The sequence below is a fragment of the Candoia aspera genome, chromosome 2 (assembly GCF_035149785.1).
Source record: "Candoia aspera isolate rCanAsp1 chromosome 2, rCanAsp1.hap2, whole genome shotgun sequence".
Lineage (NCBI taxonomy): Eukaryota > Metazoa > Chordata > Lepidosauria > Squamata > Boidae > Candoia > Candoia aspera.
In genome coordinates, this window is record NC_086154.1 from 185,660,411 (window position 1) to 185,762,176 (window position 101,766).

The window sequence follows — 101,766 nt, forward strand, 5'->3', positions numbered from 1 at the left end:
TGGATTAGTAAAGGATGCTTTGCTTTCTCCATTATGACCTGAGAAATTATTATTCATGTATCTCTTTCTATTCACTGTCATATAATTTGCATTCTGTTTCCTCTAGCTCTGTTCTTAAAAGAGGGCATGAGTTATGAAGTAATAGGAAATTGATTGCAATTTCAATCCTCTTTTATTTCTCAACTGCAATTAGCATTTAAAAGCCTAACCCCAATTTGTATTTAAATATGCCACTTTTGTAGTCATGGTAATCTCTCTCATCAGCACTTTCAAGCTTTAGCATTTACTGCTTTTAGCTACTATGTAGATGTTCTCATTTGGTCCTCTTTTTTCCAACCTCTCATTCAAAGAGATGCTTATAATCTCAAAAGTATAATTTAGGTAACCAGTTCATCTAAATCTAAATATAGAAAAAGATTATGATAAATGCTGATTATGTGCTATCAACTCATTGTCGACTCTTAGAGACCGCATAGATAGATGTTTTCCACAAGGATCTATCCCTAACCTGATCTTTCAGGTCTTCTAATGGTGCACCCATTGCCACTATAACTGGGTCCAGCCACCTTGCTGCTGGTCATCCTCTTCTTCTCTTTCCTTCCACTTTTCCCAGCATTACAGCCTTCTCCAGAGAACTAGATCCTCACATAATGCAGGATAATTTGAAGCTGGTCATTTGTGCCTTGACTGAAAATTCTGGGTTGATTTGCTTGATGATCTATTGGTTTGTTTTCTTGGCTGTCCACAATATTTTCAAGAGCCTTTTCCAACACCAAAGTTCAAAAGCGTCAATCTTCCTATCCTGCTTCTTCAAAGTCCAGCTTCCATTGAGTGTCACAGGGAATACCATGGCTTGCACCATTCTGATCTTTGTGGGTATAGACACATCACAGCACCTGAATATCTTTCCCAAGGCCTTTATGACTGCTCTACCAAGTGCTAGTCTGCAGTGTATTTCTTGACACCAGAGAGAGCTTTTTGGGGAAAAGAGTCAGTGAATAATTGTGATTTTCAGCAAGACTTACCCAATTCAAGTGGCTTCTTCCATGTGGACTTCAACCTGTAGGATTCCCCAGCTAGGATGAGTTTTGCTGAGGACTCTGGGTGCACACATCTGGGTATGGTTGTGGCAAACTAAAAACATATGAAACAATTTTTTCTCCTATATATTTATATGAGGATTTAATGTTATTTGATTAGTTTAGAGGGAGCAATGTATGTCATGAAATCCTAAGTGTGTGTGTGTGGTATATGTTTGTGTGTGTGTGTGTGTGTATGAGGGATGGTTACAGAGTATAGTCTGAGATTATTGATTACTAAATTATTATTGATTATTGAGTCCCAGCATTGAAAACAGCTTTGGACTCAATTTAAGGGTTATTTATTGCTATTTATTCCAGTGCAGGACTTTGTGCTCTTTCACAGTTGCAAGAATGGCAGAAAAACACCTAGTGAAGCTTTTTCCATCATATTATATTGTATGTAATATTATCATACTACAATACTTAGGAAAAGCTAACATTTTTTAATGTCTGTCATTCAAGAAACTGACAAAGAAGAAACATGTAAGAACAAGCAGTCTTGATTTGTTCACCACCACTGCTTTTAAAACTGTATGGCAGGCAAGCCATCTATCAGCTCACCCTGTTCCCATCTCTTCACTGTGTTGTCAAGAGTAGAGTCCCTGCAAAATTTTAGCAAGCAGCATTGGAGTAAGTCTGATTATTTATTTACTGTACATGCACCCAAGTTTTGAAAGTAGTACCTGGAATAAAACAGTGACACAATTAAATCCTCATTCTAAAGCCTTCATTGGCATTTTTTGTGCTCTTTAAGCTTTGGAGAATTGTATTCTGCATCAGCAATTGTCCTTTGCAAACCATGGATTACGGTTTAGCTTTGGGCAGGAACCAGGCCATGTGTTGCTTGTTCAACAAATGATGATTAAAACAGGAGGCATAGGGAGGTGTGGGAATCCAGCTATTACTCCTTTTGTGTTCCCTTGTTTCTTCCATTGTTGCTTTTCCAATTCCCAGATGGCTCTCCACTGGAGAATGTTTAGAAACAAACCAGTGTGTGTTGGGGGGGGGCAGGAATTTTTGGAGGTGGACTGTAGCGCGCAACAATCCTGATAATCCTGGTTAGTTTACTCTGTGTGTGTTTAAATCCCAAAGAGTTTAGAGTATCCCTTCCTCACAACAACCCTGTGAGGGATTTTATTGAGATATCACGACCGGCGGTCTAAGTCGCGCAGGAAGCTTCGCGGCTAAGCGAGATAGGGAGATACCCTGAGCAGCCTACCCGCCTGGGCCTCGAGAGCTCCTCAGCGCCCGTCCATTTGGGTGTCAGGGCGCGCGCAAGGGAAGCTCGCCGGCGCGAGCCACTGCCTCCAGGGCCGCCCGGGGGCGTGGCGCGAGCGGGCGTGGCTCCCGGGAAGCCGGGCGGCGACGAGAACCGCCGGCAGAGGCTCTTGCTCGTCTTCGCTGGAGCGCGGGTCGAGTTCAGCTGGAGCTCGTCTTCTCACGTGGCCGGGTAAGAGGCGGTGGCGGCGGTCGGCCAGCAGCGACTTGTCAGTTCGCTTGACCTTCCCCGCGTTTGCCCGTTGCTTCGGGGAGCGGAGGGGAGGGAAGGGGTCGGGCGAGAGTCTGACAGGCATTTTTTTCGGCAAGGGAGGGTGGCTTTGGAGAGCTCGGATGTTAGCGTTTGTGGCAGCTTCTCCTCGGAGGTTGGAGAAAGTCTGAGGGCAGCCGAAAGAGGGGGAGCCCGCGCTTCCCTCCGGCTGATCCGGCTCCTGTCGAGGCTCCTGCTTTCTTGAATTTGGCACGTCTTTGGCGGGACCGGGTGATTGCTCTCGTCGCCTTATTTCGGGACGAAGGCGCAGCCCTTTCGTACGTGAACTTTCCAAAGGGTGGGATAAGGAACTTCGTCCCGCAAAGTTCTCGCCTCAACCCATGCCACAAAAATAGTCTCCACAATTACGGATCCTCTTAAAAGAGGCATACGTTTCGGGGTCATTGGGGCTTTAAACCCTTCGGGAGCTCCAGTACGGCAGTCTGTATCTACTCAGAAGTAAGCCCCATTGAGAGCGAAGGGAATTACTTCCTAGATAAATGAATGCCGCGTTCCAAGCTTAGTTACGTAATTAATTTTAATTACTTTTTCTTTTTTTAGTAGTAGATCTGCAGGGTGGCTATTGATTCTGGTTTTTAATTCCAAGAGTGTGAGAGATAAAATGGTTCTTCTTGATGGATTCCCATATCTGAATTAGAAAGCTTTCAGTGACATCGTTTTGGGGAATAGTTTCTCCGAAGCAACAATAGTACAAGGAAACCTGTTTGTGCACTGCACTGTAATCAGTGCATTAGCAAAAGTGCACAGAAGTAAGAGTTGAAAGAGGACAGACCAAAAAAAAAAAGTAATTAACTCCTTAACTCTAGATATGTTTGCAGGAAGGGTGTTTTCTGGGAAAGAGAACAATTGAATTAAACATAGATTTTATATTTACCAACAGATCTGTGGTGGATAGCTAGAGAAAGATAAAAGGAAACGTGGAAGATTTTTACTGTTTCTCTTTTGTTTTTGACAGCACAGCAAACTTCATATTGTAATTGGGTATGTTAATCTGAAGACTGATTCACAACTTAGATACTTCTAAAGTATCCAGGTGCCAGTTTAGTAAGACCTCAGTTAGACCCATCTAGCTAAAAACAGTAATAGCCTAGTATTATTAGGTGATTATTGGGATGAGGCAGAACATTGTTCTGTTTTGTTTTCCTAACAATATTTAAGTTTCATTCTCAAGTTTTTAATATAATAATGAACTTGTGCAGTTTTATTAATGCACATAAAATTAGCTTCAATAAATTTGACAAGTATGCCAAGAAAAGTAATAAGAAGTAGAAAGATAGGTATTATGAAATTGTTGCTCTTGGATCATGAAAAAAAAGGTTCTGTTTCTTTTATATGAATCAAATAAATAGAATCAAAGGATGCAAGGCACAAATTTACAATGAAAAATTAGCTTTTGAGATAATTCCAAGTTTCCCAGCATGCAGGATATTAAAAAATACTGGATAAATTTGTTTTACTGTGATTTTATTGCATGGTATAGCACATTAAAAAAATTTTAAAATGTGTACAGGACAATGTTTTTAGATACATCTGATGTCAAACATTTCTAAACTGATGTAAATATTTATCTTTTCAAACACAGCAAAGGCATGAGCTTCATAAATCCTTGGTTCAGAGAAAACACCATAGTACGATTCAACTGAACAGTAAAGGAAGTATGAAAGAAAAACCTATTGGACTCTAAATTCTTGGACCACAAACAGACTTACTTCAAAATGGTTCAGTACAAAAATATTGCTGTTCGTGTTCTTGAAGAATGGTGTCTGCAGGAACCACTGCTTGGCTTCAAGAAACACCAAAATATAAAGAAAAAACAGAGACTGATACGAGTAACAGGACTTTTTCTGGGTATTATGGCGATGAGCACGCTCTCACTTTCAGTCAGTGCCTTTTTCCAGTTGGAACCTTATAACAGGGAGACAATCAGCAGTCCAGACAGTGAAAAATCTAAGTCAGTGCATCAAAGAACTCTGCTGGACTATCAGGAACAGAATCAGAATAGTACTCTGGATTCACCTATTTCTTTGAAATTTAAAGATGGACTTGATAACCACACAGAGCACCGCTCTCAGGGGGAGTATCCATCAGATCTTTTTTCTCTTGAGCAAAGACGAAAGGGTGCTGTGATCCTTCATATCGTTGGGATGGTTTACATGTTCATAGCCTTAGCTATTGTCTGCGATGAGTTCTTTGTTCCTTCACTGACAGTCATCACAGAAAAACTGAAAATTTCTGATGATGTTGCTGGGGCAACGTTTATGGCCGCTGGTGGCTCAGCCCCAGAACTCTTTACTTCTTTAATAGGAATCTTTATTTCTCGCAGCAATGTTGGCATTGGGACAATAGTTGGGTCTGCAGTATTCAACATCCTGTTTGTGATTGGGATGTGTGCTTTGTTTTCTAAAGAGATTTTGCACCTTACTTGGTGGCCACTTTTTCGGGATGTATCCTTTTACATCGTAGACTTGATACTGCTAATCGTCTTCTTTTTGGATAATTTCATTAGATGGTGGGAAAGTTTAATACTACTGAGTGCATATGTGGTCTATGTGACTTTCATGAAATTCAATGTGCAGATAGAAGAATGGGTGAAAAGTATATTTAGCAAGAACAAAGTGGATAAAGTATCGCCAGAACCTGATGGAAAGGTTAGTTACTGCAAAGAAAAATAATGGTAGCTATTAATGAAATGTTGTTATATCCACATTTATATGCCAAAAACATAACATACGTTGCACTGATTTATTTAGGTTTGATTTTGTTTGCCAGCAGCAAACTATTTTACTTTAATGTTTTTACCATATAACCTGTCGTCTGAGTATTTTGTCTGCATGCGTGAAGCTATATGTCGTGAACAATCACAAGTTAAATTTTTTAATGCTGCTGTTATAAAAAAATAGTAAACTGAATGGCAAAAATAAAGCACCTGTAACTAAGAAATAACATATAAAGGCACAAGGAACATTCAGCTACCACTCATGTCAAAACAAACAATAATAGGACAGTTTCTGAAGGCAAGCAAAGTATCAAACAAGCCCATTAAGGCAGTAGAATGCCATAGAACAGTAGTCAGGATTCCTGAATGCAATCACTATTTGCTTTACCTTAGAAAGTGATGAGGCACAGTAGGATTTAAATTGTAGGAGAAAAGGCAGTATAATTAACTATCCTGCTTACAAGTCAAAAGGTAATGCATTGTGGATGTGCTATGCTGTTGGGCTTACGGATTATGCCAGTTCTGAATCACTACACAGGAAATGTATAAGCAGCCTTTACAGTTTGCAGTACTGTTTTTGATCTCTTCTGTGGCACAAACCATAGTACTACTCACAAAAGTTGTGTGGAGGAAAAAGTTTACTGCTTCATAAGTGTGGCCTAGTATTCCCCCTATATGTTAGAGATGCTTGTTAGGAGATTGCTGCAAATGTGAAGATTTTACAACAAAAAGTTTTTGGCAAAGTTACTGATCTAGGAATTCCACCTCTTGGTTACTTATGTGTGTGACTCACGCTTCAGTTTCTTAACATTGGCATCATTCAGTTATAAGTTAGATAATTTTGGAAATGCAATTGATTATTGTAATAGGATGATCTGCCCATTTCACTATTTTGCATCTGTATGAGCTTTTGTGTTCCACAGAAAGTGTGCATTCCTTTAGGCTTAAGATGACAACTCACATTCATTTCAAAGAGATTGGAAGTTATTTCTATTGCTACGGCTTAGTTCAGCTGCAAGTGTATTTGTGACAAAAGGCAGATCTCCCACTGGATCAATGAAGATGTAGTTTGACATTCCCTCATGTTTACGTAATTCAGGATAGATACTTTTTAATCATGGTTAAGAGCAGTTAAGTATCTACAACCCTAGTTTACTGTTTAACTATTGTGATTAAAGATAGCAAAGATAGAGAAAATACATGCCACTGGGAGGAGGGCTTGCTTGAATGAACATTTTTTTAACCAGTTCTTACCCTGCTACCCTGGTAAAGAAATTGAACTTGGAATTTTCTGCAGGATGGGAAATTCTAATATAGGGAAATGATTATGAACACAGAATGAAGAAGTGCGAGTTATTCTGGATGAGGAGGGTTTGCTGTACCAGAACATACAACCTGATCCCACTGAGTGAGAGTTTCAAAAAAAGTTTAGATCTTGCTAGATGAATACTATTGCACTGAAATTCTTCCGAGTAAACACATAGTTGCAAAGATGTTAAAATGATGTGGGGAAAGAGATTTTGATTGATAAGGATTTATATATCATAAAAATATTTTGGACTCAAGATTTTTGTGTGGTTACATTTCCTGTAGCAAGCACAAAAAATAAACCTTGGACTATGAGAAGTTTTTAACTTTATCGATATAATGGTTTTGAGCACTGGAATAATGCAAAATACAGTTTTCACTGTACGTTACGCTTAAACTGTGAGTCTAATTTATGATAACGTGGGGAATGAATGAATTCATTATTAGTCAAACTGGCTGTTGACCTGGAGATTTGGTGTGTGTGAGGAGGTCATTTACGTGAACGATTCCAATCCATTTTAGTACTGCTGAGTAGTTATAAGGGGTTTTTTTAGGCTTACAGTGATTGAGTTCACCATAACGTGTATCATGATACTTCATTTACTTCCTATAATGGTCTATAAAGTAATGGTTTATCCATATAATTTATTGTGATTGGTCAAGTAATATTTTGTCTTGGAAGAGCTTTGCACTGGAAGCCTTTAATTAATTTTTAAATTTATACAAGTGTTGTAGTGATTGCTCACTATACAGCAATAAACATTCTGAAGGAACAATATGTTACATCAGTTCAAACAGTATTTATAAAGAAACAGTGAATGCTAGTAAAATATACACAGAATACCAGTAAAAATACACAATGTTCATATCCACCATAGCATCAAGTTATAGAAGTGCAAAATTAGGACACAGATGCTTATTTATAAAAGGAAGTCTTTAGATTTCTCTTAAAATCAACCAATGAAGGGGATTCCAAATGGATGGGGCATCTATTCACAAGGTCCTGGTCCTACCTTTTCCTGGCCCTGGTCTTCTTTCTAGATGGCACTCATAATATACCAAAGTAAATTAATGGGGAAATTATTCTTTCATGTAGGCAGAACTGATGCCATAGAGGGCTTTATATATTAAACACTTCGAACTGGGCTCAGAAAGCAACGGGAAGCCAATGTAATTAAGCCAGGAAAGGTCTCATGTTCCCAGTGAGAAACACCAGACAGAAGTTACTGCATGCTGGACCTGTTGCATTTTCCCAGTTTTCTTCAGCCCTATGTAAACTGCATTACAGTAATCTATTCAGGCGGCAAGGAGTGCACAAATCACAAAATTCAGGTCAGCTCTGTCCCTGATGGGGTGAAGTTGGTAACTCATACAGCTAAAAGAAAGTATCCTTCACCCCTGTGCTCAAACAAGTATTCATGACAGTATGAGGTCAAGAAAAACCCTCAAGTTGCAAACTTCTTTCAGTGGAAATGCAACCCCTGCCAGTGCAAGAAAAGTAGTCCTTGTATTAGAATTATCACCAACAACCAAACCCACAGATTTATCTCGATTCAGGTTTAGTTTGTTATGCTTCATCCAGACTGCAGTCTGGTCCATGGAGGAGCTGACTACCTTGTGAAAATAGAAAAAAGTATCATCTGTCTAAAGATGGTATCCAGCTTTATATCCTCTGACAATCATACCCAGAGGCTTCATATAGATAGTGAAGAGCATGGGGGATAGAACAGAACCCTGCAGTACCCTGGAAACCGTAATCCCTTGATATGGTCTACTAGAATTTGCCATCAAGGTAGGAGCAGCACCATGATAGTCTCTTATCCCCAACTCTCAAGTGCTCCAGAAGGGTTTAGTGATCAGCAGTATGAAAAGCTGCTGAGAGATCCAGAAGTCCTGGCAGAGTGACACTTTCCCTGTTACAGTCTTCCAGCAGATCATCTGTCAGAACAACTCAAGTTGTCTTCTTCCCTTGTCCTTGCCTGAAACCAGACTGAGACAACTTTAGATAACCAGAAGTGTGTGGAATTGGTCAGCCACCTTGGTTAAGAAACTAGCTTACAGTTGTTAAAAAGGGAGGGACCAAAGTTGTTTGTTTCTGCTGAGAGTGCTCCACTGTTTAAGTCTACTCAGAAATAAGCTCTGTGAAGTTTAGTGGAATTATTTCCAGATAAGTCTATAAAGAATTGCAGCCTTAAGGTATTTTTGCTCTGGAAAAATGTTCTGGAAATTTGGCCTTAATTTGTAATACAGGTGGAATTTGTAAAGCTTGTAACATGATTTCTCTGTCTTCTCAAGCAAGCATTACATGACTAATCAGCCCATGGACACTGGCTTCTAAAGCAATTACTGAAGTAGTAGTCTTTGCTGGACAGATAATGTGCCTTGCAATAACATCTGTTATTGGCTGCAAATTTTATCCTGTATTCCAAGGACATTACACTAGTCAAGGACAACCAGTAAGGCAATATTGTGATGAAGAGCCAAGAGGAATTGATTTTGATTGCTGAGTATTTTTGTTCCTTTCTACAGAGTATTTAATTTTTAAAAAGAAGCAGCAATTTAAATGTCCATCATAAAAATAAAATACATTTATCTGGCAGTACTTCTAAGTATTTACAGTATGCAGAAATGACTAGCTAAAGTTCTTCATTTTCTCTACAGTTGGTCTACAGTTACCCAAAGTGCCCTTTAGTGTTGTAAAGGAGTTAGCCAAAGAAAATTGTTGTCCCTGGTATTTATCTTTTAAGACTGTGTGGTAACCTGAGAGAAGGTCAAGGGAGTTCTAAGATACCTAATTAAAGAACCAAAAGGCTAAAGGGTAATCCTAGTGACAAATCCACAGTCCCAACAAAATGTTCACAGTCCCAATTAAGTAAAAAAAAATTAAGCTGAAGATAGTCTGTACAAAACTATTGGTACAAGAGATACCCTTAGGAAAGGTCTGAAAACAATAGCTGAGGTAGAATTAGAACATTATGTGCTATGCTGGATAGGTTCACTTTAATTTTACTGTTTAGTGAAATCTAGGCCTGCATGAAATCTTAACACTTCAGTCCTATGTATTACTTAGAAGTAAACCTTTTAGAGCAGCTTTTCTCAACTTTTTGACCCTGGAGGAACCCTTGAAATATTTTTCAGGCCTCGGGGAACCGCTGCATATTCAGGCTCAAATATAGGCCAGAAGTTACAAAATTATTATATTCATTTCATGTGTAGGCCTGTATATATGCATTAACAGTGTTCTTAAACTAAAAATAAAGAATGAAACTTACCTCTTCAATGTGAAGTTGCCCGAATATAGAATAATTTTTTTAAATAAATCGTGATCTCCCAGGGAACCCCTAGTGACCTCTTGTGGAACCCTAGGGTTCCATGGAACCCTGGTTGAGAAACTCTGATTTAGAGTTTAATTTTAAAAATCCACATAAATTTGTAGAGGATAAAAGCTTAAATTAATCAAGTGTGTTTTCTTATTGTGCTCTAAATATTTTTGTAATAATCAGTTTTTAAATCAGAACAGCTAGGTTCTTACAATAAATTTTATTCTTCTCAATTACAGCTGTGGAAAAATTGCCTTCCTTTTGTTTACAAGGCTTTGGTAAATAGGGGAAATTAGCATATTGGATAAATTGACCAGAGTAGTAGTAAACTGGAAGTATAAATACATATAAATACAGATACAAATATAAAAATACAATATATAAAATTCAAGATGGCAATAAGATCTTATCCCTGGCACCATCATGGTGCCAGCCACCCCCATGAATGGCTATCCCCCCTCCCATCCCAAGCAAGGTGGCATAACCATGTCTTAACCCCCTTCCGGAAGGCCAGGAGACTGGGGGCCTGTCTTACCTCCAGAGGTAACACATTCTAAAGGGCAGGTGCCACAGCAGAGAAGGCCCTCCTCCTGGACCCTGCCAATCAGCAATCCCTCATGGACAGGGTCCGTAACATGCCCTCTCTGCCTGGCGGGGTGGGATGGGTCGATATAGTAGGGGTGAGGCCGTTCCTCAAGTAACCTGGACCCATGCCATGTAGGGCTTTATTGCTAATATGTTCTGGATACATGGCACAAGTTATATGCAAAACCACTTCTTTTTCAGTATAAGCAAACTGTAAAAGTACATAGAGAAAATCAAGTTTCACAGGGGATCTTGAATTTAAAAAATTTCATGAGGAAACAGATGGGGAAAAAGTCTATCAATGTCACTTCGTCTCTCTTTGTTCTTCATAAAATTTATATTTTTGCCAACAGTCATTGAAGAAATAGTACAATATTATGATCTCCTTTGGAATTAGTGTTAGTGTTTCTTACACTGCTCTTTCTCTAGGATAAAAGAACCTTTAATGTAAGTCTTTCCCAATAATATTTTAAACATTTCTCTTCATAGACACTTTGTTTTGAAATTGACTGTTCCCACAAAATCTGAGAAAATTGTGATAGCCTGGGCAAGTTCTGAGGGTTTGTTCACAAGAATAAACATTTTGATAAAATTTGCCCAAACGATCCAAAGAAAGAAGTGATGCTGATAGATTTTCTTATTATTTCACTTTTTTGGGGGGTTTGGCATCTCCTAACTATACTTCTTTTGCAGACATAGTCATCTTCTGACCAGGTTGGCCTTAAGAATCATTTAGTTTGCCTACATTGTTTTCAGAAAGATGCATCTGCAAGAATTCCAGAATAATATGGTATAAAATTATTTTGCTTGCCTGCAGTAATGTTTTTAGTTTTGGGAAATACACAAAAGCGATAGCTTTGGGAAAGTTTTTAAAGTCAAAGGAAATGTAAATATACTTACATGTCAATAGTTATAATATCCTCTGCTGGATGGACATGTATTTTTTGATTAATTCCAATTCAGAGTTCTAAGCACATCGACAACTACCTGCGAGAATTTCCTATAGGAAATGCAAATTTGACAGGGTATTATTTTCGATTGATGAAGGAAGCTTAGTTGAAGCATATAAATAAAGATGTTCATGCATCAAATATAGTTTGGAAGGGATACTTCTGAACACATAGGAGCACAAACAGAACATTTACTTAAAGCATCTTTCTTATGAGAGAGCCATGTCTTTAAAGCAGCTGCATTTTCTTTCGGACTTGCATGGAAGCCTGCATAAAGACATACATCTATTGTATGTTGGAAATAGTCAGACCTTTTGGTCAGAGTGACTTGCAAGCCTCTCCAGGAATACTCAGAAGGAACATAATTTGAGAAATTGTCTTAATATAAATGACCATGTAACAAAAATTCTTTCACAAAGAGAAAATAGACATTGTTAATATTATTTAACTTATGAAGCTTTTAGAAACAGTTTACTGTGTTAGGATATGTAATTCTGTTTTGGCTAGCAACTCTCATTCTCTCCAGAAACATTAAATTTGCTAGATACAATAAAACCTTTAAATTTAAATGTTGACTGTTTTTATAATATGTGGAGTTGACATCGACTTTTATATGAGCAGACTTTTACTTGCATAACAAGACTTGCCCTTGCTCCCCTCCTCCCCTTCATATAATCCTCTCAAGTAGATTTGGAATGGGGGAATCCATTTTGCTGGCAGATGCATTTCCATCAGCAGGTAGAGATTATTGGATAAAATTAGTAGTGTTTCAGTTTGGTATCTGACGAAATTAAGTGTTATTTGAATGACATAGTTGCTCATTGGGGGGAAAACCCAAAATGTACAGTTGGTGAATGACTTTATTAGGACCAACCAAATTAGATATAAGAGTATGCAAGCTCTCAACTGTTCTAGAATTCTTCAGTAGGCAAAATGTTACCAGCCCCCTCCCATAGGAATATAATATTGTACATATTTCCTGAAGAGTAAAGGGGGGCTTATTTCTCAAAGGATTGAACTGTAGGTTAAACTAATCAGTTGATACCACAGTCCTATGCATGCCTACTCCTAAGTATTGAGCTCAATGGAACTGACCTTTCAGGTAAATAATCATAACTCATTCTGGTGCTTTTATAAGCTTTGACATATGGTATAAATCGTGAGTGAGACTTGTCGATCTCTCTTGCAAGCTACCGTTAAAACCCCAATTAGAATAGCTGAAAATTATTACCAGTTCTGATTTTGTTTGATCCTAGAATGGTGCCAGGATCAGTGTTCCATCGATGCCAAAGCAGTTTAAAATTATCACTCAGCTTTAGATTGATACAGCTGCAACTGGAATTGTATTTTTGGGTCTTTTATAGGGATCTCAAATGGTGGCAAATTTAGAAATTTACCATTTTCCACAAATTATTTGTTAATATTTTTATTGATTTATTCTTAACCCATTTATACTATTCATTTAACTAAAATGTGCTGCTTTCAATTGTTAAATTATACATAGTGGTGACTTTGAGATATCCTCACAAGTTAAGTGTGGGAATAGACTTCAATGACATACTATGTGGCATTAATAGCTCTACAGAAGGTCAACCCTTTAGAAAAGAAAAGTGGAGGGGAGGGAGAAATTCTCAAATAGACTTTTTTTTTTTTTACTAAAGGAATACATTTGTATTACGAATATTGGGAATTTTCTCTGGCAAGATGCAATTAAGAAACAAAACAAGGAATATCCAAACAGTTTTTATGTAGTTTAAGATGTAAATATATTTCTGGAAAATGTTGAAACTACAGCAACAGATGTAATAAAACTGATCACAAATTATGCTCAGAAATTAATCTTGCTGTAATGCTTATTGCATTGAAACTATAGTAATAAAAATAAATTGTGTTGTGAATAATATCACATTCACTTGTTTAAAGCTGATAGCTTATATTTTGATATTCCTAATTCAGTTATGAACCTTTCTAAAGTCTGCACATTTGATTTAGCCTTTTTAACTCAGTTTTTTTTAATCAAGAGCAGGTAGAGTTTGTGGCAGAGTTGTACTGAAAACATCAGACTTCAGCAATTCTTGTAAAAATACTAATCTAAGTGAAGCTTGATATGGTTCAATGAAGCATTTCTTATATTAATCAAAAATACCTCTGGGATCACTTAGCATATAGTTATGCCTTATTGTTAGAAGATCCTGAGTATATAATCTGATATATAAAACATAGGGATTTCACTAAAAATAATATTGGTTAGGAAAAACTAGAGACAATTTGTTCCTGATATTTAATGGCTTGGCTGAGTCAAAGAATGATCAAGCAGATCAATTTCATAGTTCTTGGGGATATGTCCAAGGAATTAAGATCATGGAAATGGGAGTGTATGGACCATTAAAATGTGTCTTATTTCTTCATATTTTAAAGCCAATTATTTTCTCTCATAAGCAAAACCACTCACAGCCTTAGTTTTAAAATCACAACTATTTAAATTTATTTATGTAAATAGTTGTATTAAATTTAATTTTAAATTTGATACAACTGTTAGGAGATAACTTGAATGAATGAACTATTGATACTGTGCCAACTTAAAAGGTGATAAACTTTATGGAAAGGCTTGAACTTTGCTATTTTATATGCACTTTAGTTTCCATTATAATCTCTGTAGGTGAACTCAGAGAGATGTGTAGTCTCAGTGTTTGTCATGTCTAAATCTTCTTATAATTCTTGAAAATAATAGTTAAATAGCAGGAAAGTACTAAATTAATGCATACAATTCCAGAATATAACTGAATATAGGTTATTTATATTAAAATAAAATCATTGCTATCCAGAAAAAATGCAATAATTTGCTGCATTTCAAATTGTGGAGGAAAAAGGAACATGAAAACAAAGCAAATCTGGCTGGCTTTAATTAGACTGTTGCTGGAAGGCCATTTCTAAATAAGAAATTGCAAGTTTTTGAGTATTTAACATATATGTGAAATAAATTTTTACCTTCATTTAATCCAATCATACAAACAGAAAGGCAGCTTTATAGAATTCACTAAAACAATGGCTTAAAAGCTTTGGTTTCAAAGATTAATGAATGTAAGTGAATCAATAGAATATTGACTTTCAGCATCTTAATACTACTTAGTTTTTGTATTTGGATAACACGGCATTTCCCGGTAAGGCATTAGTTGCGGAAGAGCAGAAGCATAGAGCGGGGGTACCAGAAGCTCTTTTTCTGATCCATCATCTTTGTGCATTTTCTTCAGACCTAATTGCAACAGTAGCTGCTTAGGGATGTAAGAGATTTTATCCAGGCGTTCTTGCAGTCACTCTTTATTGTTACAATCATTACCACAGGATAAAACAAGGAACAATTTCAACAAAATAAAAAAGATAGATCTTAACATATATTAAAAAGGCAAACTTTGTACACTGACAAATGGATTTCACCATGGAAATGAGATTTGCCAAGTTGTAAGGCACCAATTATTGTGCATGAAATAAGAGTATTCTTAGGTATCAGGGATTATCTTCAACAATTTATTTTTAAGATATGGCATAAAAATTTTGAAATCTCCATCTCAGGTTCATAGGAAAAATAGTTTTTTATTTTAATGTTGATTTATTTATTTTGTCAAAGTCTTAATGTTCCATATAACTATTTTTTTAAGATACATTCAGCCAGTGGAAAGATGAGCTTTATTCTTGAAGTAGTTAACAGAGGAGAGTGGATGTTTTATTTCCATTGTGAAGAGGTGCTGTTGAAGGGGAAAGTGCAAATGGCAGACATCTCTATGATGGGTGCCTTTGAAGATACATTAGGTCTGGCCAGATATTTTGGGTAGGGAAAGGTTTGTTTGGTTAAATTAACTATTTTTTAAAAATCCAAATAGGACTTTTTTCTTTTCTTCATTGTTATCCAGTTTTCTCCAGCTCCCCCATCTTCAATATTTATGGATTTCTTTTTCTTCCTCCACCTCTTTCTCCATCATTTTTGTGTGTGTTTCTGTGAGAGTGGTTTGTATGTGTTAGAATGATTGGTATATGGTCATTTAATGCTATAACTGAAATAGCTAATTTAACAGCCAGATAATTTAGTCATTGAGTTAATATTTATTTCTTTTTTCTGGCCCCTGCCCTTGTTGGAGTGTGGCCTCTGGCAGGTGTGTGTGTGTGTGAGAGAGAGAAAGAGAGAGAGAGAGAATCACATTTATTTTGGAGAAGAGGAATCTCTAGAATTGGTTTCAGCTGGACTTGTTAACTGTGGGCTAACAAAGCAGGGAAATGGGGCATTACACAGCTTTTTTGTTCTTCCTTCCTTCCTTCCTTCCTTCCTTCCTTCCTTCCTTCCTTCCTTCCTTTCTTGTCTGCTCTTCTTTTGTGGGGGATCATCCTAAATTCAGAGTTGCCTTCCTTTTAGATAAATATTGTATAAAGACTATCAGATGATAAAAGAAACCAAACCAAAGAAACATGTTAGATATGATCAATGTTAGTTAAGCTTGATGAAATGAAATAGTATAAAACCAATACAATGTTTTGTCATCACTTTGGCTCAGAAGGACCTTGTAGGTTTTTTGTGGGTTTTATAATTCTCTACAAGAGGATGTCAGTTACCAATTTTTTGAGGCAGTAGGAAACCCAGAGTTGGTGGAACAAAGTGGTACAAAACTGATAGCAAATCTTGGCAAAGGTTTTCAACAAATATGTCAACACTTGTCTTGGAATCTCTACATAGATCCTAGTTCGTACTTCAATCTTGAATTTCTGTGGAAAGAAATTGAACATTCAGAGGCTTAAATAGCACTTCAGCTTATGGTCTTTGTGTTGTCTCTTGATAAACTTCTCACTTTTTTCTTTTTTTTCCTATAATCCCTATAATCTTATTAAATTCATTTTATATAACATGATAATAATAGTTGAAGCCTTTTTCTGCTTTTTTTTTGGCTTCATATATGCCAAAACATTCATAATTTTACCTTTCCTGCTTAATATGTTTGTCTTTCCTACTTTTAAATCTTGTTTTAGAATCAGACATATTAATTATAGGAAGAACCTGTCTTTTACCAGATTTGTCATCTGACTAAAGAGTGAAGAGCTTCTAATTGGGTTGATTACTAAAGAAATCTGTTGTTAGAGAGTGAATAATCTTGTTTATAGAAAAAATGTGAATTATTTAATTTTTGTCTGTTTCTTATATTTACAGCAGCTGAAGATTCAATTTTATCAATAAGTATAAATTTATTCGATAAAGGTATATTGATGTCTTAATCATCTGATATCTTAAATTGTCTCTATATCTGATCATAAAGTGAAAAGCAACAGACTTGGCAACAAACACAAGCAAAGTTTATGAAAATTGCCTTTTTATGCAACAGAAGTGAATGCAACTAGTTTTCTGAAGCTATGTAAAGAACTAGAGTTTAAATTTAAATATTTGAGCCTTGATTACACTGGATATGTCTCCAAGCACCACCAGAAAGTAGTATATTGCAAGCTAAAGCTAGATACCAGTTTGAATTTGCATTTATTTGAGAATTTAATAACTGCTTTAAACCCAGCTGTTTTCATTCTCCATTCTTCATTCATGTTGCTTTAAGTTGGTTTTCACACTTCTCTGGTATCTTTCTAGCAGCAAATACTGTATAGTTAGAGTTATTATTTATGAATTTAGTAGTTAAAATCTCAGTAATTTTGTAGGACTTTCAAATAAAAATAACTAAGAGAAGAATCTTTTAATGAATGAAAAAATTAATTCAGAGACTAGCAATTAACCTGTTACTATGACTCAAATAATAAAAATGCTAAACAGTGCAACTGATATTTGCAGCCTAATTGTTTTTCATGATTTATTGATGAACATTCCATATAGAAACAATACAGTCTTTAACCAAACAATATGTACAATGGAAACAGGGCAGGAAATAGGAATGTGCAAGCTTATGAACCAGTATCATTGCCAAGACAAATAGTGATACCTACAAATCTTTGAGGTAATTATAGATTAAATCCTAATTAAATTTGGAATCAGGCTGCTGAGCTACAGTTTTGTCATAGCGTAAGTAACTGCCATATTAGCAGGCACAGAATGGTGTGATTTGATAATAGGGAAGCCTGGAAAACAGTTCTGCCAGTTTTATTTTGATTAATGATTGCAGGAATGGACTTCAGCAAAGAGAAGATTGAAAAATGTAGATTATAATTCTAATTTTATTTTCTCAACATTAGGTACAAATTAAGCAACAACCACAGCAGAAAATTCCTGCGGTTGTTGTTGCTTAATATGTTTATATAAAAATCTATGGTCAGAAGCATTAGATACATTATTTAGAGCTCTCTGTAGATTAATCATAATAACTTTCCAGAGCATTCTACATTTTGCTTTTAATTTCTGGTCCCAATCCAAATTGAGCCTGTGGGAATGTAGGCATTACTATAAAATCACTATGCAAGTAAATTATTAATTAGAACCTATTTGCTTATCACTAAGCAAAAATTGAATTTGAAAAGTATATTCAGCTATGATATAAATACAGCTTTATTATTGTATTCATTTGAGAAATACAAAATGTTGAGTTAATTATATCTGACAAAATCAGTGGAACGTGGCAAATGATTCTAAAAAGACAAAGTACATAATGCTGAATTGACAAGTGTATAATTGCTGGTTGATTCCCCCCTCCCCAACCCCAGCCCTTGTAGGGTTACTCCACATATACTTTATATCACACAAATCTTATTCTAAACAAGATAATAATTATTGTATTATCATTTTAGTACCTTTCAGTAAATGGTACTTTTTATTTCAATTATAGTTGCAAGTTACAACATTTTTGAGATTTATGACTTGTTCAAAGCTACATAAATAATTTTTATGATCGAGTGAGAATTTAAATCTGGTTCATTTGGGTAAAACTCCAAGAACCCTCAGAAAATCTCTCCACTAAAGAGGCTAAGAAATAGAAATAGAATATGCCTGAAATCTCACCCCAGATCTCCTGATGACCACCTCTACAATAATGGTTTCATGTAGACCTTGAGAGAAAGGAAATGATTTGATTGTGGCAGCCAGATCAATAGAGATCTCCCTGGATTAATGGGATATACTCTCTTTGATTCTGAACAACAGAAGAAAAAGAAGGGACATCAACAAGGGCCACTGAAGCAAGGGATACTCCTCATTGTTCTTTTTTCTGCAGCTCATGAAGAGGGTAGTCGGAAAGTGGAAGGACCAGTGAATAGCCTTTTGTCATGATCTGACCATTTTCTGGTGAAGTATGAAGTATGGAATGGTAGCTATCTCTTCTTCCTGCAGAAATGTGTAACCTTTTAGGATGGCACCCTAAACATTTATGGAATCCAAAGTGTTATTGGATGCTCTGGGGGATCATCTGGTGATTCTACTGAGGCCACAGCATCAAATATGTTTTGTTTTGTTTCTTCAGTCTACATTCTTCTCCATTTCTGGAGGCTCTGGCAGTTTACAAGGTATAAACAATAGGGTTAAAAACAAAACAGTAGCAAATAGGCACCCGGTGTATGTAATTTGGGGGTAGTATAACTTCAGTTGTCACCAAATGCCCAAGTTTTTATGGCTGTTCTAAAATGTAACAGGGAGCAGGTAATCTAGATATTTGGGAATGGGCTGTTCCAAAGGAGGAGGCCATTAATGACGAGGCTCAATTATGGGGTCCCTATAAATTGTATTCCCGCAACAGCAGGACCCTCAGCAAGCCCTCTCTCCCAGATTTTACCAAGTAAGTAATTTCAACTCAGAGAACATGGGCTTGGAAATATACCATCATATGAGATATATCATAATGTGAGATGATAAGAGAAAATGATTGTTGACACAATATCTCTAGAGTGTTCTACCACTGTAGAATTTACAGGCAATGAAACAGATTGGGAGGCAGCTAAAGTACAAGTGGCAGAAATTTCAGGAAGAAATTGAATGAAAATTAGTTAGAGAACACATTCATTCATTCATTCATTCATTCATTCATTCATTCATTCATTCATTTATTTATTAAATTTATATCACCGCCCATCTCCCCCAATTGGAGACTCTGGGAGGTTTACAATAAATAGCATTAAAACATAGCCAGATAAAAATTACATTAAAATATACATAAAAGCAAACATGAAATCCAAGTGGAGATGGATCACTAAGGGGTACTATGGCGCCAGCCATCCCCAGGTGGAGCTATCTCTCTCCCCCTCCCAAGCAAGGCGGCAGAACCAGGTCTTAAGTTTCTTCCGGAAGTCCGAGAGTGAGGAAATCTGTCTCAACTCCGGGGGCAAGATGTTCCAAAGGGCGGGTGTCACTGCAGAGAAGGCTCGCCTCCTGGACCCCGCTAGATGAAATTCCTTTGCTGATGGGGTCCGTAGCATGCCCTCCCTGCGTGACTGGGTGGGACGGGTCGATGTTATGGGGACGAGACGGTCCCTCAGGTACCCTGGTCCCATGCCATGTAGGGCTTTAAAGGTGATAACCAACACCTTGAATTGGACCCAGAAGCAAACTGGTATCCAATGCAGCTCGCGTAACGGTGTCACATGGGCTGATTTTACAGCCCCAATAACTGTCCGTGCAGCCGCATTCTGGACCAGCTGAAGCTTCCGAATACTTTTCAAGGGTAGCCCCATGTAGAGCGCATTGCAGTAGTCTATATGGGAGATGACAAGGGCATAAGTGACTGTTTGGAGGGCATCTCGGTCCAGGAATGGGCGTAGCTGGCACACCACCCAAAGATGTGCAAAGGCCCTCCTGGCCGCGACTGCCACCTGCTCTTCGAGCAGGAGTCGCGAGTCCAGGAGGACCCCCAGGTTCCACACTGGTTCCGAATGGGGCAGTGCCACCCCATCCAGAACCAAAGATGACAACTTCCTGGAACCCGAGGAGCCATCAATCCACAGCCACTCTGTCTTACCAGGGTTCAGTTGAAGCCTGTTGTTCCCATCAAGGCCCCCACAGCCCCCAGGCACCTGGAAAGGATGGAGACTGCATCACTTACTTCACGCGGGATGGAGATATATAACTGGGTATCATCAGCATATTGATGATACCTCATCCCATGGTGACGGATTATCTCACCCAGCGGTTTCACGTAGATGTTAAATAGGAGAGAGAGTACCGAACCCTGTGGCACCCCACAAAGGAGGGGTCGAGGGCCGGATCTCTCCTCTCCTATCACCACAGATTGGGAACGGCCCTGGAGGAAGGAGGTGAACCAAAACTACCCCGCCCACCCCCAATCCCCTGAGCCGCCCCAGAAGGATACCATGGTCAACGGTATTGAAAGCCGCTGAGAGGTCCAAGAGAGCCAGGATGGATGCACTCCCTCCATTCCACTCCCGCCAGATATCATCCATAAGTGCGACCAATGCAGTCTCCATCCCATATCCTGGCCTGAAACCTGACTGAAAGGGGTCCAGATAATCTGTTCCCTCCAAAATTCTCTGGAGCTGCAACACAGCCACTTTCTCAACCACCTTTCCCAAAAAGGGAAGGTGGGAGACAGGGCGAAAATTGCCCAGTATAGTAGGGTCCAAGGATGGCTTCTTGAGGAGGGGGTATACCAGCGCCTCCTTAAAGGCAGCCGGAAACACCCCCTCCCTCAAGGATGTATTAACCATCGCCTGGACCCAACCACAAGTCACTTCCCGGGCTGATTTTATCAGCCAGGAAGGGCATGGGTCAAGCTGACATGTTGCATTCACAGTCCGGAGAATCCTATCCACTTCCTCAGGCCCAACAGGATCAAACCGTTCCCAGATAACAGGGTAAGTACACTCCCCTGGCATCTCCCCAGACTCCGCTTCACACTTAGAGTCCAACTTAGAATGAATCTGAGTGATTTTATCCTGCAGATGCTGTGAAAACTCTTCCGAACAGCCTTGTAGGTGGGTCCCTGGATCTACCTGACCCAGAAGAGATCGAGCGATCTTAAACAAGGCCGTCGGATGGCATTCTGCAGATGCAATAAGAGTGGAGAAATATTCACGTTTCACCGCTCTTACCGCCACAAGGTAGGCCTTAATAGCAGCTCTAGCTTGTGTTCAGTCAGATTCAGTCTTCGTCTTCCTCCAGCGACGCTCCAGATGTCTCTTAACCCTCTTCAAAACCCTCAACTCCTCCGTAAACCATGCCTATTACATAGCAATAAATCCTCTGTTGTGTCTGAGAGTAGCTGTCCCGTGGAAATGTATGATTCAGGGGCTTTTAACTATATTCCATAAATCAAATGTTGGTGTCTGTGGTTCATCTGTAAGGCACTTCATAGATAAAAATCACTGGCCTCAGTGCTGACCTGGATGCCATAATTGAGGCAAGTTCAAATGAGACATCCATTGCCCCATCTGGTCTGGATTTGTGGAATCATTTTCAGCTTGTGATAATACTTAAAGCTACACATTCAGCCACATGCACTTATGACCCAGTCTGTCATGACTGATTTGATCTAGCCAGGGGGATTAACTGGATGGATCCAGAGTGTGATAAATGCATCTTTGTGGGAGAAGTGGCTGTCAGATACCTTAAAAGTGTCAGCAGTGTGTTTTGTTTTTCAAAAAGTCCACACTGGATCTCTTTCATTTTCAAAATTACCATCCAGTTGCTAGTATTTTCTAATGTTCCCTTTTGGGGAACATCTTCAAGAGGGAGTGGCTATACAGATGTAGGCTGAACCAATAAACAACATGCTTTGTAGATCAGATTCATGGATGAACTCAGCCAGCCAGAGGAAATAAGACTGAATTTGCACAATACGTTTAAGCAAAGTAAATAAACATGTTAAGCCACAAAAAAACCTAACCAAAATTAAACAAAAAAGTTGTGCAAATGCAGCCACACCATCTTTAACTGACCTAGTTAAGCATGTTGTGTGAACCCAACCACACTAAATTAAGTAATATTACAATGCTGTAAAGCTGGTCAGATTTGTCTAAATGCTGATGCCATTGATGAAAAAAAGTAAAACCCTTGGTAAGAGAATATTTGCACTTCCTCTTGACACAGTCAATCAATTTCAAAATTCAAACTAAATGTTGACTAAACATTAGGAAATGCAAATAATTTTTTAAAAAAGCAATCTCTTGTTTAAAAAAAAAAGCAATTAGTTCAGTACCATGGAGAGCTGCTACCAAAATAACTACAGTGCCAGGGCAAAAAACTCTTGAGCTTAAAATATCCATAACATGTTTTATATACTGTATAAAAAATGTTGGATTCATGTTGGTCTTCTCATTTGTAATAAAATTATGCTGGGCATACTTTAGTCACTCTTACAAGAAGGAGCTTTACAGTTCATTAAAATTTCATGGGAAGAAATCCGTCATATTAAATACTCTTTTTATAAAAATAAAACTAAGGAGAGATCAGGTCAGCACAGAAACTGCTCACAGTTGGTCACCTCTGAATTTGCTAGGGAAAGTTGTGTTCCAGATGTACTGCAGCTTAAGATAGAGATGTGTGAGATTAGTTTGAGTTCATGCCAAGTGCCTACTTTCTTTTTCATTTTTAGTGGGAGAAACACAGCTGATTTAACTGGCTATGAAACCCCTTTAGCAAGCGTGATTTAAACAGCCTAATTAAGATTTTACATATACATTAAATTTACTTCTGGCTCCATGCAAAATTCCTCTTTTAAAAACTGGGTTATTTACACAGAGGGATGTGATGGAATATATTGCATATATAGAAAGAACTGGGAATTCTTCAGTTTCTCACATTATCCAGGAGTTCACTGGCTATCTTTCAGTTTCAGCCATATCTATATTTATATTAAATATCCAACAGCAACCTCACAACCTCAGGCGAGCATAAGGAAGGCTATTCTGTAGGATTATAGGGGCTGATTACAGACAGACAGACAGATAGAACATTGTGAAATATTTAGATTTGCTGTAGTTATTATTTCCACAGATTGGTAAAATTTTGCTGTCTAGTATTTTAGATAGAAATTTTTAGATGTGGAATTTTGATTTTTTTTTCTCCAATACTTCAGTCAGCTGAAAAAGAAATTAATGCCTGGCATGGCTTATTTGTATTTTAGAGATGCATTCTGTTTGTATAATATCCTGACCAAACCCACGCAGAATAAAGGAAAAAAATCAATAGGTCTCTAAATTTGACATAATCAAGCTAAACATAATTTATGTTGAAAGTGGATGAAACTGCATTCACACATGCATTACAGCAGGGTAGCAAATAAAATATTTAAAGCAGCTACATCTTTTTTCATTTGCATGCACAGTTTATTTTGCTGTGGAAAAAAAAGTAGCTGTTTATGTAGTCACATACAGAGATAGCTGGGAGCAGTTTATGAAATAGCTGTGTGAGCCTGAAAGAAGATGCAGGCTGCTTTGATTATTCAAAGAGAGGTGTTTTGTACAGTTTTGTACGCACTGCAAAGTATCTCTTTTGAAGGATTTGCTCATCTATAATAAATAGAAAGTATGCTTTATTTCACTTGTGCAGTAGTCTAATCTGTAGTGTACTAGTGCATGTACTTTTGAGTAAAAGACTCACAAATCAGCATGGTCCAATTCATTTGGAATGTTGTAATACCAAAGAAAAAGGTAAAGAGACTATTTTCATTCTCTGTTCGGAAGCACAGACTGATAGATGAAGTGTCAGAAATTAGTAGATGAGACACTACTGCATTCCCCAGTAGGAGTGAAACACTTTATCTACAATGAAGAACTTGCTGTTTAGGCTTAGTGTTGCTTTGTTCTGACTAACTGGCAAGCAAACGGGTTTTATAGTGCATTCCCATGGTAGTGGCAAGGTGAAGCAAAGTTGTCTGTCTGAATGAGTGTCACAAGGAGACATTAGTCATTGCTAAACATTGCATTCAGCAAGTCCATTTGTAACCTTTCCAGCATAATTCATTTTGGTTTTTGATTTCCTTTTAAGCCTTTAAATTTTTGTCTTGCATCTTCATTCTTAACTTACATTATTGTGTTAATTCTTTCTTACTTTCAGTGAGATTACTTCCAAGTGAGGATACTTAGAATCTGAATTTTGCACTCAATTATAAACACTTAAGTTGGGTATTCTTTCAGATTGGTGTTGTTGCTTCACCAATTGAATGAAGCAGATTGGTTGTTTGGGTACCCCAAAATAGTTTTCTTATTGTTAGCCAATGTTGAATTTGTTATCTGAAGATGAACTCCACTGTCATGTTCCCGTTCCGATGTTTATGGTTCCTCGTAACGTTTCACATGTCATATCTGCAGTTGCGTGCCTGCCTGGCCACGCTGGTAAATTGCCTTTGTGCTGACTTGTGATCTTCTGGAATGTATGTTTGGGTTATCTCTGCTGTTCAAGGTTACTTTCTCAGGCCGATTCTAACGGTTGCTAGCATCTGGGGTGGGTGGTTGCTATGCTAGCCTGAGGGGAGGGTTCGCAACGGGAGCAAGGCTTTTTAAGTTTGTGTTTGGCGCGCTTTTGCTCATTCTCAGCTTTCTTCGTACTTTGCATACTATTCATTCAATAAATTAGTTTTCTCTAGTAATTACTGATGAGACTCCTTTTATTGGAATAGGCAATCATTACATCCACTTACTTCAAACCCATGTCGAAACATATTTGGAACTATGTTAATTTTCTTTTTCATGTTTGAGAAAAGGCTATCCAGTGACTTATAATTATGAATCTGAAGTTTCTCTCTTTCTCATTGTATTTATTTTTCCATTTTTCCAGAATTTGCATTTCAAACATTTCCCACCTACCCAGTCCCAAATTGGTGCTTCCATTTTCTCAGTATATGCATGTTTAAGAATATTTGTCTGTGCAGTTGTTTGATGATTAACATTTCCACCCTTAATGTATATTAACTTAAATACTTGGCTATAGCTTGATTAAGTCCTGTTGTCCAATTAACAATGTAATACAGCAGAGTTCTGCAAATTTTTATACTTACGGGCACCTTTGGTATGTCAGGTATGATGTGTGTATTGTGACTGCTGTGAAGGAAAATTTATCATTCATAAAGTGGTTTCATAGTGATACAGCTACTCATAGAACCAGGTCATTGAATCCTATCCCCTGCTCAGATTGCTGACAGATGGTTGTCTAGTCTCCACTTGATCTTCCTGTGAGAGAGAGTCCATTACCACTCTGGGTAATTAGTTCCCATGTCAAAATGCTCTTACTATTAGGAAGGGATTTTTTTTTTTTTTTTTGGTAACATTCAATTGGATCTGTCTTTCTGTAACATTATTCCACATTCTGCACTCTGGAATGATAGTGAAAGGTCCTGACTTACTTCTTATGTATCATTCTTTCAGATAGTTTAAGGATGTTGTCCTTAACTTGATCTCTCCTCTCCTCTCCTCTCCTCTTCCTCTCTACTCTCTTCTCTGCCCTTTGACCCTTCTGCTCTTGATCTTCTCTTCTCTTGATCTACCCTTAATTCAATATTCTCTTCTCAAGAATAAATATTTCTAGTATCTTTGATCTTTCTTCATAGGACTTAAGAATAAAGAAGTCGGAATGGTGCAAGGAGACTTACAGACAGATATGTCAATTTATGTCATCTAGTCAGTTTGATCTGATTCATGGAAATTGATTGTTAATTTTAAGTACATCTTTTGTCAATTATTTTTTTCCCAGAAAGAAATGGGAAGCAAATAGTTCACACACCCACACTAATGAAATAGGGAAGGAGAAGGAGCAAAATATTTGGATTCCAACTAAATCCTTGGTTGGAAATAGGGACTGAGAAAAACTCAATTTTCTAGGAAAGTGATGTTTGGTAACCTCAGAAGCCATGTGGATCTAATATGCCAATATGGTGGTCTTTTTAAACCCTGGGCCACTTTTCTACACTATGCATTGAGAGAGAGAGCAAAAGAAGGGGTTCAAGGCTTGCTGGTCACCATGATGTTGGGAGGAGCTGCTTTGCATAACTAGTATGCATTTTGCAACTCTTTGTTTCTGGCTGATAGGATCACTTAAGCTTACTCGGATAAGCCCGCTGAGCATGGGAGCTTCCTTCCCACTAAGCATGCTTTGGCTGGAGGGCTCTGCATATGTCTGTGAGACCATCTTCCTCAAATGTGAATTCTTGGAGAGGGAAGTAAAACTGATGGAAGCAGCCACAGCCCTGGGTCTAGCCTGTTGAAAGGCTGATGAGTAGAGTGAGTGATTGCCTGCAGCCCTAACAGGATGATGTCTGAATAAGTCCCATAAAGTCCTATTAAAATCTTCTACCTTGACCTATCATGGAGATATCCCTTTTTGTACATTTTAAACAGATGCAGACCCAGAATTTGCAGCTAATATCTATCAAGGGAGTGGGGTATGAACAGAACAGAAGGGTCCCTTCCACAATCTAGATGTGACTATGAGATACAATTTTGAAAACATGAGTAATCTGACAAGGAAAAAAAAGCCTTTAAAAGTGCTTGTCTTTTACCTCCAACATTTGCTTTTTTAAAATATTAAGGATAAAACTAAAGGTGTTCATGCTTTAGGATGTGTGTGTGTGTGTGTGTGTGTGTGTGTGTTGGAAAGGTTTGACAGAAAACACTGAGCAAAGAAAGGGTGAGAATGAGAGGAGAACTGGGGTGGAGGGAGCGTATGCATTATTAAAGTTCATTTGGCATATAGCCCAAGGTGAGGTTCCACCTATACGTGTGGGAAGTGGATTGCTTAATTTATGGCATTCTTATAAAGAAAAGAAGGGGACTGAGATAAAAGTGTGCACATTCAAGTGGAACAGATGCCTGGATGCCCATGGGAAACTGGTATTTGATTAGGGGTGGGTCTGTGTGTGTGTACTTTAAAAGCTCCATTTTGAAGGAGTTGTATATTATGACAAATTATCATTGGAACCACTTGTTGTTTAGATTTAAGTAGCACCTGTTAAGGTCTTAATGCCTCGGTAGGATGAGAGTGGTTTGGAAAATATTGGAAGTTCAAAACATCTGCACATTTTTCTAGAAAATAGATAGCTAAGTTACCTGTTCATCAAAGTGTTATTATCAAGAGAATGAAGAAAACTTATCCTAGCAAACGGAGAGATAAATTGAATCCTAAAAGTGAAATGTTTAGTTGTCAAGACTTTTGCAACCTAATCCCTTTCCCTTTTAATAAATCTGGCTAGAGAAACCTATGTGAACATCTTATCTTTGGATGTTTCCAGATCCAATGCCTTCTGGTGCTCCAAGACTACTATTATTTAAGCCACCTTGCAAAACACTGCAGAAATGGTTTTGGGAAAGCTTTTGGAAGTGGCGGCTCACCCATCACTTGTTCACCTTTAGAATGCTCAGGATTGAACACTGGGACTTGAGTTTAGGGTTTTAGAATCTTGTGTGTGGAAACATGTATTTTTCCACAAAACTATTATTAAATTTACTTACTTTAGTCTCCCCTACCATTTAAAAACATATTGAAATCCAAAGTTCACCCATGTTTTTAACTTTGGGCTTTTTTTTCTCTTTGTTTTGTTTTGTTTGTTTGTTACTAATTCGTTGTATAGTCTCTTTGAGAATTTTTGTGATGTCAATTATTATATTCATGTAGTGGTTTTGGTATTTAGAGTATTTTTCATTGTTTTGCTTCACTAAACTATATAGGTAGAGTTGTCTATCTTAGCTATTTCTGTGAAGGCAATTGGATAAATCCTTGTGCCGTATCATTAATGAGTAAAAAGCTGTAATTCTAAGAATGGAAGTAGAATACATTTTGTGCAAATGTGCACTCAGCTCCTTAAGTGGGGTAGAAATAGTTTTCTACAAATAATACTGTCTGTATTAGGTGTTTTCTTTCCCCAAACATGCATGTATGCAGTTAAATTACTATGTATGTGTATATCCACAAACTGATATAACTGTATTTCTGTGTAGGGCTAGTGTTCTCTGGATTGTGGCAATGAGAAAACTTTATAAAATGTTTAACAAGATTGCATTTTTTACTTTGGGCAACTAAGAAGTTATTTTAAGGGTTAGATCTTTTTTAAGCATTTTTTTAAGCCTCAAAAAAGGGAGCAGCTAGGTGGTTTGGGCTATGCAGCCCTGTCTTAGAATAAGAAATGGGAGGTTTCATAGACAAGAGTATCAATCCTTAAAGCACACTTACAGCTCCAATAAACTCGGAATTCAATTAACTTGCAACTTCAGTTCAGCTGGTGAACAGACACATAATGTTTCTGACATACTGTGATTCTTAGCAATAGATTTGTTACAGGATAATATGTTAAGCTCCTGTTTTGTTAATATGAAACAAAATTTGGCTTGCTTTGTTGGGACATTAATGCTCTTAAATGTTTGTCCTATCCTTAGTCCTGATTATCATAGTTATTAATTAGATAATGGCTTTCAGATATTTAATTTGTGTTAAAAAGCAGAGGTATTTAATTTATCCAAAGTAGAGCTTTTTACAGTGAAATGCTATTTCACTAAAGTGCTATTTGGTGATGTATGTGAAAAATAGAATAATTAAGTATGTGCTATAATACCGGAAAGAAGCACAGAAAGAGCTTTTGTGCAAGTGTTGCTTTCAAGTGAGATGTGTTTGTAGACTATTTTTATGACTCATTATATGTGTTATTTAGTTGCTCCTTGAATAGGAATAAGAATAAAAATATACTAAATGGCTTCCTTTATTGGAATTAAACTCATTTTTTATTTGCTTAGGGCTTCCTGTCACACTAAAGATCAGAGTGGAGGACACTTAAAAGTCGAGTTGTCCTCATCTAAAACTTGGCAGGCCAGATAATGTATGGGGGCAAGGCTTTTGCAGAAGATAAGTCTTTCCCCCAGAGTTCCCCCTCCTGCCATCGTCTGCTGAAGTGCAATTGTTGTGATTGCTTCCAGAGTCTAAAGGATCCTCTTGTGCTTTCTCTTGTCCTAGCTTTTTTCCCCCTTTACAGAGAAATCTATTGTATCCAATAGAAGAGCTGAGGGTTGAACTGTGGAGTCCTTGGTGCTCTCTGAGCTTGGTTGCTTGCTTGCAGACATTTCATTACCCAAAGACACAATGAAAACTCCTTTATCTCACAACACATGGACACACTCAACCATAGTTTCAGTTGGGAAACTGTCAGCATCAATCAAGATCAATCCAGAAACGCTAGCGAATTCCTGGAAGCTTGGCATTCAGACAAATCAGCCATCAATAGACACATAGAGCTAAACCACATTTACATACCATTCAAAAGAGACAGTAAAAAAGCTAAGAAGGAAACAAAAAGACCAGAACACATCCTCTCCAGCAGCCAACACCCAAATAAGCAGGGATTAACACCAGGCAAACAATCAAGCAGAGAACAACACCCTAATCAAGGCACTACCAAGGAGAAAATCACTTCCCCACCAACACTGGGAGGGCAAGCTACTGTACATAAACAGGGAGCAAGCCCCACACTCACTAGCACTGATGGTGTTACCTAGTCAGGTAACAAAACATCGGCAAGCAAACAACCAAGCTCAGAGAGCACCAAGAGCGGCACAAACCTACTGTATGCTGTAATGATTAGTAGTCCCTGCCCTCCTAGAGCTCTGCCTCTTGAAAAATCCTGTGTTTGAATGCAGAACTATTTACATATGATTCTGAGTAATCAGCTCAGCTTCTGAAGAAATGCTCTTCTTTGGGAACACTGAAACGAAAGGCCCTTTGTCCTCTGAAATTAGGGTATTTCTCAAAAGAGAGGTTGCTTATCTCAGATCAATTGCCGATTAGAAATAAGTTACACTGTTTCAAGCAGAAAGCAATAAAGAAGATAGTGTCATGAGTAAGGATGGCGAGCAGGGGGCTCCCATCCAGACTGTTAAACGCATGCGTAGCACTGAGGAATTGGGCAACCATTCCAAGAGACACAGATCGGGACCGCCTTAACCTTTGGGGTTTATATGTCGGGGTTTTTCCCACACTTCTTCAGTTTGTTAGGATTCCTGTTATGTACAAGCAATAAACATTAGAGACCAGTTCCTTGTCTCAGCGTGGTTCCTGGCTGTTAGGACAGATAGTGTCTTTCACCTCCTTTAGAGGTTAGTTGTGAGAATAGATGAAAGTTTGGAAAGGGTCTCAGCACAATCTTGATATTGTTGTTTTTTTACCTCCCATTAGCCTTGAAGGACCAGTCTATACTGATCCTTATTGCTCCCTTGGGCTTTTAATGTAAAAATCTGATCCTAGTTTTTCAAACTTTCAATACATTTGTTGTAATTCATTCAAGCCGTTCTACTGTTTAAAGACTTACTCTTAGTTTCTTAATTTTTCTTGATCTTGTTGTGAAATAAGTGATCCACATATTTATTATTTATAATGACTGTTCTTCAGTACATGGGAAAAAATTAGTGTGTTTCATGAACTGCCACCACATACAGGGTTCCTGTCAATTTCATGAAAATAAGTCTTTATGAAATAGATTTTATATTACATTCTTTTTTTTTTTTGCAGAGTTTGGCATACAGCACTAATTGTTTGCATTGCAAATTTTCTGTTACTCTTGTGATCTCAGTAACAAATGAGTTACTCAGTAAGCTCATGCCCATGGACGCTTCTTCAAAACATTTTTACCACTACAACATAGGGGGAAAAATGCTATAGTGTAGGATATTTTAAATGAGAGAAAGGAGGAAAGAGGTAGAGACATTGGTTTTCAACCTACTCTGCAGTAAAATTTGTATCTATAGCTCATTTGCTATAGATACAATTAATTGTAGCATTAATTAGAGAAATGGGATTTCCTTTTCATGAAGTAGATTAAAAATCCGGACAGGTATTAAACAAAAACATCATTGTACTAAGTAGCTTCATCTCATGTAATGAATGTTGTGAGCAATGCTAGTTAAAGGCTATGATGTACTTCATCATTGATATAATAGATATATAGAGAGAGATATCGAGGGATGAGGTATCATCAATATGCTGATGATACTCAGTTATACATCTCCATCCCGGGTGAAGTAAGTGATGCTATAACCGTCCTCTCCAGGTGCCTGGAGGCTGTGCGGGTCTGGATGGGGAACAACAGGCTTCAGCTTAACCCTGGTAAGATGAAGTGGCTGTGGGTGGGGGGCTCCTCGGTATCTGGGAATTTAACATCTTTGGTTCTGGATGGGGTTGCACTGCCCCACTGCACTTTGCACAACTTCATGTTGTGCACCAGTTACACCCTTTCCTGGACTGGGAGGCCCCTCACACAGTCATTCATGCCCTGGTCATCTCCCATATAGACTACTGTAATGCACTCTACATGGGGCTACCCTTGAAGAGTATTCGGAAGCTACAGCTGGTCCAAAATGTGGCCGCGAGAGCAATTTTTGGTGCCTATTGCTTCGCGAGCTGCATTGGGTGCCAGGTTGCTTCCGGGTGCAATTCAAGGTGTTGGTTATGATCTTTAAAGCCCTACATGGCATGGGACCAGGTTACCTGAGGGACCACCTCATCCCCGTTACATCCACCTGCCCCACCCGACCATGCAGGGAGGGCATGTTATGGACCCCATATCTAAGAGAGTTCCATCTGGCAGGGTCCAAGAAGTACGCCTTCTTTGCAGTGGCTTCCACCCTTTGGAACATCCTTCCCCCAGAGATAAGGCAGATTCCATCTCTTGTGGCCTTCTGAAAACAACTAAAAACCTGATTCTGCCACCTCGCTTGGGGCAGGAGGGGGAGTAATCACTCCTGGAGATGGTTAGTGCCCTAAATGGCCTTTTAGACATATGTGAACGATTCCCAACTAGCATTGTCATATGGATTTTATACTGTATTTATTTTTAATATTATATTTGTATTTATATTTATTTATGGTATTTTAATGTTTTATCCTGGTTGTAAATTGCCCAGAGTCCCCTTTGGGGGGAGATGGGTGGTGGCAAAATTTGATTAATAAATAAATAAATAAAGAGGCTACACACACACACAATAACTATATAATTATAATCATACCTCTAGGAATTAAAATCCATTCTGGGATTCTATTTTTATTCTATTTATACTTCAACAAAAAATGAATATATTTGCATAAGGTCTTTAATTTTTTTCTGACGGCGGCGATCTTGTCGGCCTCGGAGTCATAGGAGTGTCCGTGCCTCCCCATGAACTCCCTAGCGTTGGTCACAAAAAACGAGAGTTTTGTGGGGGTCCCATCGAAGAAGATGGGAAAGTCCTTTGGGGCCCGGGCGTTTTGTGCGGCCCCGCCTCTCGCTTCTCGGGGTGTGGTGTCGGCCGCCTGTGCCGTCTGCTGGCCCTCCGCTGGCCCGTGTGGGTTCGATGCTTCGCTCGGGGTGTGGGCTTGTGCGGGGACGTCGTTGGGTGGCGCGGGGGGCATAAGCGCCTGGAGCATGGTCCGGAGTTCCGTCAGCTGAGCCCGCATGGCCGCGAGTTCAGCTCGTGCCTCCTCGTCCACAGCCCGCGCCGCCGCTGGGGCCGGTTCCGTTGGCGCGTCCTCGGGGGTGGGTTGCCGGCGGGGTTCATCGTCCCTCTGCCGCGGGTCCGCTTCCTCCGCCGTCTGATGGGTGTCTCCGTCGTCCTCCTCCGTGTCGAGCGCCGTGGGGCTGTCGCTCCACGCCCGTTGCTGGGGTGCGATGTGGGGCGCGGGGTCCTCCGCTGGTTTCGGAAGTCGTGCTGCTCCCTCCCGCGGTCGGGTTGCCTCCGTCGCCATCTCCCCTTGGGGTTGGAGCTGAGGCTCGGGTCGGGTTGGGTGGGCGTCCATGGCTCCGGGAGTCCGCGGTGCCTCTGGCCTTGGTCGGTCCTCCTCTGTCTCTTGCCGCGCGGCTCGCCCTCCTTGCCCGCGCCGTTCCGGCCTCATCTTGCTGGTCTTCTCGCCGTCTACTCCTCCCGCGGCTCGTTGTCGTCCGGTGGGGCTCGGCGAGGCTGAGTTTATGACTCTCAGCTTTATGTCATGCGCTGCCTCCCCCTGAATAACAATCAGACACTGGTTTGCGAATCAGGCTCTGGTTTATTGCAGGGCAGGTACAGCGTTGGTAGAAAAAAGCTGAGAGTGACAGGAGCGCGCCGGTGCGGGGTTTAAATACCCCGCGCCGGTCAGCGCCCCCTCGCTCACGGTCACGTCACCCCCCTTTGTCCCATGCGTTGCCCTGCCGGTGGGTGAGGGTTTCCGGGATCGCCCATCGGCAGGTTTCCATTCTTCTGCTGATTGCTTTCAGCTGGGCGATCCCCGTTGTATTGCCGCTGATGGTTTGGGTGGCTCCGTGATTCCTTTGGCTATTGTTTGTTGGCCGTTAGTCGTTGTAGGTTGATGGCTACTTAACTTGTACCCCTTCACCTATTTCCTTGTCATTGTCATGAGTGCCATTGCGCTGATGACTTTAGCTCAACGGCACTCATGACATCTTGCCAGTTTAAGACACACAGTTCAATCTTATTTTCTGTGGATCAAGGTTCTATTGATTGATTGATTGATTGATTGATTGATTGATTGAAAGGGAACAAAACACAAAGATACATTGTCAAAAAAATACATAAGTGCTTAAAATAGGTGAAAAGATACAGCAAAAAAGTAAAATACAAGGTATAATATGTCATTACAACAGTAAACAATTACAATTGTATAAATAATTATGTAATGCAAACATGCAAGTATATGAATGTGTGTGTGTATTTCTAATACTCTTATATAACTATCATGCTTTTTTTAACCTACTGTATTTCTAAGAATTAAAGCACACAATGATATGGGCAATTCTTTTCAGTGGTGAAAATACACTGAAAGTCCCAGATTTCATTATACTTGTCCATACAGTGTATGTCTATAGGCAATCCACATAGGTGGCAAGTGTAGTCAGTTTATCTGGTCCTCAATCTTGGCCTCCTTGGTTGATTTGCCTTCAAAATACTATCTGTATCCCCTTATCTTATGTATAAGATTCTGGCGCAAATTAGGTTTCCTGGGATCCACAGTTTAAGGAGCCAGGGATAAATGGTATAACCATTAAGCCACCATTCAGTTAAAAAAATACAAGTTAGCCAAGTAGCAGCTAAAAAGTCCTTGGTTTTGAGCCAATAAAAGTTGGTGGGAAATTTGCTCGTTTGGCCTCAGAACTGAAGATTCTGATGCACAATGGAAGTTTATTTTCTGTGGAAATGAAAATGTTGAAAATATTGAAAATGTTATTGTTAATTGCTTATTTCTAATAGTTTCTTTTTTCCTCAACGTATTTTGACTTCTGATTTTCTACTTTCCTGTCACATCTATGTTCAGTTCCCACTTCTATCTTTAGGTCTGTAGTATTCTATTATATATTTGCACTTAATGCAAATTGCTTTTATAATTTTATGTTTTAAAAAAGGAAAATGGGGGAGAGACAGAAGGCAGAAGAGAAGAACGTAGAAAAGGCAAAAGGAGGAAAAAAGATATAATAGGAAAAAATAGGGGAGAACAGAAATATAGAAAGATGGTTGGTGTGTATGTATTGTACTGTTTTCTAAGAACCAGATCTGGACTGCAAAGCTCCAAATGACCACTTAGATGGGAGGAAAAAGTTGGAATAAACTTCATTTTTTTTTTTGAAATGTATTTGTTTTCTTCAAACATTTGTTTGATTTTGCAGAGGTGGGGTGGAAATATGCGTTGTACAAGGACAAATGGATCAGATGGTTTCCATGCAAAAACAGGGCAAGAAATCATACTAAACCTGGTGTGGAGAATCAATTTCACTGAAGAATTAATGCATTAATTCCATTATATTGCCTCAAAAAGATTTATAATTAGACAACTATTGGCATCTTTTGGGTCCAGAAAGGATTCCAGTAAGAGAAACTGGACAAAACAACTGTCTTCATCTAAGTCCACTGCCTACTCTGCTGAAACAATAATTATTTCCTTGAGACACCCAGTCAGTCTATCTCAGCAAATTGTATTTAACCCGAGTGTCTAAGGGACGAGTACAAAGATAGTTGACCAAAACCTCCCTAGCATCTTGTTTGCATCCTAAAACTGCAGTAATTGAAAGTAACTAATGCAACTAAATAAAACTACTCAATATTGCTACAGAATGTGCTATAATAATGGTAGAAGGATGATTTTATCTTCAGAAACTTGTTCCAACAAATGTCTGTGGATTCTAATGAGTGGTGTGTGTATGTGTGTGTGTGCATGTGCAGAAGGAAGGAAATAGGAAGCAAAGGACATATGTGATGACATCATTTTGCAAATGCCACTGCTTATGTACTTGCATTAGGCATCATGAATGAATACACAATTGCAGCATTTGTGTGATGATTTCATCATGGATATAAAACATTATTTTGACTTTAATGTTATTTGTTACAGACACTGTTGACTGTAATGTAGCCTTTCTTAGGTCAAATTAGATCTGGAAAAGTTAGCTCCTCTTTCTTTAATTATATAAATTAATAAAACAGCCTGATAAATAGAACCTGAATGGCTTTGCACAACTAAAGCAACTTAGTAGTTGGAGCAGTGTTTTTTCTTTTAGGAAGTAGGGAAGCAAACTTCCTATAACTGCAGCTATTTTATTAGTGAATAAGTTCAGTTTGTTGGAGAGACAGTCTAGGAAATTACTTGCAGGAAGAAACAGAAGAAACCCCAGACATTCACTACTTTCCCTTGCAAATATTTTCCCAGATTGTTTTTTGTCTACCAATTTATACAGTTATATTCATGTAACCTCAGTAAATATGTCATTTTGAACATCTGTCTGTCTATCTGTCTATCTATCTGAAAAAATAATATGTATTTCCTCACTCAGGATTCATGTGTATAAGGAACATTAGTGCTAGGGAACATTACCGGTGATAAAGAAATTCTTCTGTGTATCTTATAGGCATAAATGTAGTTCTGGAGGACTTAGGGTTAGGGCTAGTAATATGCCAAGAATGTCATTACTTTCAAGGCTGCTTCACATACTGTGCGTTTAGGTGTATATCTGGCTTTTCAAATGTAAGGGATATATAAGCTTATAAATGCTTATAAGTACATTTATCAGAAAAAGAGGATTGACTACTAGGATTGAATAACCTTGAGACTGGGGAGGGAGAGAACTTTAGACACTGCTCTTCATGAGTCTGTCCCTGATATATTAGGATCAGGTCTGAATTTCGAACGATCTTAGGTGAGCCATTTTAGCCATATTCCTCTCCTCTGGAGCTCTCCATGTTGCCCCTTCCCCCAAATAAAGTTTGGCAGGTGTTTGGTGTCACATGGAATGCTCATGGCGTCTTTGGTGTCTTCCACATGGTGGAAGTTGCACTCTCTCCAAAAACAGTATAACCAATCACAGAGCATATTGTTCTACAAGCTCAGCTAGGGGCCCTCATTAAGGTTATTCTCCAAGTGGTTCTTAGTAGCTTAAGATATGTTTATGCATATTTATAATAGTGACTGTGGCCTAATAGAAGCATTACCATTGCACTTAACAATAAACTCAGGAAAAAAATAGAAACATTACGGTAAAAGCCTGATCTTCTGGGGCCCAATTTGGTTCTCATGTTGTTCTTCTGAGAGTATGAGAATAACCAAATTATTTTTACTGTGGTCTTGGAGTGCTCCATCTTTCATTAGCTGCATTCACATTTCAGTTTTATTTTTAGTATGTATGTACAATGCTGGCATTGGACAAAGCTGAATACAATCCACAGATTGAAGCATTGTATCATGCTGCAAAGCATTAAGACTGTCTAAATATTACTTCATTGGATTCCTTTGTCTTGAAATGTGAAGATATGTGTCAGTGTACCTGAGCTGAAAAGCGCTCAGAAATCTTTTATTTTTTTTTTCTTCTTTTAGACTAAACCACGTCTCCAAAGGGGTGGAAGTTCTGCATCTCTTCACAATAGTCTAATGAGGAATAGCATTTTCCAACTTATGATTCACACACTTGATCCATTGGCTGAAGGTATCACTTTAATTTGTTATTATTGATTTTTATGTTGCTCACTCACTCTAAAGTTAATGCTTGTTAAAACTATCTTTATCAGCATATGTTTCTCTACTATTCTCTGTGGGCACAGCTCTTAAATATGTGCTTTCTGATTACATATATTTTACATGTACATGTTGAATGCCTGTAAAATCCTACTATGACTAAATATTTCTAAATGCCTGCTTTAAGATTGAAGCCTTACTGAGATTATTTCTCTGCCTTCAGATAAGATTAAATTAAATTAATTAAATTGATAAATGACATGGTCACAGTTTTGTGTATGTGTTTGCATGTATGTGCATGTTCTATTATGGTTTTTATTTTCAGCATTTAAATATGTCTTCTGAAAGTATGCTTATATTTGCAAGGCCTGAATATTCCAGTTTTAAAACTCTCTCAAATGGAGATTCCTTAATTTTATTCCCCATAATTCATATTGATATTCAGTGTAAAAAAGTGCTAATTTTTCATTCTTCTACATGTATTGGTTTGCAAGTATTATTAAAAATGGTTGGAGAATATTTTATATTTATACCATTGCTCTAAAATGGGATATAATGCACATTGGTTTTGACCATATTAGTCTCTCTTGAATATGAATATTAGTCTCTCGAATATGAATTTTGGCTCTTAAAATTTTTTAAATGGAATCAGGAATGATTGAACCATATTTACCATCTTTAAACCCCCCCACAAAGTTTGTAATTGCTACTGGTATATTCTTATTTTACTTCTTAAAGTATACGAGTGCATCTGATCTACTGTATCTATGGTAAACCACACTTATACCAGACATAACCCCTGGATATGTTTTATGCACCAAGGGAGCTTGGTAGTGCTGGGTTATCAGTTTGAGGAAGCAGGTGATAAAGTTCCCATGGAATATAAATGCATCTCCTGAGAGGAGTTTCTTTCCAAATGATGGTTAAGCCAATCTTCCAGTTTCACCTCTTCCTATGTAGAAGCTACATTAAATAGAATATTACCCATGTCCCAAGCAGCAGTTTGTTACATACTATATAGTCTTTCATAGTATCACAGATGCTAATTGATTTATTATTCTTTCTGAAAAAACTCTTATAGGATGAACAGATACAGTTAATTTACCTAATAACGTAATATACACATGGCAAGAATATACACGAAGGACACAAAAAGTGTTCTGCATCAATTTGTAATTAATAGCTTGTATCAATTTAAAAATTAGTATTCCACTGCTATTTCATTCACTGTTTATTCTGTCATTAACAGAGGATTTGAAAAATTGATAGCATGATTAGATTTTCCCATTAGTCATTTATCGACTGGGCAATATTATACTGTTCTAAATCAATGACAACATATTTGTTGCAGGGAAAATTTATATTTTTTAAAATACTTATATAGGAATTTAGAATGTTCAAAACGTTTCACTTTGTTTTGTAAAAAAAGGTACAGCAGCATTTCACTTCCAGAATACAGATGCTGGGTGGGAGTCCAATAAACAATGGCCATATTCAAATATTTATGACATATTTTGATTTACTGTAACAAACAGCATACTAAGTAGTAGGAAAGAATGGCTTACAGTGACATTCAAATACCTGACCCCTAGTTTGTTGCTATCTTGGCTATTGCTGACTTTCATTTCTGTTTGGAAACAATGACCTAAGAGCCAGAATTCAAACATAACAGCTATTGCAATCCCATTTATTTCTGTGGGACCACTATTTATGCTGACTGTTCTGATTTAAGCAATTATGCTCCATTCTTAAAGCACATTTTTTAAAGAATGTTATTACTTTAAGTCCTATTTAGGTTTATTGAGGAAGCTTTTTACTGAAAATATTGAGCTAGCAAAAGTTATTCTTGTAGAAAAGATTATGTAGGATGAAAATTCTCAATGACAGCAGATGCAGGTGGCAATGGTAGATGTTACACTGATAGATTTTATTTATCAGATTTATAAGGCCACCTATCTATCCAATGAAACTCTGAGCAGCAGTCAAAAAATAGAAGATATCAACAATTACAAAGTATAAAAAACCCAATTTGAAGCATCTTCATTAAAAAATCTCAAAAGACACCCCACCCCAGAGTCCCAGTAACTCACAGCTGGCCGCAAAGCCTGGGGGAAGAACCAGGTCTTCACAGCCTTCCAAAAAGCTGATAGGGTTGGGTCCACTGGTACTGAGGTGTCCTCTTGAAATACATTTTGATTTTGTTTGTGAAAAATACTGATCACCAATTTTCTTCCTCCTCCATCAGTAATTATTTATAAATAATAAATATAAATAATATAAATAAATAGAATTGTAGTTCATTCTTACTTATGAGATATGTCATATGACAGTTTAAAACATTGTATAAAATACTTCCTTGATCTCACTTTGGAAAGAGGTAGGTCTATTTCAGGAAAAAAAAGAATAATTGTAGCAAAATATTTCTTAATGTATTTGTAAGGTAATGAATAATAGTAGCAGGTCTGTGTGATTTTAGAAAGGGCACAGCTGGCATATGGAATACTCACAGACTGCAAAACTAATCATATTTTTGCTTTGCATGCCCTGATTATTTTCAGAAGAGACAAGGGGCCCTCATTCTCATACATATATAATGTTGTGCATCAATATGTAGTGATAGTAATATAATTATTGAATCTGTCATTGGACCATTCAAAGTATAGTTTTCATATATATACAAGCACACACACACACACACACACACACACATACATACATACACACATGCCTGCGTAAGGAACTATGTTTAAAAAATTATAAAACTGACACAGACTTCTTAACACATTTCAAAAAGAGAAATCATGTTAATGCTTGGTTTCCATAATTCCTCTAAATGGAATACACCTACTTGACTATTATGGAAAACATAATAATTGAAAAGGAAGAAATTAAATGCTTGTGATGTCTAGAGTTACCAGATAACTGAACAGGCAAAGGAGGACATGGACAATTGGAAAGGAGGACAAGTGAGGAGGAGGACACACTGTTTAATATTTGTATTTACATTCATTGGAGAGGAAGGGATTACAAGTGAGTAAACAGGCACACAATGGGAATACTTATCGAGAGGAATTGCTAATGCTGGCTGTTTGCCTTGCATGGTCAGTGCTGCTAGCCTTCAGCCAATTAGGAGGTAAAAGCCTTTAATGTGCAACTGATTAAGGTCTTGCCAATTTCAGGCAGCAGCCCAAGCCAGGGTACTAATCAACTAAGGTCACAGAATGGAGATTGTTAACTTCAGGTTAGCACTTATTAGGGAAGCGCTGCAGAGAAAAGCTGCTCAGGAAGATATAGATATTCAAAAAGCTGGACAATATTTGATTTTAAGGTTATGTCTGCTGGACAGAGGAGTTGAGGACAAAAAGGAGGACTCATCCTCGTTTTGCCTGACGTCTGGTACCCCTAGTCATGTCAGCAGTTGAATTCTAATCCTTTGAAGAATTAGAGAAGAAAGAGGGTATAAATCAGTGCTCTTTTATCCCCATGAGGGATTGTTCTGTGGCTACTGCATTCCTAGTGGTTTAGATTAAATTATTGTTTTTACACAATATTAGTGCACATGTTCATTTGCACAGCAATGTAATGTCATATTTTTATTACAAGATCCTATGAATATTAATAAATTATATTTTGACCAACGTTTTATTCTGTGTGCATAGATAAATAGAATCCTTGCTTGCATCCCTATATGTAAAGATGAAGTAATTGTATGAAAATAACATCTTGTTGGTTTATATTTCATATTAATTTATATGAACCATTTTTATTTTTCTGATTAGTCTTTCTCTCCTCTCTCATTTCCTCTACCTTTGAAAATTGTAGTTGTTAATTAATTTTCAATTTATGAAGAACTAGTACTGAATTCACATGAATGTGAAATGCCATGAATGTGAAATGATACTTAGTAAATCTCCCTACTTATAAGGAAAGGTGTATTCAGCATCATGAGACTTTAAAAAAACTCTGTGAAGTAGCTTTTTAACAGTTCATAAACTGCAGTGGAGCATATCAGAAAGAAGTGTACACTTTAAGTTGCAGCCCCAAAGGGTCTCTTAATTACCATGTACATGATAAAATAATTTGAATAAAACTTTATGTTGGAAATCATATAGCAATATTCTACTAAGCAAAAGGATGAATGTGTTGTATATGTGCATTACAAATATTTATCAAGATACATAATATATTATAAAACCTGCTTGCTTCATTCTGTTTACATAGAATATAACTACAATGGGATGAATCAAGGACATTGCTTGATGGAGTTCTAATGGTGTTTGATAAAGAGTGGTATGACAATTTTTACCAATTTCTTCCTTCCCACAGTAGCCATGAAAGATGGTGTAATGGGGGAGTTGATGTTGGGTACCACAAGGGGAAGAAGGAATTGGCAGCAACAGCTTCCTATCCACATTATCTAATGAACGGCCTCTGTGGGAATTCTGGCATTTTCTATTCACAGGGCAGCTAGCAAATCTGGATCCAATCCAGTAGCTGTTCTTGCATAATCTGAAAGGTGGACATACATCTGTGGTATCAGAATTTTAAATGAAATATACAGATTATTTCAAGACAGTATTATCTTTTTAGTCTTAAATTAATAGTATGGATTGTATATCATTCAGCTCATTAGCAGTACTGATGAGTTATGTTTATATTGCTTTAATGCTTATTCTCTGTTCTTTTATGTTTGTTAATCTGAATTCTACTTTGGAATTCTATTTGTGTCCCTTCTATTAATGGAATAAAATGTTTGCAAAATAATGCTAGTTATCTGATATTCTTTCTTTAAATATTAGATGTGACTCTATAGTTTGGAGCATATAATCTTATGTCCTTTTTTGGTCTTTTTAGAATCATCTTGGATTTCAGTTATTGTATTTTATCCCACTTTTGATTTATTATGCTTATTTTAGTCTTTCCAGGTAGTGTTTATCTTCCAGTAAATGCTTAATTTATTGTATTTCTTTTAATAATTGCAATACTCTTTTTCATAGACATTTATTTTTAGCCATCTTAGGTTTTCCTCATCTACCACCTTTTTTTTACATCACGGATAAGCAACATTTAGACCAAACTGTCTTTCTAAAATTAAGGTTGCATCTTTATCTCAGGTTGCTGCCACTTCAGCTCAGCAAGATGTGAGAAGAGATATTTGTAAGAGAGAGCCATACGTCACAAAATACCCAGTTTCATCTCTGTTCTGAATACTGTGCTGACATCATTAACAAATGTGTTACTACACTATAGTATGTGACTCCCAGACTTGGACAACATAATATTTTTGAGTCATTCATAGATTCTAATAAAAACTTAACCAGCAACTCAAATCTTTTCATTAATTTGTACTCATGCATTTTTTTCAACGTGGCACCCATTTTGGCTAGCATCTACTTAACACTAAGATTAGTTGTTAGGATGTTAGGACAGGGTTTTACTTTGTGGGTTAACTGTTTCAGTCATTTTAGTGAGAAAAGGGAAAGTGTCATTTGAAGTGATAATGAAGTAAAGGTGAGCTTGCCCAAATGTAGGACATCTTCATGATAGTTTAGGATTACAGGGAGGAGCAGCATTCCAGTGGAGCCAATCTACCCTTTAGCAAATTCATCTATAGTCCCTTGTCACCAGGCAAAGCAGCATCACAAATGGAACCATTCTCATTGCTCAGCCAGTTTTCTTTGTCTGTCTGTCTGTCTGTCTGTCTTTCTGTCTGTCTTATCAAATTTGTATGGCTGCCCATCTCGCAAAAAAGTGACTCTGGGCAGAGTACAACACTTAATTAAAAAACCAATAAATATCTAAAAACATTATTAAAAACTATAAAAAGCACACAAACAAGAGAGGATGATGTTAGCCTCAGTAAGGGAGCCATCACAAGATCTCCTCGGTCCCCTGGGACCCCCAGGTCTGATGGCAGAGTCAGGACTTGACGGACTTGTGGAATGTGAAGAGGGATGGGGCTACTTCCAGGGGGAGAAGATTCCATAAGGCGGGTGCCACAGCAGAGAAGGTCGACCTCCTGGGACCTGCCAAGAGTAATTCCCTGGCAGACAGGACCCACAGCCTGCCTCTTCTGCCAGATCTGATGAGACGGGCAGATACAATCGGCGGGAGGCAGTCCCTCAGATAACCCAGCCCCATGCCATGAAGGGCTTTAAAGATTAAAACCTGCACCTTGCATTGGACCCAGAAGCAAACTGGTAACCAATGCAGAGCAGAGGTGCAATGTGTGCTGTTCTAGCGGCACACACAACTGCCCACACTGCTGCATTTTGCACTAGCTGAAGTTTCCAGATGTTCTTCAAGGGCAGCCCCATGTAGATCATTACAGACGTCCAAATGGGAGGTAACTAGGGCATGAGTGACAGTGAGAGCAGAGCCTTCTGATCCAGGAAGGGGTGCAACTGGTGCATAGCACGAAGCTGTGCAAAGGCCCCCCTACCTACAACTGCCATCTGCTCTTTGAGCAGGAGTAAATCCTGGAGGATGCCCAGGTTGTGCACTGGGTCTGTCTGGGGCAGTGCCACCCATCCAGTACCAAAGATGGCACAGTGCTAGAATCAAAAGGGCCCCAAACCCAAAGCCACTCAGTCTTGCCAGAGTTCAGCTCAAGCCTGTTGTTCCCATCCAGACCTCACAGCCTCCAGGCACCAGGGTAAGACATTGACAGCATCACCTAATACACCAGGGTCAGAGATGTATAATTGGGTATCAGCGTGCCTGATGACACCTCACCTCATGGTGATGGATGAGCTCACCCAGCAGCCTCATGTAGATATTAAATGGGAGAGGGGAGAGTACCAAACCCTGCAGCACCCCACATAGTAGATGCTGAGGGTGGGATCTCTCCTCCCCAACCACCTAGAATCAGCCCCAGAGAAAGGAAGTGAACAAGCACAGCACGATGCCACCCACCCCCAATCCTCTGAACTGATTGAGAAGGATACCACAGTCGATGGTATCAAAAGCCACAGAGAGGTCAAGTAGGACAAGGATGGATGCACAACCCCCATCCCGCCCTCACCAGGGATTATCCAAAAGCGCAATCAATGCTGTTTCCATCCCATACCCGGGTCTGAATCCCGACTAAAAGGGATCCGGATAATCTTCCAAGGTTCTCTGAAGCTGCTGCACAACCACCTTCTCTATCGCCTTCTCCCAAAAGGGGAGGTTAGATATTGGACAAAAATTGTCCAGTATAGTGGGGTCCAGCAATGGCTTCTTGGGGAGGGGCTGAACCAAAGCTTCCTTAAGAGGTGAAGAAACAATCCCCTCAATTGTTGGATTATCCAAAGCAAATCAGAGCACATTGTCTGACATCTCCCCCTTCCCATCTAAAGTCTCTAGTGCAGAGGATGAAAGAGGCACAGGAGGACATGGAATAAAATACAGTATGTAGAAAGGGAACAGAGGAGAGGGCTTCCTACAGGGATCCTCAACGTAGAACAAATTAAGCTAGGAAGAAGGTCCTTCATAGCCACAGTGAGGCAGGAGACAATCAAAAAGTGAAGCAAGAGGGCAGAAGGATTTTCAGAAGGTACAGATTAAGAAGGACAGCTGTCTGATGAGACATCTCACAGGTACAGATGATCCAGAAAGTGTTCAACTCAGATGTATAGGAATCAAGGAATTGACAAGAGCTTTAAACTTACATACCAAGGGGCAACTGCTGATATCACTGAAATCGCAGATAAAGTTCTAAATGCTTTACAGCCAAAATGTGCCTACCAAGATAGCAGTGCAAGCACTGGGAACTACCATCTCAGAGCTGGATTTCATCAATATATAGTGAGCACCTCTGTCAAAATCCTGTGATGATCCCATGGCCACTTCAGCAAGGACAATTGTGCAGATAGGCATAGAATTCTATTGATTCACTGTGTCCCTAACTCACAGAGTCAGTTCAGCAGGTTATTATGGGTGATGGTAGCAAAAACTACTGTCAGGTCCAGGAGGATATTCAGGAATGTATTCCCATTGTTTCTCCCCTGTCACAAAGATCATCTATTAGGCTTCAAAGACCATTTCGTTACTCAATTTGAATCAGAAGCTAGTTGGGAAAGGATGAAGATATCCTTCCTTCAAATGCTGCTAGAGCTGCTTAGCCATGAGAAATACATTCAGAAATGAGTATGTTTGCAACTGAGAGATAGTTATAACCACTGAATATAGATCAACTGGAATAGCTCATGGATCAACTAGAGTAACTCTGATGAATTATCAGAATTAAATTCAATCAAATGTACCGTACTGATATGTAATCTTGTCAGGCAATGGGCTTTACAAGCCTCAGAAATCAGGCTAATTCTTTAAAATGTAATTTTGACTATGAAATTCTGCCTATGGTTACTGTAGTCTTTTCAAATTAAACAGAGAAAACAGCAATAAAGAAATAGAATTATAGAGAGTGAGAATGAATAAGTAAATGAATCAGCTGTTGATACCAAATCATTATTTCAGAAAATCACAAGTGATTATGAGAGAAATTTCTCCATGGAATTCTTTAATAATGGAGATCAGATACAGTCTTTCATTGAAGTTGTTTATTATGGTACTGAAGGCAGCAGAGGCCAGCCTAAAGAGGGACAGGGCTGCAACCTTATTATATAGACTTAGGAAAATTACAATATACACTGATCAATTCAGTGGAACAATTTATTGGATATTCTGTCTTAATTGGATTGAACATGCATGATGATTAAGTAAGGATGATGTGGGTGGCTGTATATAGACAATAGCTCATTGAGTTAGACAAAGGCTGTGTTCTCTGAATTAAGTTACTATTGATGTGTTATTTTTTCTAGGTCCTATCTTCCAGAGGCCTTGCTTCCCAGCACTGTTTATTTTTATGTATTTAACTTATTTATATGATTTATGTAGGCACCCATCTCACACAAGTGACTCTGTATAGCTTACAAGGATTAAAAACACAGAAATCCACAACATCTAATCCCCAACACCCAAGGATAAACAATAATACCACTCACAGGGGGAAAAAAGCACATGTACTTTTTTGAGCATTGCTCATCTACCCACCTGACCCAAATGCCTGGGAAAACAGCCAGGTCTTCAGTGCCTTAAAAAGGCCAACAGGATTAGGGCCATCCAAAACTCTGGGGGAATGCTGTTCCATAGGGCAAGCACTAGCACTGAGAAGACACAAATCTGGGGTCCATCAAGATGGCATTGTTTAATAGAAGGGACCCGGAGCATGCCTTCTGTACTAGATCTGGTGGGACAAACAAAACAGTGGAAGTCTGTTCCTGTCTCTTAGTGCCCTAATCAACATTTCTTTTGGTCTAAATGTTTATAACTGAGCTGACAGTTTATTTTTCCTTGGGAAAGTAAATTAGGGGAAGAGGTAATTTACTTGACTCTCCTGATGCCATTGTTCTTCTAGATCTTACAAGTATTAACAAAACAGGAAGAAGGTGAGGCTGAGGGAGGTTAGATAATACAACCCTACATTTGATTATGAATAGAATCCTTTTCTTTATGGACATCTGAATTATGAGGTGGAAACGTATTTTATTATTTTTCAGCAATTTAACCAGTCTTTATGAGAATTCTGTTGTGTTATAAATGTAGTATATGATTTAAAGATATTATATTAATTAAATGTACTTTATGTATATCCTTTCCTATCCTATTTACCTTATTCTGTTTATTCCATTTTTCTTATAATTTAATGTCTTAATTGATCTTCAATCATTCTGTCATAAATCATTGTGGTTTAAAAACCATTAAAGCTATTGTTCCCACTTATCAAAAAATCATATAGTTTGGAGAAAGAAAAAATGTTTTTTCTGATATTACAAAAAAGTAAAGAATTGCTAACATTTTATATTTCTTAATGATATTCTAATGAATACAAGTTTCATAAGTGCACATTTGTAGATCTTGAAGACTTTGTTTAGAGTTAATTATAGAAAAATACTAAATTGTAGTATGTTAAAAAAAATCCTAGAATATAACTTTATACATTAATTCAGTAACATGAGTGCCATTTCTCTGTGGCTTCTCATGCCGCTCTGAAAAGATAGAGTTTTGGCCCAGAAACCAAATAAGTGGTACACTATTGCATGTATATACATTTAAATCCAGATTTTACTGAAGAGATGGGGCCATCTTACAGAGACAAAATCTAACACTTTTTCATTACACATAACTATATTAATGTGAAAATAAAATTGCACACTATAGGACGGAAGAAAAAAGGTTACTCTGCTTGCATTTTCAGTTGTGTTTAAAGCAGTTTACACAACATGCTTATTATAAAATAATATTTAATTATTTAAAAAATTCTCATGAAAAACAATTATTTGCAATTTCAACAACCAGAGATTTAACTACTCTGTAGAAAAGTTACTGCTATGAAGTTGATTAAGAATGTATGAAAGCATGTCAATTACCTTGAATGTCTGCCAGTTCCTTATCTCTGTTGTCTTTTACTGTAATGTTGTAGAGCTTGGATCATATGGAAAGCTAAAATATTATGACACAATGACTGAAGAAGGTAAGAAATATTTTAGATTTTTTGTGTCAGCCTTTTTATTCTTGTTTTTATCAACAAAAGACTATCATGATTACTTTTTTTCTTTCAGTTCCTCTCTGCATGAGTTCAGTGGCATAATGTGATGTGTTACCATTTTAACATTTTTAACCCTTAATATTTTTTACTAACTTGCATTTTTAATTTTATTTTCATACAGCATATACAGTCAACATATTACTAAGAGCAGTAATTTAATATTGATAAACATTCAATAGATAAGTACATATTTTTAAACCTGCATTCTTCAAATAAATATACTTACATTTATTAATACGAAGATTTCAGAAAATTGCTCATCATGCTTATTGTTTCTTATATTAAAAAGTTAAAAATTGATCTTTTCAGTTCCAAATATATATATATTTGTAAATATTATATGCCATCTACTTATTAGATAATGTATATTAAATTTCACGTGTTTAGGAAAGCACATGAACAGTGCATGAACAGGTTGAGCTCCTGCATTTTCTGGCTTTCTATAGTAGATACATAAGAATTGAACATCAGAAGAATTACTGTATAAAGTTAATCACAGAGATTTTAAAAAATGAAAAACACTGAATTAATATCAATAGTACTAGGCATTGTAATCATGTCACTAAAGTAGAAATACGTTCAAGATAAGTCTTGAATTCTGGAAACCCGTCTTGCTGTACAACTGTGTTGCTATATTTGGAGAAGTGAAGATCCACTTAACAGTGCACATGACAAAGTGATGAAAAGTACACAAGAAAGGCTTTCAGTCCTTTCTGTATAATGAACATCAAGCTCAGTTTGAACATCAAGAAGAATATTTTTCCTTTATTTTATCTTTACATTTTAAAAAAATGCATAAATACTAAATGCTGAATTGCCATTGGTTGCTCAGAAAGTAAATCTTCATAGAATGAAAGGAAAACATTTGAATGGGGTATGTTATTTCCTAAACACATCTATATTTTAGGAGAATAGCTTTGTGTGTGAGAGAGAGAAGCTGAGGAACATCAGACTTATATTTGATTTAGTACTTAATATTTCTGTTTTCCTAAGCCCAGTCTTGTTCTACTGTAATTGCAGAGGCAATAGAAGGGGAGAAGCAGCTTTTAAAACCCAGATGACTCCAGTTTTAATTCAGCTATATTTCTTTGTAGCAGATCCACTCAGCTTTGATGGTGTTTACGTAGCATCACTGCTTATCCAGGGGTCTCTGTGTGATGACTGCCCTACTCAGCTTACCATTAAATTCGATTCATACGTGGTTAAAGTAGAAATCTCTTCAATGGAGTGTAGTGTGCGAGACAGTGAAAAAGTTGTGAATGGAAGTTCCCATGCTTTCTCTAAGTTAAACAGCCCAATGAACTCAATCCCCTCCCCTCCTTCAGCATGCAGCCCCACTTCTCATGCCAGTTTGTTCAGTTCTGTGCAGATGTCTCCAATGGCTCGGCAGCTTGACCTTGGATGCCAAAGATAGCCTAAACAAGATGCTTTCACACTCCTGGCTTGTCCCCCTCCCACTTTTACCAACTCGCAAGTCTTGACACATGTTGACTTCATTCATGCACGTGAGTCCGATCAGATGTTCTGGGAACGTTTGATCTGGGAGCATGACACTGTGGCCTTTTCAGGTGAAGGAACAATCATGTGATTTTTGTACAAGTCCCAGGCATCAGAATGTAAAAATCAAATGAAGAGTTGTAGAGTGTAGATTTTCATGGCTACTATCTATTGTCAAATACAGTTTCAGATCTGCTCTAAGGAACCTAACAGCATGGCTAGCAGCATGGCAGCATATAGTCACTGTCTCACATGGGATTACCCAGAAATCATTTCACCAATAACATTTAAAATTATTTTTAAAGGAAGCTATTAAAGATAGTTCTTGCATTATTGCAAAACAGTATCATATTTCTCTGAGGTATAAGAGGTATTGAAGAGGGATGAATGTTGCTGCTGTCCTGTCTACCCCATCATTGAATTAAGAACAGAATTTCACTTGAACATGTTTTTGTTGTAATTTTAAGGAAGTACAAAGAAGATGGCAGATAAACAGAAGAATCAGAGCAGGAGAGAGAGATCGCTGCTTAACCTTTTCTCCACCTTCAAATTTCCTCTTGCTGTCCCTATCATTTTTGCCCCTGCTGTTCAAACAGCCCTGACCTTGTTAGGACTCTGATTTCTTTTCAAATCATGTAAACCTTTCATCTATTAACCAGACAAGTACGTGTTTAAGAAATGCTTGTTTATGAATGTGATGTAGACTTCAATTCTTTTTTTTTTAATGAACCCTTGGCACTTTAGCTGAAAAAGTATTCCTTCTCTCATATAATGAAATGTGCTTTGGTGCTGCATAGGTTTGAAACAGGAAATGGGAGTCACAGTGCTACAGAATATTTTCTTCTTTGGGAGACCAAGGACCACAACATCTCTGAAATGTTTGTCTTTAACTGTTGCTCTTCTATATCCCTGGGGGACAATAGGGAGCAAATGCTTCATCACACAGACTTGCGTATTTGCATCAGTCATATTTTCATGATGATGTCACCACATGTACAGTATGTTGCCATTTTGGGATCATTACAGCTTGCTGCAAATGTCTCAGCTATTTTTTTAGAGCTTATTCCTCCTTGGTAATATATAATAAACCGCCCAGAGTCCCTCCTCGTGAGGGGAGATGGGCAGTGATAGAAATTCGATAAATAAATAAAATAAATCTATCAAAACTATCACAATTATTTTATGTAAAGTATTTTAAAGAACAAATTCAGATAATATACCTGAACCAAGTCTATTAATAACTGATAAAATTGTAGGCTGCTCTTGTTTTTTCCTCCAGTTTTTTAGAAGAACACTTGTTGTATTTGACAAAACTAAGAATAAATATTTCTATCAACATTTCACTTTCCTAACAAAATCCATTGCTGTGGAGAACACTGGCCTGCTTGATACCTGTACTCAAATGTTAGCTGGGCTGATAGCTACTTGAGCAAACAGTGGCTGAATCAGAAGAAGGAAGCGAAGACGTTTGACTTCCTGATAAACTCTGCAAGGACACACTTCTTTGTGTCAGATAAGCTACATTTTATTTTGTGACTTCCTAAACTTCCTAGAACTTTAGTATGTCTAAAAGGTTTATATGGAATTATATATATATATTCAGGAAGAAGGAGTATGAGAAGCTGGAGAAGTACCAGGGACTGAAAGAGGAACTGGAGAGGATATGGAAAGTAAAAGCCAAAGTGGTCCCAGTGGTGGTAGGAGCACTCAGGGCTGTGACCCCCAAACTGGGAGAGTGACTCCAGCAGATCCCAGGAGCAACATCAGAGCCCTCTGTCCAGAAGAGAGCAGTGCTGGGAACAGCTAAGATACTGCGCAGAGCCCTCAAACTCCCAGGCCTCTGGTAGAGGACCTGAGGTTGAGGAAGACACATACCACCCATAGGGGTGAGAAGGGAATTTGTATGTGTGTGTGTAATATATGTCATATCATCTTTGGAAGCGTAAGTGTGGTGATAATCTGCCACCACAAGAGTCTGGAGCAACAAACTGTACATCAGCTCTAATGATGGCAGGAGCAACAGCTGCAATATTGCACCATCATACAACTAACCACATAATGAGATTGTTCAAATTGCAGAAGAGTAGATATACATTTTGCTTTCTACATTCTTCACTACTGGTTTTCTATTCAAATGCAAATGTATGTTATTTGTTTTAGGTTTGAATTTTCCATTTAAGTTAAATTAAAGGAATGACCAGACTTATCTATCTATAACTATTTCTGTCTTCAACATTTTTCTTTGAAATAACTATTTAAATAGCCTGACTTCCTTTTCTTGAAGGGTAATATTTGTGTACCTTGTGAAACATTGTGTGCCTTGTTGCATTACCTTTTCTTAAATGCTATTTTCAAATTGTATCAGGTGAACTAAATATATTCTGTGAAAAACAGTGTAATAATAACTTTGAAAGATAACTCTGAACCTTTAATTCTATCATAATAGCAATTCTTCTGAAAGGATATATGTGCCAGTTTCCTGCCAGGAAAAGAAAATTGTATTGTTGACTATTACATTTCTTAAATATTGTTATTTCATAATAAGAATTTCTAAGCTTTCAGGTTTCAGAGGTGGATGCTTATGGTCCCCTATTCAATGCTTTATTGCTTCTGATGTAACAAACTATTAATTTTTCTAGACTAATCTGAAGTTAAGGTGTTTTGATTTATCAGGAAGGAAATCAGTAAGTAATCTGTAACCCAGACATGTAAAAAAAGAGAATTAAAACAATATCTCTCTTTTGCCTTCCCTGCAAGTACTAAGATTGGTAACTATTCTTCAGTGTTTTTCCCCTACCATTAATTACCCATTTAATTTAAAATAATAGGAAAGCCGAGGACAAAGAATTGGTCAGTAGGAAGTTCACAGCCATCAGCAAAGCCCAGAATTGCATGAACTTTTCCTTTTGCACAATCATTTTTTCTCTCCTTCCATCTCCCAGTGTCCCTCACATATCTGCAGCAGAGAGGATTGCCAGGATGTGTGGGGGTTACAAGGGAAGAACAGCCCTCTTCTCGTACTGTTGACCCTCCATTTTGTTGGGAAGATACGATTGAACTCAGTCCTACAGCTGGAATTAACAAGAGTTTCCCTCTAATGTACCTCCAAAAAAAAAGTTGAAAAAGGAATGTCTGCCTTATGATGCATATAAGTTTTCCATTTTCATTTCTTGTAGTCAGACTTTGAAGCATCTACAGTTGTTTCAAAACTGAGCATTATTTATTACAAAGGCAAAAGTCCAGTGTCACAGAATGTATGTGTCTATTGTGGAAGAGAGAGAGCCAGTTTGGCGTAGTGGTTAAGGATCTGAATTAGAAACAGGGAGACTAACATCTAGTCCTCAGGCATGAAATGGGTGACTGGGCCAGTCAACATCAGCCCAACCCATCTCCCAAGGTTGTTTTCATGGGGAAAATAGGAGGCAGGAACATGATGTGTGCCACCTTGAGTTGTAAAAAATAAAGACAGGAAAGAACAACAACAGCAGCAGCAACAACAATAGTGGTTAAAGCAATGGGCTAGAAACCAGGAGGCTGTGAATTCTAGTCCCACCTTAGGCATGAAAGCCGGCTGGGTGGCCTTGGGCCAGTCACTCTCTCATCCCAAAGCACCTCACAGGGTTGTTGTTGTGGGGAAACTAGGAGGTGGAAGGAGTATTAGGTATGTTTGCTGCCTTGAGTTATTTATAAAAATAATAAAGGTGGGATAGAAAATAAATAAATAAATATCATTTAATATTGTGTGTGGATTGTGAACAAATGGTGTTTTTCTGCAGGCCACGGCTTCGTTTAGAAGCATCGTACCTCACTTGCGCAACTGTCATGTTGCTATGATTCCAAGTTATACAAAGGCTTGTTAAAATGTATATTTTATATGTAGATAGATTCAAATGCCATCTACTATACCTGTCTGTCTGTCTGTCAATACATCCATCCAGTTAGATGGCAGACATAGCTGACCTTGGCTGATGTTGAAAAGCTAAGTGGGGTTGGACAGGTTAGTATTTAATGGGAGACTACCAGGCTACACTGAGAAATCAAAAGGCAGTGGTTAATCACTTCCATAGTGTTGCCAAGAAAGCTATATAGAAGGATATGAGGAGACTTTATCTTCTTATGTGAATATAAGCATGTATGTATGTATGTATGTTAGGCCTCTGAAAGCAATCATATGACCAGATAGGCCTTCACCATATACAGTTTGGTGTATATGTATACCACGGTACATTATTTAATTTTCAGGATAGCAGGATGCATAGGTTGAAATCCATTCACTTCAGTGTGAAATTTATTTCTGAGTAAGGAAATAGGAAACACATAGGGTTGAGATGTGGAAATACATAGGATTTGCTGCTGCAAACCCACAAAATTACTCTTTTCCCTGGCAGTCATTTGATTAGTAAAAATTATTATGGTAATACAGGCATGTTTTTCTATAATTAATTGAAATGAAATAAACTTTCTCTTTCTCTGGGAAAAGTTTGGAGCAGGGAGCAGACTAAGTTAGCAGAAGTCAGAGTGACATGCTACCACTAGGTGAATAAAAAGCTGAGGCAGTAGCTGAGAAATAACTATGCTTTAACAAAGATGTATGTATTTTATAGGAAAGTTCAAAGAAAGGGCATCTATTCTTCATAAGATGGCCAAAAAGTCCCCAGAAATAGATGGTGAACAACGGAATGGAAGAGCCAAACATGCTGGTAAGTGTAAAAGATCGGCATTGTTTCTTTCAAAACAGGTATTTCTTTAACTGCCATAGACTAACCTGGCTGTCCTTCTACAATACTTTTCTGATATGTTAATTTATTGGAAACTTCATATGGCATCTTTACAATATATTGCAAAATTGTGTATGTAACTTTGTGATATATATATCTGAATGCAATTACATTAGGTCAATAATGAGACTATTTCTGGACCAAGCATTTTCTTGGTGAAAACAGATGTGAAGAATTTTATAATTTTTCAGAATCTTTTTCACTTTTAATTGACTTTAAATTTAGATGACCCCCTTCTATCACATAGAGGATGGCCAAGTTAATTGGCTCATTTGCAGTTCACCAACTTGTGATTCCAATTTAATTTGTACTGACTTAAAACAAGATCATTATCATAGCTGAATCTTGAGGGAAAAGGTTTGATCAATTTTTTGCAGTAATAACTAGAATACTGAATAGATAAGAGAAATTATGTCTTAAGTCTACCTTCCCAAATTGAATTACTTAATCCAATCTTTCACAGTCCAGTTCATGTAAATGACACCTAATATAGGACAGCTATTTTAACCCGTGGCAACATTCAGTTTGTCTGTCATATATAGGGTACTGAATTCTCTGCATTTTGTCTGGAACTTACTTTAAAAAATAAGATACTTGCATTCAATTGTTCAATGAAACTAAAGCATGAGCATAGTCCAAATTAGCCCAGGGTCAAAATGGAATTGGGCGACTTATAAATTGAATAAAATTAAATTAAAGACTGATTGGTTCTCAGGTTTACATTTCTTTCTCCTGTTTGTACTTCAGAAAAAATTGAAGTTGAAGTGACACCACCCAGTGATGGCCCTGTGCAAAATGGAAGTGCTGTTGGTGCAGACAAGGTCTCATTTTTCCTTCTTGCTTTTCCCTATTTCTGTTAAATGTGTTTGGTGATTAATCCTATGTTACCCTAAAATTATCACAGTCCAAAAAATGATAGATGTTTGTATCTGTGAACCATAGAGAGATACATCTTCTCTTTCTTTCATTTTTGGGATTTGAGGTCAGTCTTTGGCATTACAATTCCAAACAATACGAAGTTACCTTGCCATATGATGTAATTTTGGCCACAAACTTACAGGCATTTTTAAAGCTTTGGTTTTACGTATTATTCTCTTTCAACTGCATCATTCGCAAGCAGCGTGGGCAATGATCAGGGATAAAGGGCATTGCAATCCAACAATATTTAGAACTTGGAGATTGGAAATCAGTGCTTTAAATGCAAATTTAATGGAAATATATCCTTGTGAGCTAAATGGAGGCACTGTATCTTGAAAAAACATGGTCTTAAATGTTTTTTGGAAGTTGTAACTGACCATTACTGCAAACGGGATTATGAGGCTAAGTAGAATTTGAATTTATTATTATAGAACTCTCTGTGAGCTACTATCATTTTAATTTAATTGCTTAAATTATGGGGAAGATATTCTTATTACCAAAAGAAGGAAAAGATGCCCATGTGTCTGTATGGCTTGGAGATTAATTGTAGCTTCATAGAAGCTTATATAACAGTGCAGTTTATATGCAGCATATAGAATTCAGAAAATCGGTTGAACTATCACTTCGCTCATGGCAAGACGAGAGCCAGTAACGTTTCCTTCCAGGGTACATTTCTGGCATGTTGCCTAGGGAATTGCATACAGAGCAACTGGCACCATTAATAGAAGCTTGTTTGGTTGCACTGAGCACAATGTTTTCTCCTAAGGGTGTAGTCTGTCATTTGGTTCATTCTGCCACTTCATTCTACACATACTGTTAAACGTTATTGTAACACAAAGAAACAAAATGCTTTGTTATGTCATTAAGCAGGGGGCTACAGGATGCAGCCAATAAGAACAGAGTGCTGAGAAATTTAAAGACTGTAGGAAAGAGTGTGAATAAATATATCATTAATCTTTTCCTTTTCATTCCTAATGTTATCAGTTTAATGATCTTATTATTTGGGAAAAAAGTCTTAACTAATATCTTGTAGCTTGAAGGATTAATCATGTAGGTAGGAAAAGATAGAAAGAAGGATTGTCTATATAAAACTATATTTAAATAGATCGTATATATGGATTAGTTTATTTTTGTTACTTTTCCTAGATAACTGCCTTTTAGAATGGTATTAATGTCTAAATGCTATAAAATGATATAAATGAGATATTGGATACAAACAGTGTGGGCTAATTCTAATAACAATGTGATGTGGTAAATCCAAGCCAATTTAATATTTAAATTTAATTGGGCAATAAGAGATGGCAGAGGACAATAATCAGGATGATACCCACAACTAAATCACACAAAATCTCAAGATCGCAAAATCCTGTGAGATTTTACTGATCTCATCCTGAGATCTCATAAAATCTGGTTAGAATGCCAAAATCTCATGTAATAACTTAATGGTTCTGGATATTGGAGCCCAAAATTTAATTATCTCATGCAAAAACAGTGAAATCTCATGGAATTATGCTTGAGGTCACCAAAATTGTGCAACATTTCTTGATCCTGGGATTTGGAAAAGAAATAGATATAATAATGGATTTAATTTGGAGGCATGATGATGTTTGGGGAGACAATGTATGCTGGTGTCCATGAAAACTATATTGGTTGCTGTTGGAATATGCCTTCAAACAATTACAAAGATTTCTCAAAAAGAGTAAGTTCTGTCTAACACTTTTATTAGGGAACTCACAATAGTTGGCAGTGGCAGTTAAGACAATAGAATAACTTTTATGTAATTTCCTTAACTAATTTTTAAAGCATATTGAGAACAAAGTATGTTTTTATACAATTTTTACATCTTTAAGCATTAACCATTGTTTTTATGATATTTTATGATATAGAGTGGGTTTTTTTAGAAATACAATGTACAATTAGATTTTTTCCTCTTTCTAATAAAGCAGCAAAAATACATTGTGCTTGAGAGACTTTTCAAGGTGGGAGATTCGATTGACTGACAATATTGAGGACATCTCTTTTACTCATTTTTAGGGGCTATAGGTCTATGAAAAATAAAACATGCCATGGACGCTTTAAATTACTATCTGATTGGAGAACTCAATGATGTTGATATTCCTAAATGGAACAGATTATCTGAGAGACTACTTTCTTCTAATGTCCAGAAGGAGATGCAAACATGCATACATATGTACTTACCTACATATATACCTATAATGCTGTATCCTTTCTGGATAAGCAACATTATACAACCTTGATAAGGAATAAGCAAAATAAATTAAAAATAGGAAATAATAGAAAAGTAAAATATAACTAAATTTAGTTTCTACCAACACTATTAAATATAGCTTCCATACCTTTCTATTCTTGCAAACCATCTTTACTTGCATCACATCCATTCGTAATTAGTGCATTGCCTTTTGTTCTTTAAACTTCTCGCATCTTTCTCTTTGAGGATCATACCAACTACAAGAATCTCATCAACTCTCTTTTGAGGATCTCATCAACTCCATTCACTCAGAACTTTCTCAGTCGTCCTCTTTCTCTTAACCCATTCACTCTTCACATAATTGTTTTGGAACTTAATCTTCATTTATGCTGTCTGTATGACCAAGCCACCTCAGTATTCTTTTGGACTAATTATTTTGTACTCAATATACTTATTCATTAGCCATTCATCCTTAACCCTATCTCTTCATCATGCACACTTAAGTAATCTTTTCCTACTGTATTCAACTTACTTCTGGTTCTTCCTGAAAAGTTGAGCTTTCACTTCCATATAGCAAATTGGGCAGAAGCACACTGCAATAAAGAGCCATTTTTGCTACTTTCAGTGAACATTCATTCCTAACAACAGAACTCATAATAGCCACTGCCTTTTTTCCAGCAGCTGCACGTCTTAATATTTCCCATCTTTAGTAAACATTCTATCAAAATTAGCAAAATCATGTACTAAGGGCAAGTTATGTTTTTTCACAATTAATGTATGATCAGCATTTGTTCATTCCATTTACTTTGGTCTTTGATTTTCAAAAGCTGCCAAGCCCCTACAAATAGTTAACAGAACAAGTTTCCTGTTCTAAAGTTTGCTAGAAAAGTGAGCTATGTTCCCAACAGACTTTATGTCACGGTCCCAGAGCTACATTGGTACCTCTTCCTGGACTGCCCTTGTCATTACTGTCAATTTTCAGTACCATTGGCTCTGTGAGCTAGATAATATATCAGTTATGCCATGATCTGAGGATGGAATGTAATAAGCTAGGAGCAAGATGTTCTCCTTGAGACAATCCAGTACAAATGTTCTTACACTCTAGGCAAATAGGAAGTATTTTCATCGTGACCCTGTTGCTGGGTTACCACATCCTCAACATGACATAGCAAAAGTCTGCTGCCCATAATTGCACACAGCTACTAAAATTAGAAATAATCTAAGGATGTGAGATCCCAGACATCATCGCTGTTTGTACATTACTGTGATCGAGACTAGATGTTCAAGAGCACCACAATATCAGACTTCATGAGGCATGAGTATTAATATTTACTTTCTAGAAAGTCAATCTATATTCAGTAACAGAAGCTTCACAGACTCAGAATAGTTAGATAAGTTCTATTGTAAACAAGAAAAGTCATGCGCACACACACAAGATCTGCCTACAGCAGAACATAGGAATCTACAGATACGTCAGTCCCTGCCTTTTCCTTCTTATCTTCCTTTTCCTCCTCCAAAGATTCTTGGCCCCTTTTCCTCAGCCTTGAGTGGTAGAGGCACCTCGTTGATATTTACATAATGATCTCTCTGGCCTGAGAATCATTGATTCCCACATCACCAGCCTTGGCTCTCATATGCTGTAGTATTCTCCAGAGCTGATGCCTCTTGACAAGATTTAATTCTACTTGGCTTGGCTTCTAGATGCATTTCCTTTCCCTAGAAAAAACTTTCCATTGAAATTATTATGAAATTCCAGCTACAAAAGGATGTGCATATCCCTTTGGCCAAACATCCTGATTCTCTGTCACCACAGATGTTACGTTGCAAAGCCACCACAAGAAATCATTGCCTGAAATGATCACTATACAAACAAACAGTGGCAAACCAATTTCTCTTGCAGATGTTGGATAATTGTTTAGGCCACACAGATTCTGGACAAATTATTTTAGCATTGAGAGTTTGTCCCAAATAACTAACTTACCTCATGATGTTCAGTACTCTCCCTAAGTAGGATCAATTTTCAATTTTCTTGCAACCCAAGACATTACTAGGAACCTAGACAATTTCTGAAAAATGAATCAGTGCTTCAGAACATTCTTAAATTCCATCCTGGTCAACAAATAAGAAAAGTCATTTAGATTGTAATGTAGTTACTATACATGAGACAACTTACAGGCAATGCCTTAAACACTGGCACAGCTAAGAAAAGTGTGACTGGACAGCAAGTGAAGGATTGATTTGACATCACTGACTTGCTATTGCAGAAGTCTGCGCAAGGGCACCTTGTATTACAACAGCTGTCCTGGCCAGGAGAGTGCTCCAGCTGCCAAAGCGTAGCCCTTTTAGGCTACATCAATAGAGCTATAGTGTCAAAATCACAGGAAGTAAGAGTTCTGGTCAGACCGCACCTGGTATACTGTGTCCAGTTCTGGTCACCACAATACAAGAAGAATGCTGAAGAACTGGAAGGAGTGAAGAGAAGAGTAACAAAGATGGTAAGATGCTTGGAGGCTAAGTCCTATGAAGAATGGTTGAAGAAACGGTATATTTAGCCTAAAGAAAAGAAGGCTAAGGGGAGACATGATAACAACACGATAACATGATAACTTTTTATTTGTAAGTTGCCCAGAGTCACTTTTATAGTGAGATGGGCAGTGTATAAATTAAAAATATACATACATACATACATACATACATACATACAATCTTTCAGTACTTGTAGGGCTGTCACAGGAGAGGCTGTAGATAATAAGGAGGAATTTCTGACTATAAGAGCTTTTAAGCAGTGGAACAGCTGCCTCCTGGGGTTATGGGTGCCCCATCACTGGATGTTTTCAAGCAAAGGTTAGACAGGGGGTTGTCTGGAAGACTTCCAAGTCCCTTCTAACCCTATGATTCTGTGTTTCTGTCCACACATGTGAACGCCTGCTGGGAAAGGCCTGAAGCAGCTGTTCCAGAAAACAGTTGCTTCAGTACTTTGCAAACGGTTGGGTTTTATTCTGTCACTAAACTTTGTAAAGTGCCCCTTGAAATGTTTTTCACAGCTTTTGAAAGGCAGGGCCATTGCTAGAATGAGTTTGGCAAATGGATCACTATCTGTAAGGGTGTGCCTGTGTGACTCAATAATTCAAAGTTAAATACATTTCATAACATCTTGAGAGCAAGCAAATCCAAACAGGAAAAAAGAAAAAATACAGTTGATCACGTTTTCATAGAATTACTGTTTTTTACCTTCTGATTATGCTGGATATGATCCAGCACTTCAACTTCAGGAAAGCTGTATGAATTGCCTTGCAATTGGATTTGCCTCAGTTAGAGAGAGAGAGAGAGAGAGAGAGAGGTTGTTTGTTTTTTAGGAAAGGAATATAGAAGAGCCTAGTACTGAATCAGTTATTGTAGAAGTCTGTCCTTCCTGTAAGACATGCCTCAGAAATTATTCAGGAAGAACAGAGGTGAAAGGAAGCACAACTGCATCTCATACAATATTGAAGGTGTAATCATTTTACATCACTTAAGCCCATAAAGAAACCTGCAGAGTCAGAATCTCTCATCTTCAAAAGCAAAATGCTTAGACTGTCATGTTTTTTTTTTAATTCTTCTACTGAGGGGGGAAAAAACAGAATTATTGCATTCCTGTGACTAGATAAACTCCAAACCCAAATCAGCTATACCATATTCCCACTTGCCAAGTATTACCTGATACTAACAATATATGAGAGTAATTTATGTTGCAAATATTTATTTATATTTTATTAGCCCAGCAATATCCAAATGCCAGCTCAGAATCCTGCTATGAATTGCGGAAGACTTGAAACTGATTTTAAAATATCTTGAGTTCATCATAGCGCGGTACGCTGGAAGGTTCTATTTCTGTAATGGGGATCCTGCATAAATCAGATAACTGTGCATCAAATACTATTTATTTTGGTAGCCCCTGCCTTTCCAGAAGTTCGGGTGCTGAGTTTCTTCATTTTAAATATTTTGAATTGTATGCTTCTCTAAACAATCACCCATATTAGTTCTCCTTCCAATTAGATTTTTCCAGTCATCCCTTATTGTTGGAATTCCATGGAATTTTGTTAGGGCTGAGACAGAGATAATTGGCCATAATACTAGGAGTTCTATAGTTTGGGGTAAAATAGAATCCTCCTGCACAATGGGTGGAGTCACCTCACAGTGAGGAAATACAGATTTACTGAATCTTTCATGGATTTTTTTTTTTTTAACCAGGACTGGATGGTGGTGTTTTGAGGTTTTGTTTATAGATAAGAGTTATATGGCAAAGTGGTTATTTGTTGCATTTTAAATTTATTTGATTAAGATTTTAAAAGTTATGATGTTATGTCTGGTAACTTTTATTAGATTTTTACTGATCAAATTCATATGATGAGGATTGGGGGATTTGTTTAAAAATAAAAAATGAAATATAAATGTAAAAGGAAGGAATTCAAGTGGGTTTATTAGATCAAGTTTATAATAGATAGGTAGTTATTTCTGGTAACCCTTAATGGATTTTTGCTGATTAGGATGGATGATGAGGCTTTAAAGATTTGTTTATAGAGAATGAGGTGAGATATGGGATGAAGAGATTGTTTGATGTATTTTAAGAGAAGGTGATAAGTTAAAATTGTTTATATTTGCTGGGATGAAGAGGGAAGTTACTTCTTTTTTTATCTTTTTAATTTTTTTCCTTTTTCCTTTGCACTTTTTTCTTTTTCTTTCTTTTTACTCTTTTATATTTCATAGCCTGTATTAGTTTTATCTGTGCAATGTAATCTTTAATAAAATTATGAATAAAAAATGAATAAACAGCAAAAGGGTGATTAGAACTTTGATTTTGGAAAGTTACAAACATACTAAGGGTCCAGATGGATTTGAAATAAGATTTTGGAATTAATTATAAGAATCCTTCACATGGGAAAATGCTTTTGTTTTGAATTCTTTTTTCTTTCTTTTTTTAACATGATAGGATGGGACTTTGAAAGTTAGACATTAGGGGGAACTAGAAGGAACTAAAGATTACAATTAAAGGAGAAGAACACTTAAATTTGACTCACTAATACAGAATGGAGCAAAATATTTTAACATTGGACATATTGAAGAACATTTTTGAACAATAGACCCAGAAGTTGGGGATGTTGTGGAAGAAATTGAAGAGCTTGACAACGATAGAAATGTTTCTACTGAAAGCGAGATTGAGGCTTCTGTTGAAATGCCAGACGACAATCTGATTGTTGAGTTGAAGAAACTAAAGGGACAGATGAATTGCAAATCATGAGTGATACTGTTTTTCTGATGGAATGTTATGGGAAGAAAGGGGTTGTTATCTATGGGAGGTTTTCTGCTGAGAAGTTGGAGTTTTTAAGGGGGGCAGTTGGGCTGTCTGATTTCTTTATGAAAAATGCTTTGTGTGTACTGGGGAGATATGTAAATGCTTTGGTTTATTTTGAAGTGGAATAAGGGTTTAAGAATATTTATCCAGATTGCTTTTAGGGCTTGTCTGACTTTATTCATCTTTAATTATTTGGATTAAGATTAATAAGGTATAATAATAAATGCTTGGTTTTAGGTTTAATATGATTAAGATTGTTATAATTGTAGTATTATTAATTATAAGAGCAGACAAGTTACATGTTTTTTTAGTTTGATCTTTATTATAGTAGAAATGTATAGAATCGTGGTAGGAAAGAAATAAATGTATTGGGGGGGAGTTGATTAGGGGGTTTATATATTTCCTTTTCTTTTAATATAAGGGGAGGGAGCAAATGTATTTAGTGATTTTTATAATGTGCTAATGGAATGATTTATAGAGATAATGTGATTTTGGTTTGATATAGAGTAAGGGATTGATTATGGAGATTGCTGTATATTCTTGCTGTTAAAAGTCAGAAGTCGCCTCTTGATGTAATCTTTAAAAAAAATTCTTGTTGTTTCACACCTTTTTAGTTTTCTTCTTTTTCTTTTTGTAGCTTTTTGCTTTTTTGTAGTTTTTATCTTTGCTTTAAATCTAATAAAATTCTTATTTAAAAAAAAGAATAATATGGGAAAAGATGCTACACTGGACATACAAAAGAAACCAGCTGAATTCTTAAAAATTAAAAGGGATATACAAATAACAAACCAAGATAGTGACCTGGATAATTTTACTATATTGGATTTACAAAAGAGGCTTGTTAAAGCTTTGAAGAATTTTGTGAGATGGGACAAAGGAAAAATGAAAAGAAATCAAGTTCTGGGCTATTATTTGAAGGAACTAATTGTCAAGATTGTTAAAAGTAAAAGGGCGGAATATGAAGTCAGTTTATTTGATCAAGATTAATATAGATATGTTGTTATCTCTGGTAACCCTTAATAGAATTTTGCTGATGAGGACGGAAATGAGGTTTTAAGGATTTGTTTACAGATAAGTGGGATATGGGAAGAAGATATCATTTGTTGTATTATAAGAGGAGGTAATAAGTTCCTAAAATTGTTTATACTTATTGTGATGAAGGGGAAAGTCATTTCTTTTCTATTTCTTTTCTATTTTCTTTTTTTTTCCAGCACCTTCTGTTTTTTCTGTTTTTTGCTTTTTTTTAAGCTTGTATTAGTTTTTTATTATCGTAAGTGTAATTTTTAATAAAATTACTATTAAAAATAAAATATGGAATATTAGTTTAGTATCATATAGGGTAATGTAATGTAATCTAATGTAAAAAAGAGCCAGTTTGGTCTAGTGGTTAAGGTGCTAGGCTTGAAACCAGGAGTCTGTGAGTTCTAGTCCTGCCTTAGGAGGGGAGGAGGAGGAGGAAAAAATATTAGGTATGTTTGCCACCTTGAGCTATTTGTAAAAATAATAAAGGTGGGATAAAAAATAAAATAAAAATATAACACAGTACAACATAATGTATAGTATATTATATTATTATACCATTCCTTAGAGATTCAAAGTCAGCTGAATTATTGTAACCTCTGACTTCCCTAAAAATAATATTCAACTTCATATTCTCATCTCCTCATACTCAGGCATGTTCCTTTTTTATCAGTTTCTATGGAAACAAGCAAGGAAAAAAATGTGTGTGCCTAACATCACAAAGACAATGTTAAGTAAAAGAAACAGGCAGCTTAGTTCTAACAAGGAAGTAAGGCTTTCATGGTTTGCAGTGTGATCATTAAGTGTGTTATTGAACAACTGTGATTCAATGGATCCCTGATATACCAGGGTGCTGGTTAGTTTATATCAGTACAAGTTCTTGTATAAAGTGTCTCTTTGCATACATATATGACCTCTTTTTCAAAGCAGCCTGAATTTTATCAAATGTTATCTAGGCAGTTGTGTTTATGTGTTTTAATTGTGTGATTCTGGGTATACAATATACTGAGTGTCTCCATTTAAAAAATAGCTTCTGAGGGGTGCTTGAGTAGGAAATTTATATTTAATTGTGTGAAGCTCTAGAGATCATTAGTCTTAACTGGAGTGTTATGACTCTGCTTATAAGGCCTGTCACATTAGCATCAAATTTCTTTTAGCAGCATAATAGCCATCTTTTGGTTTAAAAGGATAAACAGATAAAGGAGCAAACTGTGCTTTTGTAATTTATTTCAATCTGTACTTAACACCAAACCATATTTAGTTACAATGAAGGAGGAAAGTGGTTTCCCTTCTTAGTTCTTAATGGAGTTAATCATTTGTATTCCTTTTTTCACTCCTTTTCCTGTGTGTGCACAGTGAATCTATCACTCATGACTGAAATCACTGCAATTAAAGAGTTATGTGTATTATCTCAGCCAAGTGATTTCTCACAGGTGTTCAAAGAGATAAATCAGTTTTCTCCTTCAGGAGATGAAAAAGAATAGCTTGCAATATAGCTATATGCATATCTACATTGAAGGTAGGAGTAACAACAGTTTTATTTTGTGGAAAAGACCAGTGAGTTAAAATTTTATTTCTCCCTGCTCTCAAGCTCTGACTATCACCTATGTTGCATTTAGGAAGAGACATTATCATTCCTTACACCTTCCTTCCCTTTGCAGAACTCCCTCCTCTGTTAATACATTGAAATTTGCCAGAGATATTCTTCATAATAGAAACCATTTTCACTGTGATTTTCTTTGAAAAGAAGAAAGTTTGAGGCACTTTAAAAAAATCAAATGAATGATAATCTAAAATCCCAGAACTAACGTCTGTGCAATTCATTCTGCTCTACCCTCTCATAATATTACAGCCTTCTAGTAAATTTTATTTCATTCTGGTAATAAGCAAAAAAAAAAGTGGGTACTTTAAAAAATAGACTTTAAAGAAACATAGCTCAAAAACACAGTGGTGATTACTATGAAATTTTGTATGCCGTGTCTCCTTATGAATCTCCTAATGATACACCTTTCCTGAAGATCTGTCACGTGATGATAAAAATAAACAAAAGGGTTGCAATTATTTAGATGTTTACATTTTCCCCATGCTAGATACTGGGAGGGAGAAGTCTAATTTTCTGAATCTGCTTCTGATCCAGGGCAAACTGGATCAAATTATACCTTAGAGGATCCTAGGGTAGATAAGGTTATTTCTGGAGCTACAGATCTGGACATCAAACCATCTCTATAATGTTTATGCATCTCTAGCATATATCTATCCATGTAAATAGTTACATGTTCAGGTGCACTGTGTGGTCCAGGGAAGTTAAGTATGACTATTCTAATAAGTCTGCATGAAAGTTGTGACCCCATAGCAACTCTTATTGAATCACTTTGAAGCCCAAGCAGAAAATATAGTCAGCAAAGTCAAGATCAGGAACACATAAGACTACTATAGCAACAAGGATACTCAAGGTCCAGTCAAGACTGCAAAACAGTATTGGCAGTATATTAACAATACTGATGCATCCAAAGGATTAGGCATAATGATGAATGCCATTATTCCGCTCATATATATATATATATATATATATATATATATATATTGCTTTTATCTGATTTTTATCAAAGTAAACTGCTTCCAGATATTATTCCCCTTTTACATAGTCATGGTGAATTTAGCACACTAAATAATCATATGTATATGTGGCTTGGAGGGAAGAATGTAGTGAGAAGAAAGGAAAAGAAATAGAATATTTTTTCTCTCCATTAAAAATGTTGCAAATATATTTAGACTGAGTAGATGCACAATTTTCGTGGCTGAAAGGATAAATTTAGTGGTACAGTGTTATAATTTTGGAGAATTGATTCATACAATCCATTACCTTTCCTATATCATGAGAAACTGAGTAGAAAAATAATTGTTAAATCTAATTACAGTATAAAGTCCAATGTGAGTAGCTTTCCCAGTGTACAGATAAATGGATTCTATGTTTGGAACAAGCACATAACTCATCATCCCTAGAAACTCATCTTTATGCAAAATAGTTTTTCGTCCATATTGAACGTAACAATGTAAGAAGTACCATCTGAGATAAATACCTTTCTATTCCATTGTTTCCTACAATAGCAAAAAGTCCTTTGGAAAGCCAACAGGACCTAAGCATCTGGTTTACATAGATTTCTAGAACATATGAATTTGAAGGGACTTTATTAATCATCTATCCAACATCCTGCTCAGTGCAGGAATCCACTCAACCCTGATAGACATATACAGTACTTCTCTAATAACTGTGAAGGCAAACTTCATGAATATGTCTATGTCTTTTTAAAGCCATCCAAGTTGGTGGCCATCATCATGCAGTATGATGAAAACTCTGGTCATCAGTGTGAAGGGAAAGAAATGAAATAGTAAAGTAGGGTGTTCAGTATTACATAGCTTCTCCCCCCCCCCCACCACCATCCCTTCCAGAAGAGAGATATGGAGATGGTCTTGAAGAAGGAATTCAACAACCATTCTGTAAATATCAGCTTAGTCAAGATAGACAGGAAGGGGTAAGGAAAAAGTCAAGATTGCCAAGCCTTGATTCTCTTAATATAAGTGGGGATAAAGAGAATCTCTGATAGGCTTTCAAGATTCTGTTATAACATCCCGTAACAATAGAGTGCCTGAATTTCATATGGTGTGTGTTTCCTGATTTGGTCTATCTTGCATGGCTGTTATTTCCCTCCCCACTTGCAGTGATGAGCCCTGATAGAATATGCACAAATACATCAGTAAGCAAATTCTCTTTCAAAACTTGGTGCATAAGCATGCACACACGCACACACACAAATAATTGCTGGATTTTTTCTTCAGTTTATATTTTTTTCAGTGCCGAATGAAGGCAGCCTGCTATAGACTTCTTTTAACCCCAAAAAGTAGATGTTTTCCATTTTTTCATTGAGATTAATATTGTCTTTTTTTTTTCACAACAGGAAGATGAGGAAGATGATCAGCCCCTCAGCCTGGCCTGGCCTGATACGCCCCAGAAGTGGCTTACGTATCTGATTATTTTTCCTATTGTTTTTCCATTATGGGTGACTCTGCCTGATGTTAGAAATCCAGTGAGAATGACTGTTTTCACTTTTATATATGAATTGACATGTAAAGTATGTTTATAAAGAACAGATTTAGCCCTGATAGTATTATTGAGCATACATAAACAAGTTCATGAATTTTCAGCTTCCGTTAGATTGCTTGGTGGAGAAAATACCTGATAAGAATCTCATGATGAATGACATTTGGTTTGGGCTTTTGGAGACCTTGTCTGGTAGACAATAGCAATGAATACATTGCCATTTACCTGTATAAATATTTAATGGCAACCTATAAAGTATTGTATTAATAGTTCTTTTATGTTTGTCTGCATGCTTGCTTCTTTAGATGTCTGTTAAACTTTATATGCAGAAGAAATTTTCCCCCTTGGACTGTGCAGACACCCAACAGTTTGTATTTCCGTCCACAGCAACACTTAAATTTCTACTGTCATTTAACATTACTTTAAATCCCAACAGGATCCATCCACAGTTGAGCATTTCCCAGTTTAATTTCAAAAGGGCATGTTTGGAATATATGGTCCTCCAGAGTGGCACAAGATCTCTTAAGTTTCTTGAACTTAGATCTCCTCCTCCAGCTTCCCTCTCAGATCTGCCTAGCAGACACCTCAGAGCAGGTGTTAGCATATTCTCAGTCCGTTATCCTTAGCCATCAGGCTCAGACTGTCAGACCCTTCTCATATTAGATCCAAACCCTGGTTTGACACTATTAAAGCAAAAAAGGGCCTGTTTGTAGCAGTACATGCTTTCCAATTTAACAACCCTCCAGGTTTGTTTATAAAGAAAACCTACAAAGCCCATCTAAAATCAAAGGAAAGCAAAGCTGCAAGAGAGGAGTGGGGCTGCTAAGCTCAAAACACTTCCTGGTTCTGGCACTTAGCTAACAGTTCCCTCAGTGTTAAGAGGTTTTGGTCCAGTCTGCAAATATCTGCAGAACTATTTCCAAAATATTTTTACCATGGAATCATTAGGCAATCCAGCTGTGACTTACTCTCTCCCTGACTGGCATCCTGTGTCAGGGAGAGAGTAACCACATATGAGGTCAAAGATCTCATTTCACAACCCAAACCGAAAATGACGTAGGAGGAGATTTTATCCCCCAGAATTATTAAGGGAGAACAAGGACTGGTGGACTCCAGTCCTGGCTAACCATATTAACACTTCAACAAGTGTTCTCCTACTCACTGGAGCCACTCCCTTGTTATCCTATTCTACAAAACAAAGGAAATAGATTAGACTCTGCCAGACCAATCAGTTTGCTTAATAGAACCATCGAGTTATATATGCTAAATATCTCTATTTAAAACTATTGAACTGTGTTAAAAGTGAAACATCTTAGCTGAGGAACATTTCAGAGGAGACCAGTCAACTCTTATCACTCTCTGGTTCTCTACCATTTGGCAGAGAAAAATTCTTCCCAGCCCAGAAGCGCTCTGTTCAAAGCCCTGGTCAATTTTAAATCAACCTTCAATTTAATTCCAAGGGAGAAGCTGTGGGAAAAACTAAGAGGATCCTTAGTAGATAAAAGTTCCTCTTCTCATGTAGCCCCTCCACTCCAACACCACTTGACAGTCAGTTGCTCACCCCTCTGGAGCTGTCACTATTAAAGAGGGATGAGGCAGGGGTGTAGTCCAGCCTCTCTAATTTTTAACTTACATACTAAATAATTCAGGCCTTTCTGTCCCCACTTGTGATCCCCCTATATTAGCAGGCTGAATAGTTCCAGCTCTTGTAACATCATAGTCATGTCCATCTCTCAGAAGGGAATGAGAAGGGTATTGAGGGCTTGGCTTTTTTCTGCTCAAAGGAAAAACCAGTATAAGCTAATCTTAATGATTGCATGAAACTATCATAAAGTTCATAGTGGGCAAATTAATGGCAATGCTATCAAGCAGGTGCGCATTTATAAATACTTTGGAGTCCTGTTTCAGGCCTCGCTATCCTAGAGAGAACATTTTTATATACCTGGCAAATGTTGATCACTTTATCCCTGCAGCTTTGAAGGTCTATATAGTCAAAGTCATCTCCCAGTTTTTCTGTGGTATCCAAATTTGCACTTTCAGAAAGCTTGACATCCTTGGACCCATTCATCCTAAATTTATTAGAGCTATTGATGCAATCCCAACATGTATTAAGAATCCTGCTGCACATTTAGAGACCTGGTCTCTGTGGATGATAGAACTTGGTAATATGTTTTAAAGTTGGGGGTAGAGTTAACTTTTTTTCTTCTGATTCTTAAGAGCCATTTGAACTCAACCTGATTCATAAAAGTTATTGGCAAGCTCCACTCCCTAGGATTCTTGTTGGCAAGTCTTGCCCATTACAGACAAAGAAGTATTCTTAAGCAGCCTATCTGGGACACTGATTTTCAAATCAATATAAATTTGGTTCCAGTCTCACAGCATGTGGCATCTTTACAAATGTGTATGTGCCAGCCTCCTACCTTTCTTCTGTCACAGTTCTGAAATTGCACTGGGCCTTCACTCTGGCCAGGCTGGATGCATTGCTTTCTACTGTTCTGTGGGGCATTACAAAAGTCCTTGAGCCACATGCTCTTTTATTGCTCTCTCTACAGACTTTTATCCATTCTATCTGGAAGAAATTACCTAGCAGAGAGCTTTACTTCTATTTGTCATTCTGTGTGAGCATTGTTCAGATATATCTTCCTGGGTTGCCCAATTTTATGCCTCTATATGCACAATTCGTCTTTCCTCAAATCTGAAAAATTGTATCAATTATTCTTTTTTTTAGCTTCAGTTGTTTCCTTTTGATTTGTATCTGATTGCCAGCCTTATGGTTGTAATAAAGATTTGAGTTGAACATGAATTTGGTTTCAGCAGGTAGAAACAAACAAACAAAAAAATAATAATAAAAATCAAACTTGGCACAAATAGTCACAAAACTTGGCAAATCTCCAATTGATTTGGGAATGAAGGAAACAAGGGGCATATAATCACATCAAATTATTGGCAGCAGTGAAAAATGTGAATTCCATATTGTGAATCATTAGGAAAGGGCTCAAAAATAAAATTGCCTAAATTTTATCAACAGTGGAAAAGTTCTGGTTGCCAGAGCTGTGTTTTTAATGAGAAACCAGTGTTTCAGAACAAAAATGCTAAAAAGAATAGAACTGATAAATAAATATAAATAGTAATTACTGTCCTTCCTAGAAATTATTATTTATATTGATTTCTCATTCTCTGACGAAATATCTCAAAACTGAACAAAAAATATCTTGCTTATAGGTACTGAACGCAATCACAGCATACCAATTGTAAATAGCTACTACGTGAAGAAACCTTTCCTAGGAATCTATCATAGCAACATAACAAACTGAACTTTGTCTTATGCATGCGCTCCCAAGTAACATAGTGCTTTTTATGAATGGGATCCATATTAATTGGATGAAGTTTGGTTTGAAACTGATGAACCCAGCCACACTGCATATGCTGTGTTCAGGTAGAAAGGCCTTTGGTATTTATTACAAAATGAGCACACTGACATTTGCATTATTACTCTCTTTCAGTCATCAAAAAAGCTTTTCCCTCTCACATTTTTTGGATCCATCTCTTGGATAGCTGTATTTTCTTACTTAATGGTCTGGTGGGCACATCAGGTAAGCTATTTGATGGACTTGCTCTTACGTTTTAGCTTATATTTAATCAATATTTAATTGATTCAGTAATTGATGGAACATTTTTAATATAAGCTGCTGAGAGTTGCTTTGGAGTTGGGCGGCCTCTAAATTTCATGAATAAAAATAGCAGTTTGAACATTTTACTAGATCACATGCTAATTCATTTTCTCCATTGGCATTTTAAAAGACAGGCTTTTTATTGACGTTAGATTCCACCTTGATAATAGGATATATACAGAGAGAATGGGGATGTCAGGATGGAATGCTGAAGTTGTTTCAACACTACACTCTGCAATCCCAAATGAATTTCCAGAGCTTCCTGTAGTAGGGGAAGAATCAAACAGTGAAATTCAGCTGTATAAATAAATTAAACATTAAAGCAGAATTAAAATTAAATTTAAATAAGATTAAAAACTAGAACATCGTAATTTTTTGACGAATAGAAGGAGTGCTAAGAAGGCATAAAATCAAATCAAATCTTTATTACAGTGATAGAGCAGCGTAAGGAGAAGACAGCTGGTTAAGCACCAAATGTACTGAGTATTTCAGAGCCAGAGCATGAGAATCAGAAGAACTTTCTCCTTATTGACCTTCTTTACCACTAAAGATGGCTCTTGGAGATGAATTTCAGGCAGCCTTTTGGAGAGAAGGCAGCCCTTCAGATGGCCATGCCCCGACATACTCAGGACCATAAATGGTGAAGTCAGCTTGTCAAGCTAAAATAAAATTAGTGTAGAAGGACACTTCAAAATGGAATTAACACAGCAATTAGTTTCTTTTAACAGAATCCTTTTGTATTATCTAATCCGAACAGAATTGCCCAGTGTTTTAGTGTTACTGACATGCCTGCTACGTGAACAAGGCATTCAGTTGAAGCACTCAAGTATAGAAATGTTTCAGTTTAGGAAGGATTTTTTTTTCTGGATCAAGACTTCAATGCCCTTCATAATGCTTTGTCACTTTCTACAATTAGCTGGCACATAAAATGCAATCTGAGTCAATACATCAGTATTATCTTTATTTTCAAAATGAGTACCAGTCACATTCTGCTTTTATATTAACATTTTTTGTTGGTTTTCCAGACCAAAGCAGCTTCAAAGTAGCATAGATTAAAATAGGTTTCTTTTAACAAACTAACATTAAAGCAATGCTGTTTTTAAAAAATCCTGTAGTTGAAAGCACAAAAGAAAAATCAACAACAAAGAGTTGGCAGGCTCAGCAAAACATACCAACTGATAGTTAGCACTATTGAAGACTGAAACAAAGTGAGTAGGGAAGAATTTCATCAAATATGGAAAAGGAGTAAATTATGAAAGAGCAAATACAGCAATTTTGAGCACTTCTATGGGGTGGATCCTAGCCAGTCCCTTTCTTTGTGCATTTTGCAAAGAAATGTCTTGCTTCCTTGATTCCAGTGGTTCCTTTTCTATTCAGGTTGGGGAGACCATTGGGATCAGTGAAGAAATCATGGGCTTGACTATGTTAGCCGCTGGTACATCTATCCCTGATCTAATCACCAGTGTCATTGTGGCACGAAAAGGACTAGGGGACATGGCAGTCTCCAGCTCTGTGGGAAGTAACATCTTTGACATCACAGTGGGGTAAGTACTATTACAATGTTAGCTCCATGTATAGTTCATTCATTTACTTTTACTTTCAGTTACCCAAGGCTAGATCAACAAGGTTAAGGCTTCATGGTGCATTGCTTTGGTCAACAGGGAGGCATTTGAATAAGAAATGCTCAAGGGAACACAGAGAGTCTCTGTTAACCTACAGAAGCTTTAGTAATTACAGTTGCCTGAGCTTTACACCCAGAGAAACATAAACGCACTCTCACATGTGCTTGCTCTGCGACAAAACTGTTGATGCACAGGGGTTGGGGAAGACAAGAGTGTTCAGCAGATATTGATGGCAGTGTGCCCAAATGGAGATCTTCCAGCAGAATCCTGTATAGCTTTGCCTTTTATTTTATTTTATTTTATTTTATTTATCACATTTATCACCACCCATCTCCCCAGCAAAGGGACTCTGGGTGGTTTACAGTAAAACATAGGTAAAAACCTATAAAGCAATAGAATAGATATAATATGTAATAAAATATAAATATGATAGGAACCCGATGGCTAAAAGGTCTCTATAACCCACAAGCTGAATAGGGCCAACCTAGGAAACTAACCATCCTCAAAGGTGACTATTTATTCTCTGCTAGTTGCATTCCATCATGTGTCACCTCACCTGTTCTTTCGTTGATGATTAGGTTGCTGAGTCAAATGTGACTTGTTGCATGGCAGTTAACTTTCTTGCCTCTGGTTGCTGTCATCCAGTCCTTGTCTGATTTCAAAGTTGACTTCCTTATCTCTTCAGACTGCTTGCTGCTGTACATGATCTTCTCCATGGTCGAATTTTGGTCATTAGATTCCATCTGCTTCTCCCAACATTTTAGTTCTTATAAGAGTGCAGCCAACTTTCAAAAATACCAGCTTAAAAAAAATTGATGATATAGAATAAGGCTTCGGAATACCCACTGTTCTACTTTAAAAATTTCCAGAAGTTAGAAATCTGAAAGTTCAAGGGAAAAAGTAGTTCCCACATATCTGCCAAAAACATTTTCTTTCTCAGTGCAGTGGCTGGCAGCTGGCAGGAAGCCAAGTCTTATCCAAATGCAGCTGCTAATAGTTGTACATCTTGTCCATTTTAGCAGCTAGAATGGGCAGATGAAGCAGGAGATGCAGACAAGCATCTTCACCAGACCTCAGCCCGTACACTTACTAGTAGGAAAAGTACAACATGGGAGGAAGCAAAAACCAAAGTCATTTCATGGCAATCTAGCAATCCGTTGAAGGAGGCTGTTGGGAGGGAGTAGGCACGGGAAATCTACTGCTTAATATCACCCTGCTCCTGTGCTAAGAGAACAGTGAATAGGAGAATTCCTACTGGACAAAGGAAATGAAATAATGAGCGTATGGCATAAAGATGGCCCTACAGGCTATATACTTGGCATTAATAAATTCATTCATTCAGTTTCTGTGGCCTCCCACTCATACATGACTCTGGGCAGTTAACTAAGGTTTAAAACAAAATAACAAAACCGGAATAAAATGGCCATTTCATGGAAGAAACAGCACAATTTACACTCAGCAATCCAACCTCGGTGGTCATCTGAGATACTTGGGAGGCATCCAGGAGCTGTCCTAACAGCCAGGAACCACGCTGAGACAAGAATAGGTCTCTAGTGTTTTATTACTGCTACATGACAGAAAATCCTAACAAACTGAAGAAGCGTGGGAAAAACCCAGACAGATAAACCTCAAAGGTTAAGGCGGGCCCGATCTGTGTCTCTTTGAATGGCTACCTAATTCCTCAGTACTATGCATGCGCTTTACAGCCTGGATGGGAGCCCCCTGCTCGCCATCCTTACTCATGACAGGAGCACTGCCCATCAGATTTACGGGTGCGAGACACTGTTTGTTAAGCTGGGCTCTAGGGATCAGTTGGGACTGTTGCTATTGTACCAGCAATAGCTGCTGCATAGCAACCTCCCTGCCTGAGCTCCTTGACTCTGTAGCCGGGCTGGCAGTGGAGTTCCCCAGTCTTATGGTCTTGGGGGATTTCAACCTGCCTTCCTTGGGGGTGGGGGCAGAGGTAGCTCAGGAGTTCATGATTACCATGCCAGCCATGGGCCTGTCCCAAGTAATCCAGGGCCCGACGCATAATGGTGGTCATTCACCTGGCCTGGTTTTTCTGTCAGAGCAGTGGCAGAGTGCTCTGAAATTGGGGGAGGTTTTGGTTTCTCCCCTGTCATGGTCAGACCACTTCCTGGTGAGCCTTCAGTTCTCTGGTGCCACCCCGCTCCACAGGGAGGCTGGGCCTGTTAGATCAGCCTGCCCCAGGCAACTGATGGACCCAGTTGGGTTTCAGAGGAAGCTCGGGGTTGTTCCGGGAAGTCTGCTGCACGGTCCGGCCAAGGCCTTGGTGGCCATGTGGAATGAGAGAGCGGCCACGGCTTTGGATCGGATTGCGCCTGAGTAGCCTCTCCGTGCCCATGGCTCCCGTGGCTCCCCGTGGTTTACGGAAGAGTTGAGGAGGCTTAAGAGGACTAAGAGACCCCTGGAACGTGGAAGACGGGGAGCAAAGACGATCGAACATGAGCTAGAGTCGCTATTAGAGCCTACCTCATGGCACTAAGGGTGGTGAAATGTGGCTATTTCTCCACTCCTATTGCATCTGCAGATAGCTGCCCAGTGGCCCTGTCCCAGGTGACCTGGACTCTCCTTGGAGGGAGTAGTTCAGGGGTCTACCTTCAGGGCTGTTGTGTGGAATATGCTGAGCATCTGGCAGGTAAAGTCGCTCGCATCCGCTCTGCGTTGAACTCCAGCCTTGATGCAGGGCCAGTGGGGGTTACGGGGGCTGAGTCTTGCATGGTTATCTGGGAGGAGTTTGAGCCCATTGAACCTGAGGAAGTGGACAGGGTTCTTGTAGCTGTTAGTTCAGCCATCTCTGTGTTAGATCTGTGCCCCTCCTGGCTGGTCAAGGCTGCCCAGGAGAGGACATGTGATTGGTTTTGGACGGTGGTTAATTCCTCTTTGAGGGAGGGGTGGTGGTCCCACCGGCTCTTAAGGGGTGGTGGTGCACCCCCTCCTGAAGGGGCCATCCATCAACCCAACCAATCTGGATAGTTTTCATCCAGTCTCCAACCTCCCTTTTCTAGGGAAGTTTGTTGAGAAAGTGGTTGCACGGCAGCTTCAAAGGGCTCTGGATGAAGTGGATTACCTGGACTGCTTTCAGTCAGGATTCATACCGGGATATGGGACTGAGATAGCATTGATTGCGCTCTTGAATGACCTCTGGCGGGAATGGGATGGGGGCAGTGCGACCATCCTTGCTCTTCTTGACCTCTCAGTGGCCTTCGATACCATCGATCATGGTATCCTTCTGGACTGGCTTCAGGAGTTGGGGGTAGGCGGCACTGTGTTGCACTGGTTCTCCTCCTTCCTCCAGGGTTGGTTCCAGTCAGTGCTGGTAGGAGGGGAGAGGTCCAGTCCACGGCCCCTACTGTGTGGGGTGCCACAGGTCTCGGTTCTCTTGCCCCTCTTACTTAACATCTACATGAGGCCGCTGGGTGAGGTGATCTGACAGTTTGGGGCGAGGTATCATCAGTATGCTGATGATAACCAGCTTTATATCTCCTCCCCAGGCTGTCTGAGTGATGCCATGCATGTCCTATCACAGTGCCTGGAGGCTGTAGGGGCCTGGATGGGGCGCAATGGGCTTCGGCTCAACCCAAGCAAGACTGAGTGGCTTTGGGTGTTTGGGTCACCTGGTACCAAGGTTTTTCCATTTTTGGTCCTGAATGGGGTGGCACTGCCCCAGACGGACCCGGTGTGCAATTTGGGAGTCCTCTTGGATTCACGGCTACTGCTGGAAGAGCAGGTGGCAGCCGTGGCTAAGAGGGCCTTTGCACACCTTTGGATTGTGCACCAGTTGTGCCCATTCCTGGACTGGGAAGCACTACTCACTGTCACTCATGCCCTTGTGACCTCCCATTTGGACTATTGCAATGCACTGTATGTGGGGCTGCCCTTGAAGAGCATTTTGAAGCTTCAGCTGGTACAGGTTGTAAATAGTGTTGGCTACTTGGCACACATAACACCTCTGCTTCGGGAGCTGCATTGGTTGCCGGTGTATTTCCGGGTGCCATTCAAGGTGCTGGTTGTCACCTTTAAGGACCTTCATGGCTTGGGACCGAGTCACCTTAGGGACCGTCTTTTCCCAGTTAGTTCTGCCCATCCAATCCTGTCCAGCAGGATGGGCATGCTCCGGGTCCCGTCAGCCAAGGAATGTTGGCTGGCAGGGACCAGGAAGCATGCCTTTTCTGCTGTGGCACCTGCCCTCTGGAACATCCTCCCTCCAGATATCAGGATGGCCCCGACTCTGTTGGCTTTCCGGAAGGCCTTGAAGACCTGGCTTTGTGCCCGGGCCTGGGGCCCCAAGTGTGGGAAGGGCCCTGTTTCATGGTTATGTTAACACCATGGCTTTTAGATCACTTGGCTGTATTTATATTTATTTTTAAGTTTTGTCATTGTTTTTATTGTTTTATATTATGACTGTTTTTATTGTTGTTAGCTGCCCAGAGTCACTAGTTTGAGATGGGTGGCAATATTAAATGAATGAATGAATGAATGGGTTACTGAGGCACAGCCAGGACTGAATTCAGGACCAGCTGTAGCTCCCAAGTGGCCTTTAAAGACAGAGCCATGTAATGCTGAATGGGATCTTAGGGCTATTTCATCTGACTCTTAGTAATTTATTGAAATGTTAATCAAGATACGGTTAAATATTATGCTTCATCTCTGCTTCAAAAGAATAGTGTTCTCAAATTGCGAGAGAGCTAGCCCATATTTCAGTCTTTCCTCTTTTTTGGGGTATGTATAGTAATAGCCATATATACGGAGAGAGAGATTGCCATATTCTAGATCAAGGAGTCAAACTGTACTGCCTGGGCTGCTGGGACTTGTAGATTTCCATTATCTGAAAGGCTGCACATTTCCTACCCTTGCTTCAGAGAATGATGACTTTATTGTACAGGTAGTCCTCGCTTAACAACCTTTTGTTTAGTGATGGTTCAGACTTAACGACAGTGCTAGAAAACTGACTTATGACCGGTTTGACTCCTTGATCTAGAATATGGCAATCTCTCTTTATGTATATACTTACCACCATTGCAGTGTCCCTGCAGTCACATGATCATGATTTAGGCGCTTGGCAACCATGACTGCCGCAGCATCCCATGGTCACATGATCACCATTTTCAACCTTCCCAGCCAGCTTCTGGGAAGCAAAATCAATGGGGGACTGTGTGATTCACTTAACAACCACATGGTTCATTTAATGCCTGTGGTGATTCGCTTAATGACTGCCACAAAAAAGGTTGTAAAATCAGGTCAGATTCACTTAATGACTGCTTTGCTTTGTAACTAAAATTCAGGTCCCAATCCCATTAAGCAAGGACTACCTGTATTGCCTAACTACCACAATAGAAATTGCATTGAAATACATTTCTATCTCCTAGAACCCATCTACGGTTTAGACCTGAGAATAACCCCTAAAAATGGGAAAGTTGGCCGTTTCAGTGCTGCTGTTTTCTAGAGGTAGAAATAGCATTTTGACCCATCTACTGCAAACATATTGTGATTATTCTTCTAGTTGTCAATTATAAATGAATCACAGCACCTTTCAATTATCAGCAAAGCTGGCTTTATTACCATTTTTTTTCCTTCAACAGCCTTCCTCTGCCATGGTTCCTCTATGCCACAGTTAACAACTTCTCCCCAGTGGTAGTGAGCAGCAATGGCTTATTCTGTGCTATTGTTCTCCTCTTCATCATGCTTCTCTTTGTCATCCTCTCTATTGCGTTCTGCAAGTGGAAGATGAACAAATTCCTGGGTTTCACCATGTTCGGGCTCTATTTTATATTCCTGGTTGTCAGCGTCCTTCTGGAAGACAGGATTATTGTATGCCCTGTGTCCATCTAATAGGAAGGAAATACTCCTTTTGGAACAACATCAAAACAGACAACTGAAGAAAAAAATTAAAAACAGAACAAACTGTATCTGTAGAATTGCCCAACATAAAACTGTGGAAAAAAGAGGGACTAAAATTACATGTGGACAAATGCAGCTGATAACAGTAGCTGCTGCTGAACAAAAATGATGTGCAGAATGAAAACTCATGGCTTTAAATATGCTCCTATGAAGCTTGCACTGCTTATTTGTTGGAGGTATGGTGCATCTGTTGTTTATGAGTATGTTTAGCTTATGGCATGGGCTATGTTTAGGACCTAGTTCCATGCACATTTATCTGTCTACCTATATATTGTTATAATATATATATATACATACATACATACATACACACACACACACACACACACACAAGCATGTGTGTGTGTGTGTGTGTATCAGAAAGAGAACTGTATCTATAAATAGAAAGAATATTATCTATCTTTGGAAACAGCAACTCCTGTTTAGGATTGTACATACTCATTTAAGCAGATAGAAGAGTTACTCAGCACCTTCAGCAGAAGCAATATGACAAACAAGAGAGGGCTGTGGACAAGATGCAGTCTGAACATTAGTGGACACCCACGTCACACATTTGAGTCACATGAAGAATATTAGAAAGGAGTTAAGGCAAGCTGTGTTGGCTTTCTAGCATATGAGAAACAATAACCAACAAGGTAACAATCTTGGTGGCTCCAATAACATTACTCACAAATTATGAGGCTGGGATTGATTGATTGATTTTCTATCTGCCTATCTATCTATCTATCTATCTATCTATCTATCTATCTATCTATCTATCTAATCTATCATCTGTCTACTCTCGGCAGTTCACAAAGATGAAAGACATATTTATAATTAAAACATCCCCAGTTAGATTAAGATTAAAATATATTGACATATTTTGTATTTTCAGATGACATTATATTGCTGTAACATATGACCACATACAGGAGAAAGGGAACTCTTACAGATCAGAAGGGAGAGGTTTTGTATTGCCACCTATACAGTCCTTTTCAGTGGAAGCAGTTTGTACAATTAGCTGCACATCATGAGGGGGGCGGAAAATCTAGTGGTGTCCCTACCTGCCTTCATCTGTAAGCTTTAGCCTTACAGATACTTGCTGACTGGTTTGGGCTTCCTGGAAAGGTCTCTGTTGTTCTGCAATTTGTTCTCTATATGTAGCCTAACCATGTTAGAAGGACATCTGAGGTGCTGAGAAAACCTTCATTAAGGATTTGAATTCTCTTCTACAGCTACTAAGTGCAGCAATACTGTAATAATACTAAATCATTGTAAATGCTTTTTTCACCACTGCATTTGCTTTGTCATCCATAAGAGGCTGGAGTGGTTTCTATGTAGCTTTTAAAATAGGATTTCAAAACTGCTGCATGGTGCGTACAGAAGCAAAGCTGAATGTATTCTATGGGTTTATTTTCTTTTGTTATTTGGAAAGCCTCATGGTTTTATTTTTATTGTCCCTAAAGCTTTGGGAATGTGTGGGAAACTGGAAGTGCTGAACTGAAATTAGAATTTTCCAAAGCTGCTGGAAAGTGTTGAATGCAGCTCTGATTGTTTGATCAACAGATAAAATTCCATCCTGCTCCTCTAGAAACTTCAGGAAGAGGAGCAGTTCTAGTATCATAGAAGAGCAAAAGAGGTTTGGTGTTTCTGTGACCTTGCATTAACTAGAGCAGCTGAAACAGCAACTGTCTGCAAACAACGTGCAGCATCTGTCTGCACTATATTCTTGATTTTGTTAAAATGTAATACTATTCCCATGAGTCGTCCATCACCAGTGCTTATGAGGTATCAGGTCACCCATGCCTAATAGAAATTTGGTACCTCACATCTTGCAACAGAACATACAGCACTTTGGGCAATTGCTTCAATGTTTTTGTGGTTTTGTTTGTCTCGTACTTGCACTTTCATTCTCTAGGGCACTTTTTAAAATCTTTCCACTGTATTCTATATATAAACATGTAGATAGCAACATCTCGGTACTTCTTAGAACTCAGAAAAATCCAGTGTAGGTGAAACAAACATGTATATTTTTAAAAAAATGTGGATGTTGAAATAATTAAGAAAGTTACCACAATAATTATTGTAACAATCTGCTGTCTCTTCCTCAGGTGGGTGTAATGACTGATTGGTTGATTGGTTGATTGATCGATTGATTGATTGATGGAATATGTTGATTCCATCCCAACCTTGGGCAGTTTATAACATGAAATAATTAAGAATACAATAATACAAAGTTCATACAGAACAGATGTCCAGAAAAAGAACTCCAGCCTGAACAAACATCCCACAAAGGGGTCCACAACCACTCCAGCCCAAGGCCTGGGGTACAGGCCAAGATTTAAGGGCTTCTTTCAGTAGAGTCAGAGTGGGGCCATACAAAATTCTAGGGGAACAGTGTTCCATAGGGTAGACATTATTGGCCTTTTCAGGTGACACTATCCAACTGATGGAACCTAAAGCATGCTGTCTAATTGTATAAGGCAAGCAGAAGCTACAGAACACAGATGGTCCCTCAAATGATCAAGTCCTAAGCCGTGAAAGGCTTTATAAGTGATAATCAGACGCTATAGTTGGCTGGGGCTTGAGATGTACAATGGGAATCCCCAGCATACTGAAGATGCCTGACCACAAGCCAATGGGTGACCTTCCCAGCAGCTTCATGTAGATACTAAACAGACTTAGTGGGGAATTTGAGGTCTTAGATATTCCTATAATGTCTGGTAATGCTGAGCCATGATGATTTGGTTTTGGCTTAGCATGATGTGTCAAATCAGCCATTGAGGGTATAAACCATGGTTTATAGCTTCTTGTGTTTGTGTAAGCCATGTTTAAACAAATTTATTTATTTATTTATTTATTTATCTATCAAATTTAGCCACCGCCCATCTCCCCCAAAAGAGGAGATACTACAAAATGCTGACTGGCTTGATGTGATGCCTAAAGGCAGTCCCTGTCACAAAGTAAAGGGCTTTCTATTTGTTGATCATAAACCTCAGAACTGTAACCTGGAGTCGTATGCCTTCCTCCTACTGGCAGTGTATTTTAAATGCAGCCTCATCATATGCATGTTAATTTTTTTCCCCGATCCTTAAGATTTACCTCAGTCCTTTGCTCCTTCAACTTCTGTCTGAATGTGCAATACTATATCATTATATAATGTAATGATATATATAAATATCTAGGCTAGGATTCAGAGAACTAATGGAACTAGCATCCCATTAGGCTTCTCATACCCCAGCCACAAGTGCCAGGTAAAAAACCTTTTGGCCATCTCTAAGGGACTTCTTGAATCCTGATATGATTTGGTCAAACCCATTTAGATTCTTAAGACGTTCAAATCACTTTTTCTCATCTAGAATTCTTATTCGAGCCAATGGATAGATAAGGAAACCCTAGAATTTTGCTCACAGACTTTTCTCTGTGAGGTACAGTAATGTTGGCAGCAGCCTAGCAGTGCTTACCTAGGAGCAAGCCCCATCAAACATGGCAAAACTGACTTCTGATTTACTCTCCTCACCATCTAGTGAAAGCGATGGCAAAAAATTTCAGCAGTTTTTAGCTAGACAGGACTAATGGCTTTCTAGGAGCCCCCTTTGCTGATGAAGGAACCACAGTTACTAATGAATATAATGTTACTATAGCATATATGCATATACACACATATATACATATAATTACATACATGCATAGATTGCTTCTTATCCAATAGCTATGGTGAGTTTTGCTGCACATTTATACCTGCAATAAGAATGTGCAAAATATATGCAGTTTCCATGGCTTCTTGCCATGGTTTCCTATGGATGAAAATTCACACTCAACTGGGAGAAGCTTCAGAGGCAAGATGATGGCAATGACTAATGCGGGCTATATGTCACAGAAAGGAAGGCTGGGGAAACACCGCACATTGACAAATAAGTGAGCTTTGCAAAAACACCATTTGTGGAGACAACTGTGCAGGAAGCTGTGGGGTGGGTGGTTCTACCAAAAGGAACACTGACATTTGGAAGAGGCAGGAAACCTTTACAGGAACAAACAACTCCAACACATTGCTGGAGTCTCCATGTAGCAGAGCTGTCCTTCATTAAGTGCTGTTCCTTCCATCAGTTTCTATGGCTTTGATATTCCTGGCTGTTTCAAATGCACTGTCCTGAGTTACTTAAAGTCCTGTAACCGAACACTTGGGTGGGTGCTTAAAACTGGTACATGTTTGCTCTTAGTGCCTCCTTCAGGCCGCCCAGATACACAATTGTAGTAGAGTTAATAGATGCATGCAAACCCTCGCGCCACAGTTATTTACTTCCCACTGAAAGGTCAGGTTATTTATCTGGTTAAAACATTTTGCCACGTCCTCCTTGGTTTTAATCCAGAATTGGTGGCCACCCTTGGCCGCCTTTGCCTGATCTGAGAGGCTAAGCAGACTTGGCTTCACTGGTACTTTGGTGAGGGATCTGCTGGCTAGCCAGGTCTGCTGACTAGACTGGGAAGTTGAACCGAACCACACCCCAGAAGATGACAGTGGCAAATTACTTCTCCAGCATGGATATAGTCAATGGGGGATGAACATGACCAGGGGGCTTTGGGTTTAAAATATAAAACCAACAATATAAACCACGACAAAATGCAGCATACAGTTGTAGAGTAATGAAAGATCAACTTGCATCACTTCTAGCTCAGCTGTCCCCCAGTGTCAAGGGAGGGGCAGATTGTTATCCAGTAACAGCAATATCATGAATTTATTCTGTTTCACCTAAACTTAAAAAAAAAATCAAAGTGCAAACTATTTATTAATTTATTTAGTGAAATGCTGGAAAGAGAGCTCTCAGTGTCCAATTGGTAATAAATATCATGAGTGCAACCTGACTTTAAGAATTCCAAGGGGTTCTTGTTTCCTGGAAATTACCTTGAATTATGTAATTAAATTCTTCAGGTCATGTAAGTTGTCCCTCTCCTTATGCCTGGAATCTTTACTCTTCTTCAAGCCACTACAAACACTAATGAAAGAACTGTACAGGTAGTCCTCAACTTATGATCACAATTGGGACCAGACCTTTGTTGCTAAGTGAGGCGGTTGTTAAGTGAGTCATGCCCACTTTTACAACCTTTTTTGCTGCGGCTGTTAAGCAATTCTGGCTTCCCCATTGGCTTTGCTTGTTGGAAGCCAGCTGGGAAGGTTGCAAATGGCAATCACATGACCCCAGAATGTTGCGACTATCGTATGAGCCAGTTGTCAAGCACCTGAATTTCGATCACATGACTGCAGGGACACTGCAATGGTCATAAGTGCAAGGACCGGTCATAACTAACTTTTTCCAGTGCCATCGTAACTTCAAACAGTCATTAAATGAATGGTTTTAAGTCAAGAACTACCTGTAGTTTGTATTATTCCCACCAATAGCTTACATAAGAGATACTGAGTCACACCTAGTATTCCTACTTAAGGATGCTTGTGATCTGGTATCCTTTAAATAGCATTCTGGAAACTGAACATGAGACCACCTGCACCTGGAAAGTATGCATAGCATTTGTTAATGAGACCCTTTGAAATGCTATAATGAGTTTGAAATAGTTTCATCTGCTCTAAAGGTCCAAAATGAATTACTATTGTTGATTAACTCAGTTTTAGGTCATAATCCTGTGCATCATTACCTGAGAGTAATGAGTAAGGAAGAATTTACTTTGCATCAGTTGCAGTGTCTGATATCCAAAGTTAAGAACTAATCATAATTATCCAAATTTAAGAAATCAGATTAATAAGTTGTTTGGTTGCCTTTTAGTATCAAGACTATCTCTAGGCAGTTGCTTTTTAGCTGCCTTGCTGAATCAAATAAAAAATAGCGTTTTTAAAGAGTTTTTCTGGAAAGTTTCCAAGGGCGACCCCCAAATATTGCTGCTTTTTGAGCTTGAATAAAACTGCCTGCATTCCAATTGAAATCATAATATTAATTGTGTGTGTGTGTGTGTGTGACATTGCACCTCTGTTCTTAAAATTAGTAGACTTCTCCTGAACATATCCTGTGGATTGCATTGGAAGAACAACTTCATTGGGTCAATAAAGAAGTGCATGATGAAACAATGAAAATGAAAATATTGTCAAAGATACATAAGTTACAATGTATTGTTTTTCTACTAAAATACTTTTTAAAGCCCAAGGGAATTCAAAGGCCCGTTCTCTTAATTTAAGCAAAGTATTTATTTGAAGCTATGAATTGTTGGTTGAGTAATATCTTAAGAAACAAAAATATATGCTATCCCCAAATATTGATTTAATTATATGTATTTATTAATTGTTGCACATTGTATGAAAATGGTGTAACAGAATTACTATTTTTTACCATGAAACAGGGTTCTATAGTGTAAGAAAGCTTGATACATAAGCATCACTAAAATAATCTTCTGAATATATGACTATCAGTACTGGATTTTAATCATTGTGGTTTGCGTACAATTTTCCACACTCGTGCTCTGTGTTCCTGGCAATCATGTCTCATCAGATGCTCTGTGTAACTTAAACCATTTTAAGTATGAAAATAAATGAATACATTTTTTAAAAGGGAATGATTTCAACAAGGGTTTTTTTTTCTCTGCTCAGTTCAAACAGAATGGTAATGGGGGGGATGGAAGATGAGATGTGGCTGGCGCTTGGTGGGACACACCTGCCTTTTTGTAGTGCATGGTTCTGACCTCGGCTTTCTGTCATGGAGAATGCAGAGAAGATTGAAATCTGCAGAGGACCAGTTTCCCAGTAGCCAAGTTTGCCCCTGGTATTTTTAGATCAAAGCCGCTTAGCAGCACGAATGTAACTGTGTATCCTCTGGGTGACACACTCCTGCTCTCTAAATCAGACAGTCCAGAAGCATCCCCTGAGTTGATGTTCAGTAACCACGTTGTGACATAAATAGCTTAATGCAGAGGTTTTTTAGGCGGGTTGGGAATATTATGCCATTCTCAAAGATCTACAGTTCCAGGTAAACAACTGGTTGAGTTGGACTTTCTGCCTCCCATCCATGAGCAAGTCACTGTCCTTGCCACCAAGCAAAAATAGCTCATTAGCATAATACGGCTTTAATGTCAGCTGTCATTAGGCTTATCTCATGACAGGCACCCAGTCTGACTTGGGCCCAGTTACCAAATGGAACCAGGCAGCAGAGATAGTGACTTAAAGCAGGAACTGTTGTATTCTACAAATGGTTGTAGATAGGGAAAAAAATTGCTCTAACTCACTGTACATGCTACAGTAATCCAAGGGCCCAAAATTTTAAATTCTCCCATTGCTCAAGCAGCATCAGTTTAAGTTACTAGCAAAAAACCTGCTTAACTTCTTCTATCACAGACCCCGAATAGACAGTAGCGTTTCTTGCCACACACTAAAAGACTTGATTAAACAGCCTCACACTCGTGTCTTTAAATGCAGCACTTTTAACCCAGCTTTGTCTCATCCAAACCTGAATCCTGCCATTTCCGATATCTGGAAACAATGACTTGTAATCTACCTCAAGCCTATGTTGCAAAGTCCAGTTTCTGCAAAGCCTAAAAGCCCATTGCAAATTCAGAAGGAATGGTAAAAGCCCATGGTCAGTTCATGTGGCATAGACAACTGGGGTCAAAAAGGCAAGATTCACCAGATTGTCACTTTTTCTCTCCTTCCCAGCCATGTGCTTTTCACTTCAGCGTATAAGCATTCTGGACATATAGCACCTGACATGACTTAGTGCTCACCAGATGTGTTGGAACAGCTGTTCTGAGGATGCCTGGTGATGTAATCATGTTCTTTGTGACTAGAGCTAACAAATTTTAAAACCTTATTTTACTTAGTAAACTTTGGAAATAAGTATCTTGAAACACTGGATTTCCTCTGTTCTTTCCACTGAAATATACTTTATACTTCATTTTCTGTTGTTTTTTAATAAGGCCAAGGTTGGATTGATTGGTTTGGCAGAATATGGCAGACCTAGTAATTCTGATGCAGAGATCTGAAGTAAGTTTCTCTGCATACCCTTAAATTTCTTAGAAGAGCAACAGACTTTGGAAAGGACATCTCCACATACTGTTCCAAATGAGGATGTGTTCTTGGGACAGCGGACGTGACAATTAACTGAAAGACCACTCTGAAAAAGAGTAGTACCAAAAACACGCAAGTGAAAAGCTTCAAAGTTCTTTTCAGAGAGCTCCTCATTTACGCTAGAACCTTTGTCCACACTGCAACACTTTTGTCAGTACATGTGGTTACAAACAGGTTTCTGCTTAAAGGAGGATCAAACTACAGGTAGTCCTCACTTAGCAGCCACAACTGGGACCAGCAATTCTGTCGCTAAGCGACACAGTTGCTAATCGAAACATCATGTGACCACAACGGGCTTACGACCTTACCTCTGCCATGGTCATTAAGCAATACAACATGTGACCACAAAAGGTTTACAACTCACATCCACTGCTGTTAGACTCAACGTTCATTAAGTAAGACATCATGTGACTGTGACTGCCACCTTCTCCATTGACTCTGTTGGAAGCCAGTTGTGAAGTGCGCAGATAGCGATGACATGACTGCAGGACATGATGGTTGTAAACTCCTGCTGATTGTGAAGTGCCCGAACATCAATCGTGACCGTAGAGACACTGCAACAGTCGTAAATGCAAGGACTGGTCATCGTTAACTTTCAGTGCCATCCTAACTTTGAACAGTCACTAAACAAGGCAGTCATTAAGTGAAGTCTATCTGTATTCACATATGGGGGTCTTCCCTACAGGTCTGCTTCATTCATAGAATGTCCTGGGGTGTACAGAATGTTGACATCCGTTTTCCACCCTGCCCTATAACAGGAGCCTGAATTAGTGTGCTATCTCTGTGACAACTAGAGCTAAAAGCTGTCCAACTGGATATGTTTATTTTTTTTAACAGAGTTTGTTACAAATGGGATGGGGAGGATAATGTAAGACCTCCCGGGCAGACTCCTTTGTCCAAGACTTTCTAGTATCCATACTGGATCCTCCCAGTCTGTTCAGCTGTGTTCTTAGCCCTTCTGCCAAGGACTTTTCTCTCCAGCAAAGCACAAGGGGAAAAAATGAGAAAAGCAGGCACTTTGCAACTCCCTGCCCCAAACCTAGAAATGCAGAACTCAAGAAACCATGTGCCCATCCTGAAGCAAAGAGTAGTTGTGTAGCTGAGCAGTTTTGAGCTTTTAATGAGAAATTCTTATTAAGTATGAAGTCAAATCATGAGCTATAAAAATAGATCTTGTTTTTAATATTGAAGTACTGAAAGGCAACACAGAAAATGTTATAAATGAAATTGATCGTCTAACTTAACTAGTTACTTACTAGCCACTTATTTGAGACTGTGTGTTTAAGTACATTGTAGAGATGGTGCTTGGAAAGAGGCCATCTGGACCACCTGGCTGGATGTTGATAGGCAGGCCCCCTACCTCACTTGATCTTTTGTTTGTCTGTTTCCTCCCTACCTGGTTTTGTGGAATACAGAGGATATCTGAAAGCCATCTTCCTTGGAGAGAGAGAGAGAGCTGCTTTGCCCAGCCAAGCAAAATGATCTATTTCGGCTGTTTCAGGACTAGCCAGCAATCCAGAAATGATCTAGCAGGCTAACCCATCTTCATTATGACTCTTGACACAATGAAAGGCAGTCTAGTTTGCAGCAATTGTGCTCTTGCACAAATGGGATTACATGGGAGAGGATTTGTTGGGAAACAAAACCTACATTCCATTTAATAAGGCCTTTCAGCTTGGGGTCATTTAGATATGCTTTACAGGGGGCATGTTGTACTACAGTATTCCAAAACTAGGTATTTGTCACACAGCTACATTATCTGAGTCACAGGAGCCAACTTTGGAATGATCTGCTTTCTCTCACTAACATTAATTAGCACTTTGCTAAATAGTGCTGGAACACATGCGTTATCTTACAGTACAGAATGCTTTTCTTCAGTATTATTTTATTCACATGTAAATGTTTATGCTAATATACAGTATATCAGAGTAATGCCATTAGTGAATGCAATATATGCCCTACAAAATCAGAGGTGCCATCTCCCAGGTAAGTTGGTGCATTTCAGTCTTTTAAAAAATGGACTAAATGCTCATATATATAAATGCTTATATTCCTTCATATATTATATTCCCAAACGAGTCCCTCTTTTGGGGGGAGATGGGCGGTGTCAAAATTTGATAAACTTGATAAATAAATAAATAAATAAATATTCTGTGACTTCACTGAAAGAATGGACCATTCAGATCTATGTTGTTCCAAAAAGGTTTGACTTGCACTTTTCAGCTCTTAAAGTACATCACATTTACTGACCCAGCTTATCCTATAAAGATCTATTCTAAAATAGTACAGTAAAAAGCCAAGAATTGCTTTTACATTTCTTTGGCTGTCACCCCACCATCGAAAATGATGCAAATTACATTACTTGCATCCATTTACATAAGGGATATTGACATCGTTTTGCAAATAGTGTTAATCAGTGCAGAAAATCAGCCATTCTATGCAAAAGCCATTCAACTTATTTTGCTTAACCGTTATGGTATATGAGATGTAGATGCCTTCTGTTCAGCCATTATGTTCAGGATTAGGTAATATTCAAACCTGGAGGGGCTCTGAAACTCCATAAAGTCTGAGAATATGCTTAAGCAAGACTTACAAGCAAAGAGCTCCACGTCCTGGGCTGTGTTCCTGCTGGAAGTGTTTCCTAATTTGCACTCATGATCTTCAGATCAAGACTTCACTGCACTTGAACTTTCAGATGTCACATTTTCAGTAACGGGTGGGGGAGGGAAGGAATGGGCAAGAGAGACAAAAGGAAGCAGAAAACCTTCAAGAAAATTGCTTATAGAACCACCTTTTTTTAGAATGAGATGTATCATATCTGACTGTTCTGCTGCTTCAGCCCAGTATTCCTGCAAGTTGCGCACATTAAGAAAGATTAAATTTAGCTCAACACTGCCCTCCCGTGGAACTAGCTGCTTCCTTCCCACACAAGGCTCGGAAGGCAGCACTAGCCTTCTGTAGCAGCAAACACAGCAGCCTTTGGTCATCTGAATGCTACCCTTGAGGGCGACACAGCCTTTCATGGCGACTAGGAGACTACTGGTCCCACCAAAAGCTTATTTTGTTAGAATTGCAATCTGTCTTTCAGGTAGCAGCGGATTGATCAACAACCTATAGCAGAGACATTGTCCTCAAAACATCAGTTTGTTTTTTCTCCTCATGCAATTTCTAGTCAAAGGAAGATGAGCAAGGTAACATGATCAAGAACACACGTTGTGGTGATTGTGGGCAAAGGCACAGAGTCTGAAAGGACACAAGTTCTTTATCCCAAGGAGGTACTCTAGAGGGTCATGGTGCATTGGGGCTTCAGATAGAGGACATACGCAAGGGCATCGTATTCTTGTGAAGTGGGGGAAACGCAGGCAGGCACAGCCTGGGAAGTCCGATTAAAAACAGCCCCGGGGGACTTCACCTGGTGGCGATCAAACATGTCCAGCACTTAAGGAAAAGCAACATCAACAATCAAAAGGGGAGATTTGCAGCATAGCATGTTATCTTTTAAAATAGAAGGGTTTATTCATGTGGAGTCCTTGGTGCTCTCTGAGCCTTGCTGTTTTCTTGCAGACATTTCACTGCCAGACTAGGCAACATCCTCAGTGCCAAGAGGAAGTGGGCCTTGCTCTCTGTTTATATACCATGGTTTGTTCTGCTTGTGTTGGTGGGTGTTGTTTGGGTTTATTCATAGTGGCCAAAGTCCAGCAGCCACCCCCATCCCGCTATTACATCACCTCCAGCACATGCTGGCTTCCCCCTCCCTGGGCCCGGGTGCTGTGCAGCTGACTCCTGGTTACAAGAACTGACAGGAAGGGGGCTGCCCATCCTGAAGCTGTCACGCCTCATTTCATCTCCATTCCATTATGCGGCATAATTCAGAGCAGGAGTTAGAAGTGCTGGGTTTGGAAGACTCCAGAACCTCCCTGGGTGTCTCTGGGTCACCCCTTTCAGTTGAACAGACTTCACTGGGTGGTGCTTGTGGGCAAAAACAGGAGAGGGGAATGCTGCATGTGGCACCTTGAGTACAGGTCAAGGGGCAGGATGTAAGGCAAACAAATGCATCTTCTCAAAGGAGTGCCCACATTTTACTTTATTTTATATCCCTTTATTATTTTTGTAAGTAACTCAAGGTGGCAAATATCCCTATTACTCCTTCTTCCTTTTTTCCCTACAACCACCACCCTGTGAGGTGGGCTGGGCTGAGAAAGAGGGACTTGCCCAAGGTCACCCAGCCGGCTTTCATGCCTGAGGTGGGACAAGAACTCTCCATCTCCTGGTTTCTAGCCTGTTGCCTTAACCACAAGACCAAACTGGCTCTCACATGTTCTGGACACCCCAGCAGGAGGATTTCTCTGCCACTAGCAAGGTCGTAGGAAGAGAACCACACTGTCTCACTCCTGAGTGCTTAAATGGGGTGGCCAGGAAGATGGCTACTGATTGTTTTGAAACTAAAGTGAGGGAAATTCTCTAAAAGGAAACCACGACCTCCTTTCTTTCTCAGTCCACAGATGCCCCTCAAGAAGATGATATTTGGATTCCTAGAGTTGATTCTGTACCTGTCCCAAAGTGACCCCAACACAATAGCCATCCACAAAGGTTCATAAATACTGCTTTATAAAAGTACGCAAAATTCAATTTTCAGTACCTTTCATAAAGTTCACAATTTACAATATACAGCAAAAACTGAAAATGCAAGCCAGAAGTAATAATAATAATAAATTAAATTTATATGCCTGACTCCCAGTGACTCTGGGCAGTTTACAAATTTTAAAAAACATTTAAAAACAAAAAAACAGCAACAAAGAAACAAAGATGACAAAGAAACATGAGATTTCATAAACTTTGGGGATGTAAGACATGAAAAGAAACTTTACACGTGGCTGTATTCCATATGCTGAATATTCTGTGCCCAGAGAATAATATATTACATGAACTTTATACAACTCAACATTAAAAATGCAAATATCAGATACCACCATAAGCAGACTCTCAATACAGATAGGAAAAACAGACACTAAGTAGCATTAAAATGGGGATGAAATCCAACTGCAAGTTCAAAATTAAGTGTGATTAAATGGAAGCAGTTTCCATTTAATGGAAACAAAGGCCTATTCCCCTTGCCTGGCCCACTGTAGGTTTCCAAACATTCTCAAGCACAGCTGTGTGTTGAGTGTCTGCATAAGGAAGGAAATTCTATGACTAGAGCAGAAATCTACTTGCATGGAATTGGATTTTATCCTGAATGCTTTTTTAAAAAAAAACTTCATACCAAAATCACACTAAATTCACATAAAATTCAATTCAATTCAGTAGGATGTACTTTTGAGTATACAATTAAAACAATTAAGCTTGCTTTTTATCCAAACAAAGTTAAAGAGGTTTCTAGCCCTCAAAGTAGCAAACATACTTTCTCCTTAAAGAGCCTTTAAATGAGCCAAACAATTTACACTTAGTTTTCCCTCCATTGTCCTACACATGCTAATCCACCTCCCTTAGTTCTGTATTTTAAGAAACCCTTCAGAGTTCCGTATCCTGCAAAAAATAAGCACAGCAATAAATTAAAGTGATTATTCCCCCGAATATAATTTGTTACAATCACAGAATTTGTTGTTCCTAAGAAATAACCAATTTTAGTGCAAATGTTTATTGATCCATTTAGGAATTCTGCCCGTTTTTCCTAAATATGCCTGTGAACTCTGCTGAAAGACTGTATTTCCATGATGAAATTACCATTTCCCTTATATCATGTAGCAGTCATGGAAGATGAAAATGGGAATTGAATATAACTCTGGTTCTCTAGCTCAGTGGTTTCCAGAGTGGTATGCCTGCATCCAGTGGTGTGGAAGATGATCTATTGAGGTTCAGGAAGAAAATATTAAAATGTCTATTTATACTTTTTAAAAAAAAAAAGAGAAAGTAATCTATACTAGTAATATACAACATATACTATATCAGAGTATGTTTCATAATGTGCATAATATATTAGTACAATAGCACATGGATCTCATTTAGTACAATAGCACATGGAAATCAATAAACATACATATATTGGGAGGGCATGATCAAAACGTTTTTACTGATAAGGATACCCAATCAAAAAAGTTGGGAGACCACATCTCTAGATTATCACTTGCATTGGGAACTCTCTTTTGAGAAAGATGTTCCAAAGGAACCATCTTATTGCAGTATAGCAATGAAGAGCCACTTGTTCATCAATGGAAAACTGAGTGGACTTTCATTAAAGCTTACTGGATTTTAAAACATCATCAAGATACTAATCTTGATACCCTAATCAAGTGGTTACATCCTGGGGAAATCACGGTATCAGTTACTATTATGAATAAAGGAAAGAAACACAGCATCTAGTAAAGATGCTTTCAGACTTACTAACAATGTATCTGAGAACAATCAAATCTCCTAACCTTTAAAAAAAACACAAGAAGCCATATGAAAAGGTGCTGTCAGCATCATAATATATATCACCACAGAATGTGCTATACATAAAGTATTCAAATGAAACAACTGCACTGTTGCAGCTGAAACCAATGTAATTTATTTTTTCTGAGAATTAGACAGAAAACACTTGTTTGGCATAACTGAACTGGTGGGTATTAGAGTTTTTCCAATTAAACAGTACCCCAGTATTAGTTGTTCACTAGAAAGATCCTTTCCATATCCCACCCCCCAAAATGAGACACATCCAATGAAGAATTCTGAGTACATTTCTTAAATGTTCCCTTTCATATTTTCCAGTATCTGTACAGCCTTGTGCAGTTGTTAAAACAAATGCTGATTTCACTTCAGATGTAGGTAGTAGAATTGATTAAAATAAGCCATAATACCTTTTTGATGCTTCTGATAAAGACAGAAAATTTAAGAAAATACTTCAGCAATACTATGCTACCATCTAATCCTAAAAATATTATTTCCAAAACTCAAAAGCTTATGTCCCAAATTGCTGAAGTTGACAATAAGTATTGCTGTATCTATCTTTATTTTCTTGTAATGCTGTAAACACGTATTTTGGGATTCAAAAGCCTGATAGTAACTTAATTTTTTAAATTAATAAACTTAACTTTTTAAATTAAAAAAAAAATTAAAGCTACCATTGGCCCTTCAGCACTCGTTTTATAATACCCAGGGCACCCACAGATTTTGCTGCTGACTCACTGAAGCACAACTGCTAATTTTCAGTGGCACAATTTCCCCAAGGTTGGCTTGTTTTAATTAAAAAAGGGAAATTCATCCTTTAACATCCTGCCCTCCCACCAACCCTCATCGCATTCTTGGCTCTGCCCACTGCATTTTTCAGAGACTTCCCAATGGAACCGCAACACCCAGCAGCAAAAGTGTGGCCTGAGCAGCTGGAAATCGTTTAGGAATACCTAAATAAAACAGCTAACAAGCCAGAGTACCAAGCCCCTTGCCTATCCACTCCTACAAGAAACTGAAGCCCCCATGTAGCTCAGCCTCAAATCACTCAGAACTCAGACCTTGCCCCCAACTCAGACAACTCTCAGTCTGATGGGATTAAGGGTCTGTGCCAGTAATCAGTTGGAGAAACATGGGGAGGAAATGGCGAAGTATGGCTATCTCATTGCTGTGCTGGTGACCATCTACACTCATTTTGTCACCAGTTGGCCAATGAAATGTGCCTCAAGCCTTAGGGGGAGCTTTTATTGATGATCACTAATGTAGACTGTCCCAGCTTCACTGAAGGCGCTCCCTTCTGCCTAGCACACCCAAGTGGGTATGAGAAATTCAGGGCAACAACAGGTGACATACAGTCCTTAGATCTCTGCCCCACAGCTTTGAAAAGTACAGATGTGTCTTCCAATCTTCAGCTGCAGCACCAAACACTACACAGCTCATACAAAAAAGAAGGGGCACTGAAGTAGCAGCTGCCTATCTTGTCCTAAAGTGGGGGAACAGGCCACGCTGAAAGAGCCTTGTGGCATGGAAGTAGGCCAGCCCAGGGCTTCCCCACACAGATAAAGTTTAGTCTCAGCCAAGCTAGGTCCTCCCACCTTGGGAAAGGTTTCACACAACCAGTGGCTCAGAATTGGAAAAGTTGGCCCCATTTATTCAACACTCCATGCACCATTTCACCATTTCTGGCAATGCATCAAGGAACTGAGCAGCCAAATGAAACAACAAAACATCCCTTTCAACAATCAAACTCAGATATTTATCCAACTTGACCCATCAACAATCAAGTAACTTTGGTTGCAGCGAGTTTTTTTTTTTTTACAATTACATCTTGGCTTTGTATCCAGGGACAGAAATGCCTATTTTACTTTTGGATATGCTAGAAAACAAACCACTCATCTGTAACCTGTATTTTCCATTGTCACCCAAACCACTAAACTGTGACCTATGCTTGGTTGGGAATTTCAGTGATAAGATGAACTGTAATTAAGCATCCTATCAAATTGGATTTAAATGCTCTCACGTTTGCTTAAGTTACAGGATACCTATGTAGAGAGAGGACTCTTTAAAAAGCCATGTTAAAAGCCCAAAATCCATAGAACTCATTACAGGGTCATCTACAGGGTCAATCAAAATGGTGACTGATTGAGACCCCTTTTTTCCGCTGCATCACAAATAAAAAAGGGCTGGACTTTGACCACATGGTCATGGGCACCATTTTGACTTTGCTGATCCCCAGACATGAGTTTAAACAAATGTTAAAATATTTCAGAATCTGGGAACATCACTAACTTATGTGCTATTTAGGAAGCTTTCACGCCTGCACAAGCCGAAGCATTGAGTCTTTTCTGTCCTTGAAATTCAGCTACATCTGCTTGACAGTGAACATGAGTAACAAGGCTTGATTGCTCTCTATGTAACTATCTTCTAAAAGTGTGTCATGGCAACAAGCGGCAAAAAACCAGATGGATAATTAAACTCAAACCTTTCCAAGTTCATTTGTTTGCTTGTAAAGAACACAGAATTAAAATTGAGATTGAGAGATAAATTGCTTTTTGCAAAAATCTGGTAGATTATTGCTGAATTGCTCTCCTTCCAAGAACTCAGCTGAAATATTACTTAACTGCCTGGAGACCAAGTAAAGCCCCACAACCAGTCATTTCAAACATGACTTTTACTCCTTCACTGACTTCCTTGATCAACACGAATCTTTTCCCTACATCTTATTTCCTGAACTGTAGTAAAACAAGTCCCAAAAAAGTGAGCTGTTACATATGGATAAAAACATATCCTATGTTCTATGATATACTGATGGATTAAGGAGAGAAATGGCTTCTCAAGGATTGGTCTTCTCTTCAGATTGACCCCAGAGTTTACAAGGAATTTCATTTGCTCAATTAATGTGTAAATATACACATGCAGCAGAGGAAAGGCATTTGCAAAGCAATTCTATTAAATCCCTTAATATACAAATCTGGTGATTATTTCCCAACCAAAACACATATATAAACTCACTCGCAGAGACAGATACCCACTTCCCACTCCTCCTTGCTTAATGTGGCAGGATAGGATGTCACCAAGTCCCTTGCCCACCAAGAGTGACAGGCAGTCAAAGAAGTAGGGAAATGTCTTTTTTCTGGGGTGGGGGGGGAGGGAAGTAGTAGAAATGCAGGCTTTCTGCTTTCTGTGTTTCCTCATTGTGCCAATTCAGGCTTTCCTGGACCAGCTTTAGAGCCACCCAGAACAAGCTTTGGGGATTTTGCTCTTACAACCTCAGCAGGTGTCTTGTGCTTCGAAGTCAGAGAGCAAGGACCCTCTTGTGCAATCTCCTTGCTAGAGATTCAGGCCCTTTGGAAGAAGAGCAGATAAAGTTGATGGGACAGTTCCATTGCCTTTCAAGTAATCTTGAGGGGAGACTTCTTGTGAGCACAGAGGAGAGTGACATAAGGGACCCCGATGAAGGCCCACTTCTCACTGGGCCAGAACTTAATAACTGGGCCTTGTTCGGGAATCTCGGAGACAGCATCAAAATAGGCAAAGCAGACACAGCCCAGGTAAGCTGCAATACAGATGAGGATATGCCTGAGAAGACAGAAGCAAAAGACCGAGTAAGGTTTCTTTCGTTTAAGGTATCCACAAGGAGGGGGTTTCTTTGGTTTAAGGTATTCACAAGGAGGGGCATTGCTTGTGCTCAGTGGAAAGAGCAAAGTGTGCCCATTTGCAGGGCAGAGAAGCTATACACTGTCCTCAAGAAATGGAGTTTTTGTATGAATTTTATTTCCATACCACTCTCAGAGCAGCATAGGAAAAGTTCAGTAGCTGCTCTGCCACCTCTTGCACCCTGGCAACAAATCACACAACAGAGCATGTGCGTTGTGAAGGCAAGCTTGGATCCCAGGGCTCAACACAGTGACAATCTGAAGAGAGAGGGCCCGGGAGTGTTGTTAACACTTATGTGTGCACTGGCAACTTTTTCCCCTCTGGAGAGGAAAGAAGGCAAGGTAACTTCCTCCCCCAGAGATACTGATTTGAGACTTCACAGTATGAACCGGCTGCTTCTCTGAGAACTGGGTCTCCGGTTCAAGGGGAATAGGGTTCAAGTCAGGATTCGAGGCAGGAATGGAGATAATCCTTGGTTTGTGGGCCGCCTGGAGTCACTGGAATTTTCTTAGTGATTCCAAAGATCCTCAGACCCTCCTGCTGAAATCTGACGATCTGTCAAAAATAGGTGATACCACCAATGGGAGCTGGGAAATAATTGTTTAAGCTTTAGAATAGACTTCCAACATTGTTTCCCCAATATTCCACCCTTACTAACAGCATCCCTCCAAAATCCCAGCTTTGCCCCTTAGTTCATCACTTCTGCTATGGTACATCGTTGTTCTGCCTGCTGTGACTTGTGGCACCTCCTCCCAAAAAAAAACAGCCTCTGGTGATGGAAAGGATGCTGAGCCCTGGCCCAGCAACTTTTTTATTCATGGGAATGTTACCATCACCCTGTTACGCTACTATTGGAGTACCAATGGAATAGCAGAAAGGTATTTTTCTTCCAGAAATTATTTTGTTAGTGCTGTCTAACTTGTCTGATTCAAGGGACAAACTAATCATGAGATCACCGAAAACACCTTAAATCAGATCTGACTTTAACGTGAAACACACCAAGAAATTGTGCTGCTGTAATAATGAAAACAGATAATGACCAGCAAAAGGGAATACTTAAAATAGGGGAACAAAACTAGGACTCACCATACGCAGTGTAAATAGGGAAAATTAAAAGATGACCAAATCTCACAAAATACTTTGTCACTAATCCAACAAAATAGTGCCAACATCCACCACAGGCCAGAAAACAGTCCCAGCTTGTACACTCGCACATTGTCACACCTAGAAGCAAAAGTGATTAACTGGGAGTTACATCGGCAACAGTGTAAATAAATAAAACTGGTGGAAGCTTAAATCAAGCCACATCAACCTGCATTATTGATCAAAATAGAGTTTTTGTTAAGTCTGTTGAATTAATGATACAACTGAAATATCAGAGGTAGGAATGTCTGCAGGGTATGGTTCAAAAAGTCAAGATGGAGTGATCGAAGCTCTGCCCAAAAAACATGCAGGGCTTTGATCATACCACTGTGGCCAATACCTTAACTTTTTGGACCATACTTGTGATACTCCTGATCAAAACACGCAACTAATCCAATCTCAAGTACAGGTCATTTCGTAGTGTTTGACCTTACCAGGTTTATTCTTCAACAAAAGGAGTGGCCTTGAGGAATTCAGGTTGCTTCTGCACCAACATACCATCACCTAAGCTTTTATTACTGTAATAACAGGGACTTACCATGTTTGCTTGAGACATACTTGGAGCAAGATGATTTTTGCTTATTGAGAACAACTGGCATCTATGAGATTTCTTCCATTACTTCAAGTTTGCTACAGGTTTGGTATTGTATATACATTGTTTACACTGATTACACATGTACATTCTTTACATGGCACCCCTACGCTAGTCCACAATTTATAGTTATGAGGTTCTTTGAACATTTACCATGGATGGTTGTAACTTCTATTGATTGCTGTCCTGTGCTATGGCATCCAGTTCATGTTGTGTATTTAGGGGAGCCTTCTCCTTTATATGCCAATATTGAACAGCAAAGCTTCTAAAGGCCTCAAAGAGAGGCTCAGAGAACACATGCTCCGCCAGGAGGTGCCAGCCTCAATTTAAGTCATGTGCTATTCAAGCTGTGAAACGGGGGAGGGGAGTACATGTATACTTCTCCTAGGACCACAATGCCATTGAAACAGCCAGATGACAACTTCCAACTAGAAACTAGACCACCTCGCTGGCTTCTTCCACCCTCTGATCTCATATTTGGGACTACATAGTATGGAACTTTGAAGTACACCAGTTTATCATTGCCTCAACTCATTTATCCAAAATATCTTTCAGGATGTTTGGAACATTTGTGACATCACTTAACCGATTCTCTACATTACTATTATGGGTCTAATTCTACCCTATCCAAATATAGGTTGTGCCTGGAACACAAGCTGCACCAGCATTAGTCATACATCTAAACATTGTTCATTTGCTTTGCTTCGGTCAGTCTGGTACCTACCTTTTGAGCTCTGCAATAAGCAAGGCGCTGCAGGGAAGACCTAATGTCATCAATGAGATGTTATTAATGGCGGGCTTAACAAAGGCAAGGCACGTAGTGACTCCAGAAAGAATGCCCACTGCTGCTTTGAACCGGCCCCTGCAAAATACACACATTTTTAAACAGCATCACTCTAGGATGAAATACACATGAAAACAGGTGTTAAAAACTATTTGCATGGTATAATTGATGCCAACATGCTTCAGTTGTTCGAGAGAAGAAAAAGAGCCACAAGTTTTGCAAACCCAAATGCATTTATTTTAAGGGACTGTGTAGAATGGAGGAGGGCACATGTTACTTACTTAGAAAATGTATATGCTGCCCAATCCCAATGACTTGTAAAAATATAAAAAAATGAAACAATCACAACTTCTGTAAAAGGCTTTTAACTCTAGATGGATGCCTGGGTGAACAGGTATAGTTTAAAACCCCTCTCTAGTAACAAGGAGAAGGCCTGCTTCAATTCCAGCAACAGTTTGTTCCACTTGCATTATAGGAAAAAACAAAATATTTACTGACATTAAAATGTATCAGTAGCAAGATCTGGAACCCAAGAATGCAAGGCAGACAGTACAGGAGTAAATTGTCCTTCACCTAACTTTGGTCTATGTTGTGTAAGGCTTCGTAGCAAGGACCTTGAATTGTGTTCAGAAAGCAAATGGCAACAGTGCAGCTGTTCTGACATCTCCAAGGTGGCGCTATTCACCATCACACTCACCACCACATAGATGCTTTCTGGGTCAAAGTACAATTTTGGTGTTGACTTTAAGGGCGACCACATGAAGAGTGTGTTGAGGTTATGAGTGCAATGATCACCAATACAAGGTCTCTCTCCTCCAAAAAGAAGAAAACCCTCTCCTTATCATGTGGCTATGTGTAAGGTACAGGATGAGACCAAACTGTGAACTTGATTCTGGAAGCCCACCTATGAAAGGCATATCTCCTGAGTCAGAGTCCAGTCCTGGAATCAGCAATACCTTCATCTTCTCTGGGTGTAGTGTATCTTCTTCTCCTACCTTCTTACAGCTTGAAAGATCCATCTGCCTGCAGTAAGGTCATTCTCTTACTCAGAAAACTTCCCTATGGGTTCATCTGTATCCCATTGTGATTGGGGGATATAAGAATGGACAGCGTTGACATTTTTGCTTGTTTAGATGAAGAAAAATCCCAAATTTGGATCAGGGAACTCAGATTATATGGTTTCATTTTTCCAAGTACTGGACTGTGGAGTACCTTAGGAATTGCACACTTTTCAGATTTGCTTATTCCCTTCCCACTGTGAGATCTTTGATTGTAATAGATCTAGATCTGATATACACCCCCATACATGTAGGTATATATTCCAACTTGGATTAAGAAAAAAAATGATGACAGACCAATCTAACAGCAGTTGAAAGCACATACTAAGCCTACTCCTATCCCCAAAGTGCTTTTTTTTTGCAATACTTTTGTTATATATTTCTTTAAACAAATCAAGGAAGAAGTCAGCCAAAGATGTCCAACTTTGATAACCAAGTTATCAGAAAAGGCAGCTGCTGATGGCTGATTCTCCCAAAGAACACTATCTGTTATGAAATGTGAAGGAGGCACATCTGCAAAATTCAGAGCATAGCTCTTTAAATTCCTCAGAATATCAACAGCCCTTCCTTCACGAGTCCCTATTCTATGGTCACAGGCTGTTCACACTCCCAAGTGCTAAATTTTGCTGTCAGAGATACATACGCGTAAGAAGGTAAACTTATAATTGGTCCTTTGAGAACCATTGCAGAACTGCTAGAAGAGTTTATGAACTGGCACCTGATTTTTACAACACAGGAGGTTTGGCAGCTGGCACCCCATTGCCTATTTCAACTGCCTACTTCTGAAGTAAGACAGCAGCAAAATGTTAGATTTCTTTAAAAAGAAGTATATGAAATTACACAAACAGAAACTATGAAAAGGGCCTGGTGAACAAGAAAAAAAAGGCATATAAGAATATGTTTATTGGGAAAAATGAGGATGCAAGAACAATATTGTATAATGTGTATACAGAGAAAAAATCATGCAAAGAATGTAGTCAGAGAGCAAAAACCATAGGTAACATTAAAAGAGAGAAAATGCAGGACAATTTTGGATTTTTTTTT

The 101,766-nt window shown here is 38.5% G+C and overlaps 2 protein-coding genes across 3 annotated transcripts in view; one reads left to right on the forward strand and one right to left on the reverse strand.

Annotated features, from left to right (window-relative positions):
• Positions 1–4,219: 4,219 nt before the first annotated feature.
• SLC24A2 (solute carrier family 24 member 2) lies at positions 4,220–79,010 on the forward strand. 2 transcript variants are annotated; one of them, XM_063295019.1, is made up of 9 exons: positions 4,220–5,279; positions 37,225–37,333; positions 47,828–47,878; positions 54,055–54,150; positions 54,976–55,049; positions 67,664–67,792; positions 71,310–71,399; positions 72,855–73,021; positions 78,703–79,010. In XM_063295019.1, the coding sequence occupies exons 1-9, from the start codon at positions 4,347–4,349 to the stop codon at positions 78,950–78,952; spliced, it is 1,899 nt and encodes a 632-aa protein (XP_063151089.1). In that variant the 5' UTR covers positions 4,220–4,346; the 3' UTR covers positions 78,953–79,010. The 2 variants fall into 2 exon arrangements, with proteins under 2 accessions (XP_063151089.1, XP_063151090.1); XM_063295020.1 differs by lacking the exon at positions 47,828–47,878.
• Positions 79,011–96,144: 17,134 nt separating this feature from the next.
• ACER2 (alkaline ceramidase 2) overlaps positions 96,145–101,766 on the reverse strand; it is a 16,102-nt gene continuing 10,480 nt past the window's right edge. Inside the window, exons 4-6 of the mRNA XM_063295022.1 lie at positions 99,605–99,742; positions 98,232–98,369; positions 96,145–97,067 (exon numbers count right to left, since the gene is read on the reverse strand). Coding sequence (XP_063151092.1) covers positions 96,881–97,067; positions 98,232–98,369; positions 99,605–99,742 — 463 coding nt within the window. The 3' untranslated portion in view covers positions 96,145–96,880. The remainder of the gene's footprint in view (positions 97,068–98,231; positions 98,370–99,604; positions 99,743–101,766) is intronic.

Bases quoted from the DNA above. Each gene is read 5' to 3' on its own strand.
- SLC24A2 (XM_063295019.1), top strand. From the start codon at position 4,347: ATGGTTCAGTACAAAAATATTGCTGTTCGTGTTCTTGAAGAATGGTGT. The intron at 47,879-54,054 runs GTAAGAAATATT...TGTATTTTATAG, and splicing joins TGACACAATGACTGAAGAAG to GAAAGTTCAAAGAAAGGGCA. The intron at 54,151-54,975 runs GTAAGTGTAAAA...TTTGTACTTCAG, and splicing joins TGGAAGAGCCAAACATGCTG to AAAAAATTGAAGTTGAAGTG.